We start from the raw sequence: 144,179 nt of genomic DNA on the forward strand, positions 1-144,179 counted from the left end.
GGGCCAGGGGCGTCCCTTCTGGATTACAAGAAAGACAGGTGGCACAGAATCCAACATTCCACAGACTCAACCCTGTCGTGAGTATGTTCTATAGCACAGTTTCCTCGTGACATATGAAGTGTATTGAGCAGACGTAGACACTGAGGAACGTCACAGGGCTATCCATGCTGTATGTTCCTTAGAGGCCAGAGGGCCTCACCGTGCACAAAACTCACAGTATGCATCCTGCCCTATGTCCGTCCTTCTTCTATCTTCTTTCCACCACTGGACTGACAGTGTCAGAATTGAGAATCCGCCTGAAGGAGTTTCCCTAAACCGAACTTGCTCTGGTCAAGGGGATGGACGTCTAAGACTAGACTCCTATACGTCCCTTTGCAGTTCACCACACAGTGCGTCTCAAGAGCCTCCTTCTTTGACAGACTCAATACTGCCACGAATCCCTCCTAACACACACTTCCATCACAATGTTTGAAGCTTTTTGGACACAGAAAGACAGTGTGGATGAGCACAGGAAGGGATCTTCAATACGTGTTATGGAAGCCTACACGCCATAAGCTGCACTTCACTCACAGGAACGTCCATAGTCGGTCCTTCTTCTAGCTTCATTTCTCAAATAGGAAGACACTGTTATGAATGAGTATCCACCTGAAGTAGTTTCCCTGAACAGATCCCTTTGTATGAATCTCCTGTTAGTGCTCTGTTGTGTTACTTCTTGATTTCAACAAAGACAGGTGGCACAGAATCCAACATTCCACAGACTCAACCCTGTCGTGAGTATGTTCTATAGCACAGTTTCCTCACGACATAAGAAGTCTTTTGAGCTGAGGGAGACGCTGTGAGACTCACAGGGGCTGTACTTGCATTATGTGTCTTAGAGGCCTCAGTGCCTCACCCTGCCCTTCACTCACAGTATGCAACCTGCCCTATGTCCTTCCCAGGTCTATCTTCTTTCCTCCACTGGACACACATTGTCAGAATTGAGAATACAACGGAATGAGTTTCCCTGAAACAGAACTTCCTCTGTACAAAGGCATGGACGTATGAGACTAGACTCCTATAGGTTCCTATTGAAATTGACCACACAGTGCGTCCCAACAGCCTCCTTCTTTGCCAGACTCAATACTGCCACGAATCCCTCCTAACTCACACTTCCCTCACAACGTTGGAAGCATTCTCAACACAGAAAGACAGTGGATGACCACAGGACGTGCTCATCCAATATGTGTTTTGGATGCCTTAGCGCCATATCCTGCACTTCACTTACAGTACCAAAAGAACCCATAGTCCGTCCTTCTTCTATCTTCATTCCTCAATGGAGAAGGCACTGTTATGAATGGGTTTCCACCTGAAGTAGTTTCCCTGAACAGAACCCCTTGTAGGATTCTCCTGTTAGTGCTCTGTTGTGTTACTTCTTGATTTCAACAAAGAGGGGTGGCACAGAATCCAACATTCCACAGACTCAACCCTGTCGTGAGTATGTTCTATAGCAGTTTTCTTACGACATAAGAAGTCCTTTGAGCTGAGGGAGACGCTGTGAGACTCACAGGGGCTGTACTTGCATTATGTGTCTTAGAGTCCTAAGTGCCTCACCCTGCCCCTCACTCACAGTATGCAAAATGCCCTATGTCCGTCCCTGTTCTATCTTCTTTCCTCCACTGGACACACACTGTCAGAATTGAGAAGACGCCGGAATGAGTTTCCCTGAATCAGAACTTCCTCTGTATAAGTTGATGGACGTCTGAGACTAGACCCCTTTATGCGGCTATTGCAGTTTACCACACAGTGCGTCCAAACAGCCTCCTTCTTTGACATACTCAATACTGCCACGAATCCCTCCTAACTCACACTGTCAGAAATGAGAATACGCCGGAATGAGTTTCCCTGACACAGAACTTCCTCTGTTCAAGGGCATCGACGAATGAGATTAGACTCCTATACGCGCCCATTCTAGTTTATCACATAGTGAGCCCCAAGAGCTTCCTTCCTTGACAGACTCAACACTGCCACGAATCCCTCCAAACGCACACTTCCCTCACAATGTTTGTAGCGTTTTCGACTTAGAAAGACAGTGTGGATGAACATAGGTCCTGATCTTTCAATATGTGTGTTGGAAGCCTAAGCTCCATAAGCTGCACTTACCTCACAGGAACTAACGTGCCCATAGTCGGTCCTTGTTCTATCTTCATTTCTGAAGTAGGAAGACACTGTTATGGATGAGTATCCAACGGAAGTAGGGTCCCTGAACAGATCCCCTTGTAGGAATCACCTGTTAGGGGCCAGGGGCGTCCCTTCTGGATTACAAGAAAGACAGGTGGCACAGAATCCAACATTCCACAGACTCAACCCTGTCGTGAGTATGTTCTATAGCACAGTTTCCTCGTGACATATGAAGTGTATTGAGCAGACGTAGACACTGAGGAACGTCACAGGGCTATCCATGCTGTATGTTCCTTAGAGGCCAGAGGGCCTCACCGTGCACAAAACTCACAGTATGCATCCTGCCCTATGTCCGTCCTTCTTCTATCTTCTTTCCACCACTGGACTGACAGTGTCAGAATTGAGAATCCGCCTGAAGGAGTTTCCCTAAACCGAACTTGCTCTGGTCAAGGGGATGGACGTCTAAGACTAGACTCCTATACGTCCCTTTGCAGTTCACCACACAGTGCGTCTCAAGAGCCTCCTTCTTTGACAGACTCAATACTGCCACGAATCCCTCCTAACACACACTTCCATCACAATGTTTGAAGCTTTTTGGACACAGAAAGACAGTGTGGATGAGCACAGGAAGGGATCTTCAATACGTGTTATGGAAGCCTACACGCCATAAGCTGCACTTCACTCACAGGAACGTCCATAGTCGGTCCTTCTTCTAGCTTCATTTCTCAAATAGGAAGACACTGTTATGAATGAGTATCCACCTGAAGTAGTTTCCCTGAACAGATCCCTTTGTATGAATCTCCTGTTAGTGCTCTGTTGTGTTACTTCTTGATTTCAACAAAGACAGGTGGCACAGAATCCAACATTCCACAGACTCAACCCTGTCGTGAGTATGTTCTATAGCACAGTTTCCTCACGACATAAGAAGTCTTTTGAGCTGAGGGAGACGCTGTGAGACTCACAGGGGCTGTACTTGCATTATGTGTCTTAGAGGCCTCAGTGCCTCACCCTGCCCTTCACTCACAGTATGCAACCTGCCCTATGTCCTTCCCAGGTCTATCTTCTTTCCTCCACTGGACACACATTGTCAGAATTGAGAATACAACGGAATGAGTTTCCCTGAAACAGAACTTCCTCTGTACAAAGGCATGGACGTATGAGACTAGACTCCTATAGGTTCCTATTGAAATTTACCACACAGTGCGTCCCAACAGCCTCCTTCTTTGCCAGACTCAATACTGCCACGAATCCCTCCTAACTCACACTTCCCTCACAACGTTGGAAGCATTCTCAACACAGAAAGACAGTGGATGACCACAGGACGTGCTCATCCAATATGTGTTTTGGATGCCTTAGCGCCATATCCTGCACTTCACTTACAGTACCAAAAGAACCCATAGTCCGTCCTTCTTCTATCTTCATTCCTCAATGGAGAAGGCACTGTTATGAATGGGTTTCCACCTGAAGTAGTTTCCCTGAACAGAACCCCTTGTAGGATTCTCCTGTTAGTGCTCTGTTGTGTTACTTCTTGATTTCAACAAAGAGGGGTGGCACAGAATCCAACATTCCACAGACTCAACCCTGTCGTGAGTATGTTCTATAGCAGTTTTCTTACGACATAAGAAGTCCTTTGAGCTGAGGGAGACGCTGTGAGACTCACAGGGGCTGTACTTGCATTATGTGTCTTAGAGTCCTAAGTGCCTCACCCTGCCCCTCACTCACAGTATGCAAAATGCCCTATGTCCGTCCCTGTTCTATCTTCTTTCCTCCACTGGACACACACTGTCAGAATTGAGAAGACGCCGGAATGAGTTTCCCTGAATCAGAACTTCCTCTGTATAAGTTGATGGACGTCTGAGACTAGACCCCTTTATGCGGCTATTGCAGTTTACCACACAGTGCGTCCAAACAGCCTCCTTCTTTGACATACTCAATACTGCCACGAATCCCTCCTAACTCACACTGTCAGAAATGAGAATACGCCGGAATGAGTTTCCCTGACACAGAACTTCCTCTGTTCAAGGGCATCGACGAATGAGATTAGACTCCTATACGCGCCCATTCTAGTTTATCACATAGTGAGCCCCAAGAGCTTCCTTCCTTGACAGACTCAACACTGCCACGAATCCCTCCAAACGCACACTTCCCTCACAATGTTTGTAGCGTTTTCGACTTAGAAAGACAGTGTGGATGAACATAGGTCCTGATCTTTCAATATGTGTGTTGGAAGCCTAAGCTCCATAAGCTGCACTTACCTCACAGGAACTAACGTGCCCATAGTCGGTCCTTGTTCTATCTTCATTTCTGAAGTAGGAAGACACTGTTATGGATGAGTATCCAACGGAAGTAGGGTCCCTGAACAGATCCCCTTGTAGGAATCACCTGTTAGGGGCCAGGGGCGTCCCTTCTGGATTACAAGAAAGACAGGTGGCACAGAATCCAACATTCCACAGACTCAACCCTGTCGTGAGTATGTTCTATAGCACAGTTTCCTCGTGACATATGAAGTGTATTGAGCAGACGTAGACACTGAGGAACGTCACAGGGCTATCCATGCTGTATGTTCCTTAGAGGCCAGAGGGCCTCACCGTGCACAAAACTCACAGTATGCATCCTGCCCTATGTCCGTCCTTCTTCTATCTTCTTTCCACCACTGGACTGACAGTGTCAGAATTGAGAATCCGCCTGAAGGAGTTTCCCTAAACCGAACTTGCTCTGGTCAAGGGGATGGACGTCTAAGACTAGACTCCTATACGTCCCTTTGCAGTTCACCACACAGTGCGTCTCAAGAGCCTCCTTCTTTGACAGACTCAATACTGCCACGAATCCCTCCTAACACACACTTCCATCACAATGTTTGAAGCTTTTTGGACACAGAAAGACAGTGTGGATGAGCACAGGAAGGGATCTTCAATACGTGTTATGGAAGCCTACACGCCATAAGCTGCACTTCACTCACAGGAACGTCCATAGTCGGTCCTTCTTCTAGCTTCATTTCTCAAATAGGAAGACACTGTTATGAATGAGTATCCACCTGAAGTAGTTTCCCTGAACAGATCCCTTTGTATGAATCTCCTGTTAGTGCTCTGTTGTGTTACTTCTTGATTTCAACAAAGACAGGTGGCACAGAATCCAACATTCCACAGACTCAACCCTGTCGTGAGTATGTTCTATAGCACAGTTTCCTCACGACATAAGAAGTCTTTTGAGCTGAGGGAGACGCTGTGAGACTCACAGGGGCTGTACTTGCATTATGTGTCTTAGAGGCCTCAGTGCCTCACCCTGCCCTTCACTCACAGTATGCAACCTGCCCTATGTCCTTCCCAGGTCTATCTTCTTTCCTCCACTGGACACACATTGTCAGAATTGAGAATACAACGGAATGAGTTTCCCTGAAACAGAACTTCCTCTGTACAAAGGCATGGACGTATGAGACTAGACTCCTATAGGTTCCTATTGAAATTTACCACACAGTGCGTCCCAACAGCCTCCTTCTTTGCCAGACTCAATACTGCCACGAATCCCTCCTAACTCACACTTCCCTCACAACGTTGGAAGCATTCTCAACACAGAAAGACAGTGGATGACCACAGGACGTGCTCATCCAATATGTGTTTTGGATGCCTTAGCGCCATATCCTGCACTTCACTTACAGTACCAAAAGAACCCATAGTCCGTCCTTCTTCTATCTTCATTCCTCAATGGAGAAGGCACTGTTATGAATGGGTTTCCACCTGAAGTAGTTTCCCTGAACAGAACCCCTTGTAGGATTCTCCTGTTAGTGCTCTGTTGTGTTACTTCTTGATTTCAACAAAGAGGGGTGGCACAGAATCCAACATTCCACAGACTCAACCCTGTCGTGAGTATGTTCTATAGCAGTTTTCTTACGACATAAGAAGTCCTTTGAGCTGAGGGAGACGCTGTGAGACTCACAGGGGCTGTACTTGCATTATGTGTCTTAGAGTCCTAAGTGCCTCACCCTGCCCCTCACTCACAGTATGCAAAATGCCCTATGTCCGTCCCTGTTCTATCTTCTTTCCTCCACTGGACACACACTGTCAGAATTGAGAAGACGCCGGAATGAGTTTCCCTGAATCAGAACTTCCTCTGTATAAGTTGATGGACGTCTGAGACTAGACCCCTTTATGCGGCTATTGCAGTTTACCACACAGTGCGTCCAAACAGCCTCCTTCTTTGACATACTCAATACTGCCACGAATCCCTCCTAACTCACACTGTCAGAAATGAGAATACGCCGGAATGAGTTTCCCTGACACAGAACTTCCTCTGTTCAAGGGCATCGACGAATGAGATTAGACTCCTATACGCGCCCATTCTAGTTTATCACATAGTGAGCCCCAAGAGCTTCCTTCCTTGACAGACTCAACACTGCCACGAATCCCTCCAAACGCACACTTCCCTCACAATGTTTGTAGCGTTTTCGACTTAGAAAGACAGTGTGGATGAGCATAGGTCCTGATCTTTCAATATGTGTGTTGGAAACCTAAGCTCCATAAGCTGCACTTACCTCACAGGAACTAACGTGCCCATAGTCGTTCCTTGTTCTATTTTCATTTCTGAAGTAGGAAGACACTGTTATGGATGAGTATCCAACGGAAGTAGTGTCCCTGAACAGATCCCCTTGTAGGAATCACCTGTTAGGGGCCCGGGGCGTCCCTTCTGGATTACAAGAAAGACAGGTGGCACAGAATCCAACATTCCACAGACTCAACCCTGTCGTGAGTATGTTCTATAGCACAGTTTCCTCGTGACATATGAAGTGTATTGAGCAGACGTAGACACTGAGGAACGTCACAGGGCTATCCATGCTGTATGTTCCTTAGAGGCCAGAGGGCCTCACCGTGCACAAAACTCACAGTATGCATCCTGCCCTATGTCCGTCCTTCTTCTATCTTCTTTCCACCACTGGACTGACAGTGTCAGAATTGAGAATCCGCCTGAAGGAGTTTCCCTAAACCGAACTTGCTCTGGTCAAGGGGATGGACGTCTAAGACTAGACTCCTATACGTCCCTTTGCAGTTTACCACACAGTGCGTCTCAAGAGCCTCCTTCTTTGACAGACTCAATACTGCCACGAATCCCTCCTAACACACACTTCCATCACAATGTTTGAAGCTTTTTGGACACAGAAAGACAGTGTGGATGAGCACAGGAAGGGATCTTCAATACGTGTTATGGAAGCCTACACGCCATAAGCTGCACTTCACTCACAGGAACGTCCATAGTCGGTCCTTCTTCTAGCTTCATTTCTCAAATAGGAAGACACTGTTATGAATGAGTATCCACCTGAAGTAGTTTCCCTGAACAGATCCCTTTGTATGAATCTCCTGTTAGTGCTCTGTTGTGTTACTTCTTGATTTCAACAAAGACAGGTGGCACAGAATCCAACATTCCACAGACTCAACCCTGTCGTGAGTATGTTCTATAGCACAGTTTCCTCACGACATAAGAAGTCTTTTGAGCTGAGGGAGACGCTGTGAGACTCACAGGGGCTGTACTTGCATTATGTGTCTTAGAGGCCTCAGTGCCTCACCCTGCCCTTCACTCACAGTATGCAACCTGCCCTATGTCCTTCCCAGGTCTATCTTCTTTCCTCCACTGGACACACATTGTCAGAATTGAGAATACAACGGAATGAGTTTCCCTGAAACAGAACTTCCTCTGTACAAAGGCATGGACGTATGAGACTAGACTCCTATAGGTTCCTATTGAAATTTACCACACAGTGCGTCCCAACAGCCTCCTTCTTTGCCAGACTCAATACTGCCACGAATCCCTCCTAACTCACACTTCCCTCACAACGTTGGAAGCATTCTCAAAACAGAAAGACAGTGGATGACCACAGGACGTGCTCATCCAATATGTGTTTTGGATGCCTTAGCGCCATATCCTGCACTTCACTTACAGTACCAAAAGAACCCATAGTCCGTCCTTCTTCTATCTTCATTCCTCAATGGAGAAGGCACTGTTATGAATGGATTTCCACCTGAAGTAGTTTCCCTGAACAGAACCCCTTGTAGGAATCTCCTGTTAGTGCTCTGTTGTGTTACTTCTTGATTTCAACAAAGACAGGTGGCACAGAATCCAACATTCCACAGACTCAACCCTGTCGTGAGTATGTTCTATAGCAGTTTTCTTACGACATAAGAAGTCCTTTGAGCTGAGGGAGACGCTGTGAGACTCACAGGGGCTGTACTTGCATTATGTGTCTTAGAGTCCTAAGTGCCTCACCCTGCCCCTCACTCACAGTATGCATAATGCCCTATGTCCGTCCCTGTTCTATCTTCTTTCCTCCACTGGACACACACTGTCAGAATTGAGAAGACGCCGGAATGAGTTTCCCTGAATCAGAACTTCCTCTGTATAAGTTGATGGACGTCTGAGACTAGACCTCTATATGCGGCTATTGCAGTTTACCACACAGTGCGTCCAAACAGCCTCCTTCTTTGACATACTCAATACTGCCACGAATCCCTCCTAACTCACACTGTCAGAAATGAGAATACGCCGGAATGAGTTTCCCTGACACAGAACTTCCTCTGTTCAAGGGCATCGACGAATGAGATTAGACTCCTATACGCGCCCATTCTAGTTTATCACATAGTGAGCCCCAAGAGCTTCCTTCCTTGACAGACTCAACACTGCCACGAATCCCTCCAAACGCACACTTCCCTCACAATGTTTGTAGCGTTTTCGACTTAGAAAGACAGTGTGGATGAGCATAGGTCCTGATCTTTCAATATGTGTGTTGGAAGCCTAAGCTCCATAAGCTGCACTTACCTCACAGGAACTAACGTGCCCATAGTCGGTCCTTGTTCTATCTTCATTTCTGAAGTAGGAAGACACTGTTATGGATGAGTATCCAACGGAAGTAGTGTCCCTGAACAGATCCCCTTGTAGGAATCACCTGTTAGGGGCCAGGGGCGTCCCTTCTGGATTACAAGAAAGACAGGTGGCACAGAATCCAACATTCCACAGACTCAACCCTGTCGTGAGTATGTTCTATAGCACAGTTTCCTCGTGACATATGAAGTGTATTGAGCAGACGTAGACACTGAGGAACGTCACAGGGCTATCCATGCTGTATGTTCCTTAGAGGCCAGAGGGCCTCACCGTGCACAAAACTCACAGTATGCATCCTGCCCTATGTCCGTCCTTCTTCTATCTTCTTTCCACCACTGGACTGACAGTGTCAGAATTGAGAATCCGCCTGAAGGAGTTTCCCTAAACCGAACTTGCTCTGGTCAAGGGGATGGACGTCTAAGACTAGACTCCTATACGTCCCTTTGCAGTTTACCACACAGTGCGTCTCAAGAGCCTCCTTCATTGACAGACTCAATACTGCCACGAATCCCTCCTAACACACACTTCCATCACAATGTTTGAAGCTTTTTGGACACAGAAAGACAGTGTGGATGAGCACAGGAAGGGATCTTCAATACGTGTTATGGAAGCCTACACGCCATAAGCTGCACTTCACTCACAGGAACGTCCATAGTCGGTCCTTCTTCTTGCTTCATTTCTCAAATAGGAAGACACTGTTATGAATGAGTATCCACCTGAAGTAGTTTCCCTGAACAGATCCCTTTGTATGAATCTCCTGTTAGTGCTCTGTTGTGTTACTTCTTGATTTCAACAAAGACAGGTGGCACAGACTCCAACATTCCACAGACTCAACCCTGTCGTGAGTATGTTCTATAGCACAGTTTCCTCACGACATAAGAAGTCTTTTGAGCTGAGGGAGACGCTGTGAGACTCACAGGGGCTGTACTTGCATTATGTGTCTTAGAGGCCTCAGTGCCTCACCCTGCACTTCACTCACAGTATGCAACCTGCCCTATGTCCTTCCCAGGTCTATCTTCTTTCCTCCACTGGACACACATTGTCAGAATTGAGAATACAACGGAATGAGTTTCCCTGAAACAGAACTTCCTCTGTACAAAGGCATGGACGTATGAGACTAGACTCCTATAGGTTCCTATTGAAATTGACCACACAGTGCGTCCCAACAGCCTCCTTCTTTGCCAGACTCAATACTGCCACGAATCCCTCCTAACTCACACTTCCCTCACAACGTTGGAAGCATTCTCAACACAGAAAGACAGTGGATGACCACAGGACGTGCTCATCCAATATGTGTTTTGGATGCCTTAGCGCCATATCCTGCACTTCACTTACAGTACCAAAAGAACCCATAGTCCGTCCTTCTTCTATCTTCATTCCTCAATGGAGAAGGCACTGTTATGAATGGGTTTCCACCTGAAGTAGTTTCCCTGAACAGAACCCCTTGTAGGATTCTCCTGTTAGTGCTCTGTTGTGTTACTTCTTGATTTCAACAAAGAGGGGTGGCACAGAATCCAACATTCCACAGACTCAACCCTGTCGTGAGTATGTTCTATAGCAGTTTTCTTACGACATAAGAAGTCCTTTGAGCTGAGGGAGACGCTGTGAGACTCACAGGGGCTGTACTTGCATTATGTGTCTTAGAGTCCTAAGTGCCTCACCCTGCCCCTCACTCACAGTATGCAAAATGCCCTATGTCCGTCCCTGTTCTATCTTCTTTCCTCCACTGGACACACACTGTCAGAATTGAGAAGACGCCGGAATGAGTTTCCCTGAATCAGAACTTCCTCTGTATAAGTTGATGGACGTCTGAGACTAGACCCCTTTATGCGGCTATTGCAGTTTACCACACAGTGCGTCCAAACAGCCTCCTTCTTTGACATACTCAATACTGCCACGAATCCCTCCTAACTCACACTGTCAGAAATGAGAATACGCCGGAATGAGTTTCCCTGACACAGAACTTCCTCTGTTCAAGGGCATCGACGAATGAGATTAGACTCCTATACGCGCCCATTCTAGTTTATCACATAGTGAGCCCCAAGAGCTTCCTTCCTTGACAGACTCAACACTGCCACGAATCCCTCCAAACGCACACTTCCCTCACAATGTTTGTAGCGTTTTCGACTTAGAAAGACAGTGTGGATGAACATAGGTCCTGATCTTTCAATATGTGTGTTGGAAGCCTAAGCTCCATAAGCTGCACTTACCTCACAGGAACTAACGTGCCCATAGTCGGTCCTTGTTCTATCTTCATTTCTGAAGTAGGAAGACACTGTTATGGATGAGTATCCAACGGAAGTAGGGTCCCTGAACAGATCCCCTTGTAGGAATCACCTGTTAGGGGCCAGGGGCGTCCCTTCTGGATTACAAGAAAGACAGGTGGCACAGAATCCAACATTCCACAGACTCAACCCTGTCGTGAGTATGTTCTATAGCACAGTTTCCTCGTGACATATGAAGTGTATTGAGCAGACGTAGACACTGAGGAACGTCACAGGGCTATCCATGCTGTATGTTCCTTAGAGGCCAGAGGGCCTCACCGTGCACAAAACTCACAGTATGCATCCTGCCCTATGTCCGTCCTTCTTCTATCTTCTTTCCACCACTGGACTGACAGTGTCAGAATTGAGAATCCGCCTGAAGGAGTTTCCCTAAACCGAACTTGCTCTGGTCAAGGGGATGGACGTCTAAGACTAGACTCCTATACGTCCCTTTGCAGTTTACCACACAGTGCGTCTCAAGAGCCTCCTTCTTTGACAGACTCAATACTGCCACGAATCCCTCCTAACACACACTTCCATCACAATGTTTGAAGCTTTTTGGACACAGAAAGACAGTGTGGATGAGCACAGGAAGGGATCTTCAATACGTGTTATGGAAGCCTACACGCCATAAGCTGCACTTCACTCACAGGAACGTCCATAGTCGGTCCTTCTTCTAGCTTCATTTCTCAAATAGGAAGACACTGTTATGAATGAGTATCCACCTGAAGTAGTTTCCCTGAACAGATCCCTTTGTATGAATCTCCTGTTAGTGCTCTGTTGTGTTACTTCTTGATTTCAACAAAGACAGGTGGCACAGAATCCAACATTCCACAGACTCAACCCTGTCGTGAGTATGTTCTATAGCACAGTTTCCTCACGACATAAGAAGTCTTTTGAGCTGAGGGAGACGCTGTGAGACTCACAGGGGCTGTACTTGCATTATGTGTCTTAGAGGCCTCAGTGCCTCACCCTGCCCTTCACTCACAGTATGCAACCTGCCCTATGTCCTTCCCAGGTCTATCTTCTTTCCTCCACTGGACACACATTGTCAGAATTGAGAATACAACGGAATGAGTTTCCCTGAAACAGAACTTCCTCTGTACAAAGGCATGGACGTATGAGACTAGACTCCTATAGGTTCCTATTGAAATTTACCACACAGTGCGTCCCAACAGCCTCCTTCTTTGCCAGACTCAATACTGCCACGAATCCCTCCTAACTCACACTTCCCTCACAACGTTGGAAGCATTCTCAAAACAGAAAGACAGTGGATGACCACAGGACGTGCTCATCCAATATGTGTTTTGGATGCCTTAGCGCCATATCCTGCACTTCACTTACAGTACCAAAAGAACCCATAGTCCGTCCTTCTTGTATCTTCATTCCTCAATGGAGAAGGCACTGTTATGAATGGATTTCCACCTGAAGTAGTTTCCCTGAACAGAACCCCTTGTAGGAATCTCCTGTTAGTGCTCTGTTGTGTTACTTCTTGATTTCAACAAAGACGGGTGGCACAGAATCCAACATTCCACAGACTCAACCCTGTCGTGAGTATGTTCTATAGCAGTTTTCTTACGACATAAGAAGTCCTTTGAGCTGAGGGAGACGCTGTGAGACTCACAGGGACTGTACTTGCATTATGTGTCTTAGAGTCCTAAGTGCCTCACCCTGCCCCTCACTCACAGTATGCATAATGCCCTATGTCCGTCCCTGTTCTATCTTCTTTCCTCCACTGGACACACACTGTCAGAATTGAGAAGACGCCGGAATGAGTTTCCCTGAATCAGAACTTCCTCTGTATAAGTTGATGGACGTCTGAGACTAGACGTCTATATGCGGCTATTGCAGTTTACCACACAGTGCGTCCAAACAGCCTCCTTCTTTGACATACTCAATACTGCCACGAATCCCTCCTAACTCACACTGTCAGAAATGAGAATACGCCGGAATGAGTTTCCCTGACACAGAACTTCCTCTGTTCAAGGGCATCGACGAATGAGATTAGACTCCTATACGCGCCCATTCTAGTTTATCACATAGTGAGCCCCAAGAGCTTCCTTCCTTGACAGACTCAACACTGCCACGAATCCCTCCAAACGCACACTTCCCTCACAATGTTTGTAGCGTTTTCGACTTAGAAAGACAGTGTGGATGAACATAGGTCCTGATCTTTCAATATGTGTGTTGGAAACCTAAGCTCCATAAGCTGCACTTACCTCACAGGAACTAACGTGCCCATAGACGTTCCTTGTTCTATTTTCATTTCTGAAGTAGGAAGACACTGTTATGGATGAGTATCCAACGGAAGTAGTGTCCCTGAACAGATCCCCTTGTAGGAATCACCTGTTAGGGGCCAGGGGCGTCCCTTCTGGATTACAAGAAAGACAGGTGGCACAGAATCCAACATTCCACAGACTCAACCCTGTCGTGAGTATGTTCTATAGCACAGTTTCCTCGTGACATATGAAGTGTATTGAGCAGACGTAGACACTGAGGAACGTCACAGGGCTATCCATGCTGTATGTTCCTTAGAGGCCAGAGGGCCTCACCGTGCACAAAACTCACAGTATGCATCCTGCCCTATGTCCGTCCTTCTTCTATCTTCTTTCCACCACTGGACTGACAGTGTCAGAATTGAGAATCCGCCTGAAGGAGTTTCCCTAAACCGAACTTGCTCTGGTCAAGGGGATGGACGTCTAAGACTAGACTCCTATACGTCCCTTTGCAGTTCACCACACAGTGCGTCTCAAGAGCCTCCTTCTTTGACAGACTCAATACTGCCACGAATCCCTCCTAACACACACTTCCATCACAATATTTGAAGCTTTTTGGACACAGAAAGACAGTGTGGATGAGCACAGGAAGGGATCTTCAATACGTGTTATGGAAGCCTACACGCCATAAGCTGCACTTCACTCACAGGAACGTCCATAGTCGGTCCTTCTTCTAGCTTCATTTCTCAAATAGGAAGACACTGTTATGAATGAGTATCCACCTGAAGTAGTTTCCCTGAACAGATCCCTTTGTATGAATCTCCTGTTAGTGCTCTGTTGTGTTACTTCTTGATTTCAACAAAGACAGGTGGCACAGAATCCAACATTCCACAGACTCAACCCTGTCGTGAGTATGTTCTATAGCACAGTTTCCTCACGACATAAGAAGTCTTTTGAGCTGAGGGAGACGCTGTGAGACTCACAGGGGCTGTACTTGCATTATGTGTCGTAGAGGCCTCAGTGCCTCACCCTGCCCTTCACTCACAGTATGCAACCTGCCCTATGTCCTTCCCAGGTCTATCTTCTTTCCTCCACTGGACACACATTGTCAGAATTGAGAATACAACGGAATGAGTTTCCCTGAAACAGAACTTCCTCTGTACAAAGGCATGGACGTATGAGACTAGACTCCTATAGGTTCCTATTGAAATTTACCACACAGTGCGTCCCAACAGCCTCCTTCTTTGCCAGACTCAATACTGCCACGAATCCCTCCTAACTCACACTTCCCTCACAACGTTGGAAGCATTCTCAAAACAGAAAGACAGTGGATGACCACAGGACGTGCTCATCCAATATGTGTTTTGGATGCCTTAGCGCCATATCCTGCACTTCACTTACAGTACCAAAAGAACCCATAGTCCGTCCTTCTTGTATCTTCATTCCTCAATGGAGAAGGCACTGTTATGAATGGATTTCCACCTGAAGTAGTTTCCCTGAACAGAACCCCTTGTAGGAATCTCCTGTTAGTGCTCTGTTGTGTTACTTCTTGATTTCAACAAAGACAGGTGGCACAGAATCCAACATTCCACAGACTCAACCCTGTCGTGAGTATGTTCTATAGCAGTTTTCTTACGACATAAGAAGTCCTTTGAGCTGAGGGAGACGCTGTGAGACTCACAGGGGCTGTACTTGCATTATGTGTCTTAGAGTCCTAAGTGCCTCACCCTGCCCCTCACTCACAGTATGCATAATGCCCTATGTCCGTCCCTGTTCTATCTTCTTTCCTCCACTGGACACACACTGTCAGAATTGAGAAGACGCCGGAATGAGTTTCCCTGAATCAGAACTTCCTCTGTATAAGTTGATGGACGTCTGAGACTAGACCTCTATATGCGGCTATTGCAGTTTACCACACAGTGCGTCCAAACAGCCTCCTTCTTTGACATACTCAATACTGCCACGAATCCCTCCTAACTCACACTGTCAGAAATGAGAATACGCCGGAATGAGTTTCCCTGACACAGAACTTCCTCTGTTCAAGGGCATCGACGAATGAGATTAGACTCCTATACGCGCCCATTCTAGTTTATCACATAGTGAGCCCCAAGAGCTTCCTTCCTTGACAGACTCAACACTGCCACGAATCCCTCCAAACGCACACTTCCCTCACAATGTTTGTAGCGTTTTCGACTTAGAAAGACAGTGTGGATGAACATAGGTCCTGATCTTTCAATATGTGTGTTGGAAGCCTAAGCTCCATAAGCTGCACTTACCTCACAGGAACTAACGTGCCCATAGTCGGTCCTTGTTCTATCTTCATTTCTGAAGTAGGAAGACACTGTTATGGATGAGTATCCAACGGAAGTAGTGTCCCTGAACAGATCCCCTTGTAGGAATCACCTGTTAGGGGCCAGGGGCGTCCCTTCTGGATTACAAGAAAGACAGGTGGCACAGAATCCAACATTCCACAGACTCAACCCTGTCGTGAGTATGTTCTATAGCACAGTTTCCTCGTGACATATGAAGTGTATTGAGCAGACGTAGACACTGAGGAACGTCACAGGGCTATCCATGCTGTATGTTCCTTAGAGGCCAGAGGGCCTCACCGTGCACAAAACTCACAGTATGCATCCTGCCCTATGTCCGTCCTTCTTCTATCTTCTTTCCACCACTGGACTGACAGTGTCAGAATTGAGAATCCGCCTGAAGGAGTTTCCCTAAACCGAACTTGCTCTGGTCAAGGGGATGGACGTCTAAGACTAGACTCCTATACGTCCCTTTGCAGTTTACCACACAGTGCGTCTCAAGAGCCTCCTTCTTTGACAGTCTCAATACTGCCACGAATCCCTCCTAACACACACTTCCATCACAATGTTTGAAGCTTTTTGGACACAGAAAGACAGTGTGGATGAGCACAGGAAGGGATCTTCAATACGTGTTATGGAAGCCTACACGCCATAAGCTGCACTTCACTCACAGGAACGTCCATAGTCGGTCCTTCTTCTAGCTTCATTTCTCAAATAGGAAGACACTGTTATGAATGAGTATCCACCTGAAGTAGTTTCCCTGAACAGATCCCTTTGTATGAATCTCCTGTTAGTGCTCTGTTGTGTTACTTCTTGATTTCAACAAAGACAGGTGGCACAGACTCCAACATTCCACAGACTCAACCCTGTCGTGAGTATGTTCTATAGCACAGTTTCCTCACGACATAAGAAGTCTTTTGAGCTGAGGGAGACGCTGTGAGACTCACAGGGGCTGTACTTGCATTATGTGTCTTAGAGGCCTCAGTGCCTCACCCTGCCCTTCACTCACAGTATGCAACCTGCCCTATGTCCTTCCCAGGTCTATCTTCTTTCCTCCACTGGACACACATTGTCAGAATTGAGAATACAACGGAATGAGTTTCCCTGAAACAGAACTTCCTCTGTACAAAGGCATGGACGTATGAGACTAGACTCCTATAGGTTCCTATTGAAATTGACCAAACAGTGCGTCCCAACAGCCTCCTTCTTTGCCAGACTCAATACTGCCACGAATCCCTCCTAACTCACACTTCCCTCACAACGTTGGAATCATTCTCAACACAGAAAGACAGTGGATGACCACAGGACGTGCTCATCCAATATGTGTTTTGGATGCCTTAGCGCCATATCCTGCACTTCACTTACAGTACCAAAAGAACCCATAGTCCGTCCTTCTTCTATCTTCATTCCTCAATGGAGAAGGCACTGTTATGAATGGGTTTCCCCCTGAAGTAGTTTCCCTGAACAGAACCCCTTGTAGGATTCTCCTGTTAGTGCTCTGTTGTGTTACTTCTTGATTTCAACAAAGAGGGGTGGCACAGAATCCAACATTCCACAGACTCAACCCTGTCGTGAGTATGTTCTATAGCAGTTTTCTTACGACATAAGAAGTCCTTTGAGCTGAGGGAGACGCTGTGAGACTCACAGGGGCTGTACTTGCATTATGTGTCTTAGAGTCCTAAGTGCCTCACCCTGCCCCTCACTCACAGTATGCAAAATGCCCTATGTCCGTCCCTGTTCTATCTTCTTTCCTCCACTGGACACACACTGTCAGAATTGAGAAGACGCCGGAATGAGTTTCCCTGAATCAGAACTTCCTCTGTATAAGTTGATGGACGTCTGAGACTAGACCCCTTTATGCGGCTATTGCAGTTTACCACACAGTGCGTCCAAACAGCCTCCTTCTTTGACATACTCAATACTGCCACGAATCCCTCCTAACTCACACTGTCAGAAATGAGAATACGCCGGAATGAGTTTCCCTGACACAGAACTTCCTCTGTTCAAGGGCATCGACGAATGAGATTAGACTCCTATACGCGCCCATTCTAGTTTATCACATAGTGAGCCCCAAGAGCTTCCTTCCTTGACAGACTCAACACTGCCACGAATCCCTCCAAACGCACACTTCCCTCACAATGTTTGTAGCGTTTTCGACTTAGAAAGACAGTGTGGATGAACATAGGTCCTGATCTTTCAATATGTGTGTTGGAAGCCTAAGCTCCATAAGCTGCACTTACCTCACAGGAACTAACGTGCCCATAGTCGGTCCTTGTTCTATCTTCATTTCTGAAGTAGGAAGACACTGTTATGGATGAGTATCCAACGGAAGTAGGGTCCCTGAACAGATCCCCTTGTAGGAATCACCTGTTAGGGGCCAGGGGCGTCCCTTCTGGATTACAAGAAAGACAGGTGGCACAGAATCCAACATTCCACAGACTCAACCCTGTCGTGAGTATGTTCTATAGCACAGTTTCCTCGTGACATATGAAGTGTATTGAGCAGACGTAGACACTGAGGAACGTCACAGGGCTATCCATGCTGTATGTTCCTTAGAGGCCAGAGGGCCTCACCGTGCACAAAACTCACAGTATGCATCCTGCCCTATGTCCGTCCTTCTTCTATCTTCTTTCCACCACTGGACTGACAGTGTCAGAATTGAGAATCCGCCTGAAGGAGTTTCCCTAAACCGAACTTGCTCTGGTCAAGGGGATGGACGTCTAAGACTAGACTCCTATACGTCCCTTTGCAGTTTACCACACAGTGCGTCTCAAGAGCCTCCTTCTTTGACAGACTCAATACTGCCACGAATCCCTCCTAACACACACTTCCATCACAATGTTTGAAGCTTTTTGGACACAGAAAGACAGTGTGGATGAGCACAGGAAGGGATCTTCAATACGTGTTATGGAAGCCTACACGCCATAAGCTGCACTTCACTCACAGGAACGTCCATAGTCGGTCCTTCTTCTAGCTTCATTTCTCAAATAGGAAGACACTGTTATGAATGAGTATCCACCTGAAGTAGTTTCCCTGAACAGATCCCTTTGTATGAATCTCCTGTTAGTGCTCTGTTGTGTTACTTCTTGATTTCAACAAAGACAGGTGGCACAGAATCCAACATTCCACAGACTCAACCCTGTCGTGAGTATGTTCTATAGCACAGTTTCCTCACGACATAAGAAGTCTTTTGAGCTGAGGGAGACGCTGTGAGACTCACAGGGGCTGTACTTGCATTATGTGTCTTAGAGGCCTCAGTGCCTCACCCTGCCCTTCACTCACAGTATGCAACCTGCCCTATGTCCTTCCCAGGTCTATCTTCTTTCCTCCACTGGACACACATTGTCAGAATTGAGAATACAACGGAATGAGTTTCCCTGAAACAGAACTTCCTCTGTACAAAGGCATGGACGTATGAGACTAGACTCCTATAGGTTCCTATTGAAATTTACCACACAGTGCGTCCCAACAGCCTCCTTCTTTGCCAGACTCAATACTGCCACGAATCCCTCCTAACTCACACTTCCCTCACAACGTTGGAAGCATTCTCAAAACAGAAAGACAGTGGATGACCACAGGACGTGCTCATCCAATATGTGTTTTGGATGCCTTAGCGCCATATCCTGCACTTCACTTACAGTACCAAAAGAACCCATAGTCCGTCCTTCTTGTATCTTCATTCCTCAATGGAGAAGGCACTGTTATGAATGGATTTCCACCTGAAGTAGTTTCCCTGAACAGAACCCCTTGTAGGAATCTCCTGTTAGTGCTCTGTTGTGTTACTTCTTGATTTCAACAAAGACGGGTGGCACAGAATCCAACATTCCACAGACTCAACCCTGTCGTGAGTATGTTCTATAGCAGTTTTCTTACGACATAAGAAGTCCTTTGAGCTGAGGGAGACGCTGTGAGACTCACAGGGGCTGTACTTGCATTATGTGTCTTAGAGTCCTAAGTGCCTCACCCTGCCCCTCACTCACAGTATGCATAATGCCCTATGTCCGTCCCTGTTCTATCTTCTTTCCTCCACTGGACACACACTGTCAGAATTGAGAAGACGCCGGAATGAGTTTCCCTGAATCAGAACTTCCTCTGTATAAGTTGATGGACGTCTGAGACTAGACGTCTATATGCGGCTATTGCAGTTTACCACACAGTGCGTCCAAACAGCCTCCTTCTTTGACATACTCAATACTGCCACGAATCCCTCCTAACTCACACTGTCAGAAATGAGAATACGCCGGAATGAGTTTCCCTGACACAGAACTTCCTCTGTTCAAGGGCATCGACGAATGAGATTAGACTCCTATACGCGCCCATTCTAGTTTATCACATAGTGAGCCCCAAGAGCTTCCTTCCTTGACAGACTCAACACTGCCACGAATCCCTCCAAACGCACACTTCCCTCACAATGTTTGTAGCGTTTTCGACTTAGAAAGACAGTGTGGATGAACATAGGTCCTGATCTTTCAATATGTGTGTTGGAAGCCTAAGCTCCATAAGCTGCACTTACCTCACAGGAACTAAAGTGCCCATAGTCGTTCCTTGTTCTATTTTCATTTCTGAAGTAGGAAGACACTGTTATGGATGAGTATCCAACGGAAGTAGTGTCCCTGAACAGATCCCCTTGTAGGAATCACCTGTTAGGGGCCAGGGGCGTCCCTTCTGGATTACAAGAAAGACAGGTGGCACAGAATCCAACATTCCACAGACTCAACCCTGTCGTGAGTATGTTCTATAGCACAGTTTCCTCGTGACATATGAAGTGTATTGAGCAGACGTAGACACTGAGGAACGTCACAGGGCTATCCATGCTGTATGTTCCTTAGAGGCCAGAGGGCCTCACCGTGCACAAAACTCACAGTATGCATCCTGCCCTATGTCCGTCCTTCTTCTATCTTCTTTCCACCACTGGACTGACAGTGTCAGAATTGAGAATCCGCCTGAAGGAGTTTCCCTAAACCGAACTTGCTCTGGTCAAGGGGATGGACGTCTAAGACTAGACTCCTATACGTCCCTTTGCAGTTCACCACACAGTGCGTCTCAAGAGCCTCCTTCTTTGACAGACTCAATACTGCCACGAATCCCTCCTAACACACACTTCCATCACAATGTTTGAAGCTTTTTGGACACAGAAAGACAGTGTGGATGAGCACAGGAAGGGATCTTCAATACGTGTTATGGAAGCCTACACGCCATAAGCTGCACTTCACTCACAGGAACGTCCATAGTCGGTCCTTCTTCTAGCTTCATTTCTCAAATAGGAAGACACTGTTATGAATGAGTATCCACCTGAAGTAGTTTCCCTGAACAGATCCCTTTGTATGAATCTCCTGTTAGTGCTCTGTTGTGTTACTTCTTGATTTCAACAAAGACAGGTGGCACAGAATCCAACATTCCACAGACTCAACCCTGTCGTGAGTATGTTCTATAGCACAGTTTCCTCACGACATAAGAAGTCTTTTGAGCTGAGGGAGACGCTGTGAGACTCACAGGGGCTGTACTTGCATTATGTGTCTTAGAGGCCTCAGTGCCTCACCCTGCCCTTCACTCACAGTATGCAACCTGCCCTATGTCCTTCCCAGGTCTATCTTCTTTCCTCCACTGGACACACATTGTCAGAATTGAGAATACAACGGAATGAGTTTCCCTGAAACAGAACTTCCTCTGTACAAAGGCATGGACGTATGAGACTAGACTCCTATAGGTTCCTATTGAAATTTACCACACAGTGCGTCCCAACAGCCTCCTTCTTTGCCAGACTCAATACTGCCACGAATCCCTCCTAACTCACACTTCCCTCACAACGTTGGAAGCATTCTCAAAACAGAAAGACAGTGGATGACCACAGGACGTGCTCATCCAATATGTGTTTTGGATGCCTTAGCGCCATATCCTGCACTTCACTTACAGTACCAAAAGAACCCATAGTCCGTCCTTCTTGTATCTTCATTCCTCAATGGAGAAGGCACTGTTATGAATGGATTTCCACCTGAAGTAGTTTCCCTGAACAGAACCCCTTGTAGGAATCTCCTGTTAGTGCTCTGTTGTGTTACTTCTTGATTTCAACAAAGACAGGTGGCACAGAATCCAACATTCCACAGACTCAACCCTGTCGTGAGTATGTTCTATAGCAGTTTTCTTACGACATAAGAAGTCCTTTGAGCTGAGGGAGACGCTGTGAGACTCACAGGGGCTGTACTTGCATTATGTGTCTTAGAGTCCTAAGTGCCTCACCCTGCCCCTCACTCACAGTATGCATAATGCCCTATGTCCGTCCCTGTTCTATCTTCTTTCCTCCACTGGACACACACTGTCAGAATTGAGAAGACGCCGGAATGAGTTTCCCTGAATCAGAACTTCCTCTGTATAAGTTGATGGACGTCTGAGACTAGACGTCTATATGCGGCTATTGCAGTTTACCACACAGTGCGTCCAAACAGCCTCCTTCTTTGACATACTCAATACTGCCACGAATCCCTCCTAACTCACACTGTCAGAAATGAGAATACGCCGGAATGAGTTTCCCTGACACAGAACTTCCTCTGTTCAAGGGCATCGACGAATGAGATTAGACTCCTATACGCGCCCATTCTAGTTTATCACATAGTGAGCCCCAAGAGCTTCCTTCCTTGACAGACTCAACACTGCCACGAATCCCTCCAAACGCACACTTCCCTCACAATGTTTGTAGCGTTTTCGACTTAGAAAGACAGTGTGGATGAACATAGGTCCTGATCTTTCAATATGTGTGTTGGAAGCCTAAGCTCCATAAGCTGCACTTACCTCACAGGAACTAACGTGCCCATAGTCGTTCCTTGTTCTATCTTCATTTCTGAAGTAGGAAGACACTGTTATGGATGAGTATCCAACGGAAGTAGTGTCCCTGAACAGATCCCCTTGTAGGAATCACCTGTTAGGGGCCAGGGGCGTCCCTTCTGGATTACAAGAAAGACAGGTGGCACAGAATCCAACATTCCACAGACTCAACCCTGTCGTGAGTATGTTCTATAGCACAGTTTCCTCGTGACATATGAAGTGTATTGAGCAGACGTAGACACTGAGGAACGTCACAGGGCTATCCATGCTGTATGTTCCTTAGAGGCCAGAGGGCCTCACCGTGCACAAAACTCACAGTATGCATCCTGCCCTATGTCCGTCCTTCTTCTATCTTCTTTCCACCACTGGACTGACAGTGTCAGAATTGAGAATCCGCCTGAAGGAGTTTCCCTAAACCGAACTTGCTCTGGTCAAGGGGATGGACGTCTAAGACTAGACTCCTATACGTCCCTTTGCAGTTTACCACACAGTGCGTCTCAAGAGCCTCCTTCTTTGACAGACTCAATACTGCCACGAATCCCTCCTAACACACACTTCCATCACAATGTTTGAAGCTTTTTGGACACAGAAAGACAGTGTGGATGAGCACAGGAAGGGATCTTCAATACGTGTTATGGAAGCCTACACGCCATAAGCTGCACTTCACTCACAGGAACGTCCATAGTCGGTCCTTCTTCTAGCTTCATTTCTCAAATAGGAAGACACTGTTATGAATGAGTATCCACCTGAAGTAGTTTCCCTGAACAGATCCCTTTGTATGAATCTCCTGTTAGTGCTCTGTTGTGTTACTTCTTGATTTCAACAAAGACAGGTGGCACAGACTCCAACATTCCACAGACTCAACCCTGTCGTGAGTATGTTCTATAGCACAGTTTCCTCACGACATAAGAAGTCTTTTGAGCTGAGGGAGACGCTGTGAGACTCACAGGGGCTGTACTTGCATTATGTGTCTTAGAGGCCTCAGTGCCTCACCCTGCCCTTCACTCACAGTATGCAACCTGCCCTATGTCCTTCCCAGGTCTATCTTCTTTCCTCCACTGGACACACATTGTCAGAATTGAGAATACAACGGAATGAGTTTCCCTGAAACAGAACTTCCTCTGTACAAAGGCATGGACGTATGAGACTAGACTCCTATAGGTTCCTATTGAAATTGACCAAACAGTGCGTCCCAACAGCCTCCTTCTTTGCCAGACTCAATACTGCCACGAATCCCTCCTAACTCACACTTCCCTCACAACGTTGGAATCATTCTCAACACAGAAAGACAGTGGATGACCACAGGACGTGCTCATCCAATATGTGTTTTGGATGCCTTAGCGCCATATCCTGCACTTCACTTACAGTACCAAAAGAACCCATAGTCCGTCCTTCTTCTATCTTCATTCCTCAATGGAGAAGGCACTGTTATGAATGGGTTTCCCCCTGAAGTAGTTTCCCTGAACAGAACCCCTTGTAGGATTCTCCTGTTAGTGCTCTGTTGTGTTACTTCTTGATTTCAACAAAGAGGGGTGGCACAGAATCCAACATTCCACAGACTCAACCCTGTCGTGAGTATGTTCTATAGCAGTTTTCTTACGACATAAGAAGTCCTTTGAGCTGAGGGAGACGCTGTGAGACTCACAGGGGCTGTACTTGCATTATGTGTCTTAGAGTCCTAAGTGCCTCACCCTGCCCCTCACTCACAGTATGCAAAATGCCCTATGTCCGTCCCTGTTCTATCTTCTTTCCTCCACTGGACACACACTGTCAGAATTGAGAAGACGCCGGAATGAGTTTCCCTGAATCAGAACTTCCTCTGTATAAGTTGATGGACGTCTGAGACTAGACCCCTTTATGCGGCTATTGCAGTTTACCACACAGTGCGTCCAAACAGCCTCCTTCTTTGACATACTCAATACTGCCACGAATCCCTCCTAACTCACACTGTCAGAAATGAGAATACGCCGGAATGAGTTTCCCTGACACAGAACTTCCTCTGTTCAAGGGCATCGACGAATGAGATTAGACTCCTATACGCGCCCATTCTAGTTTATCACATAGTGAGCCCCAAGAGCTTCCTTCCTTGACAGACTCAACACTGCCACGAATCCCTCCAAACGCACACTTCCCTCACAATGTTTGTAGCGTTTTCGACTTAGAAAGACAGTGTGGATGAACATAGGTCCTGATCTTTCAATATGTGTGTTGGAAGCCTAAGCTCCATAAGCTGCACTTACCTCACAGGAACTAACGTGCCCATAGTCGGTCCTTGTTCTATCTTCATTTCTGAAGTAGGAAGACACTGTTATGGATGAGTATCCAACGGAAGTAGGGTCCCTGAACAGATCCCCTTGTAGGAATCACCTGTTAGGGGCCAGGGGCGTCCCTTCTGGATTACAAGAAAGACAGGTGGCACAGAATCCAACATTCCACAGACTCAACCCTGTCGTGAGTATGTTCTATAGCACAGTTTCCTCGTGACATATGAAGTGTATTGAGCAGACGTAGACACTGAGGAACGTCACAGGGCTATCCATGCTGTATGTTCCTTAGAGGCCAGAGGGCCTCACCGTGCACAAAACTCACAGTATGCATCCTGCCCTATGTCCGTCCTTCTTCTATCTTCTTTCCACCACTGGACTGACAGTGTCAGAATTGAGAATCCGCCTGAAGGAGTTTCCCTAAACCGAACTTGCTCTGGTCAAGGGGATGGACGTCTAAGACTAGACTCCTATACGTCCCTTTGCAGTTTACCACACAGTGCGTCTCAAGAGCCTCCTTCTTTGACAGACTCAATACTGCCACGAATCCCTCCTAACACACACTTCCATCACAATGTTTGAAGCTTTTTGGACACAGAAAGACAGTGTGGATGAGCACAGGAAGGGATCTTCAATACGTGTTATGGAAGCCTACACGCCATAAGCTGCACTTCACTCACAGGAACGTCCATAGTCGGTCCTTCTTCTAGCTTCATTTCTCAAATAGGAAGACACTGTTATGAATGAGTATCCACCTGAAGTAGTTTCCCTGAACAGATCCCTTTGTATGAATCTCCTGTTAGTGCTCTGTTGTGTTACTTCTTGATTTCAACAAAGACAGGTGGCACAGAATCCAACATTCCACAGACTCAACCCTGTCGTGAGTATGTTCTATAGCACAGTTTCCTCACGACATAAGAAGTCTTTTGAGCTGAGGGAGACGCTGTGAGACTCACAGGGGCTGTACTTGCATTATGTGTCTTAGAGGCCTCAGTGCCTCACCCTGCCCTTCACTCACAGTATGCAACCTGCCCTATGTCCTTCCCAGGTCTATCTTCTTTCCTCCACTGGACACACATTGTCAGAATTGAGAATACAACGGAATGAGTTTCCCTGAAACAGAACTTCCTCTGTACAAAGGCATGGACGTATGAGACTAGACTCCTATAGGTTCCTATTGAAATTTACCACACAGTGCGTCCCAACAGCCTCCTTCTTTGCCAGACTCAATACTGCCACGAATCCCTCCTAACTCACACTTCCCTCACAACGTTGGAAGCATTCTCAAAACAGAAAGACAGTGGATGACCACAGGACGTGCTCATCCAATATGTGTTTTGGATGCCTTAGCGCCATATCCTGCACTTCACTTACAGTACCAAAAGAACCCATAGTCCGTCCTTCTTGTATCTTCATTCCTCAATGGAGAAGGCACTGTTATGAATGGATTTCCACCTGAAGTAGTTTCCCTGAACAGAACCCCTTGTAGGAATCTCCTGTTAGTGCTCTGTTGTGTTACTTCTTGATTTCAACAAAGACGGGTGGCACAGAATCCAACATTCCACAGACTCAACCCTGTCGTGAGTATGTTCTATAGCAGTTTTCTTACGACATAAGAAGTCCTTTGAGCTGAGGGAGACGCTGTGAGACTCACAGGGGCTGTACTTGCATTATGTGTCTTAGAGTCCTAAGTGCCTCACCCTGCCCCTCACTCACAGTATGCATAATGCCCTATGTCCGTCCCTGTTCTATCTTCTTTCCTCCACTGGACACACACTGTCAGAATTGAGAAGACGCCGGAATGAGTTTCCCTGAATCAGAACTTCCTCTGTATAAGTTGATGGACGTCTGAGACTAGACGTCTATATGCGGCTATTGCAGTTTACCACACAGTGCGTCCAAACAGCCTCCTTCTTTGACATACTCAATACTGCCACGAATCCCTCCTAACTCACACTGTCAGAAATGAGAATACGCCGGAATGAGTTTCCCTGACACAGAACTTCCTCTGTTCAAGGGCATCGACGAATGAGATTAGACTCCTATACGCGCCCATTCTAGTTTATCACATAGTGAGCCCCAAGAGCTTCCTTCCTTGACAGACTCAACACTGCCACGAATCCCTCCAAACGCACACTTCCCTCACAATGTTTGTAGCGTTTTCGACTTAGAAAGACAGTGTGGATGAACATAGGTCCTGATCTTTCAATATGTGTGTTGGAAGCCTAAGCTCCATAAGCTGCACTTACCTCACAGGAACTAACGTGCCCATAGTCGGTCCTTGTTCTATCTTCATTTCTGAAGTAGGAAGACACTGTTATGGATGAGTATCCAACGGAAGTAGTGTCCCTGAACAGATCCCCTTGTAGGAATCACCTGTTAGGGGCCAGGGGCGTCCCTTCTGGATTACAAGAAAGACAGGTGGCACAGAATCCAACATTCCACAGACTCAACCCTGTCGTGAGTATGTTCTATAGCACAGTTTCCTCGTGACATATGAAGTGTATTGAGCAGACGTAGACACTGAGGAACGTCACAGGGCTATCCATGCTGTATGTTCCTTAGAGGCCAGAGGGCCTCACCGTGCACAAAACTCACAGTATGCATCCTGCCCTATGTCCGTCCTTCTTCTATCTTCTTTCCACCACTGGACTGACAGTGTCAGAATTGAGAATCCGCCTGAAGGAGTTTCCCTAAACCGAACTTGCTCTGGTCAAGGGGATGGACGTCTAAGACTAGACTCCTATACGTCCCTTTGCAGTTTACCACACAGTGCGTCTCAAGAGCCTCCTTCTTTGACAGACTCAATACTGCCACGAATCCCTCCTAACACACACTTCCATCACAATGTTTGAAGCTTTTTGGACACAGAAAGACAGTGTGGATGAGCACAGGAAGGGATCTTCAATACGTGTTATGGAAGCCTACACGCCATAAGCTGCACTTCACTCACAGGAACGTCCATAGTCGGTCCTTCTTCTAGCTTCATTTCTCAAATAGGAAGACACTGTTATGAATGAGTATCCACCTGAAGTAGTTTCCCTGAACAGATCCCTTTGTATGAATCTCCTGTTAGTGCTCTGTTGTGTTACTTCTTGATTTCAACAAAGACAGGTGGCACAGACTCCAACATTCCACAGACTCAACCCTGTCGTGAGTATGTTCTATAGCACAGTTTCCTCACGACATAAGAAGTCTTTTGAGCTGAGGGAGACGCTGTGAGACTCACAGGGGCTGTACTTGCATTATGTGTCTTAGAGGCCTCAGTGCCTCACCCTGCCCTTCACTCACAGTATGCAACCTGCCCTATGTCCTTCCCAGGTCTATCTTCTTTCCTCCACTGGACACACATTGTCAGAATTGAGAATACAACGGAATGAGTTTCCCTGAAACAGAACTTCCTCTGTACAAAGGCATGGACGTATGAGACTAGACTCCTATAGGTTCCTATTGAAATTGACCAAACAGTGCGTCCCAACAGCCTCCTTCTTTGCCAGACTCAATACTGCCACGAATCCCTCCTAACTCACACTTCCCTCACAACGTTGGAATCATTCTCAACACAGAAAGACAGTGGATGACCACAGGACGTGCTCATCCAATATGTGTTTTGGATGCCTTAGCGCCATATCCTGCACTTCACTTACAGTACCAAAAGAACCCATAGTCCGTCCTTCTTCTATCTTCATTCCTCAATGGAGAAGGCACTGTTATGAATGGGTTTCCCCCTGAAGTAGTTTCCCTGAACAGAACCCCTTGTAGGATTCTCCTGTTAGTGCTCTGTTGTGTTACTTCTTGATTTCAACAAAGAGGGGTGGCACAGAATCCAACATTCCACAGACTCAACCCTGTCGTGAGTATGTTCTATAGCAGTTTTCTTACGACATAAGAAGTCCTTTGAGCTGAGGGAGACGCTGTGAGACTCACAGGGGCTGTACTTGCATTATGTGTCTTAGAGTCCTAAGTGCCTCACCCTGCCCCTCACTCACAGTATGCAAAATGCCCTATGTCCGTCCCTGTTCTATCTTCTTTCCTCCACTGGACACACACTGTCAGAATTGAGAAGACGCCGGAATGAGTTTCCCTGAATCAGAACTTCCTCTGTATAAGTTGATGGACGTCTGAGACTAGACCCCTTTATGCGGCTATTGCAGTTTACCACACAGTGCGTCCAAACAGCCTCCTTCTTTGACATACTCAATACTGCCACGAATCCCTCCTAACTCACACTGTCAGAAATGAGAATACGCCGGAATGAGTTTCCCTGACACAGAACTTCCTCTGTTCAAGGGCATCGACGAATGAGATTAGACTCCTATACGCGCCCATTCTAGTTTATCACATAGTGAGCCCCAAGAGCTTCCTTCCTTGACAGACTCAACACTGCCACGAATCCCTCCAAACGCACACTTCCCTCACAATGTTTGTAGCGTTTTCGACTTAGAAAGACAGTGTGGATGAACATAGGTCCTGATCTTTCAATATGTGTGTTGGAAGCCTAAGCTCCATAAGCTGCACTTACCTCACAGGAACTAACGTGCCCATAGTCGGTCCTTGTTCTATCTTCATTTCTGAAGTAGGAAGACACTGTTATGGATGAGTATCCAACGGAAGTAGGGTCCCTGAACAGATCCCCTTGTAGGAATCACCTGTTAGGGGCCAGGGGCGTCCCTTCTGGATTACAAGAAAGACAGGTGGCACAGAATCCAACATTCCACAGACTCAACCCTGTCGTGAGTATGTTCTATAGCACAGTTTCCTCGTGACATATGAAGTGTATTGAGCAGACGTAGACACTGAGGAACGTCACAGGGCTATCCATGCTGTATGTTCCTTAGAGGCCAGAGGGCCTCACCGTGCACAAAACTCACAGTATGCATCCTGCCCTATGTCCGTCCTTCTTCTATCTTCTTTCCACCACTGGACTGACAGTGTCAGAATTGAGAATCCGCCTGAAGGAGTTTCCCTAAACCGAACTTGCTCTGGTCAAGGGGATGGACGTCTAAGACTAGACTCCTATACGTCCCTTTGCAGTTTACCACACAGTGCGTCTCAAGAGCCTCCTTCTTTGACAGACTCAATACTGCCACGAATCCCTCCTAACACACACTTCCATCACAATGTTTGAAGCTTTTTGGACACAGAAAGACAGTGTGGATGAGCACAGGAAGGGATCTTCAATACGTGTTATGGAAGCCTACACGCCATAAGCTGCACTTCACTCACAGGAACGTCCATAGTCGGTCCTTCTTCTAGCTTCATTTCTCAAATAGGAAGACACTGTTATGAATGAGTATCCACCTGAAGTAGTTTCCCTGAACAGATCCCTTTGTATGAATCTCCTGTTAGTGCTCTGTTGTGTTACTTCTTGATTTCAACAAAGACAGGTGGCACAGAATCCAACATTCCACAGACTCAACCCTGTCGTGAGTATGTTCTATAGCACAGTTTCCTCACGACATAAGAAGTCTTTTGAGCTGAGGGAGACGCTGTGAGACTCACAGGGGCTGTACTTGCATTATGTGTCTTAGAGGCCTCAGTGCCTCACCCTGCCCTTCACTCACAGTATGCAACCTGCCCTATGTCCTTCCCAGGTCTATCTTCTTTCCTCCACTGGACACACATTGTCAGAATTGAGAATACAACGGAATGAGTTTCCCTGAAACAGAACTTCCTCTGTACAAAGGCATGGACGTATGAGACTAGACTCCTATAGGTTCCTATTGAAATTTACCACACAGTGCGTCCCAACAGCCTCCTTCTTTGCCAGACTCAATACTGCCACGAATCCCTCCTAACTCACACTTCCCTCACAACGTTGGAAGCATTCTCAAAACAGAAAGACAGTGGATGACCACAGGACGTGCTCATCCAATATGTGTTTTGGATGCCTTAGCGCCATATCCTGCACTTCACTTACAGTACCAAAAGAACCCATAGTCCGTCCTTCTTGTATCTTCATTCCTCAATGGAGAAGGCACTGTTATGAATGGATTTCCACCTGAAGTAGTTTCCCTGAACAGAACCCCTTGTAGGAATCTCCTGTTAGTGCTCTGTTGTGTTACTTCTTGATTTCAACAAAGACGGGTGGCACAGAATCCAACATTCCACAGACTCAACCCTGTCGTGAGTATGTTCTATAGCAGTTTTCTTACGACATAAGAAGTCCTTTGAGCTGAGGGAGACGCTGTGAGACTCACAGGGGCTGTACTTGCATTATGTGTCTTAGAGTCCTAAGTGCCTCACCCTGCCCCTCACTCACAGTATGCATAATGCCCTATGTCCGTCCCTGTTCTATCTTCTTTCCTCCACTGGACACACACTGTCAGAATTGAGAAGACGCCGGAATGAGTTTCCCTGAATCAGAACTTCCTCTGTATAAGTTGATGGACGTCTGAGACTAGACGTCTATATGCGGCTATTGCAGTTTACCACACAGTGCGTCCAAACAGCCTCCTTCTTTGACATACTCAATACTGCCACGAATCCCTCCTAACTCACACTGTCAGAAATGAGAATACGCCGGAATGAGTTTCCCTGACACAGAACTTCCTCTGTTCAAGGGCATCGACGAATGAGATTAGACTCCTATACGCGCCCATTCTAGTTTATCACATAGTGAGCCCCAAGAGCTTCCTTCCTTGACAGACTCAACACTGCCACGAATCCCTCCAAACGCACACTTCCCTCACAATGTTTGTAGCGTTTTCGACTTAGAAAGACAGTGTGGATGAACATAGGTCCTGATCTTTCAATATGTGTGTTGGAAGCCTAAGCTCCATAAGCTGCACTTACCTCACAGGAACTAAAGTGCCCATAGTCGTTCCTTGTTCTATTTTCATTTCTGAAGTAGGAAGACACTGTTATGGATGAGTATCCAACGGAAGTAGTGTCCCTGAACAGATCCCCTTGTAGGAATCACCTGTTAGGGGCCAGGGGCGTCCCTTCTGGATTACAAGAAAGACAGGTGGCACAGAATCCAACATTCCACAGACTCAACCCTGTCGTGAGTATGTTCTATAGCACAGTTTCCTCGTGACATATGAAGTGTATTGAGCAGACGTAGACACTGAGGAACGTCACAGGGCTATCCATGCTGTATGTTCCTTAGAGGCCAGAGGGCCTCACCGTGCACAAAACTCACAGTATGCATCCTGCCCTATGTCCGTCCTTCTTCTATCTTCTTTCCACCACTGGACTGACAGTGTCAGAATTGAGAATCCGCCTGAAGGAGTTTCCCTAAACCGAACTTGCTCTGGTCAAGGGGATGGACGTCTAAGACTAGACTCCTATACGTCCCTTTGCAGTTCACCACACAGTGCGTCTCAAGAGCCTCCTTCTTTGACAGACTCAATACTGCCACGAATCCCTCCTAACACACACTTCCATCACAATGTTTGAAGCTTTTTGGACACAGAAAGACAGTGTGGATGAGCACAGGAAGGGATCTTCAATACGTGTTATGGAAGCCTACACGCCATAAGCTGCACTTCACTCACAGGAACGTCCATAGTCGGTCCTTCTTCTAGCTTCATTTCTCAAATAGGAAGACACTGTTATGAATGAGTATCCACCTGAAGTAGTTTCCCTGAACAGATCCCTTTGTATGAATCTCCTGTTAGTGCTCTGTTGTGTTACTTCTTGATTTCAACAAAGACAGGTGGCACAGAATCCAACATTCCACAGACTCAACCCTGTCGTGAGTATGTTCTATAGCACAGTTTCCTCACGACATAAGAAGTCTTTTGAGCTGAGGGAGACGCTGTGAGACTCACAGGGGCTGTACTTGCATTATGTGTCTTAGAGGCCTCAGTGCCTCACCCTGCCCTTCACTCACAGTATGCAACCTGCCCTATGTCCTTCCCAGGTCTATCTTCTTTCCTCCACTGGACACACATTGTCAGAATTGAGAATACAACGGAATGAGTTTCCCTGAAACAGAACTTCCTCTGTACAAAGGCATGGACGTATGAGACTAGACTCCTATAGGTTCCTATTGAAATTTACCACACAGTGCGTCCCAACAGCCTCCTTCTTTGCCAGACTCAATACTGCCACGAATCCCTCCTAACTCACACTTCCCTCACAACGTTGGAAGCATTCTCAAAACAGAAAGACAGTGGATGACCACAGGACGTGCTCATCCAATATGTGTTTTGGATGCCTTAGCGCCATATCCTGCACTTCACTTACAGTACCAAAAGAACCCATAGTCCGTCCTTCTTGTATCTTCATTCCTCAATGGAGAAGGCACTGTTATGAATGGATTTCCACCTGAAGTAGTTTCCCTGAACAGAACCCCTTGTAGGAATCTCCTGTTAGTGCTCTGTTGTGTTACTTCTTGATTTCAACAAAGACGGGTGGCACAGAATCCAACATTCCACAGACTCAACCCTGTCGTGAGTATGTTCTATAGCAGTTTTCTTACGACATAAGAAGTCCTTTGAGCTGAGGGAGACGCTGTGAGACTCACAGGGACTGTACTTGCATTATGTGTCTTAGAGTCCTAAGTGCCTCACCCTGCCCCTCACTCACAGTATGCAAAATGCCCTATGTCCGTCCCTGTTCTATCTTCTTTCCTCCACTGGACACACACTGTCAGAATTGAGAAGACGCCGGAATGAGTTTCCCTGAATCAGAACTTCCTCTGTATAAGTTGATGGACGTCTGAGACTAGACCTCTATATGCGGCTATTGCCGTTTACCACACAGTGCGTCCAAACAGCCTCCTTCTTTGACATACTCAATACTGCCACGAATCCCTCCTAACTCACACTGTCAGAAATGAGAATACGCCGGAATGAGTTTCCCTGACACAGAACTTCCTCTGTTCAAGGGCATCGACGAATGAGATTAGACTCCTATACGCGCCCATTCTAGTTTATCACATAGTGAGCCCCAAGAGCTTCCTTCCTTGACAGACTCAACACTGCCACGAATCCCTCCAAACGCACACTTCCCTCACAATGTTTGTAGCGTTTTCGACTTAGAAAGACAGTGTGGATGAACATAGGTCCTGATCTTTCAATATGTGTGTTGGAAGCCTAAGCTCCATAAGCTGCACTTACCTCACAGGAACTAACGTGCCCATAGTCGTTCCTTGTTCTATTTTCATTTCTAAAGTAGGAAGACACTGTTATGGATGAGTATCCAACGGAAGTAGTGTCCCTGAACAGATCCCCTTGTAGGAATCACCTGTTAGGGGCCAGGGGCGTCCCTTCTGGATTACAAGAAAGACAGGTGGCACAGAATCCCACATTCCACAGACTCAACCCTGTCGTGAGTATGTTCTATAGCACAGTTTCCTCGTGACATATGAAGTGTATTGAGCAGACGTAGACACTGAGGAACGTCACAGGGCTATCCATGCTGTATGTTCCTTAGAGGCCAGAGGGCCTCACCGTGCACAAAACTCACAGTATGCATCCTGCCCTATGTCCGTCCTTCTTCTATCTTCTTTCCACCACTGGACTGACAGTGTCAGAATTGAGAATCCGCCTGAAGGAGTTTCCCTAAACCGAACTTGCTCTGGTCAAGGGGATGGACGTCTAAGACTAGACTCCTATACGTCCCTTTGCAGTTCACCACACAGTGCGTCTCAAGAGCCTCCTTCTTTGACAGACTCAATACTGCCACGAATCCCTCCTAACACACACTTCCATCACAATGTTTGAAGCTTTTTGGACACAGAAAGACAGTGTGGATGAGCACAGGAAGGGATCTTCAATACGTGTTATGGAAGCCTACACGCCATAAGCTGCACTTCACTCACAGGAACGTCCATAGTCGGTCCTTCTTCTAGCTTCATTTCTCAAATAGGAAGACACTGTTATGAATGAGTATCCACCTGAAGTAGTTTCCCTGAACAGATCCCTTTGTATGAATCTCCTGTTAGTGCTCTGTTGTGTTACTTCTTGATTTCAACAAAGACAGGTGGCACAGAATCCAACATTCCACAGACTCAACCCTGTCGTGAGTATGTTCTATAGCACAGTTTCCTCACGACATAAGAAGTCTTTTGAGCTGAGGGAGACGCTGTGAGACTCACAGGGGCTGTACTTGCATTATGTGTCTTAGAGGCCTCAGTGCCTCACCCTGCCCTTCACTCACAGTATGCAACCTGCCCTATGTCCTTCCCAGGTCTATCTTCTTTCCTCCACTGGACACACATTGTCAGAATTGAGAATACAACGGAATGAGTTTCCCTGAAACAGAACTTCCTCTGTACAAAGGCATGGACGTATGAGACTAGACTCCTATAGGTTCCTATTGAAATTTACCACACAGTGCGTCCCAACAGCCTCCTTCTTTGCCAGACTCAATACTGCCACGAATCCCTCCTAACTCACACTTCCCTCACAACGTTGGAAGCATTCTCAACACAGAAAGACAGTGGATGACCACAGGACGTGCTCATCCAATATGTGTTTTGGATGCCTTAGCGCCATATCCTGCACTTCACTTACAGTACCAAAAGAACCCATAGTCCGTCCTTCTTCTATCTTCATTCCTCAATGGAGAAGGCACTGTTATGAATGGGTTTCCACCTGAAGTAGTTTCCCTGAACAGAACCCCTTGTAGGATTCTCCTGTTAGTGCTCTGTTGTGTTACTTCTTGATTTCAACAAAGAGGGGTGGCACAGAATCCAACATTCCACAGACTCAACCCTGTCGTGAGTATGTTCTATAGCAGTTTTCTTACGACATAAGAAGTCCTTTGAGCTGAGGGAGACGCTGTGAGACTCACAGGGGCTGTACTTGCATTATGTGTCTTAGAGTCCTAAGTGCCTCACCCTGCCCCTCACTCACAGTATGCATAATGCCCTATGTCCGTCCCTGTTCTATCTTCTTTCCTCCACTGGACACACACTGTCAGAATTGAGAAGACGCCGGAATGAGTTTCCCTGAATCAGAACTTCCTCTGTATAAGTTGATGGACGTCTGAGACTAGACCCCTTTATGCGGCTATTGCAGTTTACCACACAGTGCGTCCAAACAGCCTCCTTCTTTGACATACTCAATACTGCCACGAATCCCTCCTAACTCACACTGTCAGAAATGAGAATACGCCGGAATGAGTTTCCCTGACACAGAACTTCCTCTGTTCAAGGGCATCGACGAATGAGATTAGACTCCTATACGCGCCCATTCTAGTTTATCACATAGTGAGCCCCAAGAGCTTCCTTCCTTGACAGACTCAACACTGCCACGAATCCCTCCAAACGCACACTTCCCTCACAATGTTTGTAGCGTTTTCGACTTAGAAAGACAGTGTGGATGAGCATAGGTCCTGATCTTTCAATATGTGTGTTGGAAGCCTAAGCTCCATAAGCTGCACTTACCTCACAGGAACTAAAGTGCCCATAGTCGTTCCTTGTTCTATTTTCATTTCTGAAGTAGGAAGACACTGTTATGGATGAGTATCCAACGGAAGTAGTGTCCCTGAACAGATCCCCTTGTAGGAATCACCTGTTAGGGGCCAGGGGCGTCCCTTCTGGATTACAAGAAAGACAGGTGGCACAGAATCCAACATTCCACAGACTCAACCCTGTCGTGAGTATGTTCTATAGCACAGTTTCCTCGTGACATATGAAGTGTATTGAGCAGACGTAGACACTGAGGAACGTCACAGGGCTATCCATGCTGTATGTTCCTTAGAGGCCAGAGGGCCTCACCGTGCACAAAACTCACAGTATGCATCCTGCCCTATGTCCGTCCTTCTTCTATCTTCTTTCCACCACTGGACTGACAGTGTCAGAATTGAGAATCCGCCTGAAGGAGTTTCCCTAAACCGAACTTGCTCTGGTCAAGGGGATGGACGTCTAAGACTAGACTCCTATACGTCCCTTTGCAGTTCACCACACAGTGCGTCTCAAGAGCCTCCTTCTTTGACAGACTCAATACTGCCACGAATCCCTCCTAACACACACTTCCATCACAATGTTTGAAGCTTTTTGGACACAGAAAGACAGTGTGGATGAGCACAGGAAGGGATCTTCAATACGTGTTATGGAAGCCTACACGCCATAAGCTGCACTTCACTCACAGGAACGTCCATAGTCGGTCCTTCTTCTAGCTTCATTTCTCAAATAGGAAGACACTGTTATGAATGAGTATCCACCTGAAGTAGTTTCCCTGAACAGATCCCTTTGTATGAATCTCCTGTTAGTGCTCTGTTGTGTTACTTCTTGATTTCAACAAAGACAGGTGGCACAGAATCCAACATTCCACAGACTCAACCCTGTCGTGAGTATGTTCTATAGCACAGTTTCCTCACGACATAAGAAGTCTTTTGAGCTGAGGGAGACGCTGTGAGACTCACAGGGGCTGTACTTGCATTATGTGTCTTAGAGGCCTCAGTGCCTCACCCTGCCCTTCACTCACAGTATGCAACCTGCCCTATGTCCTTCCCAGGTCTATCTTCTTTCCTCCACTGGACACACATTGTCAGAATTGAGAATACAACGGAATGAGTTTCCCTGAAACAGAACTTCCTCTGTACAAAGGCATGGACGTATGAGACTAGACTCCTATAGGTTCCTATTGAAATTTACCACACAGTGCGTCCCAACAGCCTCCTTCTTTGCCAGACTCAATACTGCCACGAATCCCTCCTAACTCACACTTCCCTCACAACGTTGGAAGCATTCTCAAAACAGAAAGACAGTGGATGACCACAGGACGTGCTCATCCAATATGTGTTTTGGATGCCTTAGCGCCATATCCTGCACTTCACTTACAGTACCAAAAGAACCCATAGTCCGTCCTTCTTGTATCTTCATTCCTCAATGGAGAAGGCACTGTTATGAATGGATTTCCACCTGAAGTAGTTTCCCTGAACAGAACCCCTTGTAGGAATCTCCTGTTAGTGCTCTGTTGTGTTACTTCTTGATTTCAACAAAGACGGGTGGCACAGAATCCAACATTCCACAGACTCAACCCTGTCGTGAGTATGTTCTATAGCAGTTTTCTTACGACATAAGAAGTCCTTTGAGCTGAGGGAGACGCTGTGAGACTCACAGGGACTGTACTTGCATTATGTGTCTTAGAGTCCTAAGTGCCTCACCCTGCCCCTCACTCACAGTATGCATAATGCCCTATGTCCGTCCCTGTTCTATCTTCTTTCCTCCACTGGACACACACTGTCAGAATTGAGAAGACGCCGGAATGAGTTTCCCTGAATCAGAACTTCCTCTGTATAAGTTGATGGACGTCTGAGACTAGACCTCTATATGCGGCTATTGCAGTTTACCACACAGTGCGTCCAAACAGCCTCCTTCTTTGACATACTCAATACTGCCACGAATCCCTCCTAACTCACACTGTCAAAAATGAGAATACGCCGGAATGAGTTTCCCTGACACAGAACTTCCTCTGTTCAAGGGCATCGACGAATGAGATTAGACTCCTATACGCGCCCATTCTAGTTTATCACATAGTGAGCCCCAAGAGCTTCCTTCCTTGACAGACTCAACACTGCCACGAATCCCTCCAAACGCACACTTCCCTCACAATGTTTGTAGCGTTTTCGACTTAGAAAGACAGTGTGGATGAACATAGGTCCTGATCTTTCAATATGTGTGTTGGAAGCCTAAGCTCCATAAGCTGCACTTACCTCACAGGAACTAACGTGCCCATAGTCGTTCCTTGTTCTATTTTCATTTCTGAAGTAGGAAGACACTGTTATGGATGAGTATCCAACGGAAGTAGTGTCCCTGAACAGATCCCCTTGTAGGAATCACCTGTTAGGGGCCAGGGGCGTCCCTTCTGGATTACAAGAAAGACAGGTGGCACAGAATCCAACATTCCACAGACTCAACCCTGTCGTGAGTATGTTCTATAGCACAGTTTCCTCGTGACATATGAAGTGTATTGAGCAGACGTAGACACTGAGGAACGTCACAGGGCTATCCATGCTGTATGTTCCTTAGAGGCCAGAGGGCCTCACCGTGCACAAAACTCACAGTATGCATCCTGCCCTATGTCCGTCCTTCTTCTATCTTCTTTCCACCACTGGACTGACAGTGTCAGAATTGAGAATCCGCCTGAAGGAGTTTCCCTAAACCGAACTTGCTCTGGTCAAGGGGATGGACGTCTAAGACTAGACTCCTATACGTCCCTTTGCAGTTTACCACACAGTGCGTCTCAAGAGCCTCCTTCTTTGACAGACTCAATACTGCCACGAATCCCTCCTAACACACACTTCCATCACAATGTTTGAAGCTTTTTGGACACAGAAAGACAGTGTGGATGAGCACAGGAAGGGATCTTCAATACGTGTTATGGAAGCCTACACGCCATAAGCTGCACTTCACTCACAGGAACGTCCATAGTCGGTCCTTCTTCTAGCTTCATTTCTCAAATAGGAAGACACTGTTATGAATGAGTATCCACCTGAAGTAGTTTCCCTGAACAGATCCCTTTGTATGAATCTCCTGTTAGTGCTCTGTTGTGTTACTTCTTGATTTCAACAAAGACAGGTGGCACAGAATCCAACATTCCACAGACTCAACCCTGTCGTGAGTATGTTCTATAGCACAGTTTCCTCACGACATAAGAAGTCTTTTGAGCTGAGGGAGACGCTGTGAGACTCACAGGGGCTGTACTTGCATTATGTGTCTTAGAGGCCTCAGTGCCTCACCCTGCCCTTCACTCACAGTATGCAACCTGCCCTATGTCCTTCCCAGGTCTATCTTCTTTCCTCCACTGGACACACATTGTCAGAATTGAGAATACAACGGAATGAGTTTCCCTGAAACAGAACTTCCTCTGTACAAAGGCATGGACGTATGAGACTAGACTCCTATAGGTTCCTATTGAAATTTACCACACAGTGCGTCCCAACAGCCTCCTTCTTTGCCAGACTCAATACTGCCACGAATCCCTCCTAACTCACACTTCCCTCACAACGTTGGAAGCATTCTCAACACAGAAAGACAGTGGATGACCACAGGACGTGCTCATCCAATATGTGTTTTGGATGCCTTAGCGCCATATCCTGCACTTCACTTACAGTACCAAAAGAACCCATAGTCCGTCCTTCTTCTATCTTCATTCCTCAATGGAGAAGGCACTGTTATGAATGGGTTTCCACCTGAAGTAGTTTCCCTGAACAGAACCCCTTGTAGGATTCTCCTGTTAGTGCTCTGTTGTGTTACTTCTTGATTTCAACAAAGAGGGGTGGCACAGAATCCAACATTCCACAGACTCAACCCTGTCGTGAGTATGTTCTATAGCAGTTTTCTTACGACATAAGAAGTCCTTTGAGCTGAGGGAGACGCTGTGAGACTCACAGGGGCTGTACTTGCATTATGTGTCTTAGAGTCCTAAGTGCCTCACCCTGCCCCTCACTCACAGTATGCATAATGCCCTATGTCCGTCCCTGTTCTATCTTCTTTCCTCCACTGGACACACACTGTCAGAATTGAGAAGACGCCGGAATGAGTTTCCCTGAATCAGAACTTCCTCTGTATAAGTTGATGGACGTCTGAGACTAGACCCCTTTATGCGGCTATTGCAGTTTACCACACAGTGCGTCCAAACAGCCTCCTTCTTTGACATACTCAATACTGCCACGAATCCCTCCTAACTCACACTGTCAGAAATGAGAATACGCCGGAATGAGTTTCCCTGACACAGAACTTCCTCTGTTCAAGGGCATCGACGAATGAGATTAGACTCCTATACGCGCCCATTCTAGTTTATCACATAGTGAGCCCCAAGAGCTTCCTTCCTTGACAGACTCAACACTGCCACGAATCCCTCCAAACGCACACTTCCCTCACAATGTTTGTAGTGTTTTCGACTTAGAAAGACAGTGTGGATGAACATAGGTCCTGATCTTTCAATATGTGTGTTGGAAGCCTAAGCTCCATAAGCTGCACTTACCTCACAGGAACTAAAGTGCCCATAGTCGTTCCTTGTTCTATTTTCATTTCTGAAGTAGGAAGACACTGTTATGGATGAGTATCCAACGGAAGTAGTGTCCCTGAACAGATCCCCTTGTAGGAATCACCTGTTAGGGGCCAGGGGCGTCCCTTCTGGATTACAAGAAAGACAGGTGGCAAAGAATCCAACATTCCACAGACTCAACCCTGTCGTGAGTATGTTCTATAGCACAGTTTCCTCGTGACATATGAAGTGTATTGAGCAGACGTAGACACTGAGGAACGTCACAGGGCTATCCATGCTGTATGTTCCTTAGAGGCCAGAGGGCCTCACCGTGCACAAAACTCACAGTATGCATCCTGCCCTATGTCCGTCCTTCTTCTATCTTCTTTCCACCACTGGACTGACAGTGTCAGAATTGAGAATCCGCCTGAAGGAGTTTCCCTAAACCGAACTTGCTCTGGTCAAGGGGATGGACGTCTAAGACTAGACTCCTATACGTCCCTTTGCAGTTCACCACACAGTGCGTCTCAAGAGCCTCCTTCTTTGACAGACTCAATACTGCCACGAATCCCTCCTAACACACACTTCCATCACAATGTTTGAAGCTTTTTGGACACAGAAAGACAGTGTGGATGAGCACAGGAAGGGATCTTCAATACGTGTTATGGAAGCCTACACGCCATAAGCTGCACTTCACTCACAGGAACGTCCATAGTCGGTCCTTCTTCTAGCTTCATTTCTCAAATAGGAAGACACTGTTATGAATGAGTATCCACCTGAAGTAGTTTCCCTGAACAGATCCCTTTGTATGAATCTCCTGTTAGTGCTCTGTTGTGTTACTTCTTGATTTCAACAAAGACAGGTGGCACAGAATCCAACATTCCACAGACTCAACCCTGTCGTGAGTATGTTCTATAGCACAGTTTCCTCACGACATAAGAAGTCTTTTGAGCTGAGGGAGACGCTGTGAGACTCACAGGGGCTGTACTTGCATTATGTGTCTTAGAGGCCTCAGTGCCTCACCCTGCCCTTCACTCACAGTATGCAACCTGCCCTATGTCCTTCCCAGGTCTATCTTCTTTCCTCCACTGGACACACATTGTCAGAATTGAGAATACAACGGAATGAGTTTCCCTGAAACAGAACTTCCTCTGTACAAAGGCATGGACGTATGAGACTAGACTCCTATAGGTTCCTATTGAAATTTACCACACAGTGCGTCCCAACAGCCTCCTTCTTTGCCAGACTCAATACTGCCACGAATCCCTCCTAACTCACACTTCCCTCACAACGTTGGAAGCATTCTCAAAACAGAAAGACAGTGGATGACCACAGGACGTGCTCATCCAATATGTGTTTTGGATGCCTTAGCGCCATATCCTGCACTTCACTTACAGTACCAAAAGAACCCATAGTCCGTCCTTCTTCTATCTTCATTCCTCAATGGAGAAGGCACTGTTATGAATGGATTTCCACCTGAAGTAGTTTCCCTGAACAGAACCCCTTGTAGGAATCTCCTGTTAGTGCTCTGTTGTGTTACTTCTTGATTTCAACAAAGACAGGTGGCACAGAATCCAACATTCCACAGACTCAACCCTGTCGTGAGTATGTTCTATAGCAGTTTTCTTACGACATAAGAAGTCCTTTGAGCTGAGGGAGACGCTGTGAGACTCACAGGGGCTGTACTTGCATTATGTGTCTTAGAGTCCTAAGTGCCTCACCCTGCCCCTCACTCACAGTATGCATAATGCCCTATGTCCGTCCCTGTTCTATCTTCTTTCCTCCACTGGACACACACTGTCAGAATTGAGAAGACGCCGGAATGAGTTTCCCTGAATCAGAACTTCCTCTGTATAAGTTGATGGACGTCTGAGACTAGACCTCTATATGCGGCTATTGCAGTTTACCACACAGTGCGTCCAAACAGCCTCCTTCTTTGACATACTCAATACTGCCACGAATCCCTCCTAACTCACACTGTCAGAAATGAGAATACGCCGGAATGAGTTTCCCTGACACAGAACTTCCTCTGTTCAAGGGCATCGACGAATGAGATTAGACTCCTATACGCGCCCATTCTAGTTTATCACATAGTGAGCCCCAAGAGCTTCCTTCCTTGACAGACTCAACACTGCCACGAATCCCTCCAAACGCACACTTCCCTCACAATGTTTGTAGCGTTTTCGACTTAGAAAGACAGTGTGGATGAACATAGGTCCTGATCTTTCAATATGTGTGTTGGAAGCCTAAGCTCCATAAGCTGCACTTACCTCACAGGAACTAAAGTGCCCATAGTCGTTCCTTGTTCTATTTTCATTTCTGAAGTAGGAAGACACTGTTATGGATGAGTATCCAACGGAAGTAGTGTCCCTGAACAGATCCCCTTGTAGGAATCACCTGTTAGGGGCCAGGGGCGTCCCTTCTGGATTACAAGAAAGACAGGTGGCACAGAATCCAACATTCCACAGACTCAACCCTGTCGTGAGTATGTTCTATAGCACAGTTTCCTCGTGACATATGAAGTGTATTGAGCAGACGTAGACACTGAGGAACGTCACAGGGCTATCCATGCTGTATGTTCCTTAGAGGCCAGAGGGCCTCACCGTGCACAAAACTCACAGTATGCATCCTGCCCTATGTCCGTCCTTCTTCTATCTTCTTTCCACCACTGGACTGACAGTGTCAGAATTGAGAATCCGCCTGAAGGAGTTTCCCTAAACCGAACTTGCTCTGGTCAAGGGGATGGACGTCTAAGACTAGACTCCTATACGTCCCTTTGCAGTTCACCACACAGTGCGTCTCAAGAGCCTCCTTCTTTGACAGACTCAATACTGCCACGAATCCCTCCTAACACACACTTCCATCACAATGTTTGAAGCTTTTTGGACACAGAAAGACAGTGTGGATGAGCACAGGAAGGGATCTTCAATACGTGTTATGGAAGCCTACACGCCATAAGCTGCACTTCACTCACAGGAACGTCCATAGTCGGTCCTTCTTCTAGCTTCATTTCTCAAATAGGAAGACACTGTTATGAATGAGTATCCACCTGAAGTAGTTTCCCTGAACAGATCCCTTTGTATGAATCTCCTGTTAGTGCTCTGTTGTGTTACTTCTTGATTTCAACAAAGACAGGTGGCACAGAATCCAACATTCCACAGACTCAACCCTGTCGTGAGTATGTTCTATAGCACAGTTTCCTCACGACATAAGAAGTCTTTTGAGCTGAGGGAGACGCTGTGAGACTCACAGGGGCTGTACTTGCATTATGTGTCTTAGAGGCCTCAGTGCCTCACCCTGCCCTTCACTCACAGTATGCAACCTGCCCTATGTCCTTCCCAGGTCTATCTTCTTTCCTCCACTGGACACACATTGTCAGAATTGAGAATACAACGGAATGAGTTTCCCTGAAACAGAACTTCCTCTGTACAAAGGCATGGACGTATGAGACTAGACTCCTATAGGTTCCTATTGAAATTTACCACACAGTGCGTCCCAACAGCCTCCTTCTTTGCCAGACTCAATACTGCCACGAATCCCTCCTAACTCACACTTCCCTCACAACGTTGGAAGCATTCTCAACACAGAAAGACAGTGGATGACCACAGGACGTGCTCATCCAATATGTGTTTTGGATGCCTTAGCGCCATATCCTGCACTTCACTTACAGTACCAAAAGAACCCATAGTCCGTCCTTCTTCTATCTTCATTCCTCAATGGAGAAGGCACTGTTATGAATGGATTTCCACCTGAAGTAGTTTCCCTGAACAGAACCCCTTGTAGGAATCTCCTGTTAGTGCTCTGTTGTGTTACTTCTTGATTTCAACAAAGACGGGTGGCACAGAATCCAACATTCCACAGACTCAACCCTGTCGTGAGTATGTTCTATAGCAGTTTTCTTACGACATAAGAAGTCCTTTGAGCTGAGGGAGACGCTGTGAGACTCACAGGGGCTGTACTTGCATTATGTGTCTTAGAGTCCTAAGTGCCTCACCCTGCCCCTCACTCACAGTATGCATAATGCCCTATGTCCGTCCCTGTTCTATCTTCTTTCCTCCACTGGACACACACTGTCAGAATTGAGAAGACGCCGGAATGAGTTTCCCTGAATCAGAACTTCCTCTGTATAAGTTGATGGACGTCTGAGACTAGACCCCTATATGCGGCTATTGCAGTTTACCACACAGTGCGTCCAAACAGCCTCCTTCTTTGACATACTCAATACTGCCACGAATCCCTCCTAACTCACACTGTCAGAAATGAGAATACGCCGGAATGAGTTTCCCTGACACAGAACTTCCTCTGTTCAAGGGCATCGACGAATGAGATTAGACTCCTATACGCGCCCATTCTAGTTTATCACATAGTGAGCCCCAAGAGCTTCCTTCCTTGACAGACTCAACACTGCCACGAATCCCTCCAAACGCACACTTCCCTCACAATGTTTGTAGCGTTTTCGACTTAGAAAGACAGTGTGGATGAACATAGGTCCTGATCTTTCAATATGTGTGTTGGAAGCCTAAGCTCCATAAGCTGCACTTACCTCACAGGAACTAACGTGCCCATAGACGTTCCTTGTTCTATTTTCATTTCTGAAGTAGGAAGACACTGTTATGGATGAGTATCCAACGGAAGTAGTGTCCCTGAACAGATCCCCTTGTAGGAATCACCTGTTAGGGGCCAGGGGCGTCCCTTCTGGATTACAAGAAAGACAGGTGGCACAGAATCCAACATTCCACAGACTCAACCCTGTCGTGAGTATGTTCTATAGCACAGTTTCCTCGTGACATATGAAGTGTATTGAGCAGACGTAGACACTGAGGAACGTCACAGGGCTATCCATGCTGTATGTTCCTTAGAGGCCAGAGGGCCTCACCGTGCACAAAACTCACAGTATGCATCCTGCCCTATGTCCGTCCTTCTTGTATCTTCTTTCCACCACTGGACTGACAGTGTCAGAATTGAGAATCCGCCTGAAGGAGTTTCCCTAAACCGAACTTGCTCTGGTCAAGGGGATGGACGTCTAAGACTAGACTCCTATACGTCCCTTTGCAGTTCACCACACAGTGCGTCTCAAGAGCCTCCTTCTTTGACAGACTCAATACTGCCACGAATCCCTCCTAACACACACTTCCATCACAATGTTTGAAGCTTTTTGGACACAGAAAGACAGTGTGGATGAGCACAGGAAGGGATCTTCAATACGTGTTATGGAAGCCTACACGCCATAAGCTGCACTTCACTCACAGGAACGTCCATAGTCGGTCCTTCTTCTAGCTTCATTTCTCAAATAGGAAGACACTGTTATGAATGAGTATCCACCTGAAGTAGTTTCCCTGAACATATCCCTTTGTATGAATCTCCTGTTAGTGCTCTGTTGTGTTACTTCTTGATTTCAACAAAGACAGGTGGCACAGAATCCAACATTCCACAGACTCAACCCTGTCGTGAGTATGTTCTATAGCACAGTTTCCTCACGACATAAGAAGTCTTTTGAGCTGAGGGAGACGCTGTGAGACTCACAGGGGCTGTACTTGCATTATGTGTCTTAGAGGCCTCAGTGCCTCACCCTGCCCTTCACTCACAGTATGCAACCTGCCCTATGTCCTTCCCAGGTCTATCTTCTTTCCTCCACTGGACACACATTGTCAGAATTGAGAATACAACGGAATGAGTTTCCCTGAAACAGAACTTCCTCTGTACAAAGGCATGGACGTATGAGACTAGACTCCTATAGGTTCCTATTGAAATTTACCACACAGTGCGTCCCAACAGCCTCCTTCTTTGCCAGACTCAATACTGCCACGAATCCCTCCTAACTCACACTTCCCTCACAACGTTGGAAGCATTCTCAACACAGAAAGACAGTGGATGACCACAGGACGTGCTCATCCAATATGTGTTTTGGATGCCTTAGCGCCATATCCTGCACTTCACTTACAGTACCAAAAGAACCCATAGTCCGTCCTTCTTCTATCTTCATTCCTCAATGGAGAAGGCACTGTTATGAATGGGTTTCCACCTGAAGTAGTTTCCCTGAACAGAACCCCTTGTAGGATTCTCCTGTTAGTGCTCTGTTGTGTTACTTCTTGATTTCAACAAAGAGGGGTGGCACAGAATCCAACATTCCACAGACTCAACCCTGTCGTGAGTATGTTCTATAGCAGTTTTCTTACGACATAAGAAGTCCTTTGAGCTGAGGGAGACGCTGTGAGACTCACAGGGGCTGTACTTGCATTATGTGTCTTAGAGTCCTAAGTGCCTCACCCTGCCCCTCACTCACAGTATGCAAAATGCCCTATGTCCGTCCCTGTTCTATCTTCTTTCCTCCACTGGACACACACTTTCAGAATTGAGAAGACGCCGGAATGAGTTTCCCTGAATCAGAACTTCCTCTGTATAAGTTGATGGACGTCTGAGACTAGACCCCTTTATGCGGCTATTGCAGTTTACCACACAGTGCGTCCAAACAGCCTCCTTCTTTGACATACTCAATACTGCCACGAATCCCTCCTAACTCACACTGTCAGAAATGAGAATACGCCGGAATGAGTTTCCCTGACACAGAACTTCCTCTGTTCAAGGGCATCGACGAATGAGATTAGACTCCTATACGCGCCCATTCTAGTTTATCACATAGTGAGCCCCAAGAGCTTCCTTCCTTGACAGACTCAACACTGCCACGAATCCCTCCAAACGCACACTTCCCTCACAATGTTTGTAGCGTTTTCGACTTAGAAAGACAGTGTGGATGAGCATAGGTCCTGATCTTTCAATATGTGTGTTGGAAGCCTAAGCTCCATAAGCTGCACTTACCTCACAGGAACTAACGTGCCCATAGTCGGTCCTTGTTCTATCTTCATTTCTGAAGTAGGAAGACACTGTTATGGATGAGTATCCAACGGAAGTAGTGTCCCTGAACAGATACCCTTGTAGGAATCACCTGTTAGGGGCCAGGGGCGTCCCTTCTGGATTACAAGAAAGACAGGTGGCACAGAATCCAACATTCCACAGACTCAACCCTGTCGTGAGTATGTTCTATAGCACAGTTTCCTCGTGACATATGAAGTGTATTGAGCAGACGTAGACACTGAGGAACGTCACAGGGCTATCCATGCTGTATGTTCCTTAGAGGCCAGAGGGCCTCACCGTGCACAAAACTCACAGTATGCATCCTGCCCTATGTCCGTCCTTCTTCTATCTTCTTTCCACCACTGGACTGACAGTGTCAGAATTGAGAATCCGCCTGAAGGAGTTTCCCTAAACCGAACTTGCTCTGGTCAAGGGGATGGACGTCTAAGACTAGACTCCTATACGTCCCTTTGCAGTTTACCACACAGTGCGTCTCAAGAGCCTCCTTCTTTGACAGACTCAATACTGCCACGAATCCCTCCTAACACACACTTCCATCACAATGTTTGAAGCTTTTTGGACACAGAAAGACAGTGTGGATGAGCACAGGAAGGGATCTTCAATACGTGTTATGGAAGCCTACACGCCATAAGCTGCACTTCACTCACAGGAACGTCCATAGTCGGTCCTTCTTCTAGCTTCATTTCTCAAATAGGAAGACACTGTTATGAATGAGTATCCACCTGAAGTAGTTTCCCTGAACAGATCCCTTTGTATGAATCTCCTGTTAGTGCTCTGTTGTGTTACTTCTTGATTTCAACAAAGACAGGTGGCACAGAATCCAACATTCCACAGACTCAACCCTGTCGTATGTTCTATAGCACAGTTTCCTCACGACATAAGAAGTCTTTTGAGCTGAGGGAGACGCTGTGAGACTCACAGGGGCTGTACTTGCATTATGTGTCTTAGAGGCCTCAGTGCCTCACCCTGCCCTTCACTCACAGTATGCAACCTGCCCTATGTCCTTCCCAGGTCTATCTTCTTTCCTCCACTTGACACACATTGTCAGAATTGAGAATACAACGGAATGAGTTTCCCTGAAACAGAACTTCCTCTGTACAAAGGCATGGACGTATGAGACTAGACTCCTATAGGTTCCTATTGAAATTTACCACACAGTGCGTCCCAACAGCCTCCTTCTTTGCCAGACTCAATACTGCCACGAATCCCTCCTAACTCACACTTCCCTCACAACGTTGGAAGCATTCTCAACACAGAAAGACAGTGGATGACCACAGGACGTGCTCATCCAATATGTGTTTTGGATGCCTTAGCGCCATATCCTGCACTTCACTTACAGTACCAAAAGAACCCATAGTCCGTCCTTCTTCTATCTTCATTCCTCAATGGAGAAGGCACTGTTATGAATGGGTTTCCACCTGAAGTAGTTTCCCTGAACAGAACCCCTTGTAGGATTCTCCTGTTAGTGCTCTGTTGTGTTACTTCTTGATTTCAACAAAGAGGGGTGGCACAGAATCCAACATTCCACAGACTCAACCCTGTCGTGAGTATGTTCTATAGCAGTTTTCTTACGACATAAGAAGTCCTTTGAGCTGAGGGAGACGCTGTGAGACTCACAGGGGCTGTACTTGCATTATGTGTCTTAGAGTCCTAAGTGCCTCACCCTGCCCCTCACTCACAGTATGCATAATGCCCTATGTCAGTCCCTGTTCTATCTTCTTTCCTCCACTGGACACACACTGTCAGAATTGAGAAGACGCCGGAATGAGTTTCCCTGAATCAGAACTTCCTCTGTATAAGTTGATGGACGTCTGAGACTAGACCCCTTTATGCGGCTATTGCAGTTTACCACACAGTGCGTCCAAACAGCCTCCTTCTTTGACATACTCAATACTGCCACGAATCCCTCCTAACTCACACTGTCAGAAATGAGAATACGCCGGAATGAGTTTCCCTGACACAGAACTTCCTCTGTTCAAGGGCATCGACGAATGAGATTAGACTCCTATACGCGCCCATTCTAGTTTATCACATAGTGAGCCCCAAGAGCTTCCTTCCTTGACAGACTCAACACTGCCACGAATCCCTCCAAACGCACACTTCCCTCACAATGTTTGTAGCGTTTTCGACTTAGAAAGACAGTGTGGATGAGCATAGGTCCTGATCTTTCAATATGTGTGTTGGAAGCCTAAGCTCCATAAGCTGCACTTACCTCACAGGAACTAAAGTGCCCATAGTCGTTCCTTGTTCTATTTTCATTTCTGAAGTAGGAAGACACTGTTATGGATGAGTATCCAACGGAAGTAGTGTCCCTGAACAGATCCCCTTGTAGGAATCACCTGTTAGGGGCCAGGGGCGTCCCTTCTGGATTACAAGAAAGACAGGTGGCACAGAATCCAACATTCCACAGACTCAACCCTGTCGTGAGTATGTTCTATAGCACAGTTTCCTCGTGACATATGAAGTGTATTGAGCAGACGTAGACACTGAGGAACGTCACAGGGCTATCCATGCTGTATGTTCCTTAGAGGCCAGAGGGCCTCACCGTGCACAAAACTCACAGTATGCATCCTGCCCTATGTCCGTCCTTCTTCTATCTTCTTTCCACCACTGGACTGACAGTGTCAGAATTGAGAATCCGCCTGAAGGAGTTTCCCTAAACCGAACTTGCTCTGGTCAAGGGGATGGACGTCTAAGACTAGACTCCTATACGTCCCTTTGCAGTTCACCACACAGTGCGTCTCAAGAGCCTCCTTCTTTGACAGACTCAATACTGCCACGAATCCCTCCTAACACACACTTCCATCACAATGTTTGAAGCTTTTTGGACACAGAAAGACAGTGTGGATGAGCACAGGAAGGGATCTTCAATACGTGTTATGGAAGCCTACACGCCATAAGCTGCACTTCACTCACAGGAACGTCCATAGTCGGTCCTTCTTCTAGCTTCATTTCTCAAATAGGAAGACACTGTTATGAATGAGTATCCACCTGAAGTAGTTTCCCTGAACAGATCCCTTTGTATGAATCTCCTGTTAGTGCTCTGTTGTGTTACTTCTTGATTTCAACAAAGACAGGTGGCACAGAATCCAACATTCCACAGACTCAACCCTGTCGTGAGTATGTTCTATAGCACAGTTTCCTCACGACATAAGAAGTCTTTTGAGCTGAGGGAGACGCTGTGAGACTCACAGGGGCTGTACTTGCATTATGTGTCTTAGAGGCCTCAGTGCCTCACCCTGCCCTTCACTCACAGTATGCAACCTGCCCTATGTCCTTCCCAGGTCTATCTTCTTTCCTCCACTGGACACACATTGTCAGAATTGAGAATACAACGGAATGAGTTTCCCTGAAACAGAACTTCCTCTGTACAAAGGCATGGACGTATGAGACTAGACTCCTATAGGTTCCTATTGAAATTTACCACACAGTGCGTCCCAACAGCCTCCTTCTTTGCCAGACTCAATACTGCCACGAATCCCTCCTAACTCACACTTCCCTCACAACGTTGGAAGCATTCTCAACACAGAAAGACAGTGGATGACCACAGGACGTGCTCATCCAATATGTGTTTTGGATGCCTTAGCGCCATATCCTGCACTTCACTTACAGTACCAAAAGAACCCATAGTCCGTCCTTCTTGTATCTTCATTCCTCAATGGAGAAGGCACTGTTATGAATGGATTTCCACCTGAAGTAGTTTCCCTGAACAGAACCCCTTGTAGGAATCTCCTGTTAGTGCTCTGTTGTGTTACTTCTTGATTTCAACAAAGACATGTGGCACAGAATCCAACATTCCACAGACTCAACCCTGTCGTGAGTATGTTCTATAGCAGTTTTCTTACGACATAAGAAGTCCTTTGAGCTGAGGGAGACGCTGTGAGACTCACAGGGGCTGTACTTGCATTATGTGTCTTAGAGTCCTAAGTGCCTCACCCTGCCCCTCACTCACAGTATGCATAATGCCCTATGTCCGTCCCTGTTCTATCTTCTTTCCTCCACTGGACACACACTGTCAGAATTGAGAAGACGCCGGAATGAGTTTCCCTGAATCAGAACTTCCTCTGTATAAGTTGATGGACGTCTGAGACTAGACCCCTTTATGCGGCTATTGCAGTTTACCACACAGTGCGTCCAAACAGCCTCCTTCTTTGACATACTCAATACTGCCACGAATCCCTCCTAACTCACACTGTCAGAAATGAGAATACGCCGGAATGAGTTTCCCTGACACAGAACTTCCTCTGTTCAAGGGCATCGACGAATGAGATTAGACTCCTATACGCGCCCATTCTAGTTTATCACATAGTGAGCCCCAAGAGCTTCCTTCCTTGACAGACTCAACACTGCCACGAATCCCTCCAAACGCACACTTCCCTCACAATGTTTGTAGCGTTTTCGACTTAGAAAGACAGTGTGGATGAACATAGGTCCTGATCTTTCAATATGTGTGTTGGAAGCCTAAGCTCCATAAGCTGCACTTACCTCACAGGAACTAAAGTGCCCATAGTCGTTCCTTGTTCTATTTTCATTTCTGAAGTAGGAAGACACTGTTATGGATGAGTATCCAACGGAAGTAGTGTCCCTGAACAGATCCCCTTGTAGGAATCACCTGTTAGGGGCCAGGGGCGTCCCTTCTGGATTACAAGAAAGACAGGTGGCACAGAATCCAACATTCCACAGACTCAACCCTGTCGTGAGTATGTTCTATAGCACAGTTTCCTCACGACATAAGAAGTCTTTTGAGCTGAGGGAGACGCTGTGAGACTCACAGGGGCTGTACTTGCATTATGTGTCTTAGAGGCCTCAGTGCCTCACCCTGCCCTTCACTCACAGTATGCAACCTGCCCTATGTCCTTCCCAGGTCTATCTTCTTTCCTCCACTGGACACACATTGTCAGAATTGAGAATACAACGGAATGAGTTTCCCTGAAACAGAACTTCCTCTGTACAAAGGCATGGACGTATGAGACTAGACTCCTATAGGTTCCTATTGAAATTTACCACACAGTGCGTCCCAACAGCCTCCTTCTTTGCCAGACTCAATACTGCCACGAATCCCTCCTAACTCACACTTCCCTCACAACGTTGGAAGCATTCTCAACACAGAAAGACAGTGGATGACCACAGGACGTGCTCATCCAATATGTGTTTTGGATGCCTTAGCGCCATATCCTGCACTTCACTTACAGTACCAAAAGAACCCATAGTCCGTCCTTCTTCTATCTTCATTCCTCAATGGAGAAGGCACTGTTATGAATGGGTTTCCACCTGAAGTAGTTTCCCTGAACAGAACCCCTTGTAGGATTCTCCTGTTAGTGCTCTGTTGTGTTACTTCTTGATTTCAACAAAGAGGGGTGGCACAGAATCCAACATTCCACAGACTCAACCCTGTCGTGAGTATGTTCTATAGCAGTTTTCTTACGACATAAGAAGTCCTTTGAGCTGAGGGAGACGCTGTGAGACTCACAGGGGCTGTACTTGCATTATGTGTCTTAGAGTCCTAAGTGCCTCACCCTGCCCCTCACTCACAGTATGCAAAATGCCCTATGTCCGTCCCTGTTCTATCTTCTTTCCTCCACTGGACACACACTGTCAGAATTGAGAAGACGCCGGAATGAGTTTCCCTGAATCAGAACTTCCTCTGTATAAGTTGATGGACGTCTGAGACTAGACCCCTTTATGCGGCTATTGCAGTTTACCACACAGTGCGTCCAAACAGCCTCCTTCTTTGACATACTCAATACTGCCACGAATCCCTCCTAACTCACACTGTCAGAAATGAGAATACGCCGGAATGAGTTTCCCTGACACAGAACTTCCTCTGTTCAAGGGCATCGACGAATGAGATTAGACTCCTATACGCGCCCATTCTAGTTTATCACATAGTGAGCCCCAAGAGCTTCCTTCCTTGACAGACTCAACACTGCCACGAATCCCTCCAAACGCACACTTCCCTCACAATGTTTGTAGCGTTTTCGACTTAGAAAGACAGTGTGGATGAGCATAGGTCCTGATCTTTCAATATGTGTGTTGGAAGCCTAAGCTCCATAAGCTGCACTTACCTCACAGGAACTAACGTGCCCATAGTCGGTCCTTGTTCTATCTTCATTTCTGAAGTAGGAAGACACTGTTATGGATGAGTATCCAACGGAAGTAGTGTCCCTGAACAGATCCCCTTGTAGGAATCACCTGTTAGGGGCCAGGGGCGTCCCTTCTGGATTACAAGAAAGACAGGTGGCACAGAATCCAACATTCCACAGACTCAACCCTGTCGTGAGTATGTTCTATAGCACAGTTTCCTCGTGACATATGAAGTGTATTGAGCAGACGTAGACACTGAGGAACGTCACAGGGCTATCCATGCTGTATGTTCCTTAGAGGCCAGAGGGCCTCACCGTGCACAAAACTCACAGTATGCATCCTGCCCTATGTCCGTCCTTCTTCTATCTTCTTTCCACCACTGGACTGACAGTGTCAGAATTGAGAATCCGCCTGAAGGAGTTTCCCTAAACCGAACTTGCTCTGGTCAAGGGGATGGACGTCTAAGACTAGACTCCTATACGTCCCTTTGCAGTTTACCACACAGTGCGTCTCAAGAGCCTCCTTCTTTGACAGACTCAATACTGCCACGAATCCCTCCTAACACACACTTCCATCACAATGTTTGAAGCTTTTTGGACACAGAAAGACAGTGTGGATGAGCACAGGAAGGGATCTTCAATACGTGTTATGGAAGCCTACACGCCATAAGCTGCACTTCACTCACAGGAACGTCCATAGTCGGTCCTTCTTCTAGCTTCATTTCTCAAATAGGAAGACACTGTTATGAATGAGTATCCACCTGAAGTAGTTTCCCTGAACAGATCCCTTTGTATGAATCTCCTGTTAGTGCTCTGTTGTGTTACTTCTTGATTTCAACAAAGACAGGTGGCACAGAATCCAACATTCCACAGACTCAACCCTGTCGTATGTTCTATAGCACAGTTTCCTCACGACATAAGAAGTCTTTTGAGCTGAGGGAGACGCTGTGAGACTCACAGGGGCTGTACTTGCATTATGTGTCTTAGAGGCCTCAGTGCCTCACCCTGCCCTTCACTCACAGTATGCAACCTGCCCTATGTCCTTCCCAGGTCTATCTTCTTTCCTCCACTGGACACACATTGTCAGAATTGAGAATACAACGGAATGAGTTTCCCTGAAACAGAACTTCCTCTGTACAAAGGCATGGACGTATGAGACTAGACTCCTATAGGTTCCTATTGAAATTTACCACACAGTGCGTCCCAACAGCCTCCTTCTTTGCCAGACTCAATACTGCCACGAATCCCTCCTAACTCACACTTCCCTCACAACGTTGGAAGCATTCTCAAAACAGAAAGACAGTGGATGACCACAGGACGTGCTCATCCAATATGTGTTTTGGATGCCTTAGCGCCATATCCTGCACTTCACTTACAGTACCAAAAGAACCCATAGTCCGTCCTTCTTGTATCTTCATTCCTCAATGGAGAAGGCACTGTTATGAATGGATTTCCACCTGAAGTAGTTTCCCTGAACAGAACCCCTTGTAGGAATCTCCTGTTAGTGCTCTGTTGTGTTACTTCTTGATTTCAACAAAGACAGGTGGCACAGAATCCAACATTCCACAGACTCAACCCTGTCGTGAGTATGTTCTATAGCAGTTTTCTTACGACATAAGAAGTCCTTTGAGCTGAGGGAGACGCTGTGAGACTCACAGGGGCTGTACTTGCATTATGTGTCTTAGAGTCCTAAGTGCCTCACCCTGCCCCTCACTCACAGTATGCATAATGCCCTATGTCCGTCCCTGTTCTATCTTCTTTCCTCCACTGGACACACACTGTCAGAATTGAGAAGACGCCGGAATGAGTTTCCCTGAATCAGAACTTCCTCTGTATAAGTTGATGGACGTCTGAGACTAGACCTCTATATGCGGCTATTGCAGTTTACCACACAGTGCGTCCAAACAGCCTCCTTCTTTGACATACTCAATACTGCCACGAATCCCTCCTAACTCACACTGTCAGAAATGAGAATACGCCGGAATGAGTTTCCCTGACACAGAACTTCCTCTGTTCAAGGGCATCGACGAATGAGATTAGACTCCTATACGCGCCCATTCTAGTTTATCACATAGTGAGCCCCAAGAGCTTCCTTCCTTGACAGACTCAACACTGCCACGAATCCCTCCAAACGCACACTTCCCTCACAATGTTTGTAGCGTTTTCGACTTAGAAAGACAGTGTGGATGAACATAGGTCCTGATCTTTCAATATGTGTGTTGGAAGCCTAAGCTCCATAAGCTGCACTTACCTCACAGGAACTAAAGTGCCCATAGTCGTTCCTTGTTCTATTTTCATTTCTGAAGTAGGAAGACACTGTTATGGATGAGTATCCAACGGAAGTAGTGTCCCTGAACAGATCCCCTTGTAGGAATCACCTGTTAGGGGCCAGGGGCGTCCCTTCTGGATTACAAGAAAGACAGGTGGCACAGAATCCAACATTCCACAGACTCAACCCTGTCGTGAGTATGTTCTATAGCACAGTTTCCTCGTGACATATGAAGTGTATTGAGCAGACGTAGACACTGAGGAACGTCACAGGGCTATCCATGCTGTATGTTCCTTAGAGGCCAGAGGGCCTCACCGTGCACAAAACTCACAGTATGCATCCTGCCCTATGTCCGTCCTTCTTCTATCTTCTTTCCACCACTGGACTGACAGTGTCAGAATTGAGAATCCGCCTGAAGGAGTTTCCCTAAACCGAACTTGCTCTGGTCAAGGGGATGGACGTCTAAGACTAGACTCCTATACGTCCCTTTGCAGTTCACCACACAGTGCGTCTCAAGAGCCTCCTTCTTTGACAGACTCAATACTGCCACGAATCCCTCCTAACACACACTTCCATCACAATGTTTGAAGCTTTTTGGACACAGAAAGACAGTGTGGATGAGCACAGGAAGGGATCTTCAATACGTGTTATGGAAGCCTACACGCCATAAGCTGCACTTCACTCACAGGAACGTCCATAGTCGGTCCTTCTTCTAGCTTCATTTCTCAAATAGGAAGACACTGTTATGAATGAGTATCCACCTGAAGTAGTTTCCCTGAACAGATCCCTTTGTATGAATCTCCTGTTAGTGCTCTGTTGTGTTACTTCTTGATTTCAACAAAGACAGGTGGCACAGAATCCAACATTCCACAGACTCAACCCTGTCGTGAGTATGTTCTATAGCACAGTTTCCTCACGACATAAGAAGTCTTTTGAGCTGAGGGAGACGCTGTGAGACTCACAGGGGCTGTACTTGCATTATGTGTCTTAGAGGCCTCAGTGCCTCACCCTGCCCTTCACTCACAGTATGCAACCTGCCCTATGTCCTTCCCAGGTCTATCTTCTTTCCTCCACTGGACACACATTGTCAGAATTGAGAATACAACGGAATGAGTTTCCCTGAAACAGAACTTCCTCTGTACAAAGGCATGGACGTATGAGACTAGACTCCTATAGGTTCCTATTGAAATTTACCACACAGTGCGTCCCAACAGCCTCTTTCTTTGCCAGATTCAATACTGCCACGAATCCCTCCTAACTCACACTTCCCTCACAACGTTGGAAGCATTCTCAACACAGAAAGACAGTGGATGACCACAGGACGTGCTCATCCAATATGTGTTTTGGATGCCTTAGCGCCATATCCTGCACTTCACTTACAGTACCAAAAGAACCCATAGTCCGTCCTTCTTCTATCTTCATTCCTCAATGGAGAAGGCACTGTTATGAATGGGTTTCCACCTGAAGTAGTTTCCCTGAACAGAACCCCTTGTAGGAATCTCCTGTTAGTGCTCTGTTGTGTTACTTCTTGATTTCAACAAAGACAGGTGGCACAGAATCCAACATTCCACAGACTCAACCCTGTCGTGAGTATGTTCTATAGCAGTTTTCTTACGACATAAGAAGTCCTTTGAGCTGAGGGAGACGCTGTGAGACTCACAGGGGCTGTACTTGCATTATGTGTCTTAGAGTCCTAAGTGCCTCACCCTGCCCCTCACTCACAGTATGCAAAATGCCCTATGTCCGTCCCTGTTCTATCTTCTTTCCTCCACTGGACACACACTGTCAGAATTGAGAAGACGCCGGAATGAGTTTCCCTGAATCAGAACTTCCTCTGTATAAGTTGATGGACGTCTGAGACTAGACCCCTATATGCGGCTATTGCAGTTTACCACACAGTGCGTCCAAACAGCCTCCTTCTTTGACATACTCAATACTGCCACGAATCCCTCCTAACTCACACTGTCAGAAATGAGAATACGCCGGAATGAGTTTCCCTGACACAGAACTTCCTCTGTTCAAGGGCATCGACGAATGAGATTAGACTCCTATACGCGCCCATTCTAGTTTATCACATAGTGAGCCCCAAGAGCTTCCTTCCTTGACAGACTCAACACTGCCACGAATCCCTCCAAACGCACACTTCCCTCACAATGTTTGTAGCGTTTTCGACTTAGAAAGACAGTGTGGATGAGCATAGGTCCGGATCTTTCAATATGTGTGTTGGAAGCCTAAGCTCCATAAGCTGCACTTACCTCACAGGAACTAAAGTGCCCATAGTCGGTCCTTGTTCTATCTTCATTTCTGAAGTAGGAAGACACTGTTATGGATGAGTATCCAACGGAAGTAGTGTCCCTGAACAGATCCCCTTGTAGGAATCACCTGTTAGGGGCCAGGGGCATCCCTTCTGGATTACAAGAAAGACAGGTGGCACAGAATCCAACATTCCACAGACTCAACCCTGTCGTGAGTATGTTCTATAGCACAGTTTCCTCGTGACATATGAAGTGTATTGAGCAGACGTAGACACTGAGGAACGTCACAGGGCTATCCATGCTGTATGTTCCTTAGAGGCCAGAGGGCCTCACCGTGCACAAAACTCACAGTATGCATCCTGCCCTATGTCCGTCCTTCTTCTATCTTCTTTCCACCACTGGACTGACATTGTCAGAATTGAGAATCCGCCTGAAGGAGTTTCCCTAAACCGAACTTGCTCTGTCAAGGGATTGGACGTCTAAGACTAGACTCCTATACGTCCCTTTGCAGTTTACCACACAGTGCGTCTCAAGAGCCTCCTTCTTTGACAGACTCAATACTGCCACGAATCCCTCCTAACACACACTTCCATCACAATGTTTGAAGCTTTTTGGACACAGAAAGACAGTGTGGATGAGCACAGGAAGGGATCTTCAATACGTGTTATGGAAGCCTACACGCCATAAGCTGCACTTCACTCACAGGAACGTCCATAGTCGGTCCTTCTTCTAGCTTCATTTCTCAAATAGGAAGACACTGTTATGAATGAGTATCCACTTGAAGTAGTTTCCCTGAAAAGATCCCTTTGTATGAATCTCCTGTTAGTGCTCTGTTGTGTTACTTCTTGATTTCAACAAGACAGGTGATACAGAATCCAACATTCCACAGACTCAACCCTGTCGTGAGTATGTTCCATAGCACAGTTTCCTTGCGACATAAGAATTCTTTGGAGCTGAGGGAGACGCTGTGAGACTCAGAGGGGCTGTACTTGTATTATGTGTCTTAGAGGCCTAAGTGCTTCACCCTGCCCATCACTCACAGTATGCAACCTGCCCTATGTCCTTCCCAGGTCTGTCTTCTTTCCTCCACTGGACACACACTGTCAGAATTGAGAATACGCCGCAATGAGTTTCCCTGAAACAGAACTTCCTCTGTACAATGGCATGGACGTATGACACTAGACTCATATATGCTCCTATTTCAATAATTTACCACACAGTGCGTCCCAACAGCCTCCGTTTTGGCTGACTCAATAGTGCCACGAATCCTTCCTAACTCACACTTCCCTCACAACGTTTGAAGCGTTTTCGACACAGAAAGACAGTGGATGACCATAGGACGTGCTCATCCAATATGTGTTTTGCATGCCTTAGCGCCATATCCTGCACTTCACTTACAGTACCAAATAACCCATAGTCCCTCCTTCTTCTATCTTCATTCCTAAATGGAGAAGGCACTGTTATGAATGGATTTTCACCTGAAGTAGTTTCCCTGAACAGAACCCCTTGTAGGAATCTCCTGTTAGTGCTCTGTTGTGTTACTTCTTGATTTCAACAAAGACAGGTGGCACAGATCCAACATTCCACAGACTCAAACCTGTCGTGTGTATGTTCTATAGCACAGTTTCCTCACGACATAAGAAGTCTTTTGAGCTGAGGGAGACACTGTGAGACTCACAGGTGCTGACTTGCATTATGTGTCTTAGAGTCCTAAGTGCCTCACCCTGCCCTTCACTCACAGTATGCAAAATGCCCTATATCCGTCACTGTTCTATCTTCTTTCCTCCACTGGACACACACTGTCAGAATTGAGAAGACGCCGGAATGAGTTTCCCTGAAACAGAACTTCCTCTGTTCAAGGGCATCCACGTATGAGACTACACCCCTACACGCGCCCATTCTAATTTATCACATATTGAGCCCCAAGAGCCTCCTTCCTTGACAGACTCAATAATGCCACGAATCCCTCTAAACCCACACTTCCCTCACAATGTTTGTAGCGTTTTCGACTTAGAAAGACTGTGTGGATGAGCACAGGTCCTGATCTTTCAATATGTGTGTTGGAAGCCTAAGCTCCATAAGCTGCACTTACCTCACAGGAACTAAAGTGCCCATAGTCGGTCCTTTTTCTATCTTCATTTCTGAAGTAGGAAGACACTGTTATGGATGAGTATCCAACGGAAGTAGTGTCCCTGAACAGATCCCCTTGTAGGAATCACCTGTTAGGGGCCAGGGGCGTCCCTTCTGGATTACAAGAAAGACAGGTGGCACAGAATCCAACATTCCACAGACTCAACCCTGTCGTGAGTATGTTCTATAGCACAGTTTCCTCGTGACATATGAAGTGTATTGAGCAGACGTAGACACTGAGGAACGTCACAGGGCTATCCATGCTGTTTGTTCCTTAGAGGCCAGAGTGCCTCACCCTGCACAAAACTCACAGTATGCATCCTGCCCTATGTCCGTCCTTCTTGTATCTTCTTTCCACCACTGGACTGACAGTGTCAGAATTGAGAATCCGCCTGAAGGAGTTTCCCTAAACCGAACTTGCTCTGGTCAAGGGGATGGACGTCTAAGACTAGTCTCCTATACGTTCCTTTGCAGTTTACCACGCAGTGCGTCCCAAGAGCCTCCTTTTTTGACAGACTCAATACTGCCACGAATCCCTCCTAACACACACTTCCATCACAAAGTTTGAAGCGTTTTGGGCACAGGAAGACAGTGTGGATTAGCACATGAAGGGATCTTCAATACATGTTATGGAAGCCTACACGCCATAAGCTGACCTTCACTCACAGGAATGTCCATAGTCGGTCCTTCTTCTATCTTCATTTCTCAAATAGGAAGACACAGTTATTAATGAGTATCCACCTGAAGTAGTTTTCCTGAACAGATCCCTTTATATGAATCTCCTGTTAGTGCTCTGTTGTGTTAATTCTTGATTTCAACAAAGACAGGTGGCACAGAATCCAACATTCCACAGACTCAACCCTGTCGTGAGTATGTTCTATAGCACAGTTTCCTCACGACATAAGAAGTCTTTTGAGCTGAGGGAGACGCTGTGAGACTCACAGGGGCTGTACTTGCATTATGTGTCTTAGAGGCCTAAGTGCCTCACCCTGCCCTTCACTCACAGTATGCAAGCTGCCCTATGTCCTTCCCAGGTCTGTCTTCTTTCCTCCACTGGACACACACTGTCAGAATTGAGAATACGCCGGAATGAGTTTCCCTGAAACAGAACTTCCTCTGTACAAAGGCATGGACGTCTGAGACTAGACTCCTATAGGTTCCTATTGAAATTTACCACACAGTGCCTCCCAACAGCCTCCTTCTTTGACAGACTCAATATTGCCACGAATCCCTCCTAACTCTCACTTGCCTCACAATGTTGGAAGCATTTTCAACACAGAAAGACAGTGGATGACCACAGGACGTGGCATCCAATATGTGTTTTGGATGCCTTAGCGCCATATCCTGCACTTCACTTACAATACCTAAAGAACCCATAGTCCGTCCTTCTTCTATCTTCATTCCTCAATGGAGAAGGCACTGTTATGAATGGGTTTCCACATGAAGTGTTTCCCTGAACAAAACCCCTTGTAAAAATCTCCTGTTAGTGCTCTGTTGGTTTACTTCTTTATTTCAAAAAAGACAAGTGGCACAGAATCCAACATTCCACAGACTCAACCCTGTCGTGAGTATGTTCCATAGCACAGTTTCTCACGACATAAATAGTCTTTTGAGCTGAGGTAGACGCTGTGAGACTCACAGGGGCTGTACTTGCATTATGTGTCTTAGAGGCCTAAGTGCCTCACCCTGCCCTTCACTCACAGTATGCAACCTGCCCTATGTCCTTCCCAGGTCTATCTTCTTTCCTCCACTGGACACACACTGTCAGAATTGAGAATACGCCGGAATGAGTTTCCCTGAAACAGAACTTCCTCTGTACAATGGCATGGACGTATGAGACTAGACTCCTATAGGTTCCTATTTCAATAATTTACCACACAGTGCGTCCCAACAGCCTCCTTCTTTGGCTGACTCAATAGTGCCACGAATCCCTCCTAACTCACACATCGCTCACAACGTTTGAAGCGTTTTCGACACAGAAAGACAGTGGATGACCACAGGACGTGCTCATCCAATATGTGTTTTGGATGCCTTAGCGCCATATCCTGCACTTCACTTACAGTACCAAAAGAACCCATAGTCCCTCCTTCTTGTATCTTCATTCCTCAAGGGAGAAGGCACTGTTATGAATGGATTTGCACCTGAAGTAGTTTCCGTGAACGGAATCTCCTGTTAGTGCTCTGTTGTGTTACTTCTTGATTTCAACAAAGACAGGTGGCACAGAATCCAACATTCCACAGACTCAACCCTTTCGTGAGTATGTTCTATAGCACAGTTTCCTCACGACATAAGAAGTCTTTTGAGCTGAGGGAGACGCTGTGAGACTCACAGGGGCTGTACTTGCATTATGTGTCTTAGAGGCCTAAGTGACTCACCCTGCCCTTCACTCACAGTATGCAACCTGCCCTATGTCCTTCCCAGGTCTATCTTCTTTCCTCCACTGGACACACATTGTCAGAATTGAGAATACGCCGGAATGAGTTTCCCTGAAACAGAACTTCCTCAGTACAAAGGCATGGACGTCTGAGACTAGACTCCTATATGTTCCTATTGAAATTTACCACACAGTGCGTCCCAACAGCCTACTTCTTTGACAGACTCAATATTGCCACGAATCCCTCCTAACTCTCACTTGCCTCACAATGTTGGAAGCATTTTCAACACAGAAAGACAGTGGATGACCACAGGACGTGGCATCCAATATGTGTTTTGGATGCCTTAGCGCCATATCCTGCACTTCACTTACAATACCTAAAGAACCCATAGTCCGTCCTTCTTCTATCTTCATTCCTCAATGGAGAAGGCACTGTTATGAATGGGTTTCCACATGAAGTGTTTCCCTGAACAAAACCCCTTGTAAATATCTCCTGTTAGTGCTCTGTTGGTTTACTTCTTTATTTCAAAAAAGACAAGTGGCACAGAATCCAACATTCCACACACTCAATCCTGTCGTAGTATGTTCCATAGCACAGTTTCCTCACGACATAAGAAGTCTTTTGAGCTGAGGTAGACGCTGTGAGACTCACAGGGGCTGTACTTGCATTATGTGTCTTAGAGGCCTAAGTGCCTCACCCTGCCCTTCACTCACAGTATGCAACCTGCCCTATGTCCTTCCCAGGTCTATCTTCTTTCCTCCACTGGACACACACTCTCAGAATTGAGAATACGCCGGAATGAGTTTCCCTGAAACAGAACTTCCTCTGTACAATGGCATGGACGTATGACACTAGACTCCTATATGTTCCTATTTCAATAATTTACCACACAGTGCGTCCCAACAGCCTCCGTTTTGGCTGACTCAATAGTGCCACGAATCCTTCCTAACTCACACTTCCCTCACAACGTTTGAAGCGTTTTCGACACAGAAAGACAGTGGATGACTATAGGACGTGCTCATCCAATATGTGTTTTGCATGCCTTAGCGCCATATCCTGCACTTCACTTACAGTACCAAATAACCCATAGTCCCTCCTTCTTCTATCTTCATTCCTCAATGGAGAAGGCACTGTTATGAATGGATTTCCACCTGAAGTAGTTTCCCTGAACAGAACCCCTTGTAGGAATCTCCTGTTAGTGCTCTGTTGTGTTACTTCTTGATTTCAACAAAGACAGGTGGCACAGATCCAACATTCCACAGACTCAAACCTGTCGTGTGTATGTTCTATAGCACAGTTTCCTCACGACATAAGAAGTCTTTTGAGCTGAGGGAGACACTGTGAGACTCACAGGTGCTGACTTGCATTATGTGTCTTAAGTCCTAAGTGCCTCACCCTGCCCTTCACTCACAGTATGCAAAATGCCCTATATCCGTCACTGTTCTATCTTCTTTCCTCCACTGGACACACACTGTCAGAATTGAGAAGACGCCGGAATGAGTTTCCCTGAAACAGAACTTCCTCTGTTCAAGGGCATCCACGTATGAGACTACACTCCTATACGCGCCCATTCTAATTTATCACATATTGAGCCCCAAGAGCCTCCGTCCTTGACAGACTCAATACTGCCACGAATCCCTCTAAACCCACACTTCCCTCACAATGTTTGTAGCGTTTCGACTTAGAAAGACTGTGTGGATGAGCACAGGTCCTGATCTTTCAATATGTGTGTTGGAAGCCTAAGCTCCATAAGCTGCACTTACCTCACAGGAACTAAAGTGCCCATAGTCGGTCCTTTTTCTATCTTCATTTCTGAAGTAGGAAGACACTGTTATGGATGAGTATCCAACGGAAGTAGTGTCCCTGAACAGATCCCCTTGTAGGAATCACCTGTTAGGGGCCAGGGGCGTCCCTTCTGGATTACAAGAAAGACAGGTGGCACAGAATCCAACATTCCACAGACTCAACCCTGTCGTGAGTATGTTCTATAGCCCAGTTTCCTCGTGACATATGAAGTGTATTGAGCAGACGTAGACACTGAGGAACGTCACAGGGCTATCCATGCTGTTTGTTCCTTAGAGGCCAGAGTGCCTCACCCTGCACGAAACTCACAGTATGCATCCTACCCTATGTCCGTCCTTCTTGTATCTTCTTTCCACCACTGGACTGACAGTGTCAGAATTGAGAATCCGCCTGAAGGAGTTTCCCTAAACCGAACTTGCTCTGGTCAAGGGGATGGACGTCTAAGACTAGTCTCCTATACGTTCCTTTGCAGTTTACCACGCAGTGCGTCCCAAGAGCCTCCTTTTTTGACAGACTCAATACTGCCACGAATCCCTCCTAACACACACTTCCATCACAAAGTTTGAAGCGTTTTGGGCACAGGAAGACAGTGTGGATTAGCACATGAAGGGATCTTCAATACATGTTATGGAAGCCTACACGCCATAAGCTGACCTTCACTCACAGGAATGTCCATAGTCGGTCCTTCTTCTATCTTCATTTCTCAAATAGGAAGACACAGTTATTAATGAGTATCCACCTGAAGTAGTTTTCCTGAACAGATCCCTTTGTATGAATCTCCTGTTAGTGCTCTGTTGTGTTACTTCTTGATTTCAACAAAGACAGGTGGCACAGAATCCAACATTCCACAGACTCAACCCTGTCGTATGTTCTATAGCACAGTTTCCTCACGACATAAGAAGACTTTTGAGCTGAGGGAGACGCTGTGAGACTCACAGGGGCTGTACTTGCATTATGTGTCTTAGAGGCCTAAGTGCCTCACCCTGCCCTTCACTCACAGTATGCAAGCTGCCCTATGTCCTTCCCAGGTCTGTCTTCTTTCCTCCACTGGACACACACTGTCAGAATTGAGAATACTCCGGAATGAGTTTCCCTGAAACAGAACTTCCTCTGTACAAAGGCATGGACGTCTGAGACTAGACTCCTATAGGTTCCTATTGAAATTTACCACACAGTGCCTCCCAACAGCCTCCTTCTTTGACAGACTCAATATTGCCACGAATCCCTCCTAACTCTCACTTGCCTCACAATGTTGGAAGCATTTTCAACACAGAAAGACAGTGGATGACCACAGGACGTGGCATCCAATATGTGTTATGGATGCCTTAGCGCCATATCCTGCACTTCACTTACAATACCTAAAGAACCCATAGTCCGTCCTTCTTCTATCTTCATTCCTCAATGGAGAAGGCACTGTTATGAATGGGTTTCCACATGAAGTGTTTCCCTGAACAAAACCCCTTGTAAAAATCTCCTGTTAGTTCTCTGTTGGTTTACTTCTTTATTTCAAAAAAGACAAGTGGCACAGAATCCAACATTCCACAGACTCAACCCTGTCGTGAGTATGTTCCATAGCACAGTTTCTCACGACATAAATAGTCTTTTGAGCTGAGGTAGACGCTGTGAGACTCACAGGGGCTGTACTTGTATTATGTGTCTTAGAGGCCTAAGTGCCTCACCCTGCCCTTCACTCACAGTATGCAACCTGCCCTATGTCCTTCCCAGGTCTATCTTCTTTCCTCCACTGGACACACACTCTCAGAATTGAGAATACGCCGGAATGAGTTTCCCTGAAACAGAACTTCCTCTGTACAATGGCATGGACGTATGACACTAGACTCCTATATGTTCCTATTTCAATAATTTACCACACAGTGCGTCCCAACAGCCTCCGTTTTGGCTGACTCAATAGTGCCACGAATCCTTCCTAACTCACACTTCCCTCACAACGTTTGAAGCGTTTTCGACACAGAAAGACAGTGGATGACCATAGGACGTGCTCATCCAATATGTGTTTTGCATGCCTTAGCGCCATATCCTGCACTTCACTTACAGTACCAAATAACCCATAGTCCCTCCTTCTTCTATCTTCATTCCTCAATGGAGAAGGCACTGTTATGAATGGATTTCCACCTGAAGTAGTTTCCCTGAACAGAACCCCTTGTAGGAATCTCCTGTTAGTGCTCTGTTGTGTTACTTCTTGATTTCAACAAAGACAGGTGGCACAGATCCAACATTCCACAGACTCAAACCTGTCGTGTGTATGTTCTATAGCACAGTTTCCTCACGACATAAGAAGTCTTTTGAGCTGAGGGAGACACTGTGAGACTCACAGGTGCTGACTTGCATTATGTGTCTTAGAGTCCTAAGTGCCTCACCCTGCCCTTCACTCACAGTATGCAAAATGCCCTATATCCGTCACTGTTCTATCTTCTTTCCTCCACTGGACACACACTGTCAGAATTGAGAAGACGCCGGAATGAGTTTCCCTGAAACAGAACTTCCTCTGTTCAAGGGCATCCACGTATGAGACTACACTCCTATACGCGCCCATTCTAATTTATCACATATTGAGCCCCAAGAGCCTCCTTCCTTGACAGACTCAATACTGCCACGAATCCCTCTAAACCCACACTTCCCTCACAATGTTTGTAGCGTTTTCGACTTAGAAAGACTGTGTGGATGAGCACAGGTCCTGATCTTTCAATATGTGTGTTGGAAGCCTAAGCTCCATAAGCTGCACTTACCTCACAGGAACTAAAGTGCCCATAGTCGGTCCTTTTTCTATCTTCATTTCTGAAGTAGGAAGACACTGTTATGGATGAGTATCCAACGGAAGTAGTGTCCCTGAACAGATCCCCTTGTAGGAATCACCTGTTAGGGGCCAGGGGCGTCCCTTCTGGATTACAAGAAAGACAGGTGGCACAGAATCCAACATTCCACAGACTCAACCCTGTCGTGAGTATGTTCTATAGCCCAGTTTCCTCGTGACATATGAAGTGTATTGAGCAGACGTAGACACTGAGGAACGTCACAGGGCTATCCATGCTGTTTGTTCCTTAGAGGCCAGAGTGCCTCACCCTGCACAAAACTCACAGTATGCATCCTACCCTATGTCCTTCCTTCTTGTATCTTCTTTCCACCACTGGACTGACAGTGTCAGAATTGAGAATCCGCCTGAAGGAGTTTCCCTAAACCGAACTTGCTCTGGTCAAGGGGATGGACGTCTAAGACTAGTCTCCTATACGTTCCTTTGCAGTTTACCACGCAGTGCGTCCCAAGAGCCTCCTTTTTTGACAGACTCAATACTGCCACGAATCCCTCCTAACACACACTTCCATCACAAAGTTTGAAGCGTTTTGGGCACAGGAAGACAGTGTGGATTAGCACATGAAGGGATCTTCAATACATGTTATGGAAGCCTACACGCCATAAGCTGACCTTCACTCACAGGAATGTCCATAGTCGGTCCTTCTTCTATCTTCATTTCTCAAATAGGAAGACACAGTTATTAATGAGTATCCACCTAAAGTAGTTTTCCTGAACAGATCCCTTTGTATGAATCTCCTGTTAGTGCTCTGTTGTGTTACTTCTTGATTTCAACAAAGACAGGTGGCACAGAATCCAACATTCCACAGACTCAACCCTGTCGTATGTTCTATAGCACAGTTTCCTCACGACATAAGAAGTCTTTTGAGCTGAGGGAGACGCTGTGAGACTCACAGGGGCTGTACTTGCATTATGTGTCTTAGAGGCCTAAGTGCCTCACCCTGCCCTTCACTCACACTATGCAAGCTGCCCTATGTCCTTCCCAGGTCTGTCTTCTTTCCTCCACTGGACACACACTGTCAGAATTGAGAATACGCCGGAATGAGTTTCCCTGAAACAGAACTTCCTCTGTACAAAGGCATGGACGTCTGAGACTAGACTCCTATAGGTTCCTATTGAAATTTACCACACAGTGCCTCCCAACAGCCTCCTTCTTTGACAGACTCAATTTTGCCACGAATCCCTCCTAACTCTCACTTGCCTCACAATGTTGGAAGCATTTTCAACACAGAAAGACAGTGGATGACCACAGGACGTGGCATCCAATATGTGTTTTGGATGCCTTAGCGCCATATCCTGCACTTCACTTACAATACCTAAAGAACCCATAGTCCGTCCTTCTTCTATCTTCATTCCTCAATGGAGAAGGCACTGTTATGAATGGGTTTCCACATGAAGTGTTTCCCTGAACAAAACCCCTTGTAAAAATCTCCTGTTAGTTCTCTGTTGGTTTACTTCTTTATTTCAAAAAAGACAAGTGGCACAGAATCCAACATTCCACAGACTCAACCCTGTCGTGAGTATGTTCCATAGCACAGTTTCTCACGACATAAATAGTCTTTTGAGCTGAGGTAGACGCTGTGAGACTCACAGGGGCTGTACTTGCATTATGTGTCTTAGAGGCCTAAGTGCCTCACCCTGCCCTTCACTCACAGTATGCAACCTGCCCTATGTCCTTCCCAGGTCTATCTTCTTTCCTCCACTGGACACACACTCAGAATTGAGAATACGCCGGAATGAGTTTCCCTGAAACAGAACTTCCTCTGTACAATGGCATGGACGTATGAGACTAGACTCCTATAGGTTCCTATTTCAATAATTTACCACACAGTGCGTCCCAACAGCCTCCTTCTTTGGCTGACTCAATAGTGCCACGAATCCCTCCTAACTCACACATCCCTCACAACGTTTGAAGCGTTTTCGACACAGAAAGACAGTGGATGACCACAGGACGTGCTCATCCAATATGTGTTTTGGATCCCTTAGCGCCATATCCTGCACTTCACTTACAGTAGCAAAAGAACCCATAGTCCCTCCTTCTTGTATCTTCATTCCTCAAGGGAGAAGGCACTGTTATGAATGGATTTGCACCTGAAGTAGTTTCCGTGAACGGAATCTCCTGTTAGTGCTCTGTTGTGTTACTTCTTGATTTCAACAAAGACAGGTGGCACAGAATCCAACATTCCACAGTCTCAACCCTGTCGTGAGTATGTTCTATAGCACAGTTTCCTCACGACATAAGAAGTCTTTTGAGCTGAGGGAGACGCTGTGAGACTCACAGGGGCTGTACTTGCATTATGTGTCTTAGAGGCCTAAGTGCCTCACCCTGCCCTTCCCTCACAGTATGCAACTTGCCCTATGTCCTTCCCAGGTCTATCTTCTTTCCTCCACTGGACACACACTGTCAGAATTGAGAATACCCCGGAATGAGTTTCCCTGAAACAGAACTTCCTCTGTACAAAGGCATGGACGTCTGAGACTAGACTCCTATACGTTCCTATTGAAATTTACCACACAGTGCGTCCCAACAGCCTCCTTCGTTGACAGACTCAATATTGCCACGAATCCCTCCTAACTCTCACTTGCCTCACAATGTTGGAAGCATTTTCATCACAGAAAGACAGTGGATGACCACAGGACTTGCCATCCAATATGTGTTTTGGATGCCTGAGCGCCATATCCTGCACTTCACTTACAGTACCCAAAGAACCCATAGTCCGTCCTTCTTCTATCTTCATTCCTCAATGGAGAAGGCACTGTTATGAATGGGTTTCCACATGAAGTGTTTCCCTGAACAAAACCCCTTGTAAAAATCTCCTGTTAGTGCTCTGTTGGTTTACTTCTTTATTTCAAAAAAGACAAGTGGCACAGAATCCAACATTCCACAGACTCAACCCTGTCGTGAGTATGTTCCATAGCACAGTTTCTCACGACATAAATAGTCTTTTGAGCTGAGGTAGACGCTGTGAGACTCACAGGGGCTGTGCTTGCATTATGTGTCTTAGAGGCCTCAGTGCCTCACCCTGCCCTTCACTCACAGTATGCAACCTGCCCTATGTCCTTCCCAGGTCTATCTTCTTTCCTCCACTGGACACACACTGTCAGAATTGAGAATACGCCGGAATGAGTTTCCCTGAAACAGAACTTCCTCTGTACAATGGCATGGACGTATGAGACTAGACTCCTATAGGTTCCTATTTCAATAGTTTACCACACAGTGCGTCCCAACAGCCTCCTTCTTTGGCTGAGTCAATAGTGCCACGAATCCCTCCTAACTCACACATCCCTCACAACGTTTGAAGCGTTTTCGACACAGAAAGACAGTGGATGACCACAGGACGTGCTCATCCAATATGTGTTTTGGATGCCTTAGCGCCATATCCTGCACTTCACTTACAGTACCAAAAGAACCCATAGTCCCTCCTTCTTGTATCTTCATTCCTCAAGGGAGAAGGCACTGTTACGAATGGATTTGCACCTGAAGTAGTTTCCGTGAACGGAATCTCCTGTTAGTGCTCTGTTGTGTTACTTCTTGATTTCAACAAAGACAGGTGGCACAGAATCCAACATTCCACAGACTCAACCCTGTCGTGAGTATGTTCTATAGCACAGTTTCCTCACGACATAAGAAGTCTTTTGAGCTGAGGGAGACGCTGTGAGACTCACAGGGGCTGTACTTGCATTATGTGTCTTAGAGGCCTAAGTGCCTCACCCTGCCCTTCACTCACAGTATGCAACCTGCCCTATGTCCTTCCCAGGTCTATCTTCTTTCCTTCACTGGACACACACTGTCAGAATTGAGAATACGCCGGAATGAGTTTCCCTGAAACAGAACTTCCTCTGTACAAAGGCATGGACGTCTGAGACTAGACTCCTATAGGTTCCTATTGAAATTTACCACACAGTGCGTCCCAACAGCCTCCTTCTTTGCCAGACTCAATACTGCCACTAATCCCTCCTAACTCACACTTCCCTCACAACGTTGGAAGCATTCTCAACACAGAAAGACAGTGGATGACCACAGGACGTGCTCATCCAATATGAGTTTTGGATGCCTTAGCGCCATATCCTGCACTTCACTTACAGTACCAAAAGAACCCATAGTCCGTCCTTCTTCTATCTTCATTCCTCAATGGAGAAAGCACTGTTATGAATGGGTTTCCACCTGAAGTAGTTTCCCTGAACAGAACCCCTTGTAGGATTCTCCTGTTAGTGCTCTGTTGTGTTACTTCTTGATTTCAACAAAGACAGGTGGCACAGAATCCAACATTCCACAGACTCAACCCTGTCGTGAGTATGTTCTATAGCAGTTTTCTTACGACATAAGAAGTCCTTTGAGCTGAGGGAGACGCTATGAGACTCACAGGGGCTGTACTTGCATTATGTGTCTTAGAGTCCTAAGTGCCTCACCCTGCCCCTCACTCACAGTATGCAAAATGCCCTATGTCCGTCCCTGTTCTATCTTCTTTCCTCCACTGGACACACACTGTCAGAATTGAGAAGACGCCGGAATGAGTTTCCCTGAATCAGAACTTCCTCTGTATAAGTTGATGGACGTCTGAGACTAGACCCCTTTATGCGGCTATTGCAGTTTACCACACAGTGCGTCCAAACAGCCTCCTTCTTTGACATACTCAATACTGCCACGAATCCCTCCTAACTCACACTGTCAGAAATGAGAATACGCCGGAATGAGTTTCCCTGACACAGAACTTCCTCTGTTCATGGGCATCGACGAATGAGATTAGACTCCTATACGCGCCCATTCTAGTTTATCACATAGTGAGCCCCAAGAGCTTCCTTCCTTGACAGACTCAACACTGCCACGAATCCCTCCAAACGCACACTTCCCTCACAATGTTTGTAGCGTTTTCGACTTAGAAAGACAGTGTGGATGAGCATAGGTCCTGATCTTTCAATATGTGTGTTGGAAGCCTAAGCTCCATAAGCTGCACTTACCTCACAGGAACTAACGTGCCCATAGTCGGTCCTTGTTCTATCTTCATTTCTGAAGTAGGAAGACACTGTTATGGATGAGTATCCAACGGAAGTAGTGTCCCTGAACAGATCCCCTTGTAGGAATCACCTGTTAGGGGCCAGGGGCGTCCCTTCTGGATTACAAGAAAGACAGGTGGCACAGAATCCAACATTCCACAGACTCAACCCTGTCGTGAGTATGTTCTATAGCACAGTTTCCTCGTGACATATGAAGTGTATTGAGCAGACGTAGACACTGAGGAACGTCACAGGGCTATCCATGCTGTATGTTCCTTAGAGGCCAGAGGGCCTCACCGTGCACAAAACTCACAGTATGCATCCTGCCCTATGTCCGTCCTTCTTCTATCTTCTTTCCACCACTGGACTGACAGTGTCAGAATTGAGAATCCGCCTGAAGGAGTTTCCCTAAACCGAACTTGCTCTGGTCAAGGGGATGGACGTCTAAGACTAGACTCCTATACGTCCCTTTGCAGTTTACCACACAGTGCGTCTCAAGAGCCTCCTTCTTTGACAGACTCAATACTGCCACGAATCCCTCCTAACACACACTTCCATCACAATGTTTGAAGCTTTTTGGACACAGAAAGACAGTGTGGATGAGCACAGGAAGGGATCTTCAATACGTGTTATGGAAGCCTACACGCCATAAGCTGCACTTCACTCACAGGAACGTCCATAGTCGGTCCTTCTTCTAGCTTCATTTCTCAAATAGGAAGACACTGTTATGAATGAGTATCCACCTGAAGTAGTTTCCCTGAACAGATCCCTTTGTATGAATCTCCTGTTAGTGCTCTGTTGTGTTACTTCTTGATTTCAACAAAGACAGGTGGCACAGAATCCAACATTCCACAGACTCAACCCTGTCGTGAGTATGTTCTATAGCACAGTTTCCTCACGACATAAGAAGTCTTTTGAGCTGAGGGAGACGCTGTGAGACTCACAGGGGCTGTACTTGCATTATGTGTCTTAGAGGCCTAAGTGCCTCACCCTGCCTTTCACTCACAGTATGCAACCTGCCCTATGTCCTTCCCAGGTCTATCTTCTTTCCTCCACTGACACACACTGTCAGAATTGAGAATACGCCGGAATGAGTTTCCCTGAAACAGAACTTCCTCTGGACAAAGGCATGGACGTCTGAGACTAGACTCCTATAGGTTCCTATTGAAATTTACCACACAGTGCGTCCCAACAGCCTCCTTCTTTGCCAGACTCAATACTGCCACGAATCCCTCCTAACTCACACTTCCCTCACAACGTTGGAAGCATTCTCAACACAGAAAGACAGTGGATGACCACAGGACGTGCTCATCCAATATGTGTTTTGGATGCCTTAGCGCCATATCCTGCACTTCACTTACAGTACCAAAAGAACCCATAGTCCGTCCTTCTTCTATCTTCATTCCTCAATGGAGAAGGCACTGTTATGAATGGGTTTCCACCTGAAGTAGTTTCCCTGAACCGAACCCCTTGTAGGATTCTCCTGTTAGTGCTCTGTTGTGTTACTTCTTGATTTCAACAAAGAGGGGTGGCACAGAATCCAACATTCCACAGACTCAACCCTGTCGTGAGTATGTTCTATAGCAGTTTTCTTACGACATAAGAAGTCCTTTGAGCTGAGGGAGACGCTGTGAGACTCACAGGGGCTGTACTTGCATTATGTGTCTTAGAGTCCTAAGTGCCTCACCCTGCCCCTCACTCACAGTATGCAAAATGCCCTATGTCCGTCCCTGTTCTATCTTCTTTCCTCCACTGGACACACACTGTCAGAATTGAGAAGACGCCGGAATGAGTTTCCCTGAATCAGAACTTCCTCTGTATAAGTTGATGGACGTCTGAGACTAGACCCCTTTATGCGGCTATTGCAGTTTACCACACAGTGCGTCCAAACAGCCTCCTTCTTTGACATACTCAATACTGCCACGAATCCCTCCTAACTCACACTGTCAGAAATGAGAATACGCCGGAATGAGTTTCCCTGACACAGAACTTCCTCTGTTCAAGGGCATCGACGAATGAGATTAGACTCCTATACGCGCCCATTCTAGTTTATCACATAGTGAGCCCCAAGAGCTTCCTTCCTTGACAGACTCAACACTGCCACGAATCCCTCCAAACGCACACTTCCCTCACAATGTTTGTAGCGTTTTCGACTTAGAAAGACAGTGTGGATGAGCATAGGTCCTGATCTTTCAATATGTGTGTTGGAAGCCTAAGCTCCATAAGCTGCACTTACCTCACAGGAACTAACGTGCCCATAGTCGGTCCTTGTTCTATCTTCATTTCTGAAGTAGGAAGACACTGTTATGGATGAGTATCCAACGGAAGTAGTGTCCCTGAACAGATCCCCTTGGAGGAATCACCTGTTAGGGGCCAGGGGCGTCCCTTCTGGATTACAAGAAAGACAGGTGGCACAGAATCCAACATTCCACAGACTCAACCCTGTCGTGAGTATGTTCTATAGCACAGTTTCCTCGTGACATATGAAGTGTATTGAGCAGACGTAGACACTGAGGAACGTCACAGGGCTATCCATGCTGTATGTTCCTTAGAGGCCAGAGGGCCTCACCGTGCACAAAACTCACAGTATGCATCCTGCCCTATGTCCGTCCTTCTTCTATCTTCTTTCCACCACTGGACTGACAGTGTCAGAATTGAGAATCCGCCTGAAGGAGTTTCCCTAAACCGAACTTGCTCTGGTCAAGGGGATGGACGTCTAAGACTAGACTCCTATACGTCCCTTTGCAGTTTACCACACAGTGCGTCTCAAGAGCCTCCTTCTTTGACAGACTCAATACTGCCACGAATCCCTCCTAACACACACTTCCATCACAATGTTTGAAGCTTTTTGGACACAGAAAGACAGTGTGGATGAGCACAGGAAGGGATCTTCAATACGTGTTATGGAAGCCTACACGCCATAAGCTGCACTTCACTCACAGGAACGTCCATAGTCGGTCCTTCTTCTAGCTTCATTTCTCAAATAGGAAGACACTGTTATGAATGAGTATCCACCTGAAGTAGTTTCCCTGAACAGATCCCTTTGTATGAATCTCCTGTTAGTGCTCTGTTGTGTTACTTCTTGATTTCAACAAAGACAGGTGGCACAGAATCCAACATTCCACAGACTCAACCCTGTCGTATGTTCTATAGCACAGTTTCCTCAAATCATAAGAAGTCTTTTGAGCTGAGGGAGACGCTGTGAGACTCACAGGGGCTGTACTTGCATTATGTGTCTTAGAGGCCTCAGTGCCTCACCCTGCCCTTCACTCACAGTATGCAACCTGCCCTATGTCCTTCCCAGGTCTATCTTCTTTCCTCCACTGGACACACATTGTCAGAATTGAGAATACAACGGAATGAGTTTCCCTGAAACAGAACTTCCTCTGTACAAAGGCATGGACGTATGAGACTAGACTCCTATAGGTTCCTATTGAAATTTACCACACAGTGCGTCCCAACAGCCTCCTTCTTTGCCAGACTCAATACTGCCACGAATCCCTCCTAACTCACACTTCCCTCACAACGTTGGAAGCATTCTCAACACAGAAAGACAGTGGATGACCACAGGACGTGCTCATCCAATATGTGTTTTGGATGCCTTAGCGCCATATCCTGCACTTCACTTACAGTACCAAAAGAACCCATAGTCCGTCCTTCTCCTATCTTCATTCCTCAATGGAGAAGGCACTGTTATGAATGGGTTTCCACCTGAAGTAGTTTCCCTGAACAGGACCCCTTGTAGGAATCTCCTGTTAGTGCTCTGTTGTGTTACTTCTTGATTTCAACAAAGACGGGTGGCACAGAATCCAACATTCCACAGACTCAACCCTGTCGTGAGTATGTTCTATAGCAGTTTTCTTACGACATAAGAAGTCCTTTGAGCTGAGGGAGACGCTGTGAGACTCACAGGGGCTGTACTTGCATTATGTGTCTTAGAGTCCTAAGTGCCTCACCCTGCCCCTCACTCACAGTATGCATAATGCCCTATGTCCGTCCCTGTTCTATCTTCTTTCCTCCACTGGACACACACTGTCAGAATTGAGAAGACGCCGGAATGAGTTTCCCTGAATCAGAACTTCCTCTGTATAAGTTGATGGACGTCTGAGACTAGACCTCTATATGCGGCTATTGCAGTTTACCACACAGTGCGTCCAAACAGCCTCCTTCTTTGACATACTCAATACTGCCACGAATCCCTCCTAACTCACACTGTCAGAAATGACAATACGCCGGAATGAGTTTCCCTGACACAGAACTTCCTCTGTTCAAGGGCATCGACGAATGAGATTAGACTCCTATACGCGCCCATTCTAGTTTATCACATAGTGAGCCCCAAGAGCTTCCTTCCTTGACAGACTCAACACTGCCACGAATCCCTCCAAACGCACACTTCCCTCACAATGTTTGTAGCGTTTTCGACTTAGAAAGACAGTGTGGATGAACATAGGTCCTGATCTTTCAATATGTGTGTTGGAAGCCTAAGCTCCATAAGCTGCACTTACCTCACAGGAACTAAAGTGCCCATAGTCGTTCCTTGTTCTATTTTCATTTCTGAAGTAGGAAGACACTGTTATGGATGAGTATCCAACGGAAGTAGTGTCCCTGAACAGATCCCCTTGTAGGAATCACCTGTTAGGGGCCAGGGGCGTCCCTTCTGGATTACAAGAAAGACAGGTGGCACAGAATCCAACATTCCACAGACTCAACCCTGTCGTGAGTATGTTCTATAGCACAGTTTCCTCGTGACATATGAAGTGTATTGAGCAGACGTAGACACTGAGGAACGTCACAGGGCTATCCATGCTGTATGTTCCTTAGAGGCCAGAGGGCCTCACCGTTCACAAAACTCACAGTATGCATCCTGCCCTATGTCCGTCCTTCTTCTATCTTCTTTCCACCACTGGACTGACAGTGTCAGAATTGAGAATCCGCCTGAAGGAGTTTCCCTAAACCGAACTTGCTCTGGTCAAGGGGATGGACGTCTAAGACTAGACTCCTATACGTCCCTTTGCAGTTCACCACACAGTGCGTCTCAAGAGCCTCCTTCTTTGACAGACTCAATACTGCCACGAATCCCTCCTAACACACACTTCCATCACAATGTTTGAAGCTTTTTGGACACAGAAAGACAGTGTGGATGAGCACAGGAAGGGATCTTCAATACGTGTTATGGAAGCCTACACGCCATAAGCTGCACTTCACTCACAGGAACGTCCATAGTCGGTCCTTCTTCTAGCTTCATTTCTCAAATAGGAAGACACTGTTATGAATGAGTATCCACCTGAAGTAGTTTCCCTGAACAGATCCCTTTGTATGAATCTCCTGTTAGTGCTCTGTTGTGTTACTTCTTGATTTCAACAAAGACAGGTGGCACAGAATCCAACATTCCACAGACTCAACCCTGTCGTGAGTATGTTCTATAGCACAGTTTCCTCACGACATAAGAAGTCTTTTGAGCTGAGGGAGACGCTGTGAGACTCACAGGGGCTGTACTTGCATTATGTGTCTTAGAGGCCTCAGTGCCTCACCCTGCCCTTCACTCACAGTATGCAACCTGCCCTATGTCCTTCCCAGGTCTATCTTCTTTCCTCCACTGGACACACATTGTCAGAATTGAGAATACAACGGAATGAGTTTCCCTGAAACAGAACTTCCTCTGTACAAAGGCATGGACGTATGAGACTAGACTCCTATAGGTTCCTATTGAAATTTACCACACAGTGCGTCCCAACAGCCTCCTTCTTTGCCAGACTCAATACTGCCACGAATCCCTCCTAACTCACACTTCCCTCACAACGTTGGAAGCATTCTCAACACAGAAAGACAGTGGATGACCACAGGACGTGCTCATCCAATATGTGTTTTGGATGCCTTAGCGCCATATCCTGCACTTCACTTACAGTACCAAAAGAACCCATAGTCCGTCCTTCTTCTATCTTCATTCCTCAATGGAGAAGGCACTGTTATGAATGGGTTTCCACCTGAAGTAGTTTCCCTGAACAGAACCCCTTGTAGGATTCTCCTGTTAGTGCTCTGTTGTGTTACTTCTTGATTTCAACAAAGAGGGGTGGCACAGAATCCAACATTCCACAGACTCAACCCTGTCGTGAGTATGTTCTATAGCAGTTTTCTTACGACATAAGAAGTCCTTTGAGCTGAGGGAGACGCTGTGAGACTCACAGGGGCTGTACTTGCATTATGTGTCTTAGAGTCCTAAGTGCCTCACCCTGCCCCTCACTCACAGTATGCAAAATGCCCTATGTCCGTCCCTGTTCTATCTTCTTTCCTCCACTGGACACACACTGTCAGAATTGAGAAGACGCCGGAATGAGTTTCCCTGAATCAGAACTTCCTCTGTATAAGTTGATGGACGTCTGAGACTAGACCCCTTTATGCGGCTATTGCAGTTTACCACACAGTGCGTCCAAACAGCCTCCTTCTTTGACATACTCAATACTGCCACGAATCCCTCCTAACTCACACTGTCAGAAATGAGAATACGCCGGAATGAGTTTCCCTGACACAGAACTTCCTCTGTTCAAGGGCATCGACGAATGAGATTAGACTCCTATACGCGCCCATTCTAGTTTATCACATAGTGAGCCCCAAGAGCTTCCTTCCTTGACAGACTCAACACTGCCACGAATCCCTCCAAACGCACACTTCCCTCAAAATGTTTGTAGCGTTTTCGACTTAGAAAGACAGTGTGGATGAGCATAGGTCCTGATCTTTCAATATGTGTGTTGGAAGCCTAAGCTCCATAAGCTGCACTTACCTCACAGGAACTAACGTGCCCATAGTCGGTCCTTGTTCTATCTTCATTTCTGAAGTAGGAAGACACTGTTATGGATGAGTATCCAACGGAAGTAGTGTCCCTGAACAGATCCCCTTGTAGGAATCACCTGTTAGGGGCCAGGGGCGTCCCTTCTGGATTACAAGAAAGACAGGTGGCACAGAATCCAACATTCCACAGACTCAACCCTGTCGTGAGTATGTTCTATAGCACAGTTTCCTCGTGACATATGAAGTGTATTGAGCAGACGTAGACACTGAGGAACGTCACAGGGCTATCCATGCTGTATGTTCCTTAGAGGCCAGAGGGCCTCACCGTGCACAAAACTCACAGTATGCATCCTGCCCTATGTCCGTCCTTCTTCTATCTTCTTTCCACCACTGGACTGACAGTGTCAGAATTGAGAATCCGCCTGAAGGAGTTTCCCTAAACCGAACTTGCTCTGGTCAAGGGGATGGACGTCTAAGACTAGACTCCTATACGTCCATTTGCAGTTTACCACACAGTGCGTCTCAAGAGCCTCCTTCTTTGACAGACTCAATACTGCCACGAATCCCTCCTAACACACACTTCCATCACAATGTTTGAAGCTTTTTGGACACAGAAAGACAGTGTGGATGAGCACAGGAAGGGATCTTCAATACGTGTTATGGAAGCCTACACGCCATAAGCTGCACTTCACTCACAGGAACGTCCATAGTCGGTCCTTCTTCTAGCTTCATTTCTCAAATAGGAAGACACTGTTATGAATGAGTATCCACCTGAAGTAGTTTCCCTGAACAGATCCCTTTGTATGAATCTCCTGTTAGTGCTCTGTTGTGTTACTTCTTGATTTCAACAAAGACAGGTGGCACAGAATCCAACATTCCACAGACTCAACCCTGTCGTATGTTCTATAGCACAGTTTCCTCACGACATAAGAAGTCTTTTGAGCTGAGGGAGACGCTGTGAGACTCACAGGGGCTGTACTTGCATTATGTGTCTTAGAGGCCTCAGTGCCTCACCCTGCCCTTCACTCACAGTATGCAACCTGCCCTATGTCCTTCCCAGGTCTATCTTCTTTCCTCCACTGGACACACATTGTCAGAATTGAGAATACAACGGAATGAGTTTCCCTGAAACAGAACTTCCTCTGTACAAAGGCATGGACGTATGAGACTAGACTCCTATAGGTTCCTATTGAAATTTACCACACAGTGCGTCCCAACAGCCTCCTTCTTTGCCAGACTCAATACTGCCACGAATCCCTCCTAACTCACACTTCCCTCACAACGTTGGAAGCATTCTCAACACAGAAAGACAGTGGATGACCACAGGACGTGCTCATCCAATATGTGTTTTGGATGCCTTAGCGCCATATCCTGCACTTCACTTACAGTACCAAAAGAACCCATAGTCCGTCCTTCTTGTATCTTCATTCCTCAATGGAGAAGGCACTGTTATGAATGGGTTTCCACCTGAAGTAGTTTCCCTGAACAGAACCCCTTGTAGGAATCTCCTGTTAGTGCTCTGTTGTGTTACTTCTTGATTTCAACAAAGACAGGTGGCACAGAATCCAACATTCCACAGACTCAACCCTGTCGTGAGTATGTTCTATAGCAGTTTTCTTACGACATAAGAAGTCCTTTGAGCTGAGGGAGACGCTGTGAGACTCACAGGGGCTGTACTTGCATTATGTGTCTTAGAGTCCTAAGTGCCTCACCCTGCCCCTCACTCACAGTATGCATAATGCCCTATGTCCGTCCCTGTTCTATCTTCTTTCCTCCACTGGACACACACTGTCAGAATTGAGAAGACGCCGGAATGAGTTTCCCTGAATCAGAACTTCCTCTGTATAAGTTGATGGACGTCTGAGACTAGACCTCTATATGCGGCTATTGCAGTTTACCACACAGTGCGTCCAAACAGCCTCCTTCTTTGACATACTCAATACTGCCACGAATCCCTCCTAACTCACACTGTCAGAAATGAGAATACGCCGGAATGAGTTTCCCTGACACAGAACTTCCTCTGTTCAAGGGCATCGACGAATGAGATTAGACTCCTATACGCGCCCATTCTAGTTTATCACATAGTGAGCCCCAAGAGCTTCCTTCCTTGACAGACTCAACACTGCCACGAATCCCTCCAAACGCACACTTCCCTCACAATGTTTGTAGCGTTTTCGACTTAGAAAGACAGTGTGGATGAACATAGGTCCTGATCTTTCAATATGTGTGTTGGAAGCCTAAGCTCCATAAGCTGCACTTACCTCACAGGAACTAAAGTGCCCATAGTCGTTCCTTGTTCTATTTTCATTTCTGAAGTAGGAAGACACTGTTATGGATGAGTATCCAACGGAAGTAGTGTCCCTGAACAGATCCCCTTGTAGGAATCACCTGTTAGGGGCCAGGGGCGTCCCTTCTGGATTACAAGAAAGACAGGTGGCACAGAATCCAACATTCCACAGACTCAACCCTGTCGTGAGTATGTTCTATAGCACAGTTTCCTCGTGACATATGAAGTGTATTGAGCAGACGTAGACACTGAGGAACGTCACAGGGCTATCCATGCTGTATGTTCCTTAGAGGCCAGAGGGCCTCACCGTGCACAAAACTCACAGTATGCATCCTGCCCTATGTCCGTCCTTCTTCTATCTTCTTTCCACCACTGGACTGACAGTGTCAGAATTGAGAATCCGCCTGAAGGAGTTTCCCTAAACCGAACTTGCTCTGGTCAAGGGGATGGACGTCTAAGACTAGACTCCTATACGTCCCTTGGCAGTTCACCACACAGTGCGTCTCAAGAGCCTCCTTCTTTGACAGACTCAATACTGCCACGAATCCCTCCTAACACACACTTCCATCACAATGTTTGAAGCTTTTTGGACACAGAAAGACAGTGTGGATGAGCACAGGAAGGGATCTTCAATACGTGTTATGGAAGCCTACACGCCATAAGCTGCACTTCACTCACAGGAACGTCCATAGTCGGTCCTTCTTCTAGCTTCATTTCTCAAATAGGAAGACACTGTTATGAATGAGTATCCACCTGAAGTAGTTTCCCTGAACAGATCCCTTTGTATGAATCTCCTGTTAGTGCTCTGTTGTGTTACTTCTTGATTTCAACAAAGACAGGTGGCACAGAATCCAACATTCCACAGACTCAACCCTGTCGTATGTTCTATAGCACAGTTTCCTCACGACATAAGAAGTCTTTTGAGCTGAGGGAGACGCTGTGAGACTCACAGGGGCTGTACTTGCATTATGTGTCTTAGAGGCCTCAGTGCCTCACCCTGCCCTTCACTCACAGTATGCAACCTGCCCTATGTCCTTCCCAGGTCTATCTTCTTTCCTCCACTGGACACACATTGTCAGAATTGAGAATACAACGGAATGAGTTTCCCTGAAACAGAACTTCCTCTGTACAAAGGCATGGACGTATGAGACTAGACTCCTATAGGTTCCTATTGAAATTTACCACACAGTGCGTCCCAACAGCCTCCTTCTTTGCCAGACTCAATACTGCCACGAATCCCTCCTAACTCACACTTCCCTCACAACGTTGGAAGCATTCTCAACACAGAAAGACAGTGGATGACCACAGGACGTGCTCATCCAATATGTGTTTTGGATGCCTTAGCGCCATATCCTGCACTTCACTTACAGTACCAAAAGAACCCATAGTCCGTCCTTCTTGTATCTTCATTCCTCAATGGAGAAGGCACTGTTATGAATGGATTTCCACCTGAAGTAGTTTCCCTGAACAGAACCCCTTGTAGGAATCTCCTGTTAGTGCTCTGTTGTGTTACTTCTTGATTTCAACAAAGACAGGTGGCACAGAATCCAACATTCCACAGACTCAACCCTGTCGTGAGTATGTTCTATAGCAGTTTTCTTACGACATAAGAAGTCCTTTGAGCTGAGGGAGACGCTGTGAGACTCACAGGGGCTGTACTTGCATTATGTGTCTTAGAGTCCTAAGTGCCTCACCCTGCCCCTCACTCACAGTATGCATAATGCCCTATGTCCGTCCCTGTTCTATCTTCTTTCCTCCACTGGACACACACTGTCAGAATTGAGAAGACGCCGGAATGAGTTTCCCTGAATCAGAACTTCCTCTGTATAAGTTGATGGACGTCTGAGACTAGACCTCTATATGCGGCTATTGCAGTTTACCACACAGTGCGTCCAAACAGCCTCCTTCTTTGACATACTCAATACTGCCACGAATCCCTCCTAACTCACACTGTCAGAAATGAGAATACGCCGGAATGAGTTTCCCTGACACAGAACTTCCTCTGTTCAAGGGCATCGACGAATGAGATTAGACTCCTATACGCGCCCATTCTAGTTTATCACATAGTGAGCCCCAAGAGCTTCCTTCCTTGACAGACTCAACACTGCCACGAATCCCTCCAAACGCACACTTCCCTCACAATGTTTGTAGCGTTTTCGACTTAGAAAGACAGTGTGGATGAACATAGGTCCTGATCTTTCAATATGTGTGTTGGAAGCCTAAGCTCCATAAGCTGCACTTACCTCACAGGAACTAAAGTGCCCATAGTCGTTCCTTGTTCTATTTTCATTTCTGAAGTAGGAAGACACTGTTATGGATGAGTATCCAACGGAAGTAGTGTCCCTGAACAGATCCCCTTGTAGGAATCACCTGTTAGGGGCCAGGGGCGTCCCTTCTGGATTACAAGAAAGACAGGTGGCACAGAATCCAACATTCCACAGACTCAACCCTGTCGTGAGTATGTTCTATAGCACAGTTTCCTCGTGACATATGAAGTGTATTGAGCAGACGTAGACACTGAGGAACGTCACAGGGCTATCCATGCTGTATGTTCCTTAGAGGCCAGAGGGCCTCACCGTGCACAAAACTCACAGTATGCATCCTGCCCTATGTCCGTCCTTCTTCTATCTTCTTTCCACCACTGGACTGACAGTGTCAGAATTGAGAATCCGCCTGAAGGAGTTTCCCTAAACCGAACTTGCTCTGGTCAAGGGGATGGACGTCTAAGACTAGACTCCTATACGTCCCTTGGCAGTTCACCACACAGTGCGTCTCAAGAGCCTCCTTCTTTGACAGACTCAATACTGCCACGAATCCCTCCTAACACACACTTCCATCACAATGTTTGAAGCTTTTTGGACACAGAAAGACAGTGTGGATGAGCACAGGAAGGGATCTTCAATACGTGTTATGGAAGCCTACACGCCATAAGCTGCACTTCACTCACAGGAACGTCCATAGTCGGTCCTTCTTCTAGCTTCATTTCTCAAATAGGAAGACACTGTTATGAATGAGTATCCACCTGAAGTAGTTTCCCTGAACAGATCCCTTTGTATGAATCTCCTGTTAGTGCTCTGTTGTGTTACTTCTTGATTTCAACAAAGACAGGTGGCACAGAATCCAACATTCCACAGACTCAACCCTGTCGTGAGTATGTTCTATAGCACAGTTTCCTCACGACATAAGAAGTCTTTTGAGCTGAGGGAGACGCTGTGAGACTCACAGGGGCTGTACTTGCATTATGTGTCTTAGAGGCCTCAGTGCCTCACCCTGCCCTTCACTCACAGTATGCAACCTGCCCTATGTCCTTCCCAGGTCTATCTTCTTTCCTCCACTGGACACACATTGTCAGAATTGAGAATACAACGGAATGAGTTTCCCTGAAACAGAACTTCCTCTGTACAAAGGCATGGACGTATGAGACTAGACTCCTATAGGTTCCTATTGAAATTTACCACACAGTGCGTCCCAACAGCCTCCTTCTTTGCCAGACTCAATACTGCCACGAATCCCTCCTAACTCACACTTCCCTCACAACGTTGGAAGCATTCTCAACACAGAAAGACAGTGGATGACCACAGGACGTGCTCATCCAATATGTGTTTTGGATGCCTTAGCGCCATATCCTGCACTTCACTTACAGTACCAAAAGAACCCATAGTCCGTCCTTCTTCTATCTTCATTCCTCAATGGAGAAGGCACTGTTATGAATGGGTTTCCACCTGAAGTAGTTTCCCTGAACAGAACCCCTTGTAGGATTCTCCTGTTAGTGCTCTGTTGTGTTACTTCTTGATTTCAACAAAGAGGGGTGGCACAGAATCCAACATTCCACAGACTCAACCCTGTCGTGAGTATGTTCTATAGCAGTTTTCTTACGACATAAGAAGTCCTTTGAGCTGAGGGAGACGCTGTGAGACTCACAGGGGCTGTACTTGCATTATGTGTCTTAGAGTCCTAAGTGCCTCACCCTGACCCTCACTCACAGTATGCAAAATGCCCTATGTCCGTCCCTGTTCTATCTTCTTTCCTCCACTGGACACACACTGTCAGAATTGAGAAGACGCCGGAATGAGTTTCCCTGAATCAGAACTTCCTCTGTATAAGTTGATGGACGTCTGAGACTAGACCCCTTTATGCGGCTATTGCAGTTTACCACACAGTGCGTCCAAACAGCCTCCTTCTTTGACATACTCAATACTGCCACGAATCCCTCCTAACTCACACTGTCAGAAATGAGAATACGCCGGAATGAGTTTCCCTGACACAGAACTTCCTCTGTTCAAGGGCATCGACGAATGAGATTAGACTCCTATACGCGCCCATTCTAGTTTATCACATAGTGAGCCCCAAGAGCTTCCTTCCTTGACAGACTCAACACTGCCACGAATCCCTCCAAACGCACACTTCCCTCACAATGTTTGTAGCGTTTTCGACTTAGAAAGACAGTGTTCATGAGCATAGGTCCTGATCTTTCAATATGTGTGTTGGAAGCCTAAGCTCCATAAGCTGCACTTACCTCACAGGAACTAACGTGCCCATAGTCGGTCCTTGTTCTATCTTCATTTCTGAAGTAGGAAGACACTGTTATGGATGAGTATCCAACGGAAGTAGTGTCCCTGAACAGATCCCCTTGTAGGAATCACCTGTTAGGGGCCAGGGGCGTCCCTTCTGGATTACAAGAAAGACAGGTGGCACAGAATCCAACATTCCACAGACTCAACCCTGTCGTGAGTATGTTCTATAGCACAGTTTCCTCGTGACATATGAAGTGTATTGAGCAGACGTAGACACTGAGGAACGTCACAGGGCTATCCATGCTGTATGTTCCTTAGAGGCCAGAGGGCCTCACCGTGCACAAAACTCACAGTATGCATCCTGCCCTATGTCCGTCCTTCTTCTATCTTCTTTCCACCACTGGACTGACAGTGTCAGAATTGAGAATCCGCCTGAAGGAGTTTCCCTAAACCGAACTTGCTCTGGTCAAGGGGATGGACGTCTAAGACTAGACTCCTATACGTCCCTTTGCAGTTCACCACACAGTGCGTCTCAAGAGCCTCCTTCTTTGACAGACTCAATACTGCCACGAATCCCTCCTAACACACACTTCCATCACAATGTTTGAAGCGTTTTGGACACAGAAAGACAGTGTGGATGAGCACAGGAAGGGATCTTCAATACGTGTTATGGAAGCCTACACGCCATAAGCTGCACTTCACTCACAGGAACGTCCATAGTCGGTCCTTCTTCTAGCTTCATTTCTCAAATAGGAAGACACTGTTATGAATGAGTATCCACCTGAAGTAGTTTCCCTGAACAGATCCCTTTGTATGAATCTCCTGTTAGTGCTCTGTTGTGTTACTTCTTGATTTCAACAAAGACAGGTGGCACAGAATCCAACATTCCACAGACTCAACCCTGTCGTGAGTATGTTCTATAGCACAGTTTCCTCACGACATAAGAAGTCTTTTGAGCTGAGGGAGACGCTGTGAGACTCACAGGGGCTGTACTTGCATTATGTGTCTTAGAGGCCTCAGTGCCTCACCCTGCCCTTCACTCACAGTATGCAACCTGCCCTATGTCCTTCCCAGGTCTATCTTCTTTCCTCCACTGGACACACATTGTCAGAATTGAGAATACAACGGAATGAGTTTCCCTGAAACAGAACTTCCTCTGTACAAAGGCATGGACGTATGAGACTAGACTCCTATAGGTTCCTATTGAAATTTACCACACAGTGCGTCCCAACAGCCTCCTTCTTTGCCAGACTCAATACTGCCACGAATCCCTCCTAACTCACACTTCCCTCACAACGTTGGAAGCATTCTCAAAACAGAAAGACAGTGGATGACCACAGGACGTGCTCATCCAATATGTGTTTTGGATGCCTTAGCGCCATATCCTGCATTTCACTTACAGTACCAAAAGAACCCATAGTCCGTCCTTCTTGTATCTTCATTCCTCAATGGAGAAGGCACTGTTATGAATGGGTTTCCACCTGAAGTAGTTTCCCTGAACAGAACCCCTTGTAGGAATCTCCTGTTAGTGCTCTGTTGTGTTACTTCTTGATTTCAACAAAGAGGGGTGGCACAGAATCCAACATTCCACAGACTCAACCCTGTCGTGAGTATGTTCTATAGCAGTTTTCTTACGACATAAGAAGTCCTTTGAGCTGAGGGAGACGCTGTGAGACTCACAGGGGCTGTACTTGCATTATGTGTCTTAGAGTCCTAAGTGCCTCACCCTGCCCCTCACTCACAGTATGCAAAATGCCCTATGTCCGTCCCTGTTCTATCTTCTTTCCTCCACTGGACACACACTGTCAGAATTGAGAAGACGCCGGAATGAGTTTCCCTGAATCAGAACTTCCTCTGTATAAGTTGATGGACGTCTGAGACTAGACCTCTATATGCGGCTATTGCACTTTACCACACAGTGCGTCCAAACAGCCTCCTTCTTTGACATACTCAATACTGCCACGAATCCCTCCTAACTCACACTGTCAGAAATGAGAATACGCCGGAATGAGTTTCCCTGACACAGAACTTCCTCTGTTCAAGGGCATCGACGAATGAGATTAGACTCCTATACGCGCCCATTCTAGTTTATCACATAGTGAGCCCCAAGAGCTTCCTTCCTTGACAGACTCAACACTGCCACGAATCCCTCCAAACGCACACTTCCCTCACAATGTTTGTAGCGTTTTCGACTTAGAAAGACAGTGTGGATGAGCATAGGTCCTGATCTTTCAATATGTGTGTTGGAAGCCTAAGCTCCATAAGCTGCACTTACCTCACAGGAACTAAAGTGCCCATAGTCGTTCCTTGTTCTATTTTCATTTCTGAAGTAGGAAGACACTGTTATGGATGAGTATCCAACGGAAGTAGTGTCCCTGAACAGATCCCCTTGTAGGAATCACCTGTTAGGGGCCAGGGGCGTCCCTTCTGGATTACAAGAAAGACAGGTGGCACAGAATCCAACATTCCACAGACTCAACCCTGTCGTGAGTATGTTCTATAGCACAGTTTCCTCGTGACATATGAAGTGTATTGAGCAGACGTAGACACTGAGGAACGTCACAGGGCTATCCATGCTGTATGTTCCTTAGAGGCCAGAGGGCCTCACCGTGCACAAAACTCACAGTATGCATCCTGCCCTATGTCCGTCCTTCTTCTATCTTCTTTCCACCACTGGACTGACAGTGTCAGAATTGAGAATCCGCCTGAAGGAGTTTCCCTAAACCGAACTTGCTCTGGTCAAGGGGATGGACGTCTAAGACTAGACTCCTATACGTCCCTTTGCAGTTCACCACACAGTGCGTCTCAAGAGCCTCCTTCTTTGACAGACTCAATACTGCCACGAATCCCTCCTAACACACACTTCCATCACAATGTTTGAAGCTTTTTGGACACAGAAAGACAGTGTGGATGAGCACAGGAAGGGATCTTCAATACGTGTTATGGAAGCCTACACGCCATAAGCTGCACTTCACTCACAGGAACGTCCATAGTCGGTCCTTCTTCTAGCTTCATTTCTCAAATAGGAAGACACTGTTATGAATGAGTATCCACCTGAAGTAGTTTCCCTGAACAGATCCCTTTGTATGAATCTCCTGTTAGTGCTCTGTTGTGTTACTTCTTGATTTCAACAAAGACAGGTGGCACAGAATCCAACATTCCACAGACTCAACCCTGTCGTGAGTATGTTCTATAGCACAGTTTCCTCACGACATAAGAAGTCTTTTGAGCTGAGGGAGACGCTGTGAGACTCACAGGGGCTGTACTTGCATTATGTGTCTTAGAGGCCTCAGTGCCTCACCCTGCCCTTCACTCACAGTATGCAACCTGCCCTATGTCCTTCCCAGGTCTATCTTCTTTCCTCCACTGGACACACATTGTCAGAATTGAGAATACAACGGAATGAGTTTCCCTGAAACAGAACTTCCTCTGTACAAAGGCATGGACGTATGAGACTAGACTCCTATAGGTTCCTATTGAAATTTACCACACAGTGCGTCCCAACAGCCTCCTTCTTTGCCAGACTCAATACTGCCACGAATCCCTCCTAACTCACACTTCCCTCACAACGTTGGAAGCATTCTCAACACAGAAAGACAGTGGATGACCACAGGACGTGCTCATCCAATATGTGTTTTGGATGCCTTAGCGCCATATCCTGCACTTCACTTACAGTACCAAAAGAACCCATAGTCCGTCCTTCTTGTATCTTCATTCCTCAATGGAGAAGGCACTGTTATGAATGGGTTTCCACCTGAAGTAGTTTCCCTGAACAGAACCCCTTGTAGGATTCTCCTGTTAGTGCTCTGTTGTGTTACTTCTTGATTTCAACAAAGAGGGGTGGCACAGAATCCAACATTCCACAGACTCAACCCTGCCGTGAGTATGTTCTATAGCAGTTTTCTTACGACATAAGAAGTCCTTTGAGCTGAGGGAGACGCTGTGAGACTCACAGGGGCTGTACTTGCATTATGTGTCTTAGAGTCCTAAGTGCCTCACCCTGCCCCTCACTCACAGTATGCATAATGCCCTATGTCCGTCCCTGTTCTATCTTCTTTCCTCCACTGGACACACACTGTCAGAATTGAGAAGACGCCGGAATGAGTTTCCCTGAATCAGAACTTCCTCTGTATAAGTTGATGGACGTCTGAGACTAGACCTCTATATGCGGCTATTGCAGTTTACCACACAGTGCGTCCAAACAGCCTCCTTCTTTGACATACTCAATACTGCCACGAATCCCTCCTAACTCACACTGTCAGAAATGAGAATACGCCGGAATGAGTTTCCCTGACACAGAACTTCCTCTGTTCAAGGGCATCGACGAATGAGATTAGACTCCTATACGCGCCCATTCTAGTTTATCACATAGTGAGCCCCAAGAGCTTCCTTCCTTGACAGACTCAACACTGCCACGAATCCCTCCAAACGCACACTTCCCTCACAATGTTTGTAGCGTTTTCGACTTAGAAAGACAGTGTGGATGAACATAGGTCCTGATCTTTCAATATGTGTGTTGGAAGCCTAAGCTCCATAAGCTGCACTTACCTCACAGGAACTAAAGTGCCCATAGTCGTTCCTTGTTCTATTTTCATTTCTGAAGTAGGAAGACACTGTTATGGATGAGTATCCAACGGAAGTAGTGTCCCTGAACAGATCCCCTTGTAGGAATCACCTGTTAGGGGCCAGGGGCGTCCCTTCTGGATTACAAGAAAGACAGGTGGCACAGAATCCAACATTCCACAGACTCAACCCTGTCGTGAGTATGTTCTATAGCACAGTTTCCTCGTGACATATGAAGTGTATTGAGCAGACGTAGACACTGAGGAACGTCACAGGGCTATCCATGCTGTATGTTCCTTAGAGGCCAGAGGGCCTCACCGTGCACAAAACTCACAGTATGCATCCTGCCCTATGTCCGTCCTTCTTCTATCTTCTTTCCACCACTGGACTGACAGTGTCAGAATTGAGAATCCGCCTGAAGGAGTTTCCCTAAACCGAACTTGCTCTGGTCAAGGGGATGGACGTCTAAGACTAGACTCCTATACGTCCCTTGGCAGTTCACCACACAGTGCGTCTCAAGAGCCTCCTTCTTTGACAGACTCAATACTGCCACGAATCCCTCCTAACACACACTTCCATCACAATGTTTGAAGCTTTTTGGACACAGAAAGACAGTGTGGATGAGCACAGGAAGGGATCTTCAATACGTGTTATGGAAGCCTACACGCCATAAGCTGCACTTCACTCACAGGAACGTCCATAGTCGGTCCTTCTTCTAGCTTCATTTCTCAAATAGGAAGACACTGTTATGAATGAGTATCCACCTGAAGTAGTTTCCCTGAACAGATCCCTTTGTATGAATCTCCTGTTAGTGCTCTGTTGTGTTACTTCTTGATTTCAACAAAGACAGGTGGCACAGAATCCAACATTCCACAGACTCAACCCTGTCGTGAGTATGTTCTATAGCACAGTTTCCTCACGACATAAGAAGTCTTTTGAGCTGAGGGAGACGCTGTGAGACTCACAGGGGCTGTACTTGCATTATGTGTCTTAGAGGCCTCAGTGCCTCACCCTGCCCTTCACTCACAGTATGCAACCTGCCCTATGTCCTTCCCAGGTCTATCTTCTTTCCTCCACTGGACACACATTGTCAGAATTGAGAATACAACGGAATGAGTTTCCCTGAAACAGAACTTCCTCTGTACAAAGGCATGGACGTATGAGACTAGACTCCTATAGGTTCCTATTGAAATTTACCACACAGTGCGTCCCAACAGCCTCCTTCTTTGCCAGACTCAATACTGCCACGAATCCCTCCTAACTCACACTTCCCTCACAACGTTGGAAGCATTCTCAACACAGAAAGACAGTGGATGACCACAGGACGTGCTCATCCAATATGTGTTTTGGATGCCTTAGCGCCATATCCTGCACTTCACTTACAGTACCAAAAGAACCCATAGTCCGTCCTTCTTGTATCTTCATTCCTCAATGGAGAAGGCACTGTTATGAATGGGTTTCCACCTGAAGTAGTTTCCCTGAACAGAACCCCTTGTAGGATTCTCCTGTTAGTGCTCTGTTGTGTTACTTCTTGATTTCAACAAAGAGGGGTGGCACAGAATCCAACATTCCACAGACTCAACCCTGTCGTGAGTATGTTCTATAGCAGTTTTCTTACGACATAAGAAGTCCTTTGAGCTGAGGGAGACGCTGTGAGACTCACAGGGGCTGTACTTGCATTATGTGTCTTAGAGTCCTAAGTGCCTCACCCTGACCCTCACTCACAGTATGCAAAATGCCCTATGTCCGTCCCTGTTCTATCTTCTTTCCTCCACTGGACACACACTGTCAGAATTGAGAAGACGCCGGAATGAGTTTCCCTGAATCAGAACTTCCTCTGTATAAGTTGATGGACGTCTGAGACTAGACCCCTTTATGCGGCTATTGCAGTTTACCACACAGTGCGTCCAAACAGCCTCCTTCTTTGACATACTCAATACTGCCACGAATCCCTCCTAACTCACACTGTCAGAAATGAGAATACGCCGGAATGAGTTTCCCTGACACAGAACTTCCTCTGTTCAAGGGCATCGACGAATGAGATTAGACTCCTATACGCGCCCATTCTAGTTTATCACATAGTGAGCCCCAAGAGCTTCCTTCCTTGACAGACTCAACACTGCCACGAATCCCTCCAAACGCACACTTCCCTCACAATGTTTGTAGCGTTTTCGACTTAGAAAGACAGTGTTCATGAGCATAGGTCCTGATCTTTCAATATGTGTGTTGGAAGCCTAAGCTCCATAAGCTGCACTTACCTCACAGGAACTAACGTGCCCATAGTCGGTCCTTGTTCTATCTTCATTTCTGAAGTAGGAAGACACTGTTATGGATGAGTATCCAACGGAAGTAGTGTCCCTGAACAGATCCCCTTGTAGGAATCACCTGTTAGGGGCCAGGGGCGTCCCTTCTGGATTACAAGAAAGACAGGTGGCACAGAATCCAACATTCCACAGACTCAACCCTGTCGTGAGTATGTTCTATAGCACAGTTTCCTCGTGACATATGAAGTGTATTGAGCAGACGTAGACACTGAGGAACGTCACAGGGCTATCCATGCTGTATGTTCCTTAGAGGCCAGAGGGCCTCACCGTGCACAAAACTCACAGTATGCATCCTGCCCTATGTCCGTCCTTCTTCTATCTTCTTTCCACCACTGGACTGACAGTGTCAGAATTGAGAATCCGCCTGAAGGAGTTTCCCTAAACCGAACTTGCTCTGGTCAAGGGGATGGACGTCTAAGACTAGACTCCTATACGTCCCTTTGCAGTTCACCACACAGTGCGTCTCAAGAGCCTCCTTCTTTGACAGACTCAATACTGCCACGAATCCCTCCTAACACACACTTCCATCACAATGTTTGAAGCTTTTTGGACACAGAAAGACAGTGTGGATGAGCACAGGAAGGGATCTTCAATACGTGTTATGGAAGCCTACACGCCATAAGCTGCACTTCACTCACAGGAACGTCCATAGTCGGTCCTTCTTCTAGCTTCATTTCTCAAATAGGAAGACACTGTTATGAATGAGTATCCACCTGAAGTAGTTTCCCTGAACAGATCCCTTTGTATGAATCTCCTGTTAGTGCTCTGTTGTGTTACTTCTTGATTTCAACAAAGACAGGTGGCACAGAATCCAACATTCCACAGACTCAACCCTGTCGTGAGTATGTTCTATAGCACAGTTTCCTCACGACATAAGAAGTCTTTTGAGCTGAGGGAGACGCTGTGAGACTCACAGGGGCTGTACTTGCATTATGTGTCTTAGAGGCCTCAGTGCCTCACCCTGCCCTTCACTCACAGTATGCAACCTGCCCTATGTCCTTCCCAGGTCTATCTTCTTTCCTCCACTGGACACACATTGTCAGAATTGAGAATACAACGGAATGAGTTTCCCTGAAACAGAACTTCCTCTGTACAAAGGCATGGACGTATGAGACTAGACTCCTATAGGTTCCTATTGAAATTTACCACACAGTGCGTCCCAACAGCCTCCTTCTTTGCCAGACTCAATACTGCCACGAATCCCTCCTAACTCACACTTCCCTCACAACGTTGGAAGCATTCTCAAAACAGAAAGACAGTGGATGACCACAGGACGTGCTCATCCAATATGTGTTTTGGATGCCTTAGCGCCATATCCTGCATTTCACTTACAGTACCAAAAGAACCCATAGTCCGTCCTTCTTGTATCTTCATTCCTCAATGGAGAAGGCACTGTTATGAATGGGTTTCCACCTGAAGTAGTTTCCCTGAACAGAACCCCTTGTAGGAATCTCCTGTTAGTGCTCTGTTGTGTTACTTCTTGATTTCAACAAAGAGGGGTGGCACAGAATCCAACATTCCACAGACTCAACCCTGTCGTGAGTATGTTCTATAGCAGTTTTCTTACGACATAAGAAGTCCTTTGAGCTGAGGGAGACGCTGTGAGACTCACAGGGGCTGTACTTGCATTATGTGTCTTAGAGTCCTAAGTGCCTCACCCTGCCCCTCACTCACAGTATGCAAAATGCCCTATGTCCGTCCCTGTTCTATCTTCTTTCCTCCACTGGACACACACTGTCAGAATTGAGAAGACGCCGGAATGAGTTTCCCTGAATCAGAACTTCCTCTGTATAAGTTGATGGACGTCTGAGACTAGACCTCTATATGCGGCTATTGCACTTTACCACACAGTGCGTCCAAACAGCCTCCTTCTTTGACATACTCAATACTGCCACGAATCCCTCCTAACTCACACTGTCAGAAATGAGAATACGCCGGAATGAGTTTCCCTGACACAGAACTTCCTCTGTTCAAGGGCATCGACGAATGAGATTAGACTCCTATACGCGCCCATTCTAGTTTATCACATAGTGAGCCCCAAGAGCTTCCTTCCTTGACAGACTCAACACTGCCACGAATCCCTCCAAACGCACACTTCCCTCACAATGTTTGTAGCGTTTTCGACTTAGAAAGACAGTGTGGATGAGCATAGGTCCTGATCTTTCAATATGTGTGTTGGAAGCCTAAGCTCCATAAGCTGCACTTACCTCACAGGAACTAAAGTGCCCATAGTCGTTCCTTGTTCTATTTTCATTTCTGAAGTAGGAAGACACTGTTATGGATGAGTATCCAACGGAAGTAGTGTCCCTGAACAGATCCCCTTGTAGGAATCACCTGTTAGGGGCCAGGGGCGTCCCTTCTGGATTACAAGAAAGACAGGTGGCACAGAATCCAACATTCCACAGACTCAACCCTGTCGTGAGTATGTTCTATAGCACAGTTTCCTCGTGACATATGAAGTGTATTGAGCAGACGTAGACACTGAGGAACGTCACAGGGCTATCCATGCTGTATGTTCCTTAGAGGCCAGAGGGCCTCACCGTGCACAAAACTCACAGTATGCATCCTGCCCTATGTCCGTCCTTCTTCTATCTTCTTTCCACCACTGGACTGACAGTGTCAGAATTGAGAATCCGCCTGAAGGAGTTTCCCTAAACCGAACTTGCTCTGGTCAAGGGGATGGACGTCTAAGACTAGACTCCTATACGTCCCTTTGCAGTTCACCACACAGTGCGTCTCAAGAGCCTCCTTCTTTGACAGACTCAATACTGCCACGAATCCCTCCTAACACACACTTCCATCACAATGTTTGAAGCTTTTTGGACACAGAAAGACAGTGTGGATGAGCACAGGAAGGGATCTTCAATACGTGTTATGGAAGCCTACACGCCATAAGCTGCACTTCACTCACAGGAACGTCCATAGTCGGTCCTTCTTCTAGCTTCATTTCTCAAATAGGAAGACACTGTTATGAATGAGTATCCACCTGAAGTAGTTTCCCTGAACAGATCCCTTTGTATGAATCTCCTGTTAGTGCTCTGTTGTGTTACTTCTTGATTTCAACAAAGACAGGTGGCACAGAATCCAACATTCCACAGACTCAACCCTGTCGTGAGTATGTTCTATAGCACAGTTTCCTCACGACATAAGAAGTCTTTTGAGCTGAGGGAGACGCTGTGAGACTCACAGGGGCTGTACTTGCATTATGTGTCTTAGAGGCCTCAGTGCCTCACCCTGCCCTTCACTCACAGTATGCAACCTGCCCTATGTCCTTCCCAGGTCTATCTTCTTTCCTCCACTGGACACACATTGTCAGAATTGAGAATACAACGGAATGAGTTTCCCTGAAACAGAACTTCCTCTGTACAAAGGCATGGACGTATGAGACTAGACTCCTATAGGTTCCTATTGAAATTTACCACACAGTGCGTCCCAACAGCCTCCTTCTTTGCCAGACTCAATACTGCCACGAATCCCTCCTAACTCACACTTCCCTCACAACGTTGGAAGCATTCTCAAAACAGAAAGACAGTGGATGACCACAGGACGTGCTCATCCAATATGTGTTTTGGATGCCTTAGCGCCATATCCTGCATTTCACTTACAGTACCAAAAGAACCCATAGTCCGTCCTTCTTGTATCTTCATTCCTCAATGGAGAAGGCACTGTTATGAATGGGTTTCCACCTGAAGTAGTTTCCCTGAACAGAACCCCTTGTAGGAATCTCCTGTTAGTGCTCTGTTGTGTTACTTCTTGATTTCAACAAAGAGGGGTGGCACAGAATCCAACATTCCACAGACTCAACCCTGTCGTGAGTATGTTCTATAGCAGTTTTCTTACGACATAAGAAGTCCTTTGAGCTGAGGGAGACGCTGTGAGACTCACAGGGGCTGTACTTGCATTATGTGTCTTAGAGTCCTAAGTGCCTCACCCTGCCCCTCACTCACAGTATGCAAAATGCCCTATGTCCGTCCCTGTTCTATCTTCTTTCCTCCACTGGACACACACTGTCAGAATTGAGAAGACGCCGGAATGAGTTTCCCTGAATCAGAACTTCCTCTGTATAAGTTGATGGACGTCTGAGACTAGACCTCTATATGCGGCTATTGCACTTTACCACACAGTGCGTCCAAACAGCCTCCTTCTTTGACATACTCAATACTGCCACGAATCCCTCCTAACTCACACTGTCAGAAATGAGAATACGCCGGAATGAGTTTCCCTGACACAGAACTTCCTCTGTTCAAGGGCATCGACGAATGAGATTAGACTCCTATACGCGCCCATTCTAGTTTATCACATAGTGAGCCCCAAGAGCTTCCTTCCTTGACAGACTCAACACTGCCACGAATCCCTCCAAACGCACACTTCCCTCACAATGTTTGTAGCGTTTTCGACTTAGAAAGACAGTGTGGATGAGCATAGGTCCTGATCTTTCAATATGTGTGTTGGAAGCCTAAGCTCCATAAGCTGCACTTACCTCACAGGAACTAAAGTGCCCATAGTCGTTCCTTGTTCTATTTTCATTTCTGAAGTAGGAAGACACTGTTATGGATGAGTATCCAACGGAAGTAGTGTCCCTGAACAGATCCCCTTGTAGGAATCACCTGTTAGGGGCCAGGGGCGTCCCTTCTGGATTACAAGAAAGACAGGTGGCACAGAATCCAACATTCCACAGACTCAACCCTGTCGTGAGTATGTTCTATAGCACAGTTTCCTCGTGACATATGAAGTGTATTGAGCAGACGTAGACACTGAGGAACGTCACAGGGCTATCCATGCTGTATGTTCCTTAGAGGCCAGAGGGCCTCACCGTGCACAAAACTCACAGTATGCATCCTGCCCTATGTCCGTCCTTCTTCTATCTTCTTTCCACCACTGGACTGACAGTGTCAGAATTGAGAATCCGCCTGAAGGAGTTTCCCTAAACCGAACTTGCTCTGGTCAAGGGGATGGACGTCTAAGACTAGACTCCTATACGTCCCTTTGCAGTTCACCACACAGTGCGTCTCAAGAGCCTCCTTCTTTGACAGACTCAATACTGCCACGAATCCCTCCTAACACACACTTCCATCACAATGTTTGAAGCTTTTTGGACACAGAAAGACAGTGTGGATGAGCACAGGAAGGGATCTTCAATACGTGTTATGGAAGCCTACACGCCATAAGCTGCACTTCACTCACAGGAACGTCCATAGTCGGTCCTTCTTCTAGCTTCATTTCTCAAATAGGAAGACACTGTTATGAATGAGTATCCACCTGAAGTAGTTTCCCTGAACAGATCCCTTTGTATGAATCTCCTGTTAGTGCTCTGTTGTGTTACTTCTTGATTTCAACAAAGACAGGTGGCACAGAATCCAACATTCCACAGACTCAACCCTGTCGTGAGTATGTTCTATAGCACAGTTTCCTCACGACATAAGAAGTCTTTTGAGCTGAGGGAGACGCTGTGAGACTCACAGGGGCTGTACTTGCATTATGTGTCTTAGAGGCCTCAGTGCCTCACCCTGCCCTTCACTCACAGTATGCAACCTGCCCTATGTCCTTCCCAGGTCTATCTTCTTTCCTCCACTGGACACACATTGTCAGAATTGAGAATACAACGGAATGAGTTTCCCTGAAACAGAACTTCCTCTGTACAAAGGCATGGACGTATGAGACTAGACTCCTATAGGTTCCTATTGAAATTTACCACACAGTGCGTCCCAACAGCCTCCTTCTTTGCCAGACTCAATACTGCCACGAATCCCTCCTAACTCACACTTCCCTCACAACGTTGGAAGCATTCTCAACACAGAAAGACAGTGGATGACCACAGGACGTGCTCATCCAATATGTGTTTTGGATGCCTTAGCGCCATATCCTGCACTTCACTTACAGTACCAAAAGAACCCATAGTCCGTCCTTCTTGTATCTTCATTCCTCAATGGAGAAGGCACTGTTATGAATGGGTTTCCACCTGAAGTAGTTTCCCTGAACAGAACCCCTTGTAGGATTCTCCTGTTAGTGCTCTGTTGTGTTACTTCTTGATTTCAACAAAGAGGGGTGGCACAGAATCCAACATTCCACAGACTCAACCCTGCCGTGAGTATGTTCTATAGCAGTTTTCTTACGACATAAGAAGTCCTTTGAGCTGAGGGAGACGCTGTGAGACTCACAGGGGCTGTACTTGCATTATGTGTCTTAGAGTCCTAAGTGCCTCACCCTGCCCCTCACTCACAGTATGCAAAATGCCCTATGTCCGTCCCTGTTCTATCTTCTTTCCTCCACTGGACACACACTGTCAGAATTGAGAAGACGCCGGAATGAGTTTCCCTGAATCAGAACTTCCTCTGTATAAGTTGATGGACGTCTGAGACTAGACCCCTTTATGCGGCTATTGCAGTTTACCACACAGTGCGTCCAAACAGCCTCCTTCTTTGACATACTCAATACTGCCACGAATCCCTCCTAACTCACACTGTCAGAAATGAGAATACGCCGGAATGAGTTTCCCTGACACAGAACTTCCTCTGTTCAAGGGCATCGACGAATGAGATTAGACTCCTATACGCGCCCATTCTAGTTTATCACATAGTGAGCCCCAAGAGCCTCCTTTCTTGACAGACTCAACACTGCCACGAATCCCTCCAAACGCACACTTCCCTCACAATGTTTGTAGCGTTTTCGACTTAGAAAGACAGTGTGGATGAGCATAGGTCCTGATCTTTCAATATGTGTGTTGGAAGCCTAAGCTCCATAAGCTGCACTTACCTCACAGGAACTAACGTGCCCATAGTCGTTCCTTGTTCTATTTTCATTTCTGAAGTAGGAAGACACTGTTATGGATGAGTATCCAACGGAAGTAGTGTCCCTGAACAGATCCCCTTGTAGGAATCACCTGTTAGGGGCCAGGGGCGTCCCTTCTGGATTACAAGAAAGACAGGTGGCACAGAATCCAACATTCCACAGACTCAACCCTGTCGTGAGTATGTTCTATAGCACAGTTTCCTCGTGACATATGAAGTGTATTGAGCAGACGTAGACACTGAGGAACGTCACAGGGCTATCCATGCTGTATGTTCCTTAGAGGCCAGAGGGCCTCACCGTGCACAAAACTCACAGTATGCATCCTGCCCTATGTCCGTCCTTCTTCTATCTTCTTTCCACCACTGGACTGACAGTGTCAGAATTGAGAATCCGCCTGAAGGAGTTTCCCTAAACCGAACTTGCTCTGGTCAAGGGGATGGACGTCTAAGACTAGACTCCTATACGTCCCTTTGCAGTTCACCACACAGTGCGTCTCAAGAGCCTCCTTCTTTGACAGACTCAATACTGCCACGAATCCCTCCTAACACACACTTCCATCACAATGTTTGAAGCTTTTTGGACACAGAAAGACAGTGTGGATGAGCACAGGAAGGGATCTTCAATACGTGTTATGGAAGCCTACACGCCATAAGCTGCACTTCACTCACAGGAACGTCCATAGTCGGTCCTTCTTCTAGCTTCATTTCTCAAATAGGAAGACACTGTTATGAATGAGTATCCACCTGAAGTAGTTTCCCTGAACAGATCCCTTTGTATGAATCTCCTGTTAGTGCTCTGTTGTGTTACTTCTTGATTTCAACAAAGACAGGTGGCACAGAATCCAACATTCCACAGACTCAACCCTGTCGTGAGTATGTTCTATAGCACAGTTTCCTCACGACATAAGAAGTCTTTTGAGCTGAGGGAGACGCTGTGAGACTCACAGGGGCTGTACTTGCATTATGTGTCTTAGAGGCCTCAGTGCCTCACCCTGCCCTTCACTCACAGTATGCAACCTGCCCTATGTCCTTCCCAGGTCTATCTTCTTTCCTCCACTGGACACACATTGTCAGAATTGAGAATACAACGGAATGAGTTTCCCTGAAACAGAACTTCCTCTGTACAAAGGCATGGACGTATGAGACTAGACTCCTATAGGTTCCTATTGAAATTTACCACACAGTGCGTCCCAACAGCCTCCTTCTTTGCCAGACTCAATACTGCCACGAATCCCTCCTAACTCACACTTCCCTCACAACGTTGGAAGCATTCTCAAAACAGAAAGACAGTGGATGACCACAGGACGTGCTCATCCAATATGTGTTTTGGATGCCTTAGCGCCATATCCTGCATTTCACTTACAGTACCAAAAGAACCCATAGTCCGTCCTTCTTCTATCTTCATTCCTCAATGGAGAAGGCACTGTTATGAATGGATTTCCACCTGAAGTAGTTTCCCTGAACAGAACCCCTTGTAGGAATCTCCTGTTAGTGCTCTGTTGTGTTACTTCTTGATTTCAACAAAGACGGGTGGCACAGAATCCAACATTCCACAGACTCAACCCTGTCGTGAGTATGTTCTATAGCAGTTTTCTTACGACATAAGAAGTCCTTTGAGCTGAGGGAGACGCTGTGAGACTCACAGGGGCTGTACTTGCATTATGTGTCTTAGAGTCCTAAGTGCCTCACCCTGCCCCTCACTCACAGTATGCAAAATGCCCTATGTCCGTCCCTGTTCTATCTTCTTTCCTCCACTGGACACACACTGTCAGAATTGAGAAGACGCCGGAATGAGTTTCCCTGAATCAGAACTTCCTCTGTATAAGTTGATGGACGTCTGAGACTAGACCCCTTTATGCGGCTATTGCAGTTTACCACACAGTGCGTCCAAACAGCCTCCTTCTTTGACATACTCAATACTGCCACGAATCCCTCCTAACTCACACTGTCAGAAATGAGAATACGCCGGAATGAGTTTCCCTGACACAGAACTTCCTCTGTTCAAGGGCATCGACGAATGAGATTAGACTCCTATACGCGCCCATTCTAGTTTATCACATAGTGAGCCCCAAGAGCCTCCTTCCTTGACAGACTCAACACTGCCACGAATCCCTCCAAACGCACACTTCCCTCACAATGTTTGTAGCGTTTTCGACTTAGAAAGACAGTGTGGATGAGCATAGGTCCTGATCTTTCAATATGTGTGTTGGAAGCCTAAGCTCCATAAGCTGCACTTACCTCACAGGAACTAACGTGCCCATAGTCGTTCCTTGTTCTATTTTCATTTCTGAAGTAGGAAGACACTGTTATGGATGAGTATCCAACGGAAGTAGTGTCCCTGAACAGATCCCCTTGTAGGAATCACCTGTTAGGGGCCAGGGGCGTCCCTTCTGGATTACAAGAAAGACAGGTGGCACAGAATCCAACATTCCACAGACTCAACCCTGTCGTGAGTATGTTCTATAGCACAGTTTCCTCGTGACATATGAAGTGTATTGAGCAGACGTAGACACTGAGGAACGTCACAGGGCTATCCATGCTGTATGTTCCTTAGAGGCCAGAGGGCCTCACCGTGCACAAAACTCACAGTATGCATCCTGCCCTATGTCCGTCCTTCTTCTATCTTCTTTCCACCACTGGACTGACAGTGTCAGAATTGAGAATCCGCCTGAAGGAGTTTCCCTAAACCGAACTTGCTCTGGTCAAGGGGATGGACGTCTAAGACTAGACTCCTATACGTCCCTTTGCAGTTCACCACACAGTGCGTCTCAAGAGCCTCCTTCTTTGACAGACTCAATACTGCCACGAATCCCTCCTAACACACACTTCCATCACAATGTTTGAAGCTTTTTGGACACAGAAAGACAGTGTGGATGAGCACAGGAAGGGATCTTCAATACGTGTTATGGAAGCCTACACGCCATAAGCTGCACTTCACTCACAGGAACGTCCATAGTCGGTCCTTCTTCTAGCTTCATTTCTCAAATAGGAAGACACTGTTATGAATGAGTATCCACCTGAAGTAGTTTCCCTGAACAGATCCCTTTGTATGAATCTCCTGTTAGTGCTCTGTTGTGTTACTTCTTGATTTCAACAAAGACAGGTGGCACAGAATCCAACATTCCACAGACTCAACCCTGTCGTGAGTATGTTCTATAGCACAGTTTCCTCACGACATAAGAAGTCTTTTGAGCTGAGGGAGACGCTGTGAGACTCACAGGGGCTGTACTTGCATTATGTGTCTTAGAGGCCTCAGTGCCTCACCCTGCCCTTCACTCACAGTATGCAACCTGCCCTATGTCCTTCCCAGGTCTATCTTCTTTCCTCCACTGGACACACATTGTCAGAATTGAGAATACAACGGAATGAGTTTCCCTGAAACAGAACTTCCTCTGTACAAAGGCATGGACGTATGAGACTAGACTCCTATAGGTTCCTATTGAAATTTACCACACAGTGCGTCCCAACAGCCTCCTTCTTTGCCAGACTCAATACTGCCACGAATCCCTCCTAACTCACACTTCCCTCACAACGTTGGAAGCATTCTCAAAACAGAAAGACAGTGGATGACCACAGGACGTGCTCATCCAATATGTGTTTTGGATGCCTTAGCGCCATATCCTGCACTTCACTTACAGTACCAAAAGAACCCATACTCCGTCCTTCTTCTATCTTCATTCCTCAATGGAGAAGGCACTGTTATGAATGGATTTCCACCTGAAGTAGTTTCCCTGAACAGAACCCCTTGTAGGAATCTCCTGTTAGTGCTCTGTTGTGTTACTTCTTGATTTCAACAAAGACGGGTGGCACAGAATCCAACATTCCACAGACTCAACCCTGTCGTGAGTATGTTCTATAGCAGTTTTCTTACGACATAAGAAGTCCTTTGAGCTGAGGGAGACGCTGTGAGACTCACAGGGGCTGTACTTGCATTATGTGTCTTAGAGTCCTAAGTGCCTCACCCTGCCCCTCACTCACAGTATGCATAATGCCCTATGTCCGTCCCTGTTCTATCTTCTTTCCTCCACTGGACACACACTGTCAGAATTGAGAAGACGCCGGAATGAGTTTCCCTGAATCAGAACTTCCTCTGTATAAGTTGATGGACGTCTGAGACTAGACCTCTATATGCGGCTATTGCAGTTTACCACACAGTGCGTCCAAACAGCCTCCTTCTTTGACATACTCAATACTGCCACGAATCCCTCCTAACTCACACTGTCAGAAATGAGAATACGCCGGAATGAGTTTCCCTGACACAGAACTTCCTCTGTTCAAGGGCATCGACGAATGAGATTAGACTCCTATACGCGCCCATTCTAGTTTATCACATAGTGAGCCCCAAGAGCTTCCTTCCTTGACAGACTCAACACTGCCACGAATCCCTCCAAACGCACACTTCCCTCACAATGTTTGTAGCGTTTTCGACTTAGAAAGACAGTGTGGATGAACATAGGTCCTGATCTTTCAATATGTGTGTTGGAAGCCTAAGCTCCATAAGCTGCACTTACCTCACAGGAACTAAAGTGCCCATAGTCGTTCCTTGTTCTATTTTCATTTCTGAAGTAGGAAGACACTGTTATGGATGAGTATCCAACGGAAGTAGTGTCCCTGAACAGATCCCCTTGTAGGAATCACCTGTTAGGGGCCAGGGGCGTCCCTTCTGGATTACAAGAAAGACAGGTGGCACAGAATCCAACATTCCACAGACTCAACCCTGTCGTGAGTATGTTCTATAGCACAGTTTCCTCGTGACATATGAAGTGTATTGAGCAGACGTAGACACTGAGGAACGTCACAGGGCTATCCATGCTGTATGTTCCTTAGAGGCCAGAGGGCCTCACCGTGCACAAAACTCACAGTATGCATCCTGCCCTATGTCCGTCCTTCTTCTATCTTCTTTCCACCACTGGACTGACAGTGTCAGAATTGAGAATCCGCCTGAAGGAGTTTCCCTAAACCGAACTTGCTCTGGTCAAGGGGATGGACGTCTAAGACTAGACTCCTATACGTCCCTTGGCAGTTCACCACACAGTGCGTCTCAAGAGCCTCCTTCTTTGACAGACTCAATACTGCCACGAATCCCTCCTAACACACACTTCCATCACAATGTTTGAAGCTTTTTGGACACAGAAAGACAGTGTGGATGAGCACAGGAAGGGATCTTCAATACGTGTTATGGAAGCCTACACGCCATAAGCTGCACTTCACTCACAGGAACGTCCATAGTCGGTCCTTCTTCTAGCTTCATTTCTCAAATAGGAAGACACTGTTATGAATGAGTATCCACCTGAAGTAGTTTCCCTGAACAGATCCCTTTGTATGAATCTCCTGTTAGTGCTCTGTTGTGTTACTTCTTGATTTCAACAAAGACAGGTGGCACAGAATCCAACATTCCACAGACTCAACCCTGTCGTGAGTATGTTCTATAGCACAGTTTCCTCACGACATAAGAAGTCTTTTGAGCTGAGGGAGACGCTGTGAGACTCACAGGGGCTGTACTTGCATTATGTGTCTTAGAGGCCTCAGTGCCTCACCCTGCCCTTCACTCACAGTATGCAACCTGCCCTATGTCCTTCCCAGGTCTATCTTCTTTCCTCCACTGGACACACATTGTCAGAATTGAGAATACAACGGAATGAGTTTCCCTGAAACAGAACTTCCTCTGTACAAAGGCATGGACGTATGAGACTAGACTCCTATAGGTTCCTATTGAAATTTACCACACAGTGAGTCCCAACAGCCTCCTTCTTTGCCAGACTCAATACTGCCACGAATCCCTCCTAACTCACACTTCCCTCACAACGTTGGAAGCATTCTCAAAACAGAAAGACAGTGGATGACCACAGGACGTGCTCATCCAATATGTGTTTTGGATGCCTTAGCGCCATATCCTGCACTTCACTTACAGTACCAAAAGAACCCATAGTCCGTCCTTCTTCTATCTTCATTCCTCAATGGAGAAGGCACTGTTATGAATGGATTTCCACCTGAAGTAGTTTCCCTGAACAGAACCCCTTGTAGGAATCTCCTGTTACTTCTCTGTTGTGTTACTTCTTGATTTCAACAAAGACAGGTGGCACAGAATCCAACATACCACAGACTCAACCCTGTCGTGAGTATGTTCTATAGCAGTTTTCTTACGACATAAGAAGTCCTTTGAGCTGAGGGAGACGCTGTGAGACTCACAGGGTCTGTACTTGCATTATGTGTCTTAGAGTCCTAAGTGCCTCACCCTGCCCCTCACTCACAGTATGCATAATGCCCTATGTCCGTCCCTGTTCTATCTTCTTTCCTCCACTGGACACACACTGTCAGAATTGAGAAGACGCCGGAATGAGTTTCCCTGAATCAGAACTTCCTCTGTATAAGTTGATGGACGTCTGAGACTAGACCTCTATATGCGGCTATTGCAGTTTACCACACAGTGCGTCCAAACAGCCTCCTTCTTTGACATACTCAATACTGCCACGAATCCCTCCTAACTCACACTGTCAGAAATGAGAATACGCCGGAATGAGTTTCCCTGACACAGAACTTCCTCTGTTCAAGGGCATCGACGAATGAGATTAGACTCCTATACGCGCCCATTCTAGTTTATCACATAGTGAGCCCCAAGAGCTTCCTTCCTTGACAGACTCAACACTGCCACGAATCCCTCCAAACGCACACTTCCCTCACAATGTTTGTAGCGTTTTCGACTTAGAAAGACAGTGTGGATGAACATAGGTCCTGATCTTTCAATATGTGTGTTGGAAGCCTAAGCTCCATAAGCTGCACTTACCTCACAGGAACTAAAGTGCCCATAGTCGTTCCTTGTTCTATTTTCATTTCTGAAGTAGGAAGACACTGTTATGGATGAGTATCCAACGGAAGTAGTGTCCCTGAACAGATCCCCTTGTAGGAATCACCTGTTAGGGGCCAGGGGCGTCCCTTCTGGATTACAAGAAAGACAGGTGGCACAGAATCCAACATTCCACAGACTCAACCCTGTCGTGAGTATGTTCTATAGCACAGTTTCCTCGTGACATATGAAGTGTATTGAGCAGACGTAGACACTGAGGAACGTCACAGGGCTATCCATGCTGTATGTTCCTTAGAGGCCAGAGGGCCTCACCGTGCACAAAACTCACAGTATGCATCCTGCCCTATGTCCGTCCTTCTTCTATCTTCTTTCCACCACTGGACTGACAGTGTCAGAATTGAGAATCCGCCTGAAGGAGTTTCCCTAAACCGAACTTGCTCTGGTCAAGGGGATGGACGTCTAAGACTAGACTCCTATACGTCCCTTGGCAGTTCACCACACAGTGCGTCTCAAGAGCCTCCTTCTTTGACAGACTCAATACTGCCACGAATCCCTCCTAACACACACTTCCATCACAATGTTTGAAGCTTTTTGGACACAGAAAGACAGTGTGGATGAGCACAGGAAGGGATCTTCAATACGTGTTATGGAAGCCTACACGCCATAAGCTGCACTTCACTCACAGGAACGTCCATAGTCGGTCCTTCTTCTAGCTTCATTTCTCAAATAGGAAGACACTGTTATGAATGAGTATCCACCTGAAGTAGTTTCCCTGAACAGATCCCTTTGTATGAATCTCCTGTTAGTGCTCTGTTGTGTTACTTCTTGATTTCAACAAAGACAGGTGGCACAGAATCCAACATTCCACAGACTCAACCCTGTCGTGAGTATGTTCTATAGCACAGTTTCCTCACGACATAAGAAGTCTTTTGAGCTGAGGGAGACGCTGTGAGACTCACAGGGGCTGTACTTGCATTATGTGTCTTAGAGGCCTCAGTGCCTCACCCTGCCCTTCACTCACAGTATGCAACCTGCCCTATGTCCTTCCCAGGTCTATCTTCTTTCCTCCACTGGACACACATTGTCAGAATTGAGAATACAACGGAATGAGTTTCCCTGAAACAGAACTTCCTCTGTACAAAGGCATGGACGTATGAGACTAGACTCCTATAGGTTCCTATTGAAATTTACCACACAGTGCATCCCAACAGCCTCCTTCTTTGCCAGACTCAATACTGCCACGAATCCCTCCTAACTCACACTTCCCTCACAACGTTGGAAGCATTCTCAAAACAGAAAGACAGTGGATGACCACAGGACGTGCTCATCCAATATGTGTTTTGGATGCCTTAGCGCCATATCCTGCACTTCACTTACAGTACCAAAAGAACCCATAGTCCGTCCTTCTTCTATCTTCATTCCTCAATGGAGAAGGCACTGTTATGAATGGATTTCCACCTGAAGTAGTTTCCCTGAACAGAACCCCTTGTAGGAATCTCCTGTTAGTGCTCTGTTGTGTTACTTCTTGATTTCAACAAAGACGGGTGGCACAGAATCCAACATTCCACAGACTCAACCCTGTCGTGAGTATGTTCTATAGCAGTTTTCTTACGACATAAGAAGTCCTTTGAGCTGAGGGAGACGCTGTGAGACTCACAGGGGCTGTACTTGCATTATGTGTCTTAGAGTCCTAAGTGCCTCACCCTGCCCCTCACTCACAGTATGCATAATGCCCTATGTCCGTCCCTGTTCTATCTTCTTTCCTCCACTGGACACACACTGTCAGAATTGAGAAGACGCCGGAATGAGTTTCCCTGAATCAGAACTTCCTCTGTATAAGTTGATGGACGTCTGAGACTAGACCTCTATATGCGGCTATTGCAGTTTACCACACAGTGCGTCCAAACAGCCTCCTTCTTTGACATACTCAATACTGCCACGAATCCCTCCTAACTCACACTGTCAGAAATGAGAATACGCCGGAATGAGTTTCCCTGACACAGAACTTCCTCTGTTCAAGGGCATCGACGAATGAGATTAGACTCCTATACGCGCCCATTCTAGTTTATCACATAGTGAGCCCCAAGAGCTTCCTTCCTTGACAGACTCAACACTGCCACGAATCCCTCCAAACGCACACTTCCCTCACAATGTTTGTAGCGTTTTCGACTTAGAAAGACAGTGTGGATGAGCATAGGTCCTGATCTTTCAATATGTGTGTTGGAAGCCTAAGCTCCATAAGCTGCACTTACCTCACAGGAACTAACGTGCCCATAGTCGTTCCTTGTTCTATTTTCATTTCTGAAGTAGGAAGACACTGTTATGGATGAGTATCCAACGGAAGTAGTGTCCCTGAACAGATCCCCTTGTAGGAATCACCTGTTAGGGGCCAGGGGCGTCCCTTCTGGATTACAAGAAAGACAGGTGGCACAGAATCCAACATTCCACAGACTCAACCCTGTCGTGAGTATGTTCTATAGCACAGTTTCCTCGTGACATATGAAGTGTATTGAGCAGACGTAGACACTGAGGAACGTCACAGGGCTATCCATGCTGTATGTTCCTTAGAGGCCAGAGGGCCTCACCGTGCACAAAACTCACAGTATGCATCCTGCCCTATGTCCGTCCTTCTTCTATCTTCTTTCCACCACTGGACTGACAGTGTCAGAATTGAGAATCCGCCTGAAGGAGTTTCCCTAAACCGAACTTGCTCTGGTCAAGGGGATGGACGTCTAAGACTAGACTCCTATACGTCCCTTTGCAGTTCACCACACAGTGCGTCTCAAGAGCCTCCTTCTTTGACAGACTCAATACTGCCACGAATCCCTCCTAACACACACTTCCATCACAATGTTTGAAGCTTTTTGGACACAGAAAGACAGTGTGGATGAGCACAGGAAGGGATCTTCAATACGTGTTATGGAAGCCTACACGCCATAAGCTGCACTTCACTCACAGGAACGTCCATAGTCGGTCCTTCTTCTAGCTTCATTTCTCAAATAGGAAGACACTGTTATGAATGAGTATCCACCTGAAGTAGTTTCCCTGAACAGATCCCTTTGTATGAATCTCCTGTTAGTGCTCTGTTGTGTTACTTCTTGATTTCAACAAAGACAGGTGGCACAGAATCCAACATTCCACAGACTCAACCCTGTCGTGAGTATGTTCTATAGCACAGTTTCCTCACGACATAAGAAGTCTTTTGAGCTGAGGGAGACGCTGTGAGACTCACAGGGGCTGTACTTGCATTATGTGTCTTAGAGGCCTCAGTGCCTCACCCTGCCCTTCACTCACAGTATGCAACCTGCCCTATGTCCTTCCCAGGTCTATCTTCTTTCCTCCACTGGACACACATTGTCAGAATTGAGAATACAACGGAATGAGTTTCCCTGAAACAGAACTTCCTCTGTACAAAGGCATGGACGTATGAGACTAGACTCCTATAGGTTCCTATTGAAATTTACCACACAGTGCGTCCCAACAGCCTCCTTCTTTGCCAGACTCAATACTGCCACGAATCCCTCCTAACTCACACTTCCCTCACAACGTTGGAAGCATTCTCAACACAGAAAGACAGTGGATGACCACAGGACGTGCTCATCCAATATGTGTTTTGGATGCCTTAGCGCCATATCCTGCACTTCACTTACAGTACCAAAAGAACCCATAGTCCGTCCTTCTTCTATCTTCATTCCTCAATGGAGAAGGCACTGTTATGAATGGATTTCCACCTGAAGTAGTTTCCCTGAACAGAACCCCTTGTAGGAATCTCCTGTTACTTCTCTGTTGTGTTACTTCTTGATTTCAACAAAGACAGGTGGCACAGAATCCAACATTCCACAGACTCAACCCTGTCGTGAGTATGTTCTATAGCAGTTTTCTTACGACATAAGAAGTCCTTTGAGCTGAGGGAGACGCTGTGAGACTCACAGGGTTTGTACTTGCATTATGTGTCTTAGAGTCCTAAGTGCCTCACCCTGCCCCTCACTCACAGTATGCATAATGCCCTATGTCCGTCCCTGTTCTATCTTCTTTCCTCCACTGGACACACACTGTCAGAATTGAGAAGACGCCGGAATGAGTTTCCCTGAATCAGAACTTCCTCTGTATAAGTTGATGGACGTCTGAGACTAGACCTCTATATGCGGCTATTGCAGTTTACCACACAGTGCGTCCAAACAGCCTCCTTCTTTGACATACTCAATACTGCCACGAATCCCTCCTAACTCACACTGTCAGAAATGAGAATACGCCGGAATGAGTTTCCCTGACACAGAACTTCCTCTGTTCAAGGGCATCGACGAATGAGATTAGACTCCTATACGCGCCCATTCTAGTTTATCACATAGTGAGCCCCAAGAGCTTCCTTCCTTGACAGACTCAACACTGCCACGAATCCCTCCAAACGCACACTTCCCTCACAATGTTTGTAGCGTTTTCGACTTAGAAAGACAGTGTGGATGAACATAGGTCCTGATCTTTCAATATGTGTGTTGGAAGCCTAAGCTCCATAAGCTGCACTTACCTCACAGGAACTAAAGTGCCCATAGTCGTTCCTTGTTCTATTTTCATTTCTGAAGTAGGAAGACACTGTTATGGATGAGTATCCAACGGAAGTAGTGTCCCTGAACAGATCCCCTTGTAGGAATCACCTGTTAGGGGCCAGGGGCGTCCCTTCTGGATTACAAGAAAGACAGGTGGCACAGAATCCAACATTCCACAGACTCAACCCTGTCGTGAGTATGTTCTATAGCACAGTTTCCTCGTGACATATGAAGTGTATTGAGCAGACGTAGACACTGAGGAACGTCACAGGGCTATCCATGCTGTATGTTCCTTAGAGGCCAGAGGGCCTCACCGTGCACAAAACTCACAGTATGCATCCTGCCCTATGTCCGTCCTTCTTCTATCTTCTTTCCACCACTGGACTGACAGTGTCAGAATTGAGAATCCGCCTGAAGGAGTTTCCCTAAACCGAACTTGCTCTGGTCAAGGGGATGGACGTCTAAGACTAGACTCCTATACGTCCCTTGGCAGTTCACCACACAGTGCGTCTCAAGAGCCTCCTTCTTTGACAGACTCAATACTGCCACGAATCCCTCCTAACACACACTTCCATCACAATGTTTGAAGCTTTTTGGACACAGAAAGACAGTGTGGATGAGCACAGGAAGGGATCTTCAATACGTGTTATGGAAGCCTACACGCCATAAGCTGCACTTCACTCACAGGAACGTCCATAGTCGGTCCTTCTTCTAGCTTCATTTCTCAAATAGGAAGACACTGTTATGAATGAGTATCCACCTGAAGTAGTTTCCCTGAACAGATCCCTTTGTATGAATCTCCTGTTAGTGCTCTGTTGTGTTACTTCTTGATTTCAACAAAGACAGGTGGCACAGAATCCAACATTCCACAGACTCAACCCTGTCGTGAGTATGTTCTATAGCACAGTTTCCTCACGACATAAGAAGTCTTTTGAGCTGAGGGAGACGCTGTGAGACTCACAGGGGCTGTACTTGCATTATGTGTCTTAGAGGCCTCAGTGCCTCACCCTGCCCTTCACTCACAGTATGCAACCTGCCCTATGTCCTTCCCAGGTCTATCTACTTTCCTCCACTGGACACACATTGTCAGAATTGAGAATACAACGGAATGAGTTTCCCTGAAACAGAACTTCCTCTGTACAAAGGCATGGACGTATGAGACTAGACTCCTATAGGTTCCTATTGAAATTTACCACACAGTGCGTCCCAACAGCCTCCTTCTTTGCCAGACTCAATACTGCCACGAATCCCTCCTAATTCACACTTCCCTCACAACGTTGGAAGCATTCTCAAAACAGAAAGACAGTGGATGACCACAGGACGTGCTCATCCAATATGTGTTTTGGATGCCTTAGCGCCATATCCTGCACTTCACTTACAGTACCAAAAGAACCCATAGTCCGTCCTTCTTCTATCTTCATTCCTCAATGGAGAAGGCACTGTTATGAATGGATTTCCACCTGAAGTAGTTTCCCTGAACAGAACCCCTTGTAGGAATCTCCTGTTACTTCTCTGTTGTGTTACTTCTTGATTTCAACAAAGACAGGTGGCACAGAATCCAACATTCCACAGACTCAACCCTGTCGTGAGTATGTTCTATAGCAGTTTTCTTACGACATAAGAAGTCCTTTGAGCTGAGGGAGACGCTGTGAGACTCACAGGGGCTGTACTTGCATTATGTGTCTTAGAGTCCTAAGTGCCTCACCCTGCCCCTCACTCACAGTATGCATAATGCCCTATGTCCGTCCCTGTTCTATCTTCTTTCCTCCACTGGACACACACTGTCAGAATTGAGAAGACGCCGGAATGAGTTTCCCTGAATCAGAACTTCCTCTGTATAAGTTGATGGACGTCTGAGACTAGACCTCTATATGCGGCTATTGCAGTTTACCACACAGTGCGTCCAAACAGCCTCCTTCTTTGACATACTCAATACTGCCACGAATCCCTCCTAACTCACACTGTCAGAAATGAGAATACGCCGGAATGAGTTTCCCTGACACAGAACTTCCTCTGTTCAAGGGCATCGACGAATGAGATTAGACTCCTATACGCGCCCATTCTAGTTTATCACATAGTGAGCCCCAAGAGCTTCCTTCCTTGACAGACTCAACACTGCCACGAATCCCTCCAAACGCACACTTCCCTCACAATGTTTGTAGCGTTTTCGACTTAGAAAGACAGTGTGGATGAACATAGGTCCTGATCTTTCAATATGTGTGTTGGAAGCCTAAGCTCCATAAGCTGCACTTACCTCACAGGAACTAAAGTGCCCATAGTCGTTCCTTGTTCTATTTTCATTTCTGAAGTAGGAAGACACTGTTATGGATGAGTATCCAACGGAAGTAGTGTCCCTGAACAGATCCCCTTGTAGGAATCACCTGTTAGGGGCCAGGGGCGTCCCTTCTGGATTACAAGAAAGACAGGTGGCACAGAATCCAACATTCCACAGACTCAACCCTGTCGTGAGTATGTTCTATAGCACAGTTTCCTCGTGACATATGAAGTGTATTGAGCAGACGTAGACACTGAGGAACGTCACAGGGCTATCCATGCTGTATGTTCCTTAGAGGCCAGAGGGCCTCACCGTGCACAAAACTCACAGTATGCATCCTGCCCTATGTCCGTCCTTCTTCTATCTTCTTTCCACCACTGGACTGACAGTGTCAGAATTGAGAATCCGCCTGAAGGAGTTTCCCTAAACCGAACTTGCTCTGGTCAAGGGGATGGACGTCTAAGACTAGACTCCTATACGTCCCTTGGCAGTTCACCACACAGTGCGTCTCAAGAGCCTCCTTCTTTGACAGACTCAATACTGCCACGAATCCCTCCTAACACACACTTCCATCACAATGTTTGAAGCTTTTTGGACACAGAAAGACAGTGTGGATGAGCACAGGAAGGGATCTTCAATACGTGTTATGGAAGCCTACACGCCATAAGCTGCACTTCACTCACAGGAACGTCCATAGTCGGTCCTTCTTCTAGCTTCATTTCTCAAATAGGAAGACACTGTTATGAATGAGTATCCACCTGAAGTAGTTTCCCTGAACAGATCCCTTTGTATGAATCTCCTGTTAGTGCTCTGTTGTGTTACTTCTTGATTTCAACAAAGACAGGTGGCACAGAATCCAACATTCCACAGACTCAACCCTGTCGTGAGTATGTTCTATAGCACAGTTTCCTCACGACATAAGAAGTCTTTTGAGCTGAGGGAGACGCTGTGAGACTCACAGGGGCTGTACTTGCATTATGTGTCTTAGAGGCCTCAGTGCCTCACCCTGCCCTTCACTCACAGTATGCAACCTGCCCTATGTCCTTCCCAGGTCTATCTTCTTTCCTCCACTGGACACACATTGTCAGAATTGAGAATACAACGGAATGAGTTTCCCTGAAACAGAACTTCCTCTGTACAAAGGCATGGACGTATGAGACTAGACTCCTATAGGTTCCTATTGAAATTTACCACACAGTGCGTCCCAACAGCCTCCTTCTTTGCCAGACTCAATACTGCCACGAATCCCTCCTAACTCACACTTCCCTCACAACGTTGGAAGCATTCTCAACACAGAAAGACAGTGGATGACCACAGGACGTGCTCATCCAATATGTGTTTTGGATGCCTTAGCGCCATATCCTGCACTTCACTTACAGTACCAAAAGAACCCATAGTCCGTCCTTCTTCTATCTTCATTCCTCAATGGAGAAGGCACTGTTATGAATGGGTTTCCACCTGAAGTAGTTTCCCTGAACAGAACCCCTTGTAGGATTCTCCTGTTAGTGCTCTGTTGTGTTACTTCTTGATTTCAACAAAGAGGGGTGGCACAGAATCCAACATTCCACAGACTCAACCCTGTCGTGAGTATGTTCTATAGCAGTTTTCTTACGACATAAGAAGTCCTTTGAGCTGAGGGAGACGCTGTGAGACTCACAGGGGCTGTACTTGCATTATGTGTCTTAGAGTCCTAAGTGCCTCACCCTGCCCCTCACTCACAGTATGCAAAATGCCCTATGTCCGTCCCTGTTCTATCTTCTTTCCTCCACTGGACACACACTGTCAGAATTGAGAAGACGCCGGAATGAGTTTCCCTGAATCAGAACTTCCTCTGTATAAGTTGATGGACGTCTGAGACTAGACCCCTTTATGCGGCTATTGCAGTTTACCACACAGTGCGTCCAAACAGCCTCCTTCTTTGACATACTCAATACTGCCACGAATCCCTCCTAACTCACACTGTCAGAAATGAGAATACGCCGGAATGAGTTTCCCTGACACAGAACTTCCTCTGTTCAAGGGCATCGACGAATGAGATTAGACTCCTATACGCGCCCATTCTAGTTTATCACATAGTGAGCCCCAAGAGCTTCCTTCCTTGACAGACTCAACACTGCCACGAATCCCTCCAAACGCACACTTCCCTCACAATGTTTGTAGCGTTTTCGACTTAGAAAGACAGTGTGGATGAGCATAGGTCCTGATCTTTCAATATGTGTGTTGGAAGCCTAAGCTCCATAAGCTGCACTTACCTCACAGGAACTAACGTGCCCATAGTCGGTCCTTGTTCTATCTTCATTTCTGAAGTAGGAAGACACTGTTATGGATGAGTATCCAACGGAAGTAGTGTCCCTGAACAGATCCCCTTGTAGGAATCACCTGTTAGGGGCCAGGGGCGTCCCTTCTGGATTACAAGAAAGACAGGTGGCACAGAATCCAACATTCCACAGACTCAACCCTGTCGTGAGTATGTTCTATAGCACAGTTTCCTCGTGACATATGAAGTGTATTGAGCAGACGTAGACACTGAGGAACGTCACAGGGCTATCCATGCTGTATGTTCCTTAGAGGCCAGAGGGCCTCACCGTGCACAAAACTCACAGTATGCATCCTGCCCTATGTCCGTCCTTCTTCTATCTTCTTTCCACCACTGGACTGACAGTGTCAGAATTGAGAATCCGCCTGAAGGAGTTTCCCTAAACCGAACTTGCTCTGGTCAAGGGGATGGACGTCTAAGACTAGACTCCTATACGTCCCTTTGCAGTTCACCACACAGTGCGTCTCAAGAGCCTCCTTCTTTGACAGACTCAATACTGCCACGAATCCCTCCTAACACACACTTCCATCACAATGTTTGAAGCTTTTTGGACACAGAAAGACAGTGTGGATGAGCACAGGAAGGGATCTTCAATACGTGTTATGGAAGCCTACACGCCATAAGCTGCACTTCACTCACAGGAACGTCCATAGTCGGTCCTTCTTCTAGCTTCATTTCTCAAATAGGAAGACACTGTTATGAATGAGTATCCACCTGAAGTAGTTTCCCTGAACAGATCCCTTTGTATGAATCTCCTGTTAGTGCTCTGTTGTGTTACTTCTTGATTTCAACAAAGACAGGTGGCACAGAATCCAACATTCCACAGACTCAACCCTGTCGTGAGTATGTTCTATAGCACAGTTTCCTCACGACATAAGAAGTCTTTTGAGCTGAGGGAGACGCTGTGAGACTCACAGGGGCTGTACTTGCATTATGTGTCTTAGAGGCCTCAGTGCCTCACCCTGCCCTTCACTCACAGTATGCAACCTGCCCTATGTCCTTCCCAGGTCTATCTTCTTTCCTCCACTGGACACACATTGTCAGAATTGAGAATACAACGGAATGAGTTTCCCTGAAACAGAACTTCCTCTGTACAAAGGCATGGACGTATGAGACTAGACTCCTATAGGTTCCTATTGAAATTTACCACACAGTGCGTCCCAACAGCCTCCTTCTTTGCCAGACTCAATACTGCCACGAATCCCTCCTAACTCACACTTCCCTCACAACGTTGGAAGCATTCTCAACACAGAAAGACAGTGGATGACCACAGGACGTGCTCATCCAATATGTGTTTTGGATGCCTTAGCGCCATATCCTGCACTTCACTTACAGTACCAAAAGAACCCATAGTCCGTCCTTCTTCTATCTTCATTCCTCAATGGAGAGGCACTGTTATGAATGGGTTTCCACCTGAAGTAGTTTCCCTGAACAGAACCCCTTGTAGGATTCTCCTGTTAGTGCTCTGTTGTGTTACTTCTTGATTTCAACAAAGAGGGGTGGCACAGAATCCAACATTCCACAGACTCAACCCTGTCGTGAGTATGTTCTATAGCAGTTTTCTTACGACATAAGAAGTCCTTTGAGCTGAGGGAGACGCTGTGAGACTCACAGGGGCTGTACTTGCATTATGTGTCTTAGAGTCCTAAGTGCCTCACCCTGCCCCTCACTCACAGTATGCAAAATGCCCTATGTCCGTCCCTGTTCTATCTTCTTTCCTCCACTGGACACACACTGTCAGAATTGAGAAGACGCCGGAATGAGTTTCCCTGAATCAGAACTTCCTCTGTATAAGTTGATGGACGTCTGAGACTAGACCCCTTTATGCGGCTATTGCAGTTTACCACACAGTGCGTCCAAACAGCCTCCTTCTTTGACATACTCAATACTGCCACGAATCCCTCCTAACTCACACTGTCAGAAATGAGAATACGCCGGAATGAGTTTCCCTGACACAGAACTTCCTCTGTTCAAGGGCATCGACGAATGAGATTAGACTCCTATACGCGCCCATTCTAGTTTATCACATAGTGAGCCCCAAGAGCTTCCTTCCTTGACAGACTCAACACTGCCACGAATCCCTCCAAACGCACACTTCCCTCACAATGTTTGTAGCGTTTTCGACTTAGAAAGACAGTGTGGATGAGCATAGGTCCTGATCTTTCAATATGTGTGTTGGAAGCCTAAGCTCCATAAGCTGCACTTACCTCACAGGAACTAACGTGCCCATAGTCGGTCCTTGTTCTATCTTCATTTCTGAAGTAGGAAGACACTGTTATGGATGAGTATCCAACGGAAGTAGTGTCCCTGAACAGATCCCCTTGTAGGAATCACCTGTTAGGGGCCAGGGGCGTCCCTTCTGGATTACAAGAAAGACAGGTGGCACAGAATCCAACATTCCACAGACTCAACCCTGTCGTGAGTATGTTCTATAGCACAGTTTCCTCGTGACATATGAAGTGTATTGAGCAGACGTAGACACTGAGGAACGTCACAGGGCTATCCATGCTGTATGTTCCTTAGAGGCCAGAGGGCCTCACCGTGCACAAAACTCACAGTATGCATCCTGCCCTATGTCCGTCCTTCTTCTATCTTCTTTCCACCACTGGACTGACAGTGTCAGAATTGAGAATCCGCCTGAAGGAGTTTCCCTAAACCGAACTTGCTCTGGTCAAGGGGATGGACGTCTAAGACTAGACTCCTATACGTCCCTTTGCAGTTCACCACACAGTGCGTCTCAAGAGCCTCCTTCTTTGACAGACTCAATACTGCCACGAATCCCTCCTAACACACACTTCCATCACAATGTTTGAAGCTTTTTGGACACAGAAAGACAGTGTGGATGAGCACAGGAAGGGATCTTCAATACGTGTTATGGAAGCCTACACGCCATAAGCTGCACTTCACTCACAGGAACGTCCATAGTCGGTCCTTCTTCTAGCTTCATTTCTCAAATAGGAAGACACTGTTATGAATGAGTATCCACCTGAAGTAGTTTCCCTGAACAGATCCCTTTGTATGAATCTCCTGTTAGTGCTCTGTTGTGTTACTTCTTGATTTCAACAAAGACAGGTGGCACAGAATCCAACATTCCACAGACTCAACCCTGTCGTGAGTATGTTCTATAGCACAGTTTCCTCACGACATAAGAAGTCTTTTGAGCTGAGGGAGACGCTGTGAGACTCACAGGGGCTGTACTTGCATTATGTGTCTTAGAGGCCTCAGTGCCTCACCCTGCCCTTCACTCACAGTATGCAACCTGCCCTATGTCCTTCCCAGGTCTATCTTCTTTCCTCCACTGGACACACATTGTCAGAATTGAGAATACAACGGAATGAGTTTCCCTGAAACAGAACTTCCTCTGTACAAAGGCATGGACGTATGAGACTAGACTCCTATAGGTTCCTATTGAAATTTACCACACAGTGCGTCCCAACAGCCTCCTTCTTTGCCAGACTCAATACTGCCACGAATCCCTCCTAACTCACACTTCCCTCACAACGTTGGAAGCATTCTCAACACAGAAAGACAGTGGATGACCACAGGACGTGCTCATCCAATATGTGTTTTGGATGCCTTAGCGCCATATCCTGCACTTCACTTACAGTACCAAAAGAACCCATAGTCCGTCCTTCTTCTATCTTCATTCCTCAATGGAGAAGGCACTGTTATGAATGGGTTTCCACCTGAAGTAGTTTCCCTGAACAGAACCCCTTGTAGGATTCTCCTGTTAGTGCTCTGTTGTGTTACTTCTTGATTTCAACAAAGAGGGGTGGCACAGAATCCAACATTCCACAGACTCAACCCTGTCGTGAGTATGTTCTATAGCAGTTTTCTTACGACATAAGAAGTCCTTTGAGCTGAGGGAGACGCTGTGAGACTCACAGGGGCTGTACTTGCATTATGTGTCTTAGAGTCCTAAGTGCCTCACCCTGCCCCTCACTCACAGTATGCAAAATGCCCTATGTCCGTCCCTGTTCTATCTTCTTTCCTCCACTGGACACACACTGTCAGAATTGAGAAGACGCCGGAATGAGTTTCCCTGAATCAGAACTTCCTCTGTATAAGTTGATGGACGTCTGAGACTAGACCCCTTTATGCGGCTATTGCAGTTTACCACACAGTGCGTCCAAACAGCCTCCTTCTTTGACATACTCAATACTGCCACGAATCCCTCCTAACTCACACTGTCAGAAATGAGAATACGCCGGAATGAGTTTCCCTGACACAGAACTTCCTCTGTTCAAGGGCATCGACGAATGAGATTAGACTCCTATACGCGCCCATTCTAGTTTATCACATAGTGAGCCCCAAGAGCTTCCTTCCTTGACAGACTCAACACTGCCACGAATCCCTCCAAACGCACACTTCCCTCACAATGTTTGTAGCGTTTTCGACTTAGAAAGACAGTGTGGATGAGCATAGGTCCTGATCTTTCAATATGTGTGTTGGAAGCCTAAGCTCCATAAGCTGCACTTACCTCACAGGAACTAACGTGCCCATAGTCGGTCCTTGTTCTATCTTCATTTCTGAAGTAGGAAGACACTGTTATGGATGAGTATCCAACGGAAGTAGTGTCCCTGAACAGATCCCCTTGTAGGAATCACCTGTTAGGGGCCAGGGGCGTCCCTTCTGGATTACAAGAAAGACAGGTGGCACAGAATCCAACATTCCACAGACTCAACCCTGTCGTGAGTATGTTCTATAGCACAGTTTCCTCGTGACATATGAAGTGTATTGAGCAGACGTAGACACTGAGGAACGTCACAGGGCTATCCATGCTGTATGTTCCTTAGAGGCCAGAGGGCCTCACCGTGCACAAAACTCACAGTATGCATCCTGCCCTATGTCCGTCCTTCTTCTATCTTCTTTCCACCACTGGACTGACAGTGTCAGAATTGAGAATCCGCCTGAAGGAGTTTCCCTAAACCGAACTTGCTCTGGTCAAGGGGATGGACGTCTAAGACTAGACTCCTATACGTCCCTTTGCAGTTCACCACACAGTGCGTCTCAAGAGCCTCCTTCTTTGACAGACTCAATACTGCCACGAATCCCTCCTAACACACACTTCCATCACAATGTTTGAAGCTTTTTGGACACAGAAAGACAGTGTGGATGAGCACAGGAAGGGATCTTCAATACGTGTTATGGAAGCCTACACGCCATAAGCTGCACTTCACTCACAGGAACGTCCATAGTCGGTCCTTCTTCTAGCTTCATTTCTCAAATAGGAAGACACTGTTATGAATGAGTATCCACCTGAAGTAGTTTCCCTGAACAGATCCCTTTGTATGAATCTCCTGTTAGTGCTCTGTTGTGTTACTTCTTGATTTCAACAAAGACAGGTGGCACAGAATCCAACATTCCACAGACTCAACCCTGTCGTGAGTATGTTCTATAGCACAGTTTCCTCACGACATAAGAAGTCTTTTGAGCTGAGGGAGACGCTGTGAGACTCACAGGGGCTGTACTTGCATTATGTGTCTTAGAGGCCTCAGTGCCTCACCCTGCCCTTCACTCACAGTATGCAACCTGCCCTATGTCCTTCCCAGGTCTATCTTCTTTCCTCCACTGGACACACATTGTCAGAATTGAGAATACAACGGAATGAGTTTCCCTGAAACAGAACTTCCTCTGTACAAAGGCATGGACGTATGAGACTAGACTCCTATAGGTTCCTATTGAAATTTACCACACAGTGCGTCCCAACAGCCTCCTTCTTTGCCAGACTCAATACTGCCACGAATCCCTCCTAACTCACACTTCCCTCACAACGTTGGAAGCATTCTCAACACAGAAAGACAGTGGATGACCACAGGACGTGCTCATCCAATATGTGTTTTGGATGCCTTAGCGCCATATCCTGCACTTCACTTACAGTACCAAAAGAACCCATAGTCCGTCCTTCTTCTATCTTCATTCCTCAATGGAGAGGCACTGTTATGAATGGGTTTCCACCTGAAGTAGTTTCCCTGAACAGAACCCCTTGTAGGATTCTCCTGTTAGTGCTCTGTTGTGTTACTTCTTGATTTCAACAAAGAGGGGTGGCACAGAATCCAACATTCCACAGACTCAACCCTGTCGTGAGTATGTTCTATAGCAGTTTTCTTACGACATAAGAAGTCCTTTGAGCTGAGGGAGACGCTGTGAGACTCACAGGGGCTGTACTTGCATTATGTGTCTTAGAGTCCTAAGTGCCTCACCCTGCCCCTCACTCACAGTATGCAAAATGCCCTATGTCCGTCCCTGTTCTATCTTCTTTCCTCCACTGGACACACACTGTCAGAATTGAGAAGACGCCGGAATGAGTTTCCCTGAATCAGAACTTCCTCTGTATAAGTTGATGGACGTCTGAGACTAGACCCCTTTATGCGGCTATTGCAGTTTACCACACAGTGCGTCCAAACAGCCTCCTTCTTTGACATACTCAATACTGCCACGAATCCCTCCTAACTCACACTGTCAGAAATGAGAATACGCCGGAATGAGTTTCCCTGACACAGAACTTCCTCTGTTCAAGGGCATCGACGAATGAGATTAGACTCCTATACGCGCCCATTCTAGTTTATCACATAGTGAGCCCCAAGAGCTTCCTTCCTTGACAGACTCAACACTGCCACGAATCCCTCCAAACGCACACTTCCCTCACAATGTTTGTAGCGTTTTCGACTTAGAAAGACAGTGTGGATGAGCATAGGTCCTGATCTTTCAATATGTGTGTTGGAAGCCTAAGCTCCATAAGCTGCACTTACCTCACAGGAACTAACGTGCCCATAGTCGGTCCTTGTTCTATCTTCATTTCTGAAGTAGGAAGACACTGTTATGGATGAGTATCCAACGGAAGTAGTGTCCCTGAACAGATCCCCTTGTAGGAATCACCTGTTAGGGGCCAGGGGCGTCCCTTCTGGATTACAAGAAAGACAGGTGGCACAGAATCCAACATTCCACAGACTCAACCCTGTCGTGAGTATGTTCTATAGCACAGTTTCCTCGTGACATATGAAGTGTATTGAGCAGACGTAGACACTGAGGAACGTCACAGGGCTATCCATGCTGTATGTTCCTTAGAGGCCAGAGGGCCTCACCGTGCACAAAACTCACAGTATGCATCCTGCCCTATGTCCGTCCTTCTTCTATCTTCTTTCCACCACTGGACTGACAGTGTCAGAATTGAGAATCCGCCTGAAGGAGTTTCCCTAAACCGAACTTGCTCTGGTCAAGGGGATGGACGTCTAAGACTAGACTCCTATACGTCCCTTTGCAGTTCACCACACAGTGCGTCTCAAGAGCCTCCTTCTTTGACAGACTCAATACTGCCACGAATCCCTCCTAACACACACTTCCATCACAATGTTTGAAGCTTTTTGGACACAGAAAGACAGTGTGGATGAGCACAGGAAGGGATCTTCAATACGTGTTATGGAAGCCTACACGCCATAAGCTGCACTTCACTCACAGGAACGTCCATAGTCGGTCCTTCTTCTAGCTTCATTTCTCAAATAGGAAGACACTGTTATGAATGAGTATCCACCTGAAGTAGTTTCCCTGAACAGATCCCTTTGTATGAATCTCCTGTTAGTGCTCTGTTGTGTTACTTCTTGATTTCAACAAAGACAGGTGACACAGAATCCAACATTCCACAGACTCAACCCTGTCGTGAGTATGTTCTATAGCACAGTTTCCTCACGACATAAGAAGTCTTTTGAGCTGAGGGAGACGCTGTGAGACTCACAGGGGCTGTACTTGCATTATGTGTCTTAGAGGCCTCAGTGCCTCACCCTGCCCTTCACTCACAGTATGCAACCTGCCCTATGTCCTTCCCAGGTCTATCTTCTTTCCTCCACTGGACACACATTGTCAGAATTGAGAATACAACGGAATGAGTTTCCCTGAAACAGAACTTCCTCTGTACAAAGGCATGGACGTATGAGACTAGACTCCTATAGGTTCCTATTGAAATTTACCACACAGTGCGTCCCAACAGCCTCCTTCTTTGCCAGACTCAATACTGCCACGAATCCCTCCTAACTCACACTTCCCTCACAACGTTGGAAGCATTCTCAACACAGAAAGACAGTGGATGACCACAGGACGTGCTCATCCAATATGTGTTTTGGATGCCTTAGCGCCATATCCTGCACTTCACTTACAGTACCAAAAGAACCCATAGTCCGTCCTTCTTCTATCTTCATTCCTCAATGGAGAAGGCACTGTTATGAATGGGTTTCCACCTGAAGTAGTTTCCCTGAACAGAACCCCTTGTAGGATTCTCCTGTTAGTGCTCTGTTGTGTTACTTCTTGATTTCAACAAAGAGGGGTGGCACAGAATCCAACATTCCACAGACTCAACCCTGTCGTGAGTATGTTCTATAGCAGTTTTCTTACGACATAAGAAGTCCTTTGAGCTGAGGGAGACGCTGTGAGACTCACAGGGGCTGTACTTGCATTATGTGTCTTAGAGTCCTAAGTGCCTCACCCTGCCCCTCACTCACAGTATGCAAAATGCCCTATGTCCGTCCCTGTTCTATCTTCTTTCCTCCACTGGACACACACTGTCAGAATTGAGAAGACGCCGGAATGAGTTTCCCTGAATCAGAACTTCCTCTGTATAAGTTGATGGACGTCTGAGACTAGACCCCTTTATGCGGCTATTGCAGTTTACCACACAGTGCGTCCAAACAGCCTCCTTCTTTGACATACTCAATACTGCCACGAATCCCTCCTAACTCACACTGTCAGAAATGAGAATACGCCGGAATGAGTTTCCCTGACACAGAACTTCCTCTGTTCAAGGGCATCGACGAATGAGATTAGACTCCTATACGCGCCCATTCTAGTTTATCACATAGTGAGCCCCAAGAGCTTCCTTCCTTGACAGACTCAACACTGCCACGAATCCCTCCAAACGCACACTTCCCTCACAATGTTTGTAGCGTTTTCGACTTAGAAAGACAGTGTGGATGAGCATAGGTCCTGATCTTTCAATATGTGTGTTGGAAGCCTAAGCTCCATAAGCTGCACTTACCTCACAGGAACTAACGTGCCCATAGTCGGTCCTTGTTCTATCTTCATTTCTGAAGTAGGAAGACACTGTTATGGATGAGTATCCAACGGAAGTAGTGTCCCTGAACAGATCCCCTTGTAGGAATCACCTGTTAGGGGCCAGGGGCGTCCCTTCTGGATTACAAGAAAGACAGGTGGCACAGAATCCAACATTCCACAGACTCAACCCTGTCGTGAGTATGTTCTATAGCACAGTTTCCTCGTGACATATGAAGTGTATTGAGCAGACGTAGACACTGAGGAACGTCACAGGGCTATCCATGCTGTATGTTCCTTAGAGGCCAGAGGGCCTCACCGTGCACAAAACTCACAGTATGCATCCTGCCCTATGTCCGTCCTTCTTCTATCTTCTTTCCACCACTGGACTGACAGTGTCAGAATTGAGAATCCGCCTGAAGGAGTTTCCCTAAACCGAACTTGCTCTGGTCAAGGGGATGGACGTCTAAGACTAGACTCCTATACGTCCCTTTGCAGTTCACCACACAGTGCGTCTCAAGAGCCTCCTTCTTTGACAGACTCAATACTGCCACGAATCCCTCCTAACACACACTTCCATCACAATGTTTGAAGCTTTTTGGACACAGAAAGACAGTGTGGATGAGCACAGGAAGGGATCTTCAATACGTGTTATGGAAGCCTACACGCCATAAGCTGCACTTCACTCACAGGAACGTCCATAGTCGGTCCTTCTTCTAGCTTCATTTCTCAAATAGGAAGACACTGTTATGAATGAGTATCCACCTGAAGTAGTTTCCCTGAACAGATCCCTTTGTATGAATCTCCTGTTAGTGCTCTGTTGTGTTACTTCTTGATTTCAACAAAGACAGGTGGCACAGAATCCAACATTCCACAGACTCAACCCTGTCGTGAGTATGTTCTATAGCACAGTTTCCTCACGACATAAGAAGTCTTTTGAGCTGAGGGAGACGCTGTGAGACTCACAGGGGCTGTACTTGCATTATGTGTCTTAGAGGCCTCAGTGCCTCACCCTGCCCTTCACTCACAGTATGCAACCTGCCCTATGTCCTTCCCAGGTCTATCTTCTTTCCTCCACTGGACACACATTGTCAGAATTGAGAATACAACGGAATGAGTTTCCCTGAAACAGAACTTCCTCTGTACAAAGGCATGGACGTATGAGACTAGACTCCTATAGGTTCCTATTGAAATTTACCACACAGTGCGTCCCAACAGCCTCCTTCTTTGCCAGACTCAATACTGCCACGAATCCCTCCTAACTCACACTTCCCTCACAACGTTGGAAGCATTCTCAACACAGAAAGACAGTGGATGACCACAGGACGTGCTCATCCAATATGTGTTTTGGATGCCTTAGCGCCATATCCTGCACTTCACTTACAGTACCAAAAGAACCCATAGTCCGTCCTTCTTGTATCTTCATTCCTCAATGGAGAAGGCACTGTTATGAATGGGTTTCCACCTGAAGTAGTTTCCCTGAACAGAACCCCTTGTAGGATTCTCCTGTTAGTGCTCTGTTGTGTTACTTCTTGATTTCAACAAAGAGGGGTGGCACAGAATCCAACATTCCACAGACTCAACCCTGTCGTGAGTATGTTCTATAGCAGTTTTCTTACGACATAAGAAGTCCTTTGAGCTGAGGGAGACGCTGTGAGACTCACAGGGGCTGTACTTGCATTATGTGTCTTAGAGTCCTAAGTGCCTCACCCTGCCCCTCACTCACAGTATGCAAAATGCCCTATGTCCGTCCCTGTTCTATCTTCTTTCCTCCACTGGACACACACTGTCAGAATTGAGAAGACGCCGGAATGAGTTTCCCTGAATCAGAACTTCCTCTGTATAAGTTGATGGACGTCTGAGACTAGACCCCTTTATGCGGCTATTGCAGTTTACCACACAGTGCGTCCAAACAGCCTCCTTCTTTGACATACTCAATACTGCCACGAATCCCTCCTAACTCACACTGTCAGAAATGAGAATACGCCGGAATGAGTTTCCCTGACACAGAACTTCCTCTGTTCAAGGGCATCGACGAATGAGATTAGACTCCTATACGCGCCCATTCTAGTTTATCACATAGTGAGCCCCAAGAGCTTCCTTCCTTGACAGACTCAACACTGCCACGAATCCCTCCAAACGCACACTTCCCTCACAATGTTTGTAGCGTTTTCGACTTAGAAAGACAGTGTGGATGAGCATAGGTCCTGATCTTTCAATATGTGTGTTGGAAGCCTAAGCTCCATAAGCTGCACTTACCTCACAGGAACTAACGTGCCCATAGTCGGTCCTTGTTCTATCTTCATTTCTGAAGTAGGAAGACACTGTTATGGATGAGTATCCAACGGAAGTAGTGTCCCTGAACAGATCCCCTTGTAGGAATCACCTGTTAGGGGCCAGGGGCGTCCCTTCTGGATTACAAGAAAGACAGGTGGCACAGAATCCAACATTCCACAGACTCAACCCTGTCGTGAGTATGTTCTATAGCACAGTTTCCTCGTGACATATGAAGTGTATTGAGCAGACGTAGACACTGAGGAACGTCACAGGGCTATCCATGCTGTATGTTCCTTAGAGGCCAGAGGGCCTCACCGTGCACAAAACTCACAGTATGCATCCTGCCCTATGTCCGTCCTTCTTCTATCTTCTTTCCACCACTGGACTGACAGTGTCAGAATTGAGAATCCGCCTGAAGGAGTTTCCCTAAACCGAACTTGCTCTGGTCAAGGGGATGGACGGCTAAGACTAGACTCCTATACGTCCCTTTGCAGTTTACCACACAGTGCGTCTCAAGAGCCTCCTTCTTTGACAGACTCAATACTGCCACGAATCCCTCCTAACACACACTTCCATCACAATGTTTGAAGCTTTTTGGACACAGAAAGACAGTGTGGATGAGCACAGGAAGGGATCTTCAATACGTGTTATGGAAGCCTACACGCCATAAGCTGCACTTCACTCACAGGAACGTCCATAGTCGGTCCTTCTTCTAGCTTCATTTCTCAAATAGGAAAACACTGTTATGAATGAGTATCCACCTGAAGTAGTTTCCCTGAACAGATCCCTTTGTATGAATCTCCTGTTAGTGCTCTGTTGTGTTACTTCTTGATTTCAACAAAGACAGGTGGCACAGAATCCAACATTCCACAGACTCAACCCTGTCGTATGTTCTATAGCACAGTTTCCTCACGACATAAGAAGTCTTTTGAGCTGAGGGAGACGCTGTGAGACTCACAGGGGCTGTACTTGCATTATGTGTCTTAGAGGCCTCAGTGCCTCACCCTGCCCTTCACTCACAGTATGCAACCTGCCCTATGTCCTTCCCAGGTCTATCTTCTTTCCTCCACTGGACACACATTGTCAGAATTGAGAATACAATGGAATGAGTTTCCCTGAAACAGAACTTCCTCTGTACAAAGGCATGGACGTATGAGACTAGACTCCTATAGGTTCCTATTGAAATTTACCACACAGTGCGTCCCAACAGCCTCCTTCTTTGCCAGACTCAATACTGCCACGAATCCCTCCTAACTCACACTTCCCTCACAACGTTGGAAGCATTCTCAAAACAGAAAGACAGTGGATGACCACAGGACGTGCTCATCCAATATGTGTTTTGGATGCCTTAGCGCCATATCCTGCACTTCACTTACAGTACCAAAAGAACCCATAGTCCGTCCTTCTTGTATCTTCATTCCTCAATGGAGAAGGCACTGTTATGAATGGATTTCCACCTGAAGTAGTTTCCCTGAACAGAACCCCTTGTAGGAATCTCCTGTTAGTGCTCTGTTGTGTTACTTCTTGATTTCAACAAAGACGGGTGGCACAGAATCCAACATTCCACAGACTCAACCCTGTCGTGAGTATGTTCTATAGCAGTTTTCTTACGACATAAGAAGTCCTTTGAGCTGAGGGAGACGCTGTGAGACTCACAGGGGCTGTACTTGCATTATGTGTCTTAGAGTCCTAAGTGCCTCACCCTGCCCCTCACTCACAGTATGCATAATGCCCTATGTCCGTCCCTGTTCTATCTTCTTTCCTCCACTGGACACACACTGTCAGAATTGAGAAGACGCCGGAATGAGTTTCCCTGAATCAGAACTTCCTCTGTATAAGTTGATGGACGTCTGAGACTAGACCTCTATATGCGGCTATTGCAGTTTACCACACAGTGCGTCCAAACAGCCTCCTTCTTTGACATACTCAATACTGCCACGAATCCCTCCTAACTCACACTGTCAGAAATGAGAATACGCCGGAATGAGTTTCCCTGACACAGAACTTCCTCTGTTCAAGGGCATCGACGAATGAGATTAGACTCCTATACGCGCCCATTCTAGTTTATCACATAGTGAGCCCCAAGAGCTTCCTTCCTTGACAGACTCAACACTGCCACGAATCCCTCCAAACGCACACTTCCCTCACAATGTTTGTAGCGTTTTCGACTTAGAAAGACAGTGTGGATGAACATAGGTCCTGATCTTTCAATATGTGTGTTGGAAGCCTAAGCTCCATAAGCTGCACTTACCTCACAGGAACTAAAGTGCCCATAGTCGTTCCTTGTTCTATTTTCATTTCTGAAGTAGGAAGACACTGTTATGGATGAGTATCCAACGGAAGTAGTGTCCCTGAACAGATCCCCTTGTAGGAATCACCTGTTAGGGGCCAGGGGCGTCCCTTCTGGATTACAAGAAAGACAGGTGGCACAGAATCCAACATTCCACAGACTCAACCCTGTCGTGAGTATGTTCTATAGCACAGTTTCCTCGTGACATATGAAGTGTATTGAGCAGACGTAGACACTGAGGAACGTCACAGGGCTATCCATGCTGTATGTTCCTTAGAGGCCAGAGGGCCTCACCGTGCACAAAACTCACAGTATGCATCCTGCCCTATGTCCGTCCTTCTTCTATCTTCTTTCCACCACTGGACTGACAGTGTCAGAATTGAGAATCCGCCTGAAGGAGTTTCCCTAAACCGAACTTGCTCTGGTCAAGGGGATGGACGTCTAAGACTAGACTCCTATACGTCCCTTTGCAGTTCACCACACAGTGCGTCTCAAGAGCCTCCTTCTTTGACAGACTCAATACTGCCACGAATCCCTCCTAACACACACTTCCATCACAATGTTTGAAGCTTTTTGGACACAGAAAGACAGTGTGGATGAGCACAGGAAGGGATCTTCAATACGTGTTATGGAAGCCTACACGCCATAAGCTGCACTTCACTCACAGGAACGTCCATAGTCGGTCCTTCTTCTAGCTTCATTTCTCAAATAGGAAGACACTGTTATGAATGAGTATCCACCTGAAGTAGTTTCCCTGAACAGATCCCTTTGTATGAATCTCCTGTTAGTGCTCTGTTGTGTTACTTCTTGATTTCAACAAAGACAGGTGGCACAGAATCCAACATTCCACAGACTCAACCCTGTCGTGAGTATGTTCTATAGCACAGTTTCCTCACGACATAAGAAGTCTTTTGAGCTGAGGGAGACGCTGTGAGACTCACAGGGGCTGTACTTGCATTATGTGTCTTAGAGGCCTCAGTGCCTCACCCTGCCCTTCACTCACAGTATGCAACCTGCCCTATGTCCTTCCCAGGTCTATCTTCTTTCCTCCACTGGACACACATTGTCAGAATTGAGAATACAATGGAATGAGTTTCCCTGAAACAGAACTTCCTCTGTACAAAGGCATGGACGTATGAGACTAGACTCCTATAGGTTCCTATTGAAATTTACCACACAGTGCGTCCCAACAGCCTCCTTCTTTGCCAGACTCAATACTGCCACGAATCCCTCCTAACTCACACTTCCCTCACAACGTTGGAAGCATTCTCAACACAGAAAGACAGTGGATGACCACAGGACGTGCTCATCCAATATGTGTTTTGGATGCCTTAGCGCCATATCCTGCACTTCACTTACAGTACCAAAAGAACCCATAGTCCGTCCTTCTTGTATCTTCATTCCTCAATGGAGAAGGCACTGTTATGAATGGATTTCCACCTGAAGTAGTTTCCCTGAACAGAACCCCTTGTAGGAATCTCCTGTTAGTGCTCTGTTGTGTTACTTCTTGATTTCAACAAAGACAGGTGGCACAGAATCCAACATTCCACAGACTCAACCCTGTCGTGAGTATGTTCTATAGCAGTTTTCTTACGACATAAGAAGTCCTTTGAGCTGAGGGAGACGCTGTGAGACTCACAGGGGCTGTACTTGCATTATGTGTCTTAGAGTCCTAAGTGCCTCACCCTGCCCCTCACTCACAGTATGCATAATGCCCTATGTCCGTCCCTGTTCTATCTTCTTTCCTCCACTGGACACACACTGTCAGAATTGAGAAGACGCCGGAATGAGTTTCCCTGAATCAGAACTTCCTCTGTATAAGTTGATGGACGTCTGAGACTAGACCTCTATATGCGGCTATTGCAGTTTACCACACAGTGCGTCCAAACAGCCTCCTTCTTTGACATACTCAATACTGCCACGAATCCCTCCTAACTCACACTGTCAGAAATGAGAATACGCCGGAATGAGTTTCCCTGACACAGAACTTCCTCTGTTCAAGGGCATCGACGAATGAGATTAGACTCCTATACGCGCCCATTCTAGTTTATCACATAGTGAGCCCCAAGAGCTTCCTTCCTTGACAGACTCAACACTGCCACGAATCCCTCCAAACGCACACTTCCCTCACAATGTTTGTAGCGTTTTCGACTTAGAAAGACAGTGTGGATGAACATAGGTCCTGATCTTTCAATATGTGTGTTGGAAGCCTAAGCTCCATAAGCTGCACTTACCTCACAGGAACTAAAGTGCCCATAGTCGTTCCTTGTTCTATTTTCATTTCTGAAGTAGGAAGACACTGTTATGGATGAGTATCCAACGGAAGTAGTGTCCCTGAACAGATCCCCTTGTAGGAATCACCTGTTAGGGGCCAGGGGCGTCCCTTCTGGATTACAAGAAAGACAGGTGGCACAGAATCCAACATTCCACAGACTCAACCCTGTCGTGAGTATGTTCTATAGCACAGTTTCCTCGTGACATATGAAGTGTATTGAGCAGACGTAGACACTGAGGAACGTCACAGGGCTATCCATGCTGTATGTTCCTTAGAGGCCAGAGGGCCTCACCGTGCACAAAACTCACAGTATGCATCCTGCCCTATGTCCGTCCTTCTTCTATCTTCTTTCCACCACTGGACTGACAGTGTCAGAATTGAGAATCCGCCTGAAGGAGTTTCCCTAAACCGAACTTGCTCTGGTCAAGGGGATGGACGTCTAAGACTAGACTCCTATACGTCCCTTTGCAGTTCACCACACAGTGCGTCTCAAGAGCCTCCTTCTTTGACAGACTCAATACTGCCACGAATCCCTCCTAACACACACTTCCATCACAATGTTTGAAGCTTTTTGGACACAGAAAGACAGTGTGGATGAGCACAGGAAGGGATCTTCAATACGTGTTATGGAAGCCTACACGCCATAAGCTGCACTTCACTCACAGGAACGTCCATAGTCGGTCCTTCTTCTAGCTTCATTTCTCAAATAGGAAGACACTGTTATGAATGAGTATCCACCTGAAGTAGTTTCCCTGAACAGATCCCTTTGTATGAATCTCCTGTTAGTGCTCTGTTGTGTTACTTCTTGATTTCAACAAAGACAGGTGGCACAGAATCCAACATTCCACAGACTCAACCCTGTCGTGAGTATGTTCTATAGCACAGTTTCCTCACGACATAAGAAGTCTTTTGAGCTGAGGGAGACGCTGTGAGACTCACAGGGGCTGTACTTGCATTATGTGTCTTAGAGGCCTCAGTGCCTCACCCTGCCCTTCACTCACAGTATGCAACCTGCCCTATGTCCTTCCCAGGTCTATCTTCTTTCCTCCACTGGACACACATTGTCAGAATTGAGAATACAACGGAATGAGTTTCCCTGAAACAGAACTTCCTCTGTACAAAGGCATGGACGTATGAGACTAGACTCCTATAGGTTCCTATTGAAATTTACCACACAGTGCGTCCCAACAGCCTCCTTCTTTGCCAGACTCAATACTGCCACGAATCCCTCCTAACTCACACTTCCCTCACAACGTTGGAAGCATTCTCAACACAGAAAGACAGTGGATGACCACAGGACGTGCTCATCCAATATGTGTTTTGGATGCCTTAGCGCCATATCCTGCACTTCACTTACAGTACCAAAAGAACCCATAGTCCGTCCTTCTTGTATCTTCATTCCTCAATGGAGAAGGCACTGTTATGAATGGGTTTCCACCTGAAGTAGTTTCCCTGAACAGAACCCCTTGTAGGATTCTCCTGTTAGTGCTCTGTTGTGTTACTTCTTGATTTCAACAAAGAGGGGTGGCACAGAATCCAACATTCCACAGACTCAACCCTGTCGTGAGTATGTTCTATAGCAGTTTTCTTACGACATAAGAAGTCCTTTGAGCTGAGGGAGACGCTGTGAGACTCACAGGGGCTGTACTTGCATTATGTGTCTTAGAGTCCTAAGTGCCTCACCCTGCCCCTCACTCACAGTATGCAAAATGCCCTATGTCCGTCCCTGTTCTATCTTCTTTCCTCCACTGGACACACACTGTCAGAATTGAGAAGACGCCGGAATGAGTTTCCCTGAATCAGAACTTCCTCTGTATAAGTTGATGGACGTCTGAGACTAGACCCCTTTATGCGGCTATTGCAGTTTACCACACAGTGCGTCCAAACAGCCTCCTTCTTTGACATACTCAATACTGCCACGAATCCCTCCTAACTCACACTGTCAGAAATGAGAATACGCCGGAATGAGTTTCCCTGACACAGAACTTCCTCTGTTCAAGGGCATCGACGAATGAGATTAGACTCCTATACGCGCCCATTCTAGTTTATCACATAGTGAGCCCCAAGAGCTTCCTTCCTTGACAGACTCAACACTGCCACGAATCCCTCCAAACGCACACTTCCCTCACAATGTTTGTAGCGTTTTCGACTTAGAAAGACAGTGTGGATGAACATAGGTCCTGATCTTTCAATATGTGTGTTGGAAGCCTAAGCTCCATAAGCTGCACTTACCTCACAGGAACTAAAGTGCCCATAGTCGTTCCTTGTTCTATTTTCATTTCTGAAGTAGGAAGACACTGTTATGGATGAGTATCCAACGGAAGTAGTGTCCCTGAACAGATCCCCTTGTAGGAATCACCTGTTAGGGGCCAGGGGCGTCCCTTCTGGATTACAAGAAAGACAGGTGGCACAGAATCCAACATTCCACAGACTCAACCCTGTCGTGAGTATGTTCTATAGCACAGTTTCCTCGTGACATATGAAGTGTATTGAGCAGACGTAGACACTGAGGAACGTCACAGGGCTATCCATGCTGTATGTTCCTTAGAGGCCAGAGGGCCTCACCGTGCACAAAACTCACAGTATGCATCCTGCCCTATGTCCGTCCTTCTTCTATCTTCTTTCCACCACTGGACTGACAGTGTCAGAATTGAGAATCCGCCTGAAGGAGTTTCCCTAAACCGAACTTGCTCTGGTCAAGGGGATGGACGTCTAAGACTAGACTCCTATACATCCCTTTGCAGTTCACCACACAGTGCGTCTCAAGAGCCTCCTTCTTTGACAGACTCAATACTGCCACGAATCCCTCCTAACACACACTTCCATCACAATGTTTGAAGCTTTTTGGACACAGAAAGACAGTGTGGATGAGCACAGGAAGGGATCTTCAATACGTGTTATGGAAGCCTACACGCCATAAGCTGCACTTCACTCACAGGAACGTCCATAGTCGGTCCTTCTTCTAGCTTCATTTCTCAAATAGGAAGACACTGTTATGAATGAGTATCCACCTGAAGTAGTTTCCCTGAACAGATCCCTTTGTATGAATCTCCTGTTAGTGCTCTGTTGTGTTACTTCTTGATTTCAACAAAGACAGGTGGCACAGAATCCAACATTCCACAGACTCAACCCTGTCGTGAGTATGTTCTATAGCACAGTTTCCTCACGACATAAGAAGTCTTTTGAGCTGAGGGAGACGCTGTGAGACTCACAGGGGCTGTACTTGCATTATGTGTCTTAGAGGCCTCAGTGCCTCACCCTGCCCTTCACTCACAGTATGCAACCTGCCCTATGTCCTTCCCAGGTCTATCTTCTTTCCTCCACTGGACACACATTGTCAGAATTGAGAATACAACGGAATGAGTTTCCCTGAAACAGAACTTCCTCTGTACAAAGGCATGGACGTATGAGACTAGACTCCTATAGGTTCCTATTGAAATTTACCACACAGTGCGTCCCAACAGCCTCCTTCTTTGCCAGACTCAATACTGCCACGAATCCCTCCTAACTCACACTTCCCTCACAACGTTGGAAGCATTCTCAACACAGAAAGACAGTGGATGACCACAGGACGTGCTCATCCAATATGTGTTTTGGATGCCTTAGCGCCATATCCTGCACTTCACTTACAGTACCAAAAGAACCCATAGTCCGTCCTTCTTCTATCTTCATTCCTCAATGGAGAAGGCACTGTTATGAATGGGTTTCCACCTGAAGTAGTTTCCCTGAACAGAACCCCTTGTAGGATTCTCCTGTTAGTGCTCTGTTGTGTTACTTCTTGATTTCAACAAAGAGGGGTGGCACAGAATCCAACATTCCACAGACTCAACCCTGTCGTGAGTATGTTCTATAGCAGTTTTCTTACGACATAAGAAGTCCTTTGAGCTGAGGGAGACGCTGTGAGACTCACAGGGGCTGTACCTGCATTATGTGTCTTAGAGTCCTAAGTGCCTCACCCTGCCCCTCACTCACAGTATGCAAAATGCCCTATGTCCGTCCCTGTTCTATCTTCTTTCCTCCACTGGACACACACTGTCAGAATTGAGAAGACGCCGGAATGAGTTTCCCTGAATCAGAACTTCCTCTGTTCCCTGAATCAGATGGACGTCTGTGAACTAGACCCCTTTATGCGGCTATTGCAGTTTACCACACATGCGTCCAAACAGCCTCCTCTTTGATACTCAATACGGCCACGAATCCCTCCTACTCACACTGTCAGAAATGAGAATACGCCGGAATGAGTTTCCCTGACACAGAACTTCCTCTGTTCAAGGGCATCGACGAATGAGATTAGACTCCTATACGCGCCCATTCTAGTTTATCACATAGTGAGCCCCAAGAGCTTCCTTCCTTGACAGACTCAACACTGCCACGAATCCCTCCAAACGCACACTTCCCTCACAATGTTTGTAGCGTTTTCGACTTAGAAAGACAGTGTGGATGAACATAGGTCCTGATCTTTCAATATGTGTGTTGGAAGCCTAAGCTCCATAAGCTGCACTTACATCACAGGAACTAACGTGCCCATAGTCGGTCCTTGTTCTATCTTCATTTCTGAAGTAGGAAGACACTGTTATGGATGAGTATCCAACGGAAGTAGTGTCCCTGAACAGATCCCCTTGTAGGAATCACCTGTTAGGGGCCAGGGGCGTCCCTTCTGGATTACAAGAAAGACAGGTGGCACAGAATCCAACATTCCACAGACTCAACCCTGTCGTGAGTATGTTCTATAGCACAGTTTCCTCGTGACATATGAAGTGTATTGAGCAGACGTAGACACTGAGGAACGTCACAGGGCTATCCATGCTGTATGTTCCTTAGAGGCCAGAGGGCCTCACCGTGCACAAAACTCACAGTATGCATCCTGCCCTATGTCCGTCCTTCTTCTATCTTCTTTCCACCACTGGACTGACAGTGTCAGAATTGAGAATCCGCCTGAAGGAGTTTCCCTAAACCGAACTTGCTCTGGTCAAGGGGATGGACGTCTAAGACTAGACTCCTATACGTCCCTTTGCAGTTCACCACACAGTGCGTCTCAAGAGCCTCCTTCTTTGACAGACTCAATACTGCCACGAATCCCTCCTAACACACACTTCCATCACAATGTTTGAAGCTTTTTGGACACAGAAAGACAGTGTGGATGAGCACAGGAAGGGATCTTCAATACGTGTTATGGAAGCCTACACGCCATAAGCTGCACTTCACTCACAGGAACGTCCATAGTCGGTCCTTCTTCTAGCTTCATTTCTCAAATAGGAAGACACTGTTATGAATGAGTATCCACCTGAAGTAGTTTCCCTGAACAGATCCCTTTGTATGAATCTCCTGTTAGTGCTCTGTTGTGTTACTTCTTGATTTCAACAAAGACAGGTGGCACAGAATCCAACATTCCACAGACTCAACCCTGTCGTGAGTATGTTCTATAGCACAGTTTCCTCACGACATAAGAAGTCTTTTGAGCTGAGGGAGACGCTGTGAGACTCACAGGGGCTGTACTTGCATTATGTGTCTTAGAGGCCTCAGTGCCTCACCCTGCCCTTCACTCACAGTATGCAACCTGCCCTATGTCCTTCCCAGGTCTATCTTCTTTCCTCCACTGGACACACATTGTCAGAATTGAGAATACAACGGAATGAGTTTCCCTGAAACAGAACTTCCTCTGTACAAAGGCATGGACGTATGAGACTAGACTCCTATAGGTTCCTATTGAAATTTACCACACAGTGCGTCCCAACAGCCTCCTTCTTTGCCAGACTCAATACTGCCACGAATCCCTCCTAACTCACACTTCCCTCACAACGTTGGAAGCATTCTCAAAACAGAAAGACAGTGGATGACCACAGGACGTGCTCATCCAATATGTGTTTTGGATGCCTTAGCGCCATATCCTGCACTTCACTTACAGTACCAAAAGAACCCATAGTCCGTCCTTCTTGTATCTTCATTCCTCAATGGAGAAGGCACTGTTATGAATGGATTTCCACCTGAAGTAGTTTCCCTGAACAGAACCCCTTGTAGGAATCTCCTGTTAGTGCTCTGTTGTGTTACTTCTTGATTTCAACAAAGACAGGTGGCACAGAATCCAACATTCCACAGACTCAACCCTGTCGTGAGTATGTTCTATAGCAGTTTTCTTACGACATAAGAAGTCCTTTGAGCTGAGGGAGACGCTGTGAGACTCACAGGGGCTGTACTTGCATTATGTGTCTTAGAGTCCTAAGTGCCTCACCCTGCCCCTCACTCACAGTATGCATAATGCCCTATGTCCGTCCCTGTTCTATCTTCTTTCCTCCACTGGACACACACTGTCAGAATTGAGAAGACGCCGGAATGAGTTTCCCTGAATCAGAACTTCCTCTGTATAAGTTGATGGACGTCTGAGACTAGACCTCTATATGCGGCTATTGCAGTTTACCACACAGTGCGTCCAAACAGCCTCCTTCTTTGACATACTCAATACTGCCACGAATCCCTCCTAACTCACACTGTCAGAAATGAGAATACGCCGGAATGAGTTTCCCTGACACAGAACTTCCTCTGTTCAAGGGCATCGACGAATGAGATTAGACTCCTATACGCGCCCATTCTAGTTTATCACATAGTGAGCCCCAAGAGCTTCCTTCCTTGACAGACTCAACACTGCCACGAATCCCTCCAAACGCACACTTCCCTCACAATGTTTGTAGCGTTTTCGACTTAGAAAGACAGTGTGGATGAACATAGGTCCTGATCTTTCAATATGTGTGTTGGAAGCCTAAGCTCCATAAGCTGCACTTACCTCACAGGAACTAAAGTGCCCATAGTCGTTCCTTGTTCTATTTTCATTTCTGAAGTAGGAAGACACTGTTATGGATGAGTATCCAACGGAAGTAGTGTCCCTGAACAGATCCCCTTGTAGGAATCACCTGTTAGGGGCCAGGGGCGTCCCTTCTGGATTACAAGAAAGACAGGTGGCACAGAATCCAACATTCCACAGACTCAACCCTGTCGTGAGTATGTTCTATAGCACAGTTTCCTCGTGACATATGAAGTGTATTGAGCAGACGTAGACACTGAGGAACGTCACAGGGCTATCCATGCTGTATGTTCCTTAGAGGCCAGAGGGCCTCACCGTGCACAAAACTCACAGTATGCATCCTGCCCTATGTCCGTCCTTCTTCTATCTTCTTTCCACCACTGGACTGACAGTGTCAGAATTGAGAATCCGCCTGAAGGAGTTTCCCTAAACCGAACTTGCTCTGGTCAAGGGGATGGACGTCTAAGACTAGACTCCTATACGTCCCTTTGCAGTTCACCACACAGTGCGTCTCAAGAGCCTCCTTCTTTGACAGACTCAATACTGCCACGAATCCCTCCTAACACACACTTCCATCACAATGTTTGAAGCTTTTTGGACACAGAAAGACAGTGTGGATGAGCACAGGAAGGGATCTTCAATACGTGTTATGGAAGCCTACACGCCATAAGCTGCACTTCACTCACAGGAACGTCCATAGTCGGTCCTTCTTCTAGCTTCATTTCTCAAATAGGAAGACACTGTTATGAATGAGTATCCACCTGAAGTAGTTTCCCTGAACAGATCCCTTTGTATGAATCTCCTGTTAGTGCTCTGTTGTGTTACTTCTTGATTTCAACAAAGACAGGTGGCACAGAATCCAACATTCCACAGACTCAACCCTGTCGTGAGTATGTTCTATAGCACAGTTTCCTCACGACATAAGAAGTCTTTTGAGCTGAGGGAGACGCTGTGAGACTCACAGGGGCTGTACTTGCATTATGTGTCTTAGAGGCCTCAGTGCCTCACCCTGCCCTTCACTCACAGTATGCAACCTGCCCTATGTCCTTCCCAGGTCTATCTTCTTTCCTCCACTGGACACACATTGTCAGAATTGAGAATACAACGGAATGAGTTTCCCTGAAACAGAACTTCCTCTGTACAAAGGCATGGACGTATGAGACTAGACTCCTATAGGTTCCTATTGAAATTTACCACACAGTGCGTCCCAACAGCCTCCTTCTTTGCCAGACTCAATACTGCCACGAATCCCTCCTAACTCACACTTCCCTCACAACGTTGGAAGCATTCTCAAAACAGAAAGACAGTGGATGACCACAGGACGTGCTCATCCAATATGTGTTTTGGATGCCTTAGCGCCATATCCTGCACTTCACTTACAGTACCAAAAGAACCCATAGTCCGTCCTTCTTGTATCTTCATTCCTCAATGGAGAAGGCACTGTTATGAATGGATTTCCACCTGAAGTAGTTTCCCTGAACAGAACCCCTTGTAGGAATCTCCTGTTAGTGCTCTGTTGTGTTACTTCTTGATTTCAACAAAGACAGGTGGCACAGAATCCAACATTCCACAGACTCAACCCTGTCGTGAGTATGTTCTATAGCAGTTTTCTTACGACATAAGAAGTCCTTTGAGCTGAGGGAGACGCTGTGAGACTCACAGGGGCTGTACTTGCATTATGTGTCTTAGAGTCCTAAGTGCCTCACCCTGCCCCTCACTCACAGTATGCATAATGCCCTATGTCCGTCCCTGTTCTATCTTCTTTCCTCCACTGGACACACACTGTCAGAATTGAGAAGACGCCGGAATGAGTTTCCCTGAATCAGAACTTCCTCTGTATAAGTTGATGGACGTCTGAGACTAGACCTCTATATGCGGCTATTGCAGTTTACCACACAGTGCGTCCAAACAGCCTCCTTCTTTGACATACTCAATACTGCCACGAATCCCTCCTAACTCACACTGTCAGAAATGAGAATACGCCGGAATGAGTTTCCCTGACACAGAACTTCCTCTGTTCAAGGGCATCGACGAATGAGATTAGACTCCTATACGCGCCCATTCTAGTTTATCACATAGTGAGCCCCAAGAGCTTCCTTCCTTGACAGACTCAACACTGCCACGAATCCCTCCAAACGCACACTTCCCTCACAATGTTTGTAGCGTTTTCGACTTAGAAAGACAGTGTGGATGAACATAGGTCCTGATCTTTCAATATGTGTGTTGGAAGCCTAAGCTCCATAAGCTGCACTTACCTCACAGGAACTAAAGTGCCCATAGTCGTTCCTTGTTCTATTTTCATTTCTGAAGTAGGAAGACACTGTTATGGATGAGTATCCAACGGAAGTAGTGTCCCTGAACAGATCCCCTTGTAGGAATCACCTGTTAGGGGCCAGGGGCGTCCCTTCTGGATTACAAGAAAGACAGGTGGCACAGAATCCAACATTCCACAGACTCAACCCTGTCGTGAGTATGTTCTATAGCACAGTTTCCTCGTGACATATGAAGTGTATTGAGCAGACGTAGACACTGAGGAACGTCATGTTCCTTAGAGGCCAGAGGGCCTCACCGTGCACAAAACTCACAGTATGCATCCTGCCCTATGTCCGTCCTTCTTCTATCTTCTTCCACCACTGGACTGACAGTGTCAGAATTGAGAATCCGCCTGAAGGAGTTTCCCTAAACCGAACTTGCTCTGGTCAAGGGGGCATGGACGTCTAAGACTAGACTCCTATACGTCCCTTTGCAGTTCACCACACAGTGCGTCTCAAGAGCCTCCTTCTTTGACAGACTCAATACTGCCACGAATCCCTCCTAACACACACTTCCATCACAATGTTTGAAGCTTTTTGGACACAGAAAGACAGTGTGGATGAGCACAGGAAGGGATCTTCAATACGTGTTATGGAAGCCTACACGCCTTAAGCTGCACTTCACTCACAGGAACGTCCATAGTCGGTCCTTCTTCTAGCTTCATTTCTCAAATAGGAAGACACTGTTATGAATGAGTATCCACCTGAAGTAGTTTCCCTGAACAGATCCCTTTGTATGAATCTCCTGTTAGTGCTCTGTTGTGTTACTTCTTGATTTCAACAAAGACAGGTGGCACAGAATCCAACATTCCACAGACTCAACCCTGTCGTGAGTATGTTCTATAGCACAGTTTCCTCACGACATAAGAAGTCTTTTGAGCTGAGGGAGACGCTGTGAGACTCACAGGGGCTGTACTTGCATTATGTGTCTTAGAGGCCTCAGTGCCTCACCCTGCCCTTCACTCACAGTATGCAACCTGCCTATGTCCTTCCCAGGTCTATCTTCTTTCCTCCACTGGACACACATTGTCAGAATTGAGAATACAACGGAATGAGTTTCCCTGAAACAGAACTTCCTCTGTACAAAGGCATGGACGTATGAGACTAGACTCCTATAGGTTCCTATTGAAATTTACCACACAGTGCGTCCCAACAGCCTCCTTCTTTGCCAGACTCAATACTGCCACGAATCCCTCCTAACTCACACTTCCCTCACAACGTTGGAAGCATTCTCAACACGGAAAGACAGTGGATGACCACAGGACGTGCTCATCCAATATGTGTTTTGGATGCCTTAGCGCCATATCCTGCACTTCACTTACAGTACCAAAATGAACCCATAGTCCGTCCTTCTTCTATCTTCATTCCTCAATGGAGAAGGCACTGTTATGAATGGGTTTCCCACCTGAAGTAGTTTCCCTGAACAGAACCCCTTGTAGGATTCTCCTGTTAGTGCTCTGTTGTGTTACTTCTTGATTTCAACAAAGAGGGGTGGCACAGAATCCAACATTCCACAGACTCAACCCTGTCGTGAGTATGTTCTATAGCAGTTTTTCTTACGACATAAGAAGTCCTTTGAGCTGAGGGAGACGCTGTGAGACTCACAGGGGCTGTACTTGCATTATGTGTCTTAGAGTCCTAAGTGCCTCACCCTGCCCCTCACTCACAGTAATGCAAAATGCCCTATGTCCGTCCCTGTTCTATCTTCTTTCCTCCACTGGACACACACTGTCAGAATTGAGAAGACGCCGGAATGAGTTTCCCTGAATCAGAACTTCCTCTGTATAAGTTGATGGACCTCTGAGACTAGACCCCTTTATGCGGGCTATTGCAGTTTACCACACAGTGCGTCCAAACAGCCTCCTTCTTTGACATACTCAATACTGCCACGAATCCCTCCTAACTCACACTGTCAGAAATGAGAATACGCCGGAATGAGTTTCCCTGACACAGAACTTCCTCTGTTCAAGGGCATCGACGAATGAGATTAGACTCCTATACCGCGCCCATTCTAGTTTATCACATAGTGAGCCCCAAGAGCTTCCTTCCTTGACAGACTCAACACTGCCACGAATCCCTCCAAACGCACACTTCCCTCACAATGTTTGTAGCGTTTTCGACTTAGAAAGACAGTGTGGATGAGCATAGGTCCTGATCTTTCAATATGTGTGTTGGAAGCCTAAGCTCCATAAGCTGCACTTACCTCACAGGAACTAACGTGCCCATAGTCGGTCCTTGTTCTATCTTCATTTCTGAAGTAGGAAGACACTGTTATGGATGAGTATCCAACGGAAGTAGTGTCCCAGAACAGATCCCCTTGTAGGAATCACCTGTTAGGGGCCAGGGGCGTCCCTTCTGGATTACAAGAAAGACAGGTGGCACAGAATCCAACATTCCACAGACTCAACCCTGTCGTGAGTATGTTCTATAGCACAGTTTCCTCGTGACATATGAAGTGTATTGAGCAGACGTAGACACTGAGGAACGTCACAGGGCTATCCATGCTGTATGTTCCTTAGAGGCCAGAGGGCCTCACCGTGCACAAAACTCACAGTATGCATCCTGCCCTATGTCCGTCCTTCTTCTATCTTCTTTCCACCACTGGACTGACAGTGTCAGAATTGAGAATCCGCCTGAAGGAGTTTCCCTAAACCGAACTTGCTCTGGTCAAGGGGATGGACGTCTAAGACTAGACTCCTATACGTCCCTTTGCAGTTCACCACACAGTGCGTCTCAAGAGCCTCCTTCTTTGACAGACTCAATACTGCCACGAATCCCTCCTAACACACACTTCCATCACAATGTTTGAAGCTTTTTGGACACAGAAAGACAGTGTGGATGAGCACAGGAAGGGATCTTCAATACGTGTTATGGAAGCCTACACGCCATAAGCTGCACTTCACTCACAGGAACGTCCATAATTCGGTCCTTCTTCTAGCTTCATTTCTCAAATAGGAAGACACTGTTATGAATGAGTATCCACCTGAAGTAGTTTCCCTGAACAGATCCCTTTGTATGAATCTCCTGTTAGTGCTCTGTTGTGTTACTTCTTGATTTCAACAAAGACAGGTGGCACAGAATCCAACATTCCACAGACTCAACCCTGTCGTGAGTATGTTCTATAGCACAGTTTCCTCACGACATAAGAAGTCTTTTGAGCTGAGGGAGACGCTGTGAGACTCACAGGGGCTGTACTTGCATTAGTGTGTCTTAGAGGCCTCAGTGCCTCACCCTGCCCTTCACTCACAGTATGCAACCTGCCCTATGTCCTTCCCAGGTCTATCTTCTTCTCCTCCACTGGACACACATTGTCAGAATTGAGAATACAACGGAATGAGTTTCCCTGAAACAGAACTTCCTCTGTACATAGGCATGGACGTATGAGACTAGACTCCTATAGGTTCCTATTGAAATTTACCACACAGTGCGTCCCCAACAGCCTCCTTCTTTGCCAGACTCAATACTGCCACGAATCCCTCCTAACTCACACTTCCCTCACAACGTTGGAAGCATTCTCAACACAGAAAGACAGTGGATGTCCACAGGACGTGCTCATCCAATATGTGTTTTGGATGCCTTAGCGCCATATCCT

This window comes from Neovison vison, chromosome X (assembly GCF_020171115.1).
Source record: "Neovison vison isolate M4711 chromosome X, ASM_NN_V1, whole genome shotgun sequence".
Taxonomy (NCBI): domain Eukaryota; kingdom Metazoa; phylum Chordata; class Mammalia; order Carnivora; family Mustelidae; genus Neogale; species Neogale vison.